The sequence below is a fragment of the Cavia porcellus genome, unplaced genomic scaffold (assembly GCF_034190915.1).
Source record: "Cavia porcellus strain 051 isolate PalLab524CR breed Dunkin Hartley unplaced genomic scaffold, mCavPor4.1 scaffold_4, whole genome shotgun sequence".
Lineage (NCBI taxonomy): Eukaryota > Metazoa > Chordata > Mammalia > Rodentia > Caviidae > Cavia > Cavia porcellus.
Window position 1 is genome coordinate 26,330,129 of NW_026947487.1, and position 144,179 is coordinate 26,474,307.

The 144,179-nt window shown below is 37.3% G+C and overlaps 2 protein-coding genes and 1 non-coding gene across 5 annotated transcripts; all 3 read right to left on the bottom strand.

Moving 5' to 3' along the window:
• Positions 1-52,379: 52,379 nt before the first annotated feature.
• Pou4f1 (POU class 4 homeobox 1) lies at positions 52,380-55,425 on the bottom strand. The gene is made up of 2 exons (XM_063246899.1): positions 54,650-55,425; positions 52,380-54,004 (listed from the first exon to the last, which is right to left on the bottom strand). The coding sequence occupies exons 1-2, from the start codon at positions 54,770-54,772 to the stop codon at positions 52,865-52,867; spliced, it is 1,263 nt and encodes a 420-aa protein (XP_063102969.1). The 5' UTR covers positions 54,773-55,425; the 3' UTR covers positions 52,380-52,864.
• Positions 55,426-63,637: 8,212 nt separating this feature from the next.
• Obi1 (ORC ubiquitin ligase 1) lies at positions 63,638-108,319 on the bottom strand. Of its 3 annotated transcripts, XM_003477620.5 has the most exons (6): positions 108,179-108,319; positions 94,396-94,531; positions 90,680-90,771; positions 88,270-88,518; positions 85,022-85,110; positions 63,638-66,436 (listed from the first exon to the last, which is right to left on the bottom strand). In XM_003477620.5, the coding sequence occupies exons 1-6, from the start codon at positions 108,248-108,250 to the stop codon at positions 64,903-64,905; spliced, it is 2,172 nt and encodes a 723-aa protein (XP_003477668.1). In that variant the 5' UTR covers positions 108,251-108,319; the 3' UTR covers positions 63,638-64,902. The 3 variants fall into 3 exon arrangements, with proteins under 3 accessions (XP_003477668.1, XP_063102970.1, XP_012996952.1); XM_063246900.1 differs by lacking the exons at positions 94,396-94,531; positions 108,179-108,319 and adding an exon at positions 90,252-90,485; XM_013141498.2 differs by lacking the exons at positions 90,680-90,771; positions 108,179-108,319.
• On the bottom strand, positions 93,560-93,666 carry LOC111753891 (U6 spliceosomal RNA). The gene has a single exon (XR_002788660.1). It is a non-coding gene; the product is annotated as a U6 spliceosomal RNA (small nuclear RNA).
• Positions 108,320-144,179: the final 35,860 nt, after the last annotated feature.

The window sequence follows — 144,179 nt, forward strand, 5'->3', positions numbered from 1 at the left end:
TTGTTATAGCCATCATGAAAAGAATATGCAGATTCCTCAAAAACCAAAAAACAGATCTACTAGATGATCCAGCAATACCGCTTTTGTTTATAAATCCAAAAGAATTGAAATCACAAGCACAGAGATAGATCAGTACACCGGTGTTCAGTATGGTATTACAGTAGTCTAGATATACAAACAACCTGATTATCTGTTCAGTGCAAAAACACAATGTGTCTGTCACATGTATAATTTAGGGGATGTGTCCAGGATGACTACTAATACCACTGGATAAGCCTAGATAATATTTGAGTGTGGGGGGATACTGGGAATTGAACTCAGGACCTCACACTTGGCAGGCAAGTACTGTGCCACTGAGCTATATCCCTGGTCCTAGACCAGATAATATTGTGAAAAGCTTTATTTGTAGTCCTAAAGAGCTTGTACTTCATAATGGAGGCTATACTTAGCCAGAAGAGAAAATTTTAAAAGTTTTTAAATAGGACAGAAGCCTGATTTCTTTTAATCTTCTGGTGATAGTAGAAGACAGGTTTTGGTGGTGGTAGACAAATTATTATGGAAAGTTGTGAGCAACAGAAAAAGCACTTGGAAAGCAGAGGCCATAGTCCTGCTAAAGATGGTTCAAATCTGGGACACTGTAGGGTAGAAGGAAGACAAGTGTGGGGAGACATTTAGAGAAAAGTTTTTATTTTCCATACTTGAAATTGAACTGAGGGCCTTTTCACTGAGCTCTATCCCCAGTCAGTCTTTTTTTACCTTTTATTTTGAGACAGTATCTCACTAAGTCACTATATTGCCAATGCTGGGCTCCAGTTTGGGATCCTTCTGCCTCAGCCTCCCAGAATACTGTGATTAAAAGCCAGTGCCACCAGAAGTGTTGGAAAAATAGATGGGAGTTGAAAACTGAGAGAGCAAAGGGAGTTGAGAATACATTATGTTACAGAAATAGGAAACTCAGAGGAAGGACCAGGTTTGAGAAGAAAAAGTATAGATTCAATAGTTGTGTTTGATTTGACTAAAAAATAAGTAGATTGTTCAATAGGCAATGAAAAGTCTCGAGCTCAAAATAAATCTGTGTTGAATAGCTAATTTAGCTAACCTAACTCTAAAGATGAAAACAAAACAAAATAAATGCTTGGTTCTTCACAGATCTTCTAAAAGAGAGCTGATTCTTCTGCTTCTACTACCTCGTGTTCATGTTCAGTTCTCTCCCAAATAGTGGCTCACCCCACCTATTAGAAGATTAGCACATTTTCACAAACACTATCAGTAGCAGTAGAGTAAGGATTATAAACATCTTTGTAATCTGAATAGTCCATCTAGAAAAGAAGTACTTTGAAATTACTATCTTGAAATGTAACTATATTTCAATGCTCTTTGTATAAGTTAACTCTTTTAAGTCTTTTAAAGACCTCTGAGTGTCAGATACTGTGTGAGGCAGTAGGGATAAAATAGTAAGAAAAATAGGTATAATACAAAATCAAAGAAATCTCCAGTAAGTGGAAAGATACAGGTCTCATGCAAATCACCACAAGGGTGAGATGAGGTGGTCTGAGAGGAACATTTACTGGCAATTCTTTGAGCACACAGGAGAAAACACATCGTACCAGAGAATATACCTCCAAGAAAATGATGTTTGAACCAAATTCCAAATAGTGAATAAGTGGAGTTAACAATTAAAGCATTGTCAAAGAAGATATGATATATTTAAGCACCTGAAATAAGGCCCATATGGATAGGCACAGAGGGAGGAAGCGGAATGCTCTAATGGTAGAGTTGTGAGCAGGGGTTGCAAGCCTTACAGAAAGTTTACTCTTTGGACCAAGAGCAATGGGAAGCCACTGCACGGTTTGAGTGGTAAAGTACCACGATCTGATTTTCACTTTAGGAAATCACTTGTCTTAATAATGTGAAGACTGACTGGCTTCCTGCTTGTCATAGTTAAGATGCTTCCCATGATGCTCACTTTCTAAATTTAGGTTGTTTCTCAGAATACTTACAACCAGAGTGGGATCAAGTTACTGCAGACTTGGAAGTGACCCTTGCACGCCTGTGTAAGATTCAGGTCACCATTCCCCAGTATTACGGGCAATTTTGTGCAAGTTGCTCACATGACCATAAGAGTTGACCACCAGGAAATCCATGCCCATTGCCAAGTATAACATGAGAAGATTTCCATGCAGGCATTTTCTAGCTATAAGTCCCTGGGGAAATCATTGAAAGCTTTCCCAGTGCAGATGCCACATCCTTAGAATAAAGACAGAACTATGGTCAGGGTCCCTTTTGTCCTTCTGATTCTGCTTAACAAATAATGAAGAAAGGGTAATTTGTCATACCACTGTTTTCATAGCCACAGAAAACTATATTGACACAATAAATTCCACAAGTTTTTTGATTCTGCATTTAGAACATATGGTCATAGTCTTTAAACCATCTTTTGATTTTAACCCACTATTTAAAAATAGACTCTATGTAGAAAATCAAGCATACACACACTGATTTCTATTTATTAGCTAACATAAATACTTTGAAATTTGTCTTGGGGCCCTTAAAATGCTGAAAAAGGTACACTGCTTCCTTTCTAAGCAAACCAGGTATTCCAGTAATTAACAGAGACAGCTTTGTTGGTACTTGTTTTTTCTTCTCATAATCTCAAATCCATAAGGGATATGTAACAAATATAAGCTTCATTGTATTAAACATAGAATACGCCATAAAGTACTGATACTACAACTTGCATCAAACAAGTAAACATTTGTTATGGGGACAGTAAAATTTACTTTTCACAAAAGGAGCCTACAGTAATAACACATTCAATTCTATTTCCCAGAATGCTTCTTAAGTATGTTAATAAAGTCTTTATTGTGTCTGCTTATAAAAGTCGCCACCATTTCCCATTAGAAAGTCTCTGTTTATTCATCAAACATTTACTGACAGTGACTGCTGGGAGCAGTCTCCGATTTCCACTCCATTACACGTTTGTGGCATAAAGCACATTAATTATAGATATATTACAATATTCAGCTCATTGAGGAAAAATTAGATGATCAAGGCTCATTTTCCTTGACAATAAGCAAGTTAATGAAAATACTAATTACCTGATGATGAAGTGGAGCCTTCAGGATTGAATGCTTAGCATCTGTAAAAGAGTTCTGTGAATCTAGCACAGAATATTAAAGCCAGAAGCATGGCAGACTACAAGGTGGACCTTTTGACTGTCCAGTGCCCTTTAATTGGAGGGAGAAAAGATAGAAACAAAGCAGAATTTTATAAATCATTTGGGAGAATTCTTTGAAAAGTCATACTCTCTCCAAATTTTCAAAACCATTATTACCTGAAACACAAATCAACTTCACTGCAATTAGTCCCGTACAGAGTAGAATCATATCAGTAGAACACTGCCATCTCCCACGACCCATTTTGTAATAATGTCAGAACTACTTTCAGCCAAAAAATGTTACAAAAGAGAAACAGTGCATTAATTTCATTTTCCCAATCTCTTCAAGTTCAGACTAAAAAATGGTAAACTCTCAGCACAAGAAATCCAGAAAAGTATTTTTTCTAAATAAGAATATGAAAAGAAGATCAATATCATTTGTTATTAAGGATATGTGAATTTAAATAATAATAAAACACAACTATATACCTGTTGGAATGGCTTATATAAAAACTGACAGTTCAACTGCTAGCTGGATGTGATACAACAGGAATTCCCATTTATTGCTAGTAGAACACAAAACAGTACAGCCACTCTAGAAGACAGTCTGGCAGCTTTTTATAAAACTAAACATAGTCATTAATTCATAATTCAGCAATCATGCTCCTTAGTATTTACCTAGTCTAAAACTTGTGTCCATATAAAACCCTGCACACAAATATGCCTGTAAAGCTCTTTCCTAACCAGATATGAACAAACATGTGTTTGTTACTGTTTGCTTGGGCTTAAGCCTGGAGCTTTACACATCCTAGGAAAGTGCTCTATCACTGAGCTTCAGTCCCTACCCTGAGGAGTCCTTCAATAGATGAACAGGTTAACAGTATGGTCAGGTCACACAATGGAATACTATTCAGTGATACAAAATAATAAGGTATCAAGCCATATAAAGACATGAAAGAGTGCTGAATGCATATTGCTAACTAAAACGGGCTATCCTGTATATTATTCCAGTTATATGACATTCTGGAAAAGGCAAAACTACACAGATGGTAGATTTCAGTGGTTTCCAGGAGTTGAAAGGAAAGCAAGAGAGGACACAATAGCTGAAAGCTATGAGGGCACCTAATGTATATGGTATAATACTATAATTATGATTAATGATACTGTGCATTTGTCAAAACCCAGAAAACTTTACACCACTAAGAATGAACCTTATTTCTGCAACTATTTTAAGACATTTAGGAGGATAGGAAATAACAGGATGAAGTATAGAAGGTGACAGAAGCATGTAGGCGTCAATGCATAAAACAACCTAACCAAAGGAGAGGTGCTGAGAATAACTGGAAAAGAGTATAGTATGTAAGACCAATGCCCAAGCCAACTATATAACAGCACCATAGGCTAGCTGATAAAACTAAGTAAGGACTAGCAATCCTGAAAATATTGTGCATCTACATTGCAATTTAACAGGTAAATGGTGAGTAGCCAGATTCTCACTGTAGGAGTGAAGGATAAGTAAGGAGTAGAAACTAGAGGGACCCATATAGTAACAAAGTTAAGAGGCATCAATATAAAGATATGTTTATCTTTATATTATTGTAAACATACAAATAACCCTAATCATAAACGATTATATAACACAGAAAATTGTGTGTGTACATACACAAATCTGTGTGTGTGTGAGTGATGCCTGGCATTTACAATAAAAATACAATGGTGAGGGACATAGAAGCTCATTGAGAGGTTCTCAAAGGTTGAGCCTGGAATAATGAGTAAATAATAATAATAATAATTGAAAGGATTTTGGCCCAGACAGGACACTGTAGCCAGGAAAGCCTCAATGGGAAGCAGGAAGCCCTATCTCCCCCGCCCTTAGGAATTTACCTGTGATGCCATCTCCCCGCCCCTGGAAATTTACATATGGTGCCAAACCTAGGACCAGTGGGCTACCTGTGCATCCCTAATGCCCACCTTAGGTTCCACCCCAAACCGAGGCTATTTATATGCCCCCACGCCCGTGTCCCCCGGAGAGATCGCTGGATGCCAGCGGTGGGGGTGCTGGTCACCTCTCTCCGTGTTCTCAGAATAAAGGCCGCTTTTTATTTTATACTTCTCATCTTTTGGAAATATTTTTCATCTTTTGGAGATAATCCTAGCAATAATAAAGTAGTATTAGATCACAGCCAATATACAAGATAATTTTCCATGACTGTATAAATTATGAATGAATGAAAATAAGAAAGAAAAAACTAATTTTCTGAACAAAAGTATCCCAAATATAGTATGTAGTCCTTGCACTCTCACAGAGGTGGAATAGAGCATCTCTCTCCTTAAGTAGGGCTACATATAAAGATTTCCTTCCCAAAAGTATAGTATCGAGACAGGAAAAAAAAGATAACTACACCAAAAACATCTGAGAAACATTCCCTCAGCCAGGTGTTCAAGTTTAACTCCAATAGTTATAAGCCATATTGATATAATGTACCTTATATAATGACAGATACTTCTGTGGTCTTCCTTCCAAAAACGTGTCATCCAACTAAATAATGAAAAATCCAAATTAAGTTAAATATTACAAGTATTCCACAAATACTGTTTCTTCAAAATTGTCAAGGCTATCAAAAACAAGAAAAATCTGAGAAATCATCGTATGTAAGAGAGCCTAAAGAGACCTGACAACTAAATGTAACGTGGTATCCTCAGTGTGAAAAAGCAAAGTCACAGTAAGTGATGGACCTCTGAATAAGATATGGACTTTAGTTAATAATAATAGTGTGTCAATATTGTCTCATTAATGGTGATAAATATTCCATATTAATGTAGAAAACAATGGGGGAGATTTGTGAGGGATAAAAGTATCTTTTCGATTTTTCTGCTGATTCAAAAATGTTCTAGAAAAGTTTATTTTTGAAAATGGACTCTCTCCACACATGCCTGCATTATTTCTTCCATTTCTCAAACTGGCAGTCTAAATCAGAAGAAGCAAACTGCTGAGTATATCTTCTGATTTCATTCCAGCATCAATTTATATTTTCTGTGCTCTTTTGAATTCAACTAATAGCTCTGCACACCCTCTCCCCTTTCCTGTGCATTATCCACTGAACAGGTTCCAAATTACTCTGCTGTGGAGTGGCCAAAGATCCCATTTGATGGATGGCCATTTCACACACCTGTGTTGGGGTCTTTGATTGATGTGCTAGCATACATCTAATATAACTTCTAATAGGGAAGTGAAGAAAACATACATCTGTGCAATCTTCAGTCCAGTTTGCTGCTCATCCAAAGGCTTAATTTAGAAATTGTTACTTAATAATTCAACATGGACAATTCCTTGATTCCCATTGACTTTCAATTCAATCAGCAAAGCTGCCTCTTGGATTTTCCATTATTATAAAGACTGATGTATTTTATAAGAGCAAACAGCTGTTCTGGCAGATTAATGTTCTTTCTTGTCATCCTGCAGTGAGAGCTTACTTGGAATTCTTCTCTTGTGAAAAGCAGTTTGGATCCAAAGAATTTAATGAGCTGATAACCAATGACTGTGCCCCTGGGTCAGTTCTTAAAACCCTCACCTAACAAAGTTCACCAAGATCTTCGAATGGAGGGCCTCTCCTGAATTAAATGCCACATGTAGGAAATGCCTATGCCCTTGGCATTGACAGGATAGAGCTTTCCTGTATCAGACTTGTCATTTACTCTGGATAAGTGACTTAATATGGAGGCTTTATTCTCCATCCATTGAGTGGCAATGGTAATACCTGCCTTGCTTGTGTCACCAGACATGTGAGAAGTTCCTGCCTTTATATGCAAAAAATATTTCTTGAAAGTCTACCATATTGCTGGAAAAGTGGGAGGCACTGGGAATGTAATAGTTGAGAGAAAAAAAGTAAAAGTTGCTAATCTAATGGAATTTATACTTTAGCAGAAAGAAATAAATTACATGGAAAGTGTGCAGATGTTGGTGGTTATAAGTACAATTCAAAAATATAGGTTATGAAGACAAGGACTCTTGGGCAGGAGGAGGAGTAATTTTAAGTCTGAGCAAAGTAAACCTTTGAGAAGTGACGTGTCAGCAAAGAACTGGAGGTGTTAGGGGAGTCTGCCATGAAGATGCTCAAAAAAGGGGGGAGGGGTAGTTCAGGAAAGAGAACCAGCAAATGAAAAGGGCCTGGAATGGGCTGGAATGTTCCAAGAACACCACGAAGGCAAATGGGGCTGGAGTAGAGTACATTGTGTGAAAACCAGAAAGAGAAGAGGTTGGAAAGCTACAGAGAGTGCATTTGAGCCACAGGGACCCTCGTGCACCATTGTCCGGGCTTTGGTTTTTACTCTCGCTGAGATGGGAGCCATCCTGCACACAGGGCCTCCGTTCTATGGTGGTAACAATCCATTAAATGCTCCAACAAGACCACTGTAAGTGGGAAGTAACTAAGCAGCTAGGACAGAAGCAAGGAGATCAGTGAGGTGGCCGTCACCTGCAAACAAGACCAGGGCAACTTGGGCCATATCCCTGGCAAAGAAGGTAATGAAAGTGACCAGTCAATAGGATTAACTAAGAGATTAGATGTGATATGTGAAAGAGATAACTCTTTCTAAACTCTAAGTTGTTTTGGACAGTTAGGAGAACAGAGTTGCTTTTAACTGGCAAAAGAAATATAGTGTAAAAGGAAAGTGCAGTTTTAATAATGTTGCATTGAATATGCCTAAATATCTAAGATTAACAGTAGATAATTGGACATTTGAGTCTAGTGTGTGCAGGAAATGCTCAAATTCAAGTTACCAAGTACATAAGCCATCCGTGTATAGGTGCTACGTAAAGCCAAGAAAGGTGATTAGTCATCAAGGAAGTCAGAATGATGCAGGAAAAAGAAGAAGTCCTCCAAGGATTCAGCTCTGGGTGATTTCAATGTGAAAAAGTCAGAACTTTACAAAAGAACCAGCAGCGAACACTAAACAGACGCACAGTTTGAAAATAAAGCAAAAGATGGAATACAAAGTGCTGACTTGGAATCCAAGGGATTAGGAGGAGGGAATCATCGATCATATGAAATGCTGTTGGTAAGTCAAGGAAGATAAGATTTGATAACTGACCTCTGAATTTAGTGATGTGGAGATCATTATGACCTTGTCTGGAGACAAGAAGAACATAATGGGAATTCTCAAGCTTGATCATTGTACTATCGTTATGTAAAATGTTAACATCAGAAGCAGCAAAGTGAAGTGCATATGGGAATTCCCTGTACAATTTTTGCAACTTTTCTGTAAATCTAAAATTGTTGCAGAAAAAAAGTTGCAAAGAGTGCAGAGGAAGAGAGCAATTGTGGACAGTAGTACAGGTAACTCTTTCATAGAGTTTGCCTGAAAAAGGTGAGAAACAATGAACAGCAACAAGAGGAAATGGGGTCAGAAAAGGTTCGTGGTTGTTTGACTTGTTTTTTTCTGTTTGTTTCAAGCTAGGAAAAACAGCACATTGCCTGTGTGCCAGTGGGAATCATCTGGAAAAAAATACAGAAACTGATGATGCAGGAAATAAGGATCACTGAGTAGTGTCCTTGAAGAGGAAAGGGAGGTGCAACCCCCACCCTTGGGAAAGCCCTGGCTGTGGCCAGGAAGGGAAGAGAGAAAAGTGCAATGCTGTCAGAGCAGGTGCACAAATCCTGGCTGAATTCTTCACACTTCCCACCAACGGGGGAAGCAACTCCACCTGTGTGGGCAAGGAGGCAGAAGTACAGGCGTAAGGGAACTAGCTGGACTAAAATCATAAGCGTTTCACCTTTAGAAAGTAGGAAGCAGAAGTGTTGACTGCATTTAAAATTTGTGATTTGCATGCATGGGAAACAAATGAAAGTTGGGAATCTCAGAGCATGAGGGTGAGCTAGTTGATGTTTCTCTTCTCTGATCTGATCATTTTTAATGGCAGGAATTTGAATTGAGAGACAGGCCATGCTAAGGAAATCCCTGAAGCAGTGACAAAACCCTGCTCTACAGTCTCAGTGATGTCACAGAATGCTATAAAAAATCTTCCCACAACTCATGGTGAACCACTTTCCTCTTACTTGCTGTCAAGCAAAAGTCCAAACCTGCTGTACATTCATCTACTGAAACTGAACAAGACATAACTCACAAATACTTTTTATCCTCTGGCTTTAAAAAAAATAGGCAATTGATTAACAGTAGTGATTTTCCCCATAAATAGAAAATCAAGAGGGGAGTACAAAATGAAAGTGGAGAAGTTCCATCTTAGCAGGCCAGGTGCTGCCCTATGATGCACCAGTCACTGGCTGGTTTCAGACAAAGATTACACTTCCTCAGCCACCCAGACCTCACCTCAGAAGTAGGGTAGGAAGAGAGAAGCATGTGAAGGAACTGTCTCTTCATTCAGCGGTCCAGAGGAAGACTCCTGAGTGACCTTTCTACCAGGAGTCAAGAGAGATGGTCACCACCTTCCTAATAAATAAATCTCCTTGTGCTTCCCTCTGGTTTCTGAGCCTGGAGTCAGGGCCTGAGAATGGGGTGGGGAGTGAGTGTTTGCCTCAAGTTCCTCAGGCTAGATGCTAAATTTGTCTCCTGCAGAAAAAACAGATGAACAACTAAGTCTAAACTCTGATAGGATGAGATGGAGAGCTAAGCATTTTAGATAATTTTCGCTAAACATAATCAGTTAATGAAGATAAACAAGGAACTAAAGGAAACCAGATTTCCAGATCATGGAAAATTATTCATTTCACTGCCATTGAAATCATTCTGGATCTCTCTCTCTCTCTCTCTTTCTCTCTCTCTCTCTCTCTCAAAAAATCCAGATTAAACAGGGAGACATTTCCACTCAGAGATTTCTCAAACATCCCCCAAATTTACTGGCAGGCTTGTGGGTTCTTTCTGTCCAGAATGTGAAGTAAGTATGTATCTCACAAAGGTGAACATGAGACAGGCACTTCTTTCTCTGTTGGATAACTTCTAACCCCTGTCAAATTGTCTCAGGCCTTATGCCTGACCTTAGATGTGTGTTACCATCTTCGTTTTGACCTGAGTGTTTTTCTATAACTTTATCCCTCCAGCACAGCATGTTACAGGGAAGTGTAAAAGACTGTGAGACTAGAAATTACAAATCTGGAATCTCAAAAACAATTCCAACGGTTACAAGGAATAAGCTGTCCAGGAAGTCCTAATGCTTCCATTAATAAAGCTATTAATTTTGAAAAGCTTTGACAGCTATAACATCTTTTTTAAAAAACCAAAAGCATTTTTCCTTTATCTCCAAAATGCCTTCTTCTTTGTATGTAGCGGCTGCCTCAAGCTCCCTTCTACTGCCTGTTTTAATTTGTCTTTAATATCAGATGTGCCTTATCGATTTCTTCTGTGTATATTTTCATCCTGAATAATTCAGAGGCACGAATCTTTTCTCCCATTATGGTCAATAGCGGGAGCAAATTTTGAGGATAATCAATTGAGCCCTGACTGACGATCCCTGCTGTTGATATCCCCAGAAGTGAGGGAGGCGGAACAGCAGGGGATAATACGACCCAACAGTCAATCACAGCTATCAGCAAATGAGCCAACACGGGTTTGTGTGAGGAATGGAGATCCATACGGCAGGCCCAAAAGGCCGGCTAATAGTTCGTTCTTTTTACTTTTCATCATCCAGCACTCCAGCTGTGCCAGGGAGAGTTACGGTCCATTCTCATATACATTTTCCCATCCACTAATGTTTTAAAATCACATTTTAAAAGCATCGTTTTTGTATGAATAAGTACACCATCTATGCATCACTTCTTAATGATTTGCTCCTATTTTAGCTAAGCCTTTTTCCAAAATAGAGTAGGAAAATTGGAGCTCGTCCAAGAAAGCAGTCCAGGGAATGAATAATTGTCACATTTTAATTCACATAATATGGCTGAAATTAATTATCATAGACCTGACAGAAATAATACAAGTTTGTCTAGTCTCCTCTCACCTGCAGCAGGAACACATTTTCTGTGCCTGTTTTGACACTGGCACTCATCCAAGTCTTTGACACACTCAATTTACTACAAAATTGGCAACCCTCTGTCTCGTGAAGGAATCCAAGTGTAACAGTAAATATTGGTCCCATTGCACAATATGATTAGTGGAAGTCAGGAAAGGCCTCATAAGTATCAGATCACTGAGATTTAATAATTACAGTCCGTTTTATTTTCACTTTCCTAAGATATTTTTACAAAGTCCAGATTTAACAGGATGTGCTGGCGGCAGGCAGGCTTTCACATTCTCTTAGGGATGTGAAGATCAGAACGAAGTGAAGAAAAGACAGGCTCAGGTTAACACCAGCAGTTCAATTTCAATTATGTGGCGTAAATGGTCTTTTTCAGGTCTGATGATTTTTGAAAACTATTTGAAGGTCTCGTGTCATTTACATGCAGTTTATCTTGATCGGTGAAAATAAGGTGTTCCACACTACTAGGCTCAAGAATTTAAATGTAATTATGAAATGTCAGGTTTCATAAATAGATATTTCTACAGTAATATTTAACTAAATAATCTCTAGTGGGTTATTGGTTATAAGAGAAAGATTATAAATTAATGTCTTCTACAGTAGATATCTAAATTTGTATTTCTCCAGTGGAGAGCCATAAAATTTAGAAAACATCTGTAGTTAATTGCTAAACAGCTTAAAGTTAAATAATAACTTGATGTGTGTAAGTAAAAGAGAAAATTAGAAGTCTTAGTTTAGTTTATTATAGATAACTTATTTATAAATCCCTATAATTTATTATTAATATCCTTATACAATAATCACTCATGCATATAAACACAGTTAACCTTAAAATTTTCATTCTGACTCCTATTTCTTTACAAGTGAAGTATTTTTGGCTTCAGAAATCATCAGTCTTCAAATTTTTTTGAAGACATTAAACAAGTATATTTTTTGAAACAAACAGTTATTCTTTGTTCACGACTTTTTGTCACCAATAAACTTCATGGAAAAACACTAGTCTCATTAGAAACTTGATTTTCTTAAAATCTAAAAACAGTAAAGAATAAATAATTTGTAAGTTAGAACTCATTTTGTATATAGCAATACCGCTTTCTTAATGAAAATCACATCAGTACTCATGTTGTCTGATAAATCTTTCTAGAATAGGTCACTTATCTGACTTGTTCTGAAAGGGAAAAGTATAATTTTGGAGTGACAAACTCTTACGGAATTAGATGGTGGGTTAAGCCAATAAGTTTCATGAAAATGAATAATATGATTTTTAAAAGATTATATTTTTGATAAATGGTTGGTAATATAGCCTGAAATTTAAAAATTAACATTTTCTAGAATTGATTGAATACTGATTAAAGCTATGTAATTAACACTAAAATGACAAACAGTCTATTATAAAGCAACAACTAGAAACATTCAGTAAAGCTAAAATTAGCAATATCATACTCTGAAGTTTTTTCCTAGTCAGCTATAAACATTTTAGACTGATATTAACAGTTGACATTGGATTGAGATATACAAGAACAAGAAACGGACTTAAAAGACCTGTCAGGCGTGCTGTGAGCTAGTCATATGATCTGAGTTTGATGCTAAATAATGGCAATAGTAACTACAGTTCACCTGAAGTGATCTTTGAACCACACATCATTTCAGTTAATCCTCACAAGAACTCTATGAGGTAGACACCAACTCATCTCCATTTTGTAAATGAGGAAGCTGAGGCATATGGAAGAAAATAATTTCCCTGAAATTTCATGTCTGCTAAGAGAGAGTCCAGAAAGGTGTCCAAATATGTCTTCAGAAAAGGCAGGGGCCTGGAATATAGCTCAGTGGTGCAGTGCCTGCCTGGCAACGTAAGGTCCTGAGTCTGATTCCCAGTCCCTGTCCCTCACCAAAAAAAAGATAAAGAAAACTTACTCAGGCCTGGCTGACTCTAAACCACCATGCGTTATCTGGATAAATACTGACAGTAAAGCAAATGGTTGCCTTCTACCTCTAAAATGCTCATTGGTGATTTTTGTATATATTCCTGGTAGAATATTCTCTTTTTCTTTTCCTTTCTTTATTTTCTTGCCTATTCACAGTATTTTTTTTTCATTTGTTGGTTTATTTTGTTGGGACCCACCTTTTTTTTGTTTCCTATATGCTTTCATTCATATAGAGAGTGAAAAAAGAAAACAACAACAACAACAAAAAAAAACCTTTGTTAGAGAGCCACGGAAAGAAACAAGGAAGGAGCAACATGGGTTTGCCCTCCAAAATCTTGGCAAATCAAGAAAAAGGACTGTGGTAGTAACTGATGAAAATGACCTGCCATATCTAGAACATCCTACCCACTTTAAATAATCTTGTTAAAGAGATGGCAGGACTATGACAAGAGATAACCATTTACAATCAATTAATAATTCAAGGACATGCTTCCTTCTGGCAACAACCTTGGGTCAAGCTTTCTAACTCAGAGCCCGAGCAGTCCCCTGGCATCATAAGAAAGAATTAACATAGTGCCCTACACAAAATGTTCCTCTGCTCAGTGAGGCCACGTGGCTGCAGATAGTAAATGGAAAGAAATCAAGTGAGCTCTCTTCTTTAATCTCAAACAGAATTACAGGATCAAGCATAGATTTAGGTGCAAAGCCTTTTTACCATGTTCTATGTGGTCCCAGACAATTTATATAACTTCTTTGATCTAGATTTATCTAAAACAGACTATAAAACTACTAACTCATAGTTACATCACCAGGATATATCCGACCCTTTTTGATACATACAGTGGTCATGAAGAATGAGCAAAACAATGGACATACAGGAGCTGTCACAAAGCAGGACTCCGCTAAAGTTCAAGATTTTGTATTCCCATGACAAAAGGATGTCTCTCTCTGTATACCTCCAACTTTACTCCAAAATTGAATATCCCATAGAGAAAAGGAAGCTAGCACTCAAGGTCCTGCAATAAGAGATGCTAAGGACAGAGAAAACCCAAGACCAAAGCTCCTCACAGGCATCTTAGGTTCCAATTACTTTGTCCAAGTCAGTCCTGAAAGCTTTTCTAAATAGTGTAAGGAGCTCATGACAGCACGGTCATGTGCTCTAGTCCAGACAAGGTAACTTCCTACGCGCCACATAGATCCCCACATACCCAGGAGGCTACATCTGCATTTATATATTTCAGTTTATAGTCATTTAGTAGCACAGAAATATATTGAAGCATTATGGCAAAGTTTCAGCAAAGTAAATGACAGATTTTTATATGTGCATTCAGGAAAGAAAAATGTGTCTCTTTTGCAGGCCATAATTGTGGAACTTATGCTAATGGAAATCATTGTAACACTTTATTCATAAGGGTCATTTATAAATGATGTATGAGTGTCTATAAATGTCTCTCTTATTTGCTATTAATACTTAGGAATGCTATTATTTTTACATAAACCAAGTGTGATGCCTTTCAAATGGAAGTAACAATAGGTATAATGTGTTGGAACGAGTCTATAGATAAAATAAGCATATTTTTGTGTGGTTATTAGGTACAATAAAGTATTTCCACAAGGGTTATTTAAGGTCTTATTTAGATTTCATCTTTAATTTGGAAAAACCTCAGGGTGCTATTTTCAATGAAATGTATCAATCATAACACTTGGAACCCAATTATTACACTTCAGCTAAATTACTTACTGTGATCTTACCATTTAAAGCACACTTCCAAACCACAAGTGAGTTGTCATAAAAAGATTTTCTTTTCTTGGACTCTTTTTTATTTTTCTTTACTAATAATATTCTTTAGTCAAATTTATTTAAGAGGAAGGAACCACCACACATTAAAATTACCCAGCACAGCGAGGGGAATATAAAATCCACAGTTACTGAACTTTCAGTTTGCCCTTTTCATCAAAGGAAAGAATCAAATACTATCTTTTCCTTCTTTCCAATCTAGATGAAGGATTGTTTGTGAGTAAAAGTGGAAGTTCTTGAATGATCTATTGGGATTTGGCATATCTTGTTAAATGTTCATTTGTGGTGTTTCATGAAGTAGTTTGTTTCAGATGTAGCAGAAAAGGTAAATGCTCTCTAGGGTGATTTATCTAAAGATTATTCAGACAGTATTTTACATGGAGAGTCATTCAGGGGTAGCGTGAGAAGCACTCATTTTGCTTTTCTAATTCAGTGTATTTTTTTAAAATGTGGAAATGCAGGCCTAGGAGAGTCACAGGCAGCACATGCTCTGTTGTGGAAATTGGTGATGATTCCCAGTGGGAACAAACCACCACCCACTTCCTAGCTCAGAATTAAGCTGTGTTGTGCCACAGGAGACAGAACAGGGGGAGAGGAGAGGAAGGGAAGCAAGGCTTCCTTTTTTGCCCACTTGCTCCAGGTTCTTTGACATGCTATGTTTTTCCCTTTGTGCCAAAAGACTGGTCTTCTAATAGATCTAGGCTAAAGATATTCCTGCCCTTCAGACCATTTCCAAATTTACAGAGAGTAAAAGTGTGGAGAGTAAAAGGAGTGATGGAGAAAAAGGAGAGGGAGGGATGTATAGGAAGGGTACAGAAGTTTTTAGGCAATAAAAATATCCTGTTTGACAGTATAATATTTGATACATGTCATAGGATATTTGTCCAAACCCCCAGAAGACACAACAATGAGTATGAATCCTAATGTAAAATATGGACTTTGGGTAGTTCAATATGTCAGGGTAAGTTCATGAATTGTAACAAATATGCCACTCCGGTGGAGGACACTGTGCATGTGTGGAGGGGAGCATATCAGAGCTCTCTGCACCTTCTGAACTTTGCTGTGAACCTAAACTACCTTGACAAACTACAGCCTATTTCAATAGATGTAGAGCGCCTAAGGGAAAGAGCATTATTAGTCTCTTCTGGGCAGCAACAAGCATGATGAGCAGTATGTTTTGAGAACTGAGAAGAGGAGCAGAGACTGCAGTTGAAGGAAAGACTCCAGGTTCCCAGGCTCTGTCAAACTCACATTTCTGCCCTGGGCCAGAGTCCTTCAAAGCTTTGTGCTTTTGTGTCGTTTCTTCCCCAGGAGAATCAACTCAGTGAAGTGTCACGTGCTTACTTCCCTAGTTTCGCCCCAGGGGAAACATCAGAAGATCTGCTGGTGGACCACTGAACTCCACTTCCATCCTTTATCTCACCTGGGGATAATGGCTTGGAAGGGGCAGTGTAACAAATCAAAGTTTCAGCTCTTTGGAATATAATCAGGAATGCTTGTCAGCCTTACCTGGGGCTATTAGGAACACCTGACCAGAGAAGCAGATTAGACAGACTGATGGACAGACAGATAATTCATCTGGGTCTCACACAGGAAAGAGAAGTGGAAGCCTTTAATGGGATCAGAGTCCATGTTCAACAAAGAAGAAAGCAGAACAAGAATATATGAAATCCACTAAATTCTATAATAAGCATTGAGCAAAAATGATGATACTGACCACACTCATATTGACAAAACACAGCTACAGCTTCTAATTACATAGCATTATTTAACATAGAAAAACCTTATTGGTAGATGTCCTTTTCATGTATAAGATTTAAAAGACAACTAAGGCTTGTTGAGTTAAAAATAAATTTTAAATAAAGAATGCTCAGAGGTTAAGATATTCTTTGCAATTCTATGGAGACAATATGATTCTAGAGTCTAATATTGGGTACTAACATCTAAATCCAAATAACCAATTAATCAACTCAATTTGTCCTGGTCTTTGCTTACACTGGAAAGAGCAAACCAAATAATAAGATAAACAAGATGTAACATTAAAAACAAATTGAGACATTTAAGCTGCATTCTCAGAACAGGAAAACAGCAGTTTACTGCTGCTTCCTTTTTCTGTAACTCATTCAATCAGTTCGTGAGTCATTCCGTAGAAAGTCATTGAGAATTTAGCTGGGTGTGGTGGCCTGGGCTGCTAACCGCTGGCTGCACTCCGGGGAACTGAAGGCAAGAAGACTGCAAGTGTGAACCTAGCCTAAGCAACTTAGTGACTTAGCAAGACTGTCTCAAAATTAAAAAATTAAAAAGGGGCTGGAGATTTGACCCAGTATGGAAGCCCTGGTCCAATCCCTTGTACAGAAGAAAACAAAATGTCTAGACTGAATAAATATCCTAAATAGACATTTATATTTTATATATATTCATACTGTATAGACCTACAAATATATTCATTCTGTATAGACCTAAATGTATTGAAAAGTAAAGTTTTCTGTATTTCTCTTAGGATAAATCAGTTAAGCATTTCCTGAAAATTATAACCTACTGAAGTTGAACTGTAATGTGTTATGTACACTCAGAAGACTCACTAACAACAACTAAGAAAACATCCAACTATTTACCAGGAAAATTCAGCTACGTCTAACCCCCTAATAGTAAAATCTGTTAATACACAAGTAGATACCTCCATAGAGAGGACAAGAGGGGATGAAGAAAGAACCTGTGTGCCTACAGAAGCTCCTCTTAGGATGACAGACCACTAGTTCCTACTTATTTTGTAGCTAATTGGACGAATGCTTTTGAGAACCAAAAGACATTTGAAAAGTAACAACTGGCCACTGGCTAGTTGCAGTACCAGTTCTCAAAAGAGCCCACCAATCAGACTAGAATAAGAGAGCTGCCTCTGAGGAGCTGGGAAGAATTCTGGGAAACGGCAAACCATATTAGATTTCACATTAGCCTACAGCTTAAAATGATGTGTTAATATTTTCTCTGAACTTAAAAATATTTATTGAAATTTTTAAATCTTGGATAATTTAACTAGGTTACATTTGCATGACATACTATGAAATAAACTTTTAAATTATTTCTGCTCACATCTTAGACTAAGTATTTTAAAAAATTTCTTCCTTGCCTGAATTGATGGAAAAAATGGAAATACTTGGTGAACTGAAGTGAATCATCAAATATTCATGTATATTAAATACTATATTTATTAATAGAGAACAAAATAAGTTTAATAGAGAAGTGTTTGATGATAATATCAAGTTGAGAGAAATTGGTCACTGATTGTGTACCATTTAATAACTAAGATGAGGACTGGTATTATTGAAAAAGAAACAAAAATAATGTTCTGCTATAAATAAAACCAAAAGAAGTGAGATTGATAATGTAAGCAAGGATATACCAATGTCCTACAGCATGATACATACCAAGCTCAAATATGCAGAAAGATAAGAATAATAACAATAACAAAACAAAAGATCTCTATACTATTAAGGAAGCATCAAAGTATATCAAGTTAGTGACAAGAGCTCCAGTTCAGGCACTGTCGTGTATTGGATTCAAGTCATTCCTTCAGCTTGACCATGCTCTCATATCACCCTAGTTCCATAGCTGTTGTTAGGATAAGCATTAATTCGAGTCCCTTGGCAGTAAGATCAAACTCTCCACGAAAGTCATTAGTATAATGTTATGGGCTGAATTTTGTTCCCCTAAAATTCAAACACTGAAGTCTTAACCCTTAGTATCTATGAATATGACTATGTTGAATAGAGGGCTTTCAGAGAGTTCATGAAAGGTGATATGAGGTCATACAAGTAGAATCTAATCCACAATGACTACTGTCATTATAAGAAGAGGAAATTTGAACATGCAAACACCAGGGACACACACACATAGAGAGAGAGACAGAGAGAGAGAGAGAGAGACAGAGAGAGGTCCCATAACCAACCATAAAGAAGACTTTTGCTTGCTTTCTTGTATCACAGTAGCACCAACAAACATGTTCCAAAGCAAAATAAAGTGTTTTGTCATGTGATAGTGATGCAGAAAAAATAAGACAGCTGTGAAAACAACAATAGACTTTAGATATATGTGTCATTTATGTTCAATGCATCTGTATTGCATCTGTATTGCACTTATACAATTTAACACAAAATTAAAGACCTTTATTCCATCGACATAGCACAGTGCATCTTTTACTGAGTTACACATAACTAATGTCACGGAAAAAAAGAAAGGAAAACAAAGACTAAAATAGTGAGAAATAATCTCATTATTTAGCAACACTTTAGACTGAAATAGGCTAATTCAATTTTTAAAATATTGACAATCCTTTAACTTTTTTAAAAATGCTAGTAAATAGTTTAATAATTTTAAGTTGCTACTTCAATATCTGCACATGACTGTTGATTTCTTCTTTTCTGTTGTTTCAGTGGAAACAATAACTAGCTTCGTGGTATACTCAGCTGGTTCTTCTAGAGGTAATACTTCAGTTTCAATGAAGTTACATCATAATTATATAGCCTATTAAAAGATTCTGATAACTTTAAAATTCAAGTTAGCCTTTCAGAACTATAAGCATAAATAATGTCAAAATATCTAAGCAGTAGTATAAAAGATTGATTTTTTTCCAAAGAATTTTTGTCAACTCTGAAACAAAATTTCCCCTCATTCTGGGAAGGAATAATTAGACAGGAAATATAAATTCTGGTGTTTAATAGCACTGTGCTATTAATAATGTATTCCATATTTCAACATATTTCAACAATGCTTTAAAAAGGTGAATATTCTCACCTCAAAGAAATGACAAATGATTGATATTTAAAAATTGGAATAGATATATTAACCTTAATACAAATATCACAGAATTTATACATATGTGCTACCATGACTACACAGTTTTAATGTAATGAATAATTCTCCCCACTCAACTGAGCTAGTTGTAATAATTATTTTTGGTTCCACAACTGTGCCTAGTTCCATCATAGACTCAGCTTCTTCACTGATAAATAGAGATATAAACCACTGGCGCTTTTACCTCTCAGAAATACTGTGTGAATACAGTCAGATGATTGGACATATTTGCTGGAGAAACCTATGTAACTGTAAGTGCATTCAGAGTAAGAAGATAAAGAATACTTTACCAGTGCAATATACTGTTATATAATGTTCCTGAGTTCTCCCCAGTGCATCATTATGTATACTTGCGAGTTTTTTGCTTTGTTTTGTTAGGCTTTATTTTGAGAGAGGGTCTTGCTACGTAGTTCAGGCTGGTCTTAAACTCACTATGTAGCCCCAGCTGGCCTCAAATTAACAGCAATTCTGCCTCAGCCTCCCAAGTGCTGAAATTATAGACATGAACCACCATGCCCAACTTAGAACTGTCTTTAGACCAAGGAGATGACTGATGATTTTGTAAATCTAATAAGATTTGTACTCAAGAAATATAAGGAAAAATATACTTTCCTTGTATGTGACAATTATTTGCTGATAATATTTGAACTGTTTGTTTTTCTATGTAAATTTTTTTGAGATAAGTTTTGCCCCTAATCTTCCAATGTCAAAAAATTAGTCAAAACTTTCATGCAATTCATTATACACACTACTGATACATTGATAGCTTGTATTTTTCATAAAATTTTAATTTGAGAATCTTGCATATAGTTCCTTTAATTTTTCATAACTAATGAAAAATTCCAAACATAACTATTTGAAAACCTATCATGCATACTTTTATACCTTCCATTTAGATTCAGTAACTATTAACATTTTTCTACATTTATCTTTCTCTGTGTACAAATATTGTATGGATATGATCATTTTAAAATGTACCACAATATCATTACACCTAAGAAAAATTTATAATTATTATGAGAGCTAATTGTTATGGGAAAGTTTATTCCACAAATTTTACCTCATATCCAGTTATTATTTGTATTTTCCTAATGTCTTTGACCAAAAACCCAAAATGTTTTATATCTCTTTTGTCATTGGTCTTGTTGCTAATCTATATATTTCTTGGAGTTGTTATAATTTCTCTCTTTAATATAGAACAGTTCTTTCCCTTTGCTTTTTAAAAATGATTTTAAAGAACTCATGTCTAATGTTCTTTATATTATAGTACATATAGTATGTCATGATTCTGGGTTTTTGTTTTTGTTTTCTGTCTTTTGGCTCTCGGGATTAAACTCATGACCTCACGCTTGCCAGGTAGGCACTTATGCTGCTAAGCTAAGTCCCCAGCCCCAAGACTGTATATTTCACTAGCTGTTTTCCCGTGAGAACTATAACACAAACCTCCATATCCTATATTTCCTCAAACTGCAAATAAAGAAATTAAGACCCAAAGAAGTCAAAAAAAAAAAAAAAACTCATATAACCAGTAAGTGTTATACACTCATATGGAATGCAGATCTCTGAGTCAGTTAGATACTTAGATTTAGAGAAAGAATTTTTGGCAGGCACTGACAGCACGGGATTGTTCTCATTTAATTGTGAGTACCATACAATGCCAGGTTATCCATCTAAAAATTATGGTAAACTTGGCCATTGGGTAACAATGATAACACCAGGTTGAAGTGTAGCTCAGTGGTATCACTCTTGTCTAGCAGATGCAAAGCCCTGGGTTCTATTCCCAGTACCACCAAAGAAAAAAAAAATGGTGACTATTAACTTCTCTGCTGTGAACTTTTACTTCTCTTGTTTGTTAGACCATGAATATCCGATTTCTCTTCAACTTTTTTTGTTTTGTTTTGTTTTGTTTTTTTATCAGTACCGGGGATCAAACCCACGACTGCCTGCTTGCAAGGCAGGCACTTATGCCGCTGAGCTAAATCCCCAGGCCCTCCTCTTCAACTTTTTACTGAACGGCTTTAGCACCTTTATAGTCATCTGAATCAATTAGGACACTAGGAACTATAAAACAATGAGTTTTAAATTTGTTTTTATTTTAAAGATAATAAAACAGAACAAAGCAGATCAGAATAGAACAATGCAAGCAACACAGGACTTCAAAACAAGATAACAGGAAATCAATAGTGACTACCATAATGTCTCTTGTTTTCTTCTAAATAACTGTCCCTACCTTCACACACAATAAATTCAAACAAAACAAGATAGTATAAAACCAATCAAAACAAAAGAATGGAAGCATTATGGGACTTCAAAACTAGACAATAGGAAATCAATAATGGCTACCATAATGTCTCCTAAAATAGTGATTTTCAGATATCATACTGTAATTCCTTTTATACCAATTAGTGGATATTTCTCCATAAAGATTTCTTATTTAGAAGAAAATTGCTTCATTTTTAACTTTCCCTATAATTGAATGATTTTTCAAATATATTTTAATCTTCATAATTTATCCATACATAATCTCATTCTTATTTTGAGACAAAGAAATTAAGACTCAAAGAAGTAAAAAAAAAAAAAAAACTCATTTAACCAGTGTTACACACTCATGTGGAATGCAGATCTCAGAGTCATATTAATTTACAATGGCAAAATATCACAGTTATCTCAGTTGATATGTAGCATCTACTCAGTCTGTCAATAAAGGAAGGTTTCCTCCTGAAGTATCTCAACTGTGGAACTTGCACTAAGCCTCCTGTTAGGAAATTCCAGGAAAAGATAACTGTATGTTCCCATTGTAAGACTTTGGGCTGTCATAACTAAATGACAGAAAATAGGAGCTGTGTCAACCAAGAATTGGGATGACATTCCTCAAAATCATGCAGAAAATCTGGAAGATTCTTAGAGGGAAAAAAAAATGGGGTATTAATGCATCCAATGTGGGAGCCAAATCTTTAAAGCAGCAGTTACAAAATTTCCAGGTAGTTCCATTCTTAGCCTTCTCAGTGTTAGACTAAGGAGAGATGCTCTTTTTCAACATGGAACTTGTTTTGTTCTATTATAATTAAACCTACAAATGTTGATATATTGCCACCTGGACAACCACTAGAGTCTCCATCTATCTATGTCTCTTTCTCCTTTTCTCTGTCTCATCTCATTTCTTCATCTACAAGATTTATTAATGAGAGCATATGAGATTATATAAGGTAGTAATGAAATAGCTTCCACTCAGAATTATGGCCCTACTTCTCTTCAGTTCTTCTTTTCCTTTGTCCTTTTTTCTCTTCTCACTTTGCTTCTTTTATCCCCTCTTGGGAAGGGAAAGTTTGGCCATTTATTGGGGGAACAAATGGCCTAAATTTATTCTTTTATTAAAAAGCATTTAACAGTAAGTACCTTGATTAAATAGACATGATAAAATCTTAGAGACATAAAATAGCAAAGAATTTCCAAGAGTATCCATTATACTGTTAGAAGTATATAAAAAATATACACACCCACGTGAGGAGCTCAGAGAAATAAACAGGACACAGAGTTTCTGGAGATCCATATTCCCTATAAGTAACAATCAAGAATGAGCTGCTGCCTCATTTCCTTGTAACAAGAAAAAAATTTTATGATACTCTCGCTTATATTAGAATCTCAATGAGAAATTATTAGAAGTATGAACTGATGATCTCAGAAGACTGGGCCTGCAGGAAAAAATGGTTTCCCGAAAGACTAGTTCAAGACTGATAGCAAAGACCTTGAGACCATAAAAAAAAAAAAATCTTCCTAAGCAGAATTTGCAAAATCTGCAAAAATCAGCACAGGCCATCGTGGTATATTTCCACAATCAGCCTTCTGGTCCTCAGTGCTCTGTTTACCTGACATCTAGCAAGAGCTGACACCCTTGACCTCATTTCATGCAAACCTCTCAAACTCACATTAAGCCACATCTGGACAATAAGAGAAGTAAGTACCATTTACAAAAGACCACCAGGTTTCAGAGCCCAACTGCAGAAAGCCAGGCTTAAAAGTTGAATGAACCCTCCTTCTTCAATTAACTTGCTAACCACCTGAGTGAATCACTACTCCTGTGTCTCGCATTCCTCGCGTGTACAGTGGAGATTACCGCCTACTTTCTTTCCAGGCCCGCTGTGGGGAAGAGTTCATCGGCGATTATAAAGTACTTTAACTTGGGCATGGTAGTTCACACCTGTCATCCCAGCATTCAGGAGACTAAGGCAAAAGGATTACAGCTTGAGGCTACTCTGTGCTACACAGCAAGTCTCTGTTCAAAAAGAAATCATAAAGTATGTTAAAATGGAAATGCTAAATTATCTCGTTAGCCAACAAATTAATTTTAGCTCCACCCAATCATTTTTTCTGGGTAAATGATCAAAATCACTCTCTGACAAAGACATTCAGCCCTGATTTCACCCCTTGCACAAAATGAGGCTCCTCTAGAGATGTACTGGGAGAACAGTAATATAATCCTCTGTTACCAAATGTGCAACTGTTCTTCAATCACTGACTAGGAAACACTAATGTGAAGAGTATTCAAGCCCATGCCTAACCTGGAAATTCTGATCAAGAAAATAATAAGTCCATCCCTAGTCACTTGGGCACCACATTTCTCTGGGCTCATGAGTTTTCATTTATGACCATATGTATTTTGATGATTATTCTAATAAATTTTTACTAAGCACCTAAAATATAAATGTTAAAATGAAATTCTTTACTACTTGAAATTGTTTACCAATAACAATGTCCTTTTTCCCACAAGTGACTCAAACATGTCCTTCTTTATGGCTGAGTAGTACTCCATTGTGTATATACCACATTTTCTTCATTCATTTATCAGTTGAGGAGCATATAGGCCACTTGCATGAGGTAGCTAATTGTTTTAAGCTTTAGGCATTTGTGAGGAAATGGATGGCTCTTGAACTAAGTGAAATAAATCAGAGCAAAAGATTAAAATCTCATGATTTCTCTAACACAAGAGACTCAAAATATAATTTAAATAGCTAAATAAAAAAAGATATGGTAAAAACATGAAGATAGACTATATGGAAATGCAAGGAAATCAGGAGAAGGCAGGGTACATGATGCCAAGAGTATGGAGGAGTAAAAATGATTAAGATTACATGTAATTACTATGTATTCCAAAAAATATTAGTATATATACCAGTGTCCTATATGACAGACATGCTTGCTAGAAAACTAAAGCATTGCCTCAAAGCCAGGCAGCCACATAAGAGACATACCAACTCCTAACAAGAACTAGGTGGAGGCAAGGATGAGGCCACACAAATACACAGCAGCCAAGATTACTGGGGACCTGACTTTTCCTGCACACAGAAAGTGAATGTTTGTAAAATGACTCTTTAACACACGTAGAGCAATCAATCAAGCCCTGGACTGGATTTTAACAAGACACTCCCCAGTGTAGAGTATGTCAATTCTTGTAACATTAAATGTACTGCAGGCTGAAACCAAAAAGCTTCTTTTATCATTTGTTGAGTAACTTGCATTATAAACTTAAGTTTATGCCAAGAAAATATCCTATTAATGAGACTCATATTATACTAAGCTTAATTATTAACTTCAGGTAAACTAAAACACTGACTCTTAAAGTAGCATTTTCATCCACACTTAATACTAGGCATTTAAGAATAAATCATTTATCTTAGTCATTCACATTGCAACACTATTATTAGTTAAAAAGGAAAAAAAAAAAAAAGGTTTGACTTTACCTGCTAGGAATTTGCAAAATAAAAGCAATGTATAGAATGAGCATGGCGCTTGGACAGATACTTGATCCAACCAAAAAAAAATTTCTAACCGTATGATTTTAGGAACCACTTAAATAATCTTAGCCAAAATTTCATCCTCTATAAGCGAGAATAATAACAAATGTCTTTTTTACCCTGAGAGTCATGGGGAATCACTAATGACTTGATGTATGTGAAAACATCTTGTAAACTACAAAGCACTCTACAATTTTAAGGGATGATAATGATTACTTCAATTAAATCTTCACTGGTTAGGTAAATTTAGAAACCTCTCACTGAATGAATAAAAAAAGGTATACAGATATTAGTACAGTGCCTGTGGGTAGTAATAAATATGCATTGATTATCATGAGGAGGAAGAAATGAAAAAGTATTTTCTTCAGACTCTGTCTTTGATTAAAAAGATATAACTGGCTTCAATGTGCTTTTTGCAGCTATCACAGTTATGATCTTTGCAATTAACTTCTAAAATATTCATATTTAAATGACAAGCTATAAAAATAATAGATTCAAAAAATTACCATATGTGGCTAGAATAAAGGAAAAAAAAAACACAAAACATTTCTCTCAGCCCAAGAATTTTTAGAAGCTTCAGAGTCATAGTTAATAAAATTCAATATCCTCTCAGACAGAATATACTCACAAATAGAATATCATTTTGAAGATAATTTAACTCTTTGGTATTAGAAAGCACACAGAATACTGAAACTTACTGTGATTAGATACATGACAAATATAATAAACAAATGTACAGGCAGGTGAATGCAATATGAATTTCCAAAAGAGGAATGAAACAAGTTTACGTATGCCAGCAAGTATCTGCAGTCATTAGAATAAATTAATGTAAAAGATTTAAAATCATATTTAAAATGAACTTGCATACAGTAAATTTCATAACAATGTAAATGTTACCAGCCTTTTTACTTTCCCTCTAAAAAATACCTTTTCACGGTTTTCAAATGCTTTTAAAAATATCAACAGTTGGGGCTGGGGATTTAGCTCAGCAGCATAAGCACCTGCCTTGTAAGCAGGCAGACGTGAGTTCGATCCCCGGTACCGGTAAAAAATAAATAAATAAGATTTTAAAAAGAAGTAAAAAATATCAACAGTTAATACTATTATTGATTTAGAATACTGTAATTCTTCTTTTACAAGACTATATTCTCTGTACACAGAGGATAAATTTTTTATACTTTTCTATATAACCAGCCTTCATATGTTTGAAGCAAATATGCAGTCAGGTCAGCTCTTCAAGGCTGCAATCTCTCTCTCTCTCTCCCTCTCCCTTTTCTCTCACCCCGCTTCTTTCTTCTTGGCCTCCCCTCTTCTGTTTCCCTAGTCTTGTGCTCTTCTTCCTGTCAGTTTTTGCCTTTAGAACCCTCAGCAGCAACAAGAAGAAACTGTTACAAAGAAAATTTCCTTTTCAATGCATGTCATTTGAGTAGGGTTTTTTCTATTTTAATTGTACTAGTTATCTATTGCTACATAAATCACATCAAAATTTAGCTATGTAATACAATAAACAATTTAGTGGCCCAAATTTTTGTGGCTCAGGAACCTCGGATGTGTTCAGCTGAGTCCTTCTGATGCAAGCTCTCTCAGGAGGCTGCAGCCAGCCATCTGTTGAAGTCATGGTCATTTCAAGACAGCCGCTGCTAAGGATCCGTTTTCAATTCGCTCGCACTGTCATCTGTCTCCAGCCTGCTGGACTCAGGGCCTAGGTCCTCACCATGGACCTCTTCATAGGACTGCTCACAAGGTAGCTTGTCTCCTCTAGGACAAGGGACCCGAGAGAATAGGCAGAAGGGCACCTCCAAGCAGGTGAGTCATCTCACGGCCTAACCTCAGAAGTGACGTTCCGTAACTCTTGCTCTCTGCCATTCACTAGAAGCAAGTCACTAGATCAGTATCTCTTCCAAGGCGCTAGGACCACACAGACATGAACTGATAGCAGCAAGTGGAACAAATGCCCCTGTGTACCACACAGACCGCCCGATGAATGCAAAACAGTGACAAGTGACTTTGCCTATGATAAGAATGAAACACAATGAGCAGAATCAGCATGTCTAACTACATTCATAAATGCCTTTGAGGAATCTATTTTGCCCCAAAATAACCCAATGTCATCTTGAAATTGTCTCACATCAGGCACTACCAAACACGAGGAGGTGCCTAAGACCCGTCAAGTGCTTGGCTCAGTACTGACAGCACAAAAAGAAAAACAAATACCATTTCCCCATATTTTTTGTTTTGATTTGGTTTTTGAGATGGGTTTCACTATGTAGTGCAGGCTAGCCTCAAACTCACAATGATCCTCCTGCTGCCTCCCAAGTATGGAAATTACAGGCATGTCACCACACCCAGACAGTATTGTTTTAAAGACTGTAAATTTGTTTTTAATGTTTTCGCTATTTCACTGTTTTATTTTATTGAAATATGGAACACTTACTCCGTTCATGGAGTATGGACTTAAACGTGATCTTCCAAATGGCTCTAAAGCAGTCAACTATCAGTCCTTCTCTGAACCTTAAACTTTATGAATAAATGGATGAAAACTGAGCTTAGAGTTGTACATTATACTAACTAATGTGTAAAATAACTATCCTACATCACAAAGTGAGCAAGATGAAGGATAAACTACTCACTCATCTGACTGGAGTATCTCCTTAATTTCCTATTTATTATGCATTACCAAATTTCTCTGCTCAACAAGCCAGCCCATGTAGAATCATCATTAATTTCACAGTTAATTTCACCTACACATGTACATCATTGTTTTTAACCCCTATATCTCCCAATTGCCTATAATCACAAAAGTCTTCATACTCTGCAACCTTGATTTTCCCTGATTTTTTTCAGTTCATATTTGTAAGACGTGATGATTACACTCATGGTAGGGAGTTGATTCAGACACACAGCACATCCTACTCCTTCTTCTTGCCTTTCTACGGCACCACGTGGTTGTTCCAAGCCTCCTCCTCTCCATTCCAGACCTTTGAGCCCATCTTCAAAAAGTAAATTAGACACAGTTTTGTTCCCTTAATTCTTGTTCTTCAGGGTACTTGTAATCAGCTAATCTTTGATTAAGTCTCAGTAAGTTGACAACAGCCCCCAGCATTGTTTTTCCACTATAAAAATAAAATTGATCTTTATCTCCACATAAAAAACCAAATCATGCCCATTTCAATGGTTTGCATTAGAAACTCCAGTATTTCCAGAGTGTGTTTCCCCTTCTGAAATTAAATAGTGGATAATCTATTTGATTATCAAGTAATGGCTAGCAAGGCAAGATACCTAATCTTAATTCAGAGTTGCTTCTTCATCAAAAGTAATTGAGGAGAATTACAATAGTAAGTTACGCTGACAATTTACATTAAGTGAATTCAGTTATGTGTCTCACATTTTACTACAACATGATGCCATTTACAACAAATAGGTAAAGAGTTCTAGTCTATACGTATTTTTAGATTCAGCATTTCCAAGGCAATATAAAACGCCTTACCTGATGTATTTATGGTGTTTGAAACCATATCTGCCTAGGTTTGTGGCACTGCAAATCCAATTCACATAAATGAACAGGAACAATGAACAATAGGATTTTTAGGGATCCAAAGCACTGACCAACTCAAAAAGGAAAATTTCTTTTAAAGAAAAAGGTTATAAAACAGATATTGTTGCTAATATAATCAACCATACATCACTGGACCTATGAGCTGATAACACAAAATGTAGAAGTGAGTATTCCTAAAAGCAAAAATTACTGCCACTGACACTTAGGCATTTCAGGACCCATAGGGAAACCAAATGTGTTGGTGACTTCTACTGTGGTTAGTAATATACAATAAAGGGCAAAACTAAGTCCCTAAAGGGACTCTGCAAAGATTTCAGACAGATGTTCTGAATCTTACAGTCCAACTGGATTGTATTTAGGTCAAGGAAGAAGGTTGAACAAGAAAAAAAAAGCAGAAACAAAATTTGTTGTGTTCCCTCTGGAAGTTTTGATTAAAAAAATTTCTTCATACGTGTTTTCCAAAAGGAAATGAGATTAACCCTGAACAACAGTTAAACTAACATTGGAAGTAGGGGTCTAGTTGATGCTACATAAACATTACAGTATTTGAGTATTTTATATATGACCCATAGAAAACAAATTATTTTTAAAATAAGATTCAAGGGGCTAGTGATTTAGTTCAGCAGCATAAGCACCTGCCTTGCAAGTGCACACTCATGAATTCGATCCTCGGTACCAAAAAAATAAAAAATTAAAATAAATAAAAAATAAGATTCACCACAAATGGTAGTGTGATTTTTGTAAGTGAAGCTTATTTTACATCAGTTGTTTAGTTAAACTTTCTTTAAAGAATAATTTTAGTTATTCCATACAGCCATTTAAAGATAAATTGATGTATTCAATAAAATCAAAAGTGAGTCACAGAGCAATGATTGGTATATTTTATACATAGTTATGATTGTGTATACATACTCAAAATTATGTTTGACTTTTCATTGAGAATAAGAAATGCAGTAGATTCCTATATAAATCCAGTCTGTGTTCTACATGTAATGTTTCTATTATGCCTGTGCTAAGATAACAGAATAACCAATTACAGTAACAAATACCTGCCCAAACTTTCATCTTTTCTCTTCTTACCCCAATTTATTATTGTTTTGCCCCAACTACTTGCTCTTCTAACCCTGCCACTTGCGCGTGTGCACATGCGCACGCATGCATACACACACACACACACACACACACACACACACACACACACACAGAGTTCATTCCAGGCAGTATCACTGTCATAGGCTGTTCATGCTTTCTAAAAGTCCTTCCAACCTTGATTAGGAACCCATGTGGGAACTTTAGGCTGAACTGTCTTTTTCTGTCTTGAAAATTGTGCAAGAATGATGTCAGTTCATCAAAGAGCTATTACCATAGTTTTAATGGCCTGTTATGAGAATAAAATGTTTGTGCTTTAAAAAGGGAGAAATTTCACAACCTTTCAATAATTTCCAACTTCTTACAGTGTTTTAGAAAAAAAAAAAAAAAAGGATGCTGAATAAGAGTGATTCGTTGGTGGCAGTAATAGGGACAAAACCTCTTCGTCTCAGCACAAAGATTTGGGTAGCTGCTGACTTTCCTGTGACATTTCTTGTGGCTTGGGGGTGTTTATAAGATTAGAGCCTACATAAAATAGAATCACATTGTTCTTAATCTAACTAATCCTCAATAAATTTCTCTGGCTACTTAGTGCAATACTGTAATTAAATTGACATAATCCATAAGCAAGTAGTAACTGTCTCTTTTTTGCATGGTTCTCTCTTGCCATTCCAGGAACTGATAAAGAAAGGAAAATACAGCTGTTTCTTATTGTTTAATGAATGACTGAACAAAAATACAAGGACACAAATTATGACAAATACTGTATGCTTACTCTAGTCAGATAGTGCACTCTTGTACTGCGTTAGATGGCTTTATATTAATGCATTAACTTTTCCTGTTGCCAGTACAGTAACTATATTATTTTGACCACTTCACCAATGGGAAAAGTGAAGCATAGGGAATTTATAGAATTTTTCTGCAGCTCTGCAAATGATAATCAAAATTCACATCCAGGCATTCTGATTACATGGTCTATGCTCTTATGCAACAAATTATAATTATGTATACAATAGTAATAGTTGTATGAATTCACAGATAAAAGAGAAAAATTAGGGCTTATGAGATTACAATAGGCTTTATAGAGAAGGTCAAATGTACTTGAGACTTGGCAAATGTAGTCCCACGGCCAGGCAAAAAGCAAGGAATCCTGGTAAGAACATTGAGCATGGAGCATAGCTAGGGTAGTGGAGAAGCCAGCAGCACCAGAGTACTCTAGAACAGTGAGAAAATAAATGAGATAGTTAAATAGAAAAGTTTATGGAAATCCTGAGATTTATAGCAAAAGTTGAATTCCTACAAGGATGAAGTCCATATTGGGTTAAAAAATGTGTTTTGCTGCATTCCAACAGAAGCAAAGCTTCACTTGAAGTGTAGAGGATCGCTAAACGCTTGTTTCTCTATTGGTAAAATTGAACAGGAGAAAATACTGCAGGGTAAAGATCAATACATGTTTATTTTTAGGAAATATGGGAGAATAACATCCAAAAGAGCCAGTTTCAGTACGAATCATTAGTCCATTTTGATTTGTACTCTGTCTTTGTGATCTCTGTCCACTGGAGATATTTCAAACTTGCATTTAAGCTGAAATGTGGTTAGAACCAGGAGGTCCACCTGGAGGACAAGCAGGCTGAGTAAAATGTTCGCAATGCCACCTTCTCTTTGGAATATCATTATTATGGAAAATCAGCTGTGAGGCAGGAGGCATTGTGTCCTGACTATAAAAAGAACAGAAAGGAGAGTACAAGAAGAGAAATGCATCTAAATAATCTCTTGGAGAAAGGTGATACTAAAGATAACCTGACCAAAAATAATGATGCGGAAGCAGGCAGGAGTGTCTAAATGTGTCATCAGAGAAGTTAAAAAGGGGTGAAGTAAGATAGATCAGGAATATGCCAGAAGACTGGAAGAGAACAAGGAGCGACTTTATAACCTTTGAAATCACTTCCAACTTTGTACAGTGTTCCAAAAAAGAAAAAAGAGTGCTGGATACAAATGATTTATTAAGCAATTACCTCCTTCAGCTCTCTGGAACTGGCCAGCAGATAAGTCTGCGAATTATATTTGTAGTCGTCTCCAAATGAGCTGCTTCTTCTCAAGGATATAGTTTCTCATGAGTCAATGCCACCATCAGAACGGGATTCTTTATTTAATAATGTCCCCTTTCTACACCACTTGTGTAATTTCAGTTTTCCCATATTTTTCTCTTTTTCCTTTTGCATGACCCACTGACTTAGGATCGTTTACTCTACATATACATGCTATGGTCTGTTCCTGAACTTGGTGCTCCCCTTTTGTAACACCCACTATTCCTTCATCTGCATCTAGTGTACTGGACTGTTGGCTGCCTGAGAAAATTGGGCTGCTTTCCTGCACAGCTCCGTTTCTCTCCTTCAGCCTCTAGCCAGGCTCCAGGTTTCCCCATGGCTCTTAGCAAACACCCTGTAGAGGGCAGACTTTCTGAGCACTCCTGCCAGCAGGTCTCAGCATCCTGAGTTTCCACTCCTCCTGCCCCCTTACCTGTTGTGTCTATAGTGGTTAGTGCTTACAAGCACGGAAGCAAGAAGCTGAGAGAAAATTATGCTTTTGGTTCATAAATAACTTAGATTTGATCTGGGTAGTCTGTGTGCCAAAAAGTCTTTCAACTGAACATACTAAAGTCTCAAACGTGGTAACCCAGTATTGTATTTCATCTGCTCTTATGATTAGCTGGCAACCTCCAAGCAGAGGTTCTAACTATCTAGCATTTTAGGCACAAACATGAAGGCAATTTGGCGAAGAATGCCAACACATTACAGGCCACTGGCTGTGTCTTAGCTGAGTCCTTGTCTCAGGGAATATGTATCAGCATGTTAGACCAATTCTGGTGCACTGTTTAGTTTAATTTTGTTCCTGAGCTATTTTGTACTTGGTACTTTCAACATTCTGCCCATTACAAAGTCACAGGAAAAAACATATTTGGGGCTGAGTACAATATTTTCAATCATCATTAAGTCCATGACAGATACCAAATTCGTTTCACTTGAGAGGATAGGTTGAACTCAGATTAGGATTCCTGAAGAGAAACACAAGTCCTTTACTCAGCAGATTAAAGAAAGCTTTTCTTATTTCTATTAAACAACAGAAAAGGAAAGACTTTGCAACTGCTAGAAGAGTACTGCAAATATCAGGGTTACCACGAGTCACCCAGAAACCTTTAAAATAACTTAAAATGCTGATATAACAAGTAACACACTGTGCTCCTATCGATGCAGTAAATCTTAACCCTTGAAACCTAACTTGTACTTACACTAAAAACTCTGATGGACTGTTCCTAGTCAATCTATAAGACAATTCCTCATTGTTTGATTGGAAATTATACTGATTATTTCTTTATTTGGATTCTTTGTAAAATACTAAAAAGTATAGTTTTCTTCTGGGATTATCCTTGTAAAAAATCTTTTTAAAGAAATTATTTATAATTAATAAATGGGTCAAGATAGCAATGCACTATGAGATCTAAATATATCAAAGATACATGAAGATACAAGAGCTATGGCCTTCATTTTTGTAAGGTAACCAAAACAATTGTCAGAAGTCTACTAGAAACCAAACTGCTTTTTTAAAATTTTAAGTAAAAAAAGATAAAAATAACAATAAAATAGTGTTTCAAAAAAGGTTAATAGGAGAATTACAATAATGAATACATTGCATATTGTTGTCTTCATAGTAGTTATTCAGACATAGATATAAGATAGGCATAATATAATGTCCAAACAATATAGAAACCAAATTTCTTAATTATATATCTAAGATCTTAGGGAAATGGCAGTTGCTTTGGAAGTGGGGTTAAGAGGAGATAAAATTCAAAATTTCAAAATAAGTAAAAGAGAAGCAAGATGCTTGAATCATTAACTGCACTATACATGCACACAGAGGTACAAAAATGGCCAAAAAGGGAAGAACAAAATTAAACAGTAATGATGATTTATGGTAAGATACTCTGAGACATGACAGAAGTCTCAATACACCAAAAGGAAAATCTTGTTTGCTCAAATTATTTGTTTCTTCTGTCTAATGAATGTAATACTAATATACAAGTGATAACACTGGCATTTCTTTGAAATGTTGATTCAGTTTAATTATGAAAATCACCGAGGTATTTTCTAGCTGCTGCATCACTCCCTGTACTAAGATTAATCACATCAACATCATTCATTTAATCTTCAAAGAGGAAGCAGTTGTCCACAAAAGCCTTCAAATAGCTTCATTAGGGCAATTTTTCAGTCTCAAATACTTAGTTGGCAGTATATGATTGAAAGTAAGATTATTATATTCATCTATTTCCTAATCTAATTTTTAACATTTTTACATTTAATGCAGAAATGAGTAACAGTAGAGTTTTTGCCTTCCCTTTGTTTGGCAAACAGCTCAAAATATGAAGGAAATATGGATTTTGATTAACAAGATGTTTGGTCACTATGGCTTCAAGTCATGAAATTTAATGTACAGAATCATAACCAGTTCATTTCCCCTTTTGGGGTTTGTTTAATGTAAAAAGCATTGAACCTAGAAACATTCTGTTTTCTTATCTCCTGTAGACAAAGAAAAACTTAGAGCATGAAAGACATTCCCTCAGTTGACGAACTAGAATTATAAGTCATTGCAAATATAATTTCTCTGGTGCTTTAAAATATCAGATAGATTTTATATTTAAAAACAGAAATACCAATCTCATTTATGTTTCTTTAGTAAGATCTATATTGAGCATCCATTCCTTTGTTAAGAACATTATTTCTTCCCTTATTATAAACCATAGGTGTCAGTGACCCAGTGTTATTTTGATGCACTGAGCAAATCATAATACTAACCATTAAAAATTACTCTATTGCAAGCAAAAATATTCTCAGAGAAACTTAGAGCAGAGGCTGGCACCTATAGGGTGTGAAGGTTAAACCATTTATAATTACTGTAACTACTCTGAAGGGTTATAAAATGTGTCAGAATATAAAATTTGCTGAGTCCCATTAACCAAGAATCAAAACTTGCTAACTGGTGCTTTAAACTTTGCATCTTACAAAGGAATGATTTATTTGGTGTTTGACTGGTCCACTTGCAGAAATCATTACATTGCAATATTCAGTGACTGTGCAAAGGGGAAAGAAAGAATAAATCAAGCAGAGACATTCTCAGGTTAATATCTGATGACCATATAGTGTCAAATTTTTAAGGCAAAATCTGCTCATGATGACATTAATAATAGGCAAAAGAATCAGATCTCATAATTATAAAAATAGCTGATAGCGAATTGCAATAACATGAAGTTGTACAAATTTTATTTTCACAAATCAAATAGAGAAAATTAAAACACTTACAATATTATCCTCATTGACAGTGCTTTTTAAAAACCGCAATGCTTTTTGCAAAACCAAATTCCAACTGGCACAACAAAATTTTAAGTTCAAATGTGAAGATGAGAATAAAGCCAGTTAGAAAAGATCAGTGTTGCCATTTATCCAGCTACTTGTGAAATCACCAGGGTAAACTGGAGCTATTTGAAAAAGAAGCAGGAAACTGCATTATTTACATCTGTTCAATATGATAATCAGGAAAAAAATTGCATGCCCGTTAATTTGTGTATGAGTGAAGTCTTATTATCTACTTTATGTAATGTTGCGCTATGCATTCTGGGAAATGTAAAGATAGACGCTTTTACCTTAGAAGAAAAGACTGAAACAAAACATGTCCAAACAGAAGAAGGCAATGGGAGATCGTGACTGAAGAAAGAGGGAAAATGCCTCAGGGGTCACATGTATATTCTTCCTCACAAGAAGACCAAGGAAGCCTCCATAGCATGACATCTGAGCTATAAAGGACGGATAATACATTGAAAGGTCAAGACTAGGGGAGATAAAATTAAATTTTACAGTTTAAATTATTTTATTCACCATTCTCAACACCTAATACATTTATGTCTTCAAAGAACAGAAATTGTTCCTTTTTAGAAATGTTGAGAGAATTTTTTATGAAACTAAACAAATTCAAGCAGGCTTAGTACTTATTCCAGCTGGCATTTTTAAAGTGGACCTTGAAATACACATTTTAATGGTTAATAATAGAAATTTAATCTACATATTCCAAAATGGTATAAAAAACAATAACATAATAATGAATAAGAATAAACTGGAGTAAAAGTGCTGAATCATATTCTGAAAAAAAAAATGGTAAAATAAGTTTGTTACCATTCATGTAAAATCTGACAGGAAAATATCATAATTTTTAAGAAGCACTGAAAGCTATGAATCATGTAGTTTTGTGGACTTTTTACTGTCCCTCCTGATTGATAGATTTTTTTAAAATAACTGCCTGGCTTTGGATGTGGAAATTTGGTAGTGAATAAAGGTGAATCCATCAAAATCAACAGTAATTCAGGAATTCAAATATTATTTAATAAAGGACAAAAAATTAGAACAATTAACAGAGCTTATTGAATTTATCTATTCACAAACACTTCTAATATGATTGTGGTAATTTCAATAATAATCTTGAAAGTAAAGAACCTGTCTCATAATACTTGATAATACCAAGAAATCAACAAACTAAAGTAGTCCTGGGAATGATGAATATATATTTCTGTTTGCAAGAAAATAAAAGATAAATACTTTGTAATGAAAATATGAGTTTAGTGAACAAAATGATCTTATACAAGCTGGTAACTAATCTGGGTCCCATTGTGAATCTCTCAAATGAGTTTTGCTAATATAAGAATATGCAGCCCTCTTTTAACTGTGAGTAACTGAGAAGCCTCCTTTACAGAACTCTAAGGAGCTTAGAATCACCTTTTCTGACCATCTTTCCTGTCTTCTATATATCCTCATAAAATATTTACTGTTCTTCTGAATGACCACTCTGATTATCCTTAGACTCCTTTCAGATTCCCTGATGATGTCATGGGAATGTTAAACCCATTATGCTAAGTTCAGACCTCCATCTGCAGTGACCTCTTGGCACAAGCTTCGAAGACAGCATGATATTTTTACATAAAAGTTAGTCTTCATTCAAATCCTGGAGGTCTGTTCCTGAAAAAACACTGACAGCTCAATCAACCCTAATAAATACTTAAGTAGGTCCATGGAAAAAATAATACTACAATTCCCCCCAAAAATATATTATGCATTTACAATTGAGTCATAAAAATGTCTATTAAGTATATAATTATTTTACCACATTTTTATTGGAAAATGAGCATTTATTCTAATTTACAGGTTTAACTCAAAGATGGTACATGACATTCCTTTTCATTAAGCTATTAGGGGAGTGACAAGTGACGGAGCCCAGCTCTAATTATCTTTAATGCAGTGTTTCAAATTGATCATACATAATGCAATTACAAATCATAATTAAATTAATTCATATTGATTTAAGATTGTATAAGTTGTTAATAGTTGTTAATGTAGTACATCTATTACCACAAGCCAACATTAGTACTTTCAAACTACCAAAGTACTTCTTCCTTTTATTCCAGTTTTTGCTTCTGTTAAAAAGTTCACAAACTTTAACTACTTTATACAGGGAAAGGTTAAATTTTAGACCCTCTAGGTATGGGGGAGAAAGGGACCCATTGGTAGAGCCTGCATTTTGCTATGCAAGGTCCTGAGTTCTATCCCTGGCACTCAGCAAAACTGAAACCATATCAGTAGAAATCCTGAATATTTAAAAAAGGTTTCTTCAAGAAAGGGCACATTCACAATCAGTAATATTTGCACATTTACAATCAGTAGCTTCTAGATACTGGTTTGATGGAGTCGCTGACTTGAGAAATTAAAAGACATCAGTGAAACATAGTCTTCCTCCCCATTACCACAGGTGGGAAGAGAATCTGGAAGTCAGCCTGAGACCCCATGCAACAAAACTTGAGGAGAATGGGTGTTCCCAGACACTTGTCCGCTCCCCTCACCAGCCAGTGTCAATGCAAATTCCATCTGGAATCTGTCTCCACATCTGAAGGTAAAGTGGACAGAGCCAGGAAATGATTCCTCTACCACGTTGCTCTATATAACTAAGGAGAACTTGTAAAGACAGCAAGATGGCTTAATGATTCTGAAAGGCTCAAGAGTATGGCTTTATGGCAGAAGTAAATATTGAGCAAGTCTGTCCCTTAAGTCTGGCCGATTTTGTCGCATGCTTAGTTATTTTTCCTTTACCTCCTATTCTTGAACTATACGTCCAGTCAGACCCTTGGCATAATCCAGAAATACAGTCTGGGTCTTTCTTTCTCCACAGGGCTTGGAGCTAAGAGGGATGGTCCTGCTGATTGTTTTTTTTCAAACGGAACATTGGGCCTGGACTTGAACCCCTAACTCCTTCAGTTCCTTTCTCTGAATGTATTAAATGCCTTCAGGTCACAGGAGGGAAAATGAAGTAATCAGATTCAGGAGGGCCCGCTTAGAACGCAAAGTGACATATTTATGAGAAAGCCTCAAAAAATGAACATCATAGGTGGATCCCAGTGGCCTCCTGGTAGCTTTGGCTAACAACAAGCGCCCCCTGAGCTTGGGGCGGGGCGCGCAAGCTCACGGCAAGTTACGGGTGAAGTCCGCTGAGCTCTGGCAGCGTGTGCGCGCAGTTTGCTGCTCACTAGCGACCCCTCTAGGTTTTAGCCGGGAATGGAGCAGCGCCGGACAGTGCCTGGCACACTCTAGGACTGGAGCGAGTTCCCTTTGCAGGAACCTGCTTCCACACGCACTCCCCACGCCAACTGCTTAGTAAGCCAGCGTCGCCAGCCCCGGGAGCAAAAGCTTCCTGGCAGCCTGGCAGCCCTACCTGTTCCGTAGCGGTGCCAGAGCCCTGCGCAGGGATGGCACTCCCAGTGCCTTCGTCACAGTGAAACTGAGACCTCAGAGCTGCCCATAGTAACCCAACAGCTGTGAAAAGTTGGGGGAGGGGGTGGGATAAGACTGCCCAAACTTAGCAGGAGGCCATGTGGGTATGCTAAGGGCCACAAACGCGTGTAAAGCTGGGGTGAGAGTGTCAGGGATCCTCTCCTTTCACTGACCACCTCTGACCTAAACTCTGTTGCATATATGGGATTGAACCACCGCGATAATTTCAGATATAAACAAGCTAAAGCAACACTTCCCGTACACCTCCCCTAGTTATTAAACGAGTTATTGAACAGTACGCACACACCCACGCACGCACACAAGCACGCACACATGGCAGAGAGAGAAAAGGGGGTCTCCAGACTTCTTTCCCCTCCTGGCCAAAGTGCGCTCCGTCTGCCACCGCACCCCACCCTGACCGCGGGCGGGACGGCTGTAAGTCCCGCCTTAAGATCAGCGCAGCTCGGTTTTCTCACCCCTGGTTACGGAGGCCCCAGTTCGCCTAGTTTCACCACCCAACTGGCAAAATCAGTTCTCCCGTCTGATGTGGGACACGTCTCTATATTCCAGCTCTTTGCAACAACAGATGGTGTAGTGGTTCATTCTTTCCCAAAAGGAGCTCTCTCATAGACTACTGTGCCTTTTACCAAAGACTGCAGTAAGGTAATTTACTTAGGTCTTTGACCTTAAAAGAAAAAAAAAAATTCTCAAAAGAGAAAGGACAGGAAATAAACAACTATTTTCAATCAATTTCTAAGCACCTTGTTAGACTGAAGAATAAAATTAATTCAGTTAACGTTGACATAATATTTTCCTTAAGTAATAATACTACCTGATAGTGGTTGTGGAAGTCTCTGGACTAGACTCAAGATTAATAGCCCCTTGGGCCAGGGAGATAGCTCAGCGGGCTGTAAGCACTTGCCTGGCAAGTGTGAGCACGTGAGTTCAGTTCCCTGGTACCAGAGAGAGAGAGAGAGAGAGAGAGAGAGATTAGCAATGCTGTGTGAATTCACTGGGGTTGGGGTGAAAATGACCTGTCCTCCCTGAATTAGAACATTTTTAAGGGTACCAAGGATCCATCAAAAAGCTTAAAGGGGCGGGGAGGGGGGGGGACTTGTTTTTATAGTTTTTCAGTTGAGGCTCGCTTTTATTATTTGTTGGGGAAAGTTGGGTTTGAAATGGGGGCGCTTTTTTGCTTTTGACATCGCTATGTGTGACTAGCAGTCCATGTTGTTAAGTTTCCAAGCAGGAATCAGCTTAAAATGCATAGATTCTATTATAGGTACAATTTAATCACAAGGTATTTAAAATAGACATTTCCATCTAAAATCCAATCAGAAATCAGCACAGCTCCTCTAGGCATTAGATGATCATCTCGATTTTGCATTTGTAAACTGGGAGAAATAAATGTGACTTGTGGATACCAAGAGGTCAAGTACGGCTGCTCAAATATTTTTCTTACAAAATGACGGATTTATTAGACAAATAAGTAGCCCGGCTGATGCAAAACCGCCAGTGATTGAATTTTGACGTTAAGTCAACAACAACTCGAACTACATCAGTGCTTCAAGATTTAGTTATGATGGTAGAGATTACTGAACAAATAAGAGCCAGAAATGAATACAGATTTCTGAGGATCTGCCCCTGGCACCTTCTTCTTGACATTCTCCTCCATATGCTTCCCCTATTCATCCTGTATTATAATTATAGGACTTGCCTATGCCTTGTGATTGGAAAAGAACTTTAAAATAATTAGTCATATTTTTCTGTTTAAAAAAATAAAAGGACAGGCTCAGAGAAAAAGCCAATTGAGTTCCATAATAAATTCCTTTGTGGCCTGAAAGCTACCCACGGAAGGATAGTGCGCTGAGTGTTTCTCTTTTCAAGATCATACTGTCATTAAGTTTTGATAACCTATCCCCCCCTCCACCCCGCTGCACACCATTATCCTATCTGAAAGATTTGAGGAGTCTTGCCACTGTTAAAATTCCACTCGTGGATCCAAACCCACTGCTGAATAATTAAATTGCATGAACAATTTCAGGAGTATTTAGCTACACACACACCTCTGAAGCTGGCCAAAGTGCTGAAAATATTGTTCAAATCTTGTGGGAAGGGAAGGCACCACTCATAGAGGCTTTGGAGGAGTCACTTATCTTTATTCCTCCTGAAAGAAGGCTTAAATAATTGAGATTACACTTAAATATAAAGCAGTTCATTTCTAGTATTTCCATTAAGAAAGGAACTAGTCTGTTTCTAGTGTGAATATCTTTATTCTGTGCATGACTTACATAATGTAGAGGAAAAGTGACTCAGTTTCTACTTCAGCCCTGTTGAGCCAGGAAGAATCCATCCTTTCTACTTTGTCCTTCTCTTATGTCATGACTTTCAGGTATAGTTTGGTTTCCCTTTAGTTTATAGAACTGCTTATTTCGCCAGAACAAATCTGTATTTTATGTTTAAGGTTTTGTCTGATCAAGGGGGTGAGGCAATTTCTCTTTGTAGCTAGAAATTTGCTTTCTGAGTGCTCAGGAACAAACCACTAGAGGCAATAAACTGGCATCACATTGTTATCCTGAATTTTATTTAAATATAATAATGATTCCACTCTGTAAAATAAGTGATTCACCCAAGCTTTTGTCCCTGCTTATTCTCTTCCTAAATAAGCATGTACTCCTAATTTGGACAAATGTTTTCACTATCTGAGTTTTAAGTTATCTATTGTTTCAGGTATTTCTCCTGGTAGTAAACTTGGAAATACAATTTCTAGCTTTAAAAGAACAGTAGCATTGAAAGAGTACATAAAGAAAAATTTTATGATTACTTTCCCAACCTTCCCTCCACCTTTTCAGGTTAAATAATGAGCTGTGCATATGAAGTCCTTCTATTAGAGAGGAAAGCATTCTTTCTTCTTTGTAAAATACTAAATAGCACCTTCAGTACAATACCTGTTTACAGTATGCCTGAACTTGTCCCTGGACTTATATTTCAATATGCTCTTTAGGATGCAAAATTCCTGTCAAATTAAGCAGTGCTCTTGTCTTGCCCGCTTCCAGCAAATCACTTGCAGCACCTAATAAATCCAGCTGAGGTTGCTTCCATGGCTTGATGCTGCTGAAATCATTATTGTCCTGCCTTGTTTCATGTCAGAGGCCTCTTTGCCTCATCTGTCATGAAACCAATTTCACTTTATTTACATCCATTTGCTAGTTTAATTACTGTGCTGATGAATAGCCTGAAGGAATTAAGTTACGAGTCTTTGGAAACCCAAAGCGACAGATATATGGGTTACCTTCTAACTACAGGGAACGAAATGAAGGCTAGTGGCATGTACCAAAATTCAAAGATAATAACTGTTTCTCCTTATCCAGCTCCTCTTGAAATTCTGGATGTCCCTTTCTTTATGTATTCATCATCTTCTGAGTGAAATATGGTGCTTTGAAATCCTACTCATTTACAGATTGATTTCAGTTCTCTCTACAATATAGTACAATTCTCTCTTTAAATGCCCTTTTTTATTGAGTCATACATGATTTTCCAGCCAAATCAAATAATGTAAAGTAGTGGTGATTTTTAACTAAAGGCACCTCCCAGTGCTAACCTTTCTCTGTAATTGAGAATTTATGTCTATACAAAAATAGATGCCTTTAGGAAAATTTTAAAAATACTTCCAATCCTATGTACCCACCCACTTATTCCACATTTATATTATAAATATTGTAATATCTCTCAGAATTGTAAATTCTGTTTCTTATTTTTGAGCACTTTCACAGTTATCCTTAATGTGTTTTTCAATCATGAATAAAAACATTTTGCTCTCTCTCTCTCTCTCTCTCTCTCTCTCTCTCTCTCTCTCTTTCTCTCTCACTCTCTATCCTTTACAGACCCCGTATAACATAGTACTGTGAGAGTACATTCATGACAGAGGACTTGTGGTATAGGTGAACAATTTGCACCCTTAAATATGTACAAATAGTCAATCATTTGCATATATATTTCTTAAAATCTAAGGTCAATAAACTCAGTCATTCCATTATCTTATAAATTAATCTTGCAGCATAAGTGTACTAACCATGACAATATTCAAAAACACTGTAAAGAATATTTCTTCCTAAGCTCTATTATTAATTATACATTTTATTTTTCTAGTTTTTACTTTTGGTGGTACCAAGGACTGACCCTGGGGCAAGTGGACCACCATTAAGCTATATGACCAGCCCTAAGTATTAAAACTTAAAATTTATAATTTATATTTAAAATTAAATCTTAAAATTTATAATCCAGAAATTAAGTCTTTAGGTGGCCTGTCATTATTGACTACCAATTAAAATAATAGATAAATATGCCTAAATTAATTTTAAATTTATATTTTCTTCATTCTCAAGTAGCATTGCATATAACAGAATGCAATTTTTAAATCTAAGTACCTAAATGTTTTCCATTTAGTGCTGCTTCTAATACAATCTCTAGTCTTTTAAAATGTGAGCTTTCATTTGATTTACCTAAGAATGACAAGTTTTATGCACATGACAAATATATTCAGCACTTCAAAACATTATTTAAACATTTTTCTTACAGATTTAACACATTTATTCATTTATAACTTCTTCATAGTGAGGACACAATTACTTCTAGGATCCTGCAAACTCTTGAAACTAGACATGTAGCCCCCCTCAAAATACTTTGAACTTTAGAAGGCAGAATTATTTCTAAACAAGCAGAGATGAGAAAGAAGGTAGTTTTCTTCTTTTTTTTCATTTAATAGTTTTTACCACCCTGTATATTTTAGAGTTTTATTTACCATGTAGTCAGCTTAAGGACACAAATGTAAATGTGTTACATTCATCATGAGAACTAAAGTTTGTGACAAATGTACTGTCCATGCAGAAATATATTAATAAATTTATATTCATTAGAAATTCCCCAGGCACCTCTTCCTCCATGCCCCCTTACATCTCCTAAATATACATTTTCACTATTTCCTACCCAACACTTCTTAATTAAGCTCATCTATAAAACAATATACATAACAAGAACAACTTTTTTTGTACAAAAAGAGTCCTGCCTATAAAAGTTTTGTAGTACTGGAGCCCTAAACAGGACCCTCTAGGCAACATTTTCTTCTACTTAACAGGGCCAGATACTATGCTAATTATTTGATAGATATGAATGAACAGTTTTTAAGTTGCCAGAAAAGAGATCCATACTGATTTAGTCATACATGAGTAAGACTCATTTTTTAAATAAAATAAAATGAGGTTAAGAATTTAAAATGTTTTTTGCCTCTCCCCCTCCCCCACCCTCTCATCTCCCCCCTTTCCAGGACCTTCTCCCTCTCCAGCTCCTTTTGATTAATAGATCCATGTGGCTAACGGCCTGACATATGGTGTGCGAAGCAGCTTGAGATAGTACCTTAGGCATCCCCTACGGCCATTAACATATTAGGGGCTTATGTGCAGTCAGACAGTCAGACTTCAGCCAGGCCAGCTTTTGCAGAAAGGCAGGACCTCAGCGCTGTTTGATAGAGAGTTTCAATAATGCACCACTCTCCCATTTTAAGGGAGCTGTTTCTGGTGCTGAAATACTGAGAAAAAAAAACGGAATAAAGTTTAGAGACAAGATTCGGTTGCATTTGACAACTGGGATAAAAATGTGCTTACATCTGTTTGTATATGGATATGTACGTGGAGGCTCAGCTTCCTGGCTCACAAACGCACGCCACTCTTAAGTATTATCAGTAAACAGGCAATGTCAGCTGCTCAGATTTATTTTGTTTAAAGATGTATTTTGCTTAAAATCTTCTTTGTGCCCAGAATACTAACAATTAACAATACATTAACAATACAGTTACTGATAGAGATGATTCAAAAGCAAAAATGAAGCATCGCATAATGTTTAACAAAGACACTGTTCTGAATCCTGTAGCTTGACTTTCCCCCGGTAGAAAAATATCAAATACATTTTACATCCATATCCTTCAAAGAAGAAAAATATAATGAGATGTAATTTTAATAGATGTGATCATGTGCAGATCAAATCTCTGGAGAGGTAGTGAGCCTTAATCTGCAAAATCTGAAAGTTTATTAACAAACAAAAAGTCTTGATAACTAATGTGAAAAATGAGGAAAGCATCTAGAGTGTGTGTTTATATGTAAATGTAAATATATGTATATATATATGGAAAGATATTAAAAAATCAAAGCATACATCTCACTTGAAGTTTATTTAATTCACTTTAACCAGGCAACTGAACCTTGAAATTCACTTTGCCCACGTTTTTCTTCCTCTAGCCTCCTGCTGATCAGCCACTGTACCCCTTTTGAACTGTACTCTGGCTGTTTGCTTGGCAAATAAATGCTGTTCCGCCCTATTAAACCTTTTAGGTAGTTTCATCTTCGGATTTTTCAAATACGGAGCTAATAAGGAAGTGCTTTGATGCTGTTTTACTTTCAAACCATAGCCTGGAGGCGTTAAAACACGCAAAAGGTAACTGAGAAAGTAAATTGCCAGGAGCAAGGGGCACCCTCCCTTTCAAAACCGCTCCGACCCTCTGCAGAGCTCCGCACTGCAACCTAAATTCGAAAATCATCCTGTTCCTTTGCAGAAGTAGATCTTGTTGGCAGCCCCTAGGGTTTTGAATCGGTGCCACTTTCGAAGAGGGTGAGTAGAGAAGAGACACTAAAAGCCCTGGAATCCTTTGGAGGAGGGGTACAGAGGAGAAGTAGAGAGTAACAAACAAATACCAAATGGTTGGTGAGGACCTTGATAAAAGTTTTGCATAAGGCGTGGCAGTGGTAGGCGCCAAAACTAATTTCACGCTTCGGGTTCAGGTCGCACGTTGGAGGGAAGACTCTCGCTCACACTCATACCCCAGAATACACTCTTTTTCCCGCCGTTCCAAATGCGCGCGGGCGCACAGGCGCGCGCGCGCGCACACACACACACACACACACACACACACACACACACACACACTTATGCGCGCGCCGCCTTATTTTATATAAGAAAATAAAACAATTGAAACATAGTCACTTTATTTAAAACAGGGAGTGTCTGCCAGTCAAAGGCGTGGCAGTCATTAAGTACATTTTCGGAAGAAAGGCAAGCCCCCAGGAAATACCTCTGCGCAGTGTCAAATGCACCCTGTTAGCTTTAAAAAAAAAAAATTCCCACATTTCCATTTCTTACTCAAAAAATACATTTTAAGACTGCGCAAGGCGCTGGACACTTGCGCTTCAGTGCCAACCTCAAAGATCCTTGTCATATACAGCTTCTCTTTCTGTCATCACAACGATTTAGTAAAGTCGCACAAGTGATCAAAATTAACATAAATCATTATTAGTTATTAGGATTTGCTCTAAATTACTCTGTGAATATCGCACCAGCCCCATCTGCCGCCCCTGTTCTCGCAGTAATAGATTGCAGATAAAATAAATGTCCTTACCCCATTAGAAGGTTCCTGTCTCTGTAGCCAAAAGCCAAACAAAAGCAATAAATACCGGGCTTTTTCGCTCCACTATTCAGCTGTGACTCTTTTCATCAGCTCTTCCTCTAGAAAAGCTCAATAGCTGCCTGAAAATATTGCATTTTATATCACCAAAGGGCGATTAATATTGCATTAACTGTATTTAACATTTTTTAAGCGCGAGTAATAGACAATGAATTAGTTTCTGTTGGTACGTGTAAGGGGTATCAGAACCACTGCAGACCACTTTGGATATCCTTGTGCAGGTATTATTTGTCTCACATGTTGTATTTTTAAAATATATTGTTAGTGTGCACCGCGCGACGTTTGAAGTGGAAGAAGCCACGCTAATGGTCTGCTTAAAGTATTCTGACACTGTCTGGAGACAGCCAGGTCTCTGCCTTCATTAAATGTTTATTGTCAGCACTTGGCGGGGCGGGGGAGAAAGAGACTGGTGTAAGTGAATTTCCACGGCTGGAAATTGTCAACATTTTGTTTTATTCTGATCCATGTCCACAAAAGTTTGTATACATTACGCTGCACTGAGACCAGGCGTTCGTTCGTTATCAAACAAACTTTTGTTTGTAATTCGTTTGCCTTCATCAGTGTAACGAGTCTCTTCCCTCTCCGTCTATTACTAACTCCCCTTCCAGCTGTGTCCTAGCCCCTCCCGTTTCCCTTCACCTGTTCCATCTTCTTCCCTTTCTGGTCCGGAAAGAGGCGACCTCCCGCGATGCAGACACGGTCCGGATGCTTTTCGCCTCACCCCCGTGTTTGCGGGACACTGATACTCTTCTCCACACTTTGCTTTGCCGGCTTCAGGCAAACCCAAGATTTTCAATCTTCGCTTTGCGACTGAAGATTACCCTAAATTCCCCGAGATGAAAACCTAATAGCCAGCCAGGCTTTCGCCCTGGGACATAAATACTTGCCTGATAAATCCACATCTGTAGCAGGGATTTGGTATTGTTGCACTTAGCAACAAAACAGAAGTCAAGTTCAAGATCGTATTCCTCCCTTTTCTTTCTAGTGTAAAAGCAATTTTGAAAGTTTTGTAGCATTTTAGGGTGACTGTTGTTTTGGGCATCCTGAGCTTGTGGAAGACTATTTTTAACTACTGTGAGATTTTAGTCCATTACTTTTTCTTTGAGAACGTCCTCAAAGGTAGTAAGGAGTGGCAGGGGACCTCCAGCAGCTCTTAACTTTGAGCAGGGGAGCCAGTCACTCTGCAAGGGGGACTCGATGCGCCCAACACGCATGTGCGGCTCGGCGCGCTCCCCGCGCGCTCCGTGCGCGCCCGGTCCAGCCCCGCTCCCTGCCGTCTGCTCCCTCGGGTCAGCCCTGCGCACGCGCGCCGGAGGCCGGAGCCTCCTGTTAACTCACTCAGGTCCTCTAGGACTTGGCCGAGTCCCGGCCCGGGCCAGGGCGGTGGCTGTCTCCCAGCTGTCCCAGCGGAGCTGAGACCTCAGGCAGCTAGAAGCCCCTGGGCCGCGAGGCTCCGGACAGGGGAGAAAGGGCGCGGACGCACGCCGCGGCGGGTCGGCCGCACGCTTGGTGGCGCTGGGATCCCAGGCTGGGTGGGTGCTGCGTAGGACAGCGGGTCCTCTCCAGGCTGCAGACTCGGCCCAGTCAGCTCGGCCTGTGGACTGAAACGGCACACGGCAACCTACACGCCCCGAAGTGCAAAAGTTACTCGGAGGAGACCTGCGAGCTGCACGGGGAGCGAGCAGCCCCGCGAGGCCGCCTGGGCGACCACGGGCGGAGTCCCGGAGGCTGAGGCTCGCCCGCGCCCCGCGCCCCGCCCGCCCGGGGAATCCGGGAGGGGTGGCTGTCTCCCATTAAGCTGACTTGACAACAATTACGAAAGTTTTTAATTAGCTTCTTGTTATCATTCATTTTATTAATTTCCAGAACTCTCAGGCCATGAATTATGCAAAGGGCCGGGCACCCCGAGCGGGGCGGCCGCGCGCCCCCGCCGCACGCGCCCGGCTGCTTCGTGGCCGCGCCGCTCGCCCGCTGCAGGGTGAGCAATCCCGCGCCGCAGCCGCAGTGGCGCGAAGGTTTGATCAAATATTAAATAGCGTAATTATTGCGACAAGGCTTATCTCTCAGGTGGAAAAGAGGCCCCTGTGAGAATTAGATTTCGGCTGCAATTTTTAAAAAAAATCAATTAAGCTCGCGGTCTTCTTTGAAACAGCCCGCGAGGATTGTGGGGCTCCCTTCGCGGGGCTAAGACTGCGGCCGCAGTAACACCGACGGCAGAAGTTTGTCAATAGTAATTGTGGTCGTCGCCTGTATTAGCACTCTGGACCCCAAAGCCATTAGAATGGTTGGGGGAACACTGGTTTGGGCCAGGGCCAGGGCCCCAGTTTCAACTTCGGGACCCATAAACCTGACAGGCAGAGCAGGGGTGCTTCCTTCACGCAGGGAGGCCGGACTGGCCGGCGAGGCAGCCCTGGGCTGACCGGTGTCCTCGGCCTAGCGTGCTGCGTGTGGGAACCGACCCAAGTAGTCTAAATATGACAAGTCAGTAAAAAGCAATACAATCACGGCAGTGGGTGCCTACGGTTTATTTATGAGTACAATCGAAGTTGAGAGCAATTTCTGAACACGCAGCAAACAAAAATCTATTCAGAAGTTTGTAGATGGGTTTTGAGGACGTTGTTTGTTAGACATAGAGAAGGAGCAGGACTCAGTGCAAGGCTAGGGAGGAGACAATTTAAAACGAATGCATGGTATGAATGTGGCAGACACATTTTAATGCTTTTCTTCTGCTTTTTCTACTCTGCTGCTGGATTTCCTCAGAAACTGAAAAGCAAACGGAGCTCACTTTTGCTCCCACTCTCAAACTTATTTTGAGATTATTCTTTAAAAGAATGCCAAGTCATATATTTCTACCCACCGCTTAGCGTGAAGTTCAGCTCTTCAGAACCAGAGAACTTTGAAAAGCCAAACTACCACTTAATGCCAAGCTTTTTGTTTCACTTCAGAAAGACATTTTTGTTTGTTTCTCCATGGTTTGACAGTTAAAGGTACCTTGAATGGTCTTATTCTTTCTAGCTGTTTACAGATTCCGTCACTAAAAGGCAAAACATTTTTTGTTTTGCACAGTTTCCTACTACATAAAATAGGAAACTCTGCAAAACATGGATTTTCATGATGTTTTATTAACGTCTTCTCTTGTTAAGGATTTCACTTAATACAAAACAAATGCTTAAATTTTTAATATATACATTATCCATTATATAATACAAATGTATTTGCAACATTTCTATTTGGGCAAATTAAAAAAAAAAAAACCTTTGTAAATAGTTTCATTTGTTCATTCCTTGTACTCCAACAATGAAATCTGGTCATACTTTTCTATAAAATAATGTGAATTTTTACAAATGCATTTTATTAGAAATTTACATAATTCAATAACAACAGAAACAAATCAATTTTGATGGAAGAGATCTATTTTTAAAAATATCTAGTGCTTTTTAAAACATTAACAACTGTTTAAAATCACAGCTTTTAAAATGCACTACTCTTTTTTGAACATCAAGTGTTTTGTTTCACAGATTTGCCGGTGCAATTAAAGAGATTTAGCTAAAATAGGATGACTTCAGAAGATATAATCCCAGCTATTAAGAAACTTTGTACATTTGGCATCTGATCTAGTCTCAGATCACCAGGAAATAGAGCCTTTCTGGTCACTCCGGAGCTATAGGTAGCACACTGAATGTTCCAAATGAACAGAAGCATTTGACAAGGTATCTGGACAGATCAGTAGATGGTTTTTATTAACCTTCAAAGAAAAGCCATTTATTTACAACATTTTCAAACCCCCAAATGTCACTGTCCCTGACCCTCCAATGTTTTTTTCCAGGTGCCTGGTTATTTTTTATCCACCATTCTGATGGACTGCTGTAGTTAAGAGTGTCTGCAGTTTAAAAAAGAACTTTGATAAATATAGCTAATATCGAATTGTAATCAGAGCACCACTTTTGAATTTTAATTCAGAAAAAAAATCCCCCCCCCTTTTTAATCCCTCTTTCACATCCTTCCCTTGTTTTTGTTTGGTTAAGATATCTGGTTGAAGTGCCTCATTTGTTCAACCACTCTACCAAGACTTGGCCCAACATAAACACAAAAATGCAGCCAAAATCATAAAACTGCTCTTCTTTCAGTTATGTTTTATTTGTAGGTGTACTAGGACACATCTCCCTCTTGTTCTGTGGTGCACAGAAGTGATTCTGATAGAAGTGGGGGAGGAGGAATGTAATAAAGCATAGACATAACCAAGGAGAAAGCTCAGTAGACACACATGGACAGGTAGATCAATCCGTGAGACGTTTTAGGATTAACACTGGAAGTTTGTAACCACTGTGTGAATGTGTGCATTAAATAAAATATTTACAAGAATCTTTTTTTCCCCTCTAAATACAAGATATGACAAGAATGTTGTGTTTTCAGTGGACACAGGCAATAGACTGTGAAATCACACTATCCACAAAAAACGGTCTACCAGCAAGCTAGCCCAGTTTAGTGCTCATTTTCAAATGCATAGAATGTTACCGCTGCAAACAATGATATACAACATAATTAAATAAATAATGCTTAACCAGAGTGAGACCTAATTGTGTTTCTTTCTGCACCTTTCAAATCATGCATATCAGTCTTGTTAAACAGCAAGGTTTTTTTTTTTCCCATTTGTTTTGTATTAATAATTTTTTAGTTATGGTTAAATGATGGTAATAAACCACCTCCATACGAGATCCAAAGAGTTTCTTGTACACAAAGCAGGCATTTTACCTCACCACCTTTAACTGTCTCTCCTTTTTTGATCCATCAGCAGCTTGTAAGTTAACTTGATTATTATTATGAAATACTATACATGGTTTTCTATTTGGGAAACTGATAGTGCAAATTAAAGTTCTTGCTACCCAACATTTATCCCCAGTAATAAATGACTCTTGAATAATAATAGCAACAAAAAGGAAACAGTTGTTCTGCCTTCCCCAGGGGAACATGCAGACCTCTTTGAAATAAATGGAGTAGGGGGAGGGCCTTTAAATCTTGCTCTCTTCTGGGATTTAGGTGATTTTCTCACAGCCAAGTCCTGCCCCAACTGAAAGCAGAAACTTCTCAACATTTCATCCATCTTTTCCAAGAGAAGAGGAAAGAGGACCTAGAAGAGCAAGATGAGTCTTATTCAGTGGATGGAAAATTGAAGGAAATTTCTCTCCTAACATTTTACAACTCATCAATGTATTGAGTGGGTTGGGAAAAAAAAAGAAAAAACAAATAGTGTGAAAGGAGCCATTCTTAAAAATAAAGGGCAAGCTAAGGCAAAGCCCTGTAAGGGAGCAGGAGCTTACTTAAAAATAGTCCATTTTTTAGATACTGTAATTAGCTATGAGCAAAAGAGAACAATCTTGCTATAATCGTTTTACTTTTCTTAGAATAAAATAATTATTTCAGAGACTCTTAAATTCTTCCTTATAAACAGCGCAGACTGTAACTCTCACTCTAAAGGCCCTCTCCCAACCAGGCCCAGGGCCTCAGGACGTAGCCTGTGCCACAGTCCTTCCAACCAGACAGCCCACCTTTCAACCCCACACCCCTCTCAGCTGTGTCCACACTCACTGCCCAGCGCAGCCACTGTGGAGCAGTCACTGGAGTCTCATTGGAACAGGGAAAATAAATCAAGGAAGATGTGGATGAGGTGAAAGAGGGACTTTGAGGGAAAATTTAAACACGAAAACAGAACTAGCTTCACTATCCTGAATTTCACCTGGTTTGGTTTTTGACTCAGTTCACCAGTTGGTATAGGATTGGGGCAGTGGTAATTATGGTAATGCTCTTTTCTCTCTTCCTTGAGGGTAAATGAAGCTGCATATTATGGCTCCCCGAAGTTAAATTTCTAAAACATTTTTCTTTGCTTTTGTTTTGTTGTCTTTATTTGTCTAGTTTTTTGTGGTTGGTGGGTTTGATTTTGTACATAGTTCCTTGGTCCCCAGGAGATTTTGATAAATGTCTCTGGTCAAAAACAGTCCATTTCCTAACCCTTCCCACATCTCCCCCCCTCCCTAGCCCTCTGAACCATCCTGCTCCTCAAAAACCCCTGTCCACTCTCCACTTTCCTTCCCCCCACTTCCCACTCACCTAGACTCTCCCCCCATCTCCCCTGGCCATACTCTTTTCTCCACTTCCAGCACCCCTGTCCTCCAGACTAGGGGGCTGGGGATAGTAAGGAAAGAGAGTAGAGTGGGGTGCAGGAAAGAGCAAGAGAGACTTCCCAAACGCAGGCAGGATAACGGACACTCCAAAAGCCAGAGGAAGCAGGCCAGAGGAAATACCCCCTGAAAGGCCCCCTCAGCTCCCGCTCAGCCCCCACCCAGCACCTCCCACCTCCCTCAGTAAGTAGCCGAAAATTTCATCCGCTTCTGCTTCTGTCTCTGGTTGCAAAACCACACCCGCACCACGTTCTTTTTGAGGTCCAGTTTCTCGGCGATGGCGGCAATCTTCTCCGAGGAGGGCCGGGGCTGCACAGCGAAGTAGGCCTCGAGGGAGCGCTTCTCGGGCGCGGCGATGGAAGTCCGCTTACGCTTCTTCTCCCCGCCGTTGAAGAGCTCCGGCTTGTTCATTTTCTCTCGCTGCGCGCCCTCGGCCTCCTCCAGCCACGCCTGCAGAATGGGCTTGAGCGCGATCATGTTGTTGTGCGAGAGCGTGAGCGACTCGAACCTGCAGATGGTGCTCTGGCTGAGCGAGCCCACGCCCGGGATCTTAAGGTTGGCCAGTGCGGAGCCCACGTCGGCCTGCGTCACGCCCAGCTTGATGCGCCGCTGCTTGAAGCGCTCAGCGAATGCCTCGAGCTCGCGCGGGTCCGTGTCCGAGTCGCAGATGGACGCCAGGCCCGCTGCGCCCACCACGGCCGCCGCCGCCGACGCCGCCGCAACCTGCCCGGCCGCTGCCGCCGCTGCAGCCGCCGCTGCGCCGTGGTGTGCGGCCGCCGCCACCAGCCCGGGGTGCGGCAGCCCGGACGGCATGTTCATGGCGGCCGCCGCCGCCGGGTGCGACAGGTGGCCCAGGCCGTGCATGTGCGGGTGTGGGTGAGCGGAGCCGCCGAGCAGCCCGCCGCCCGGGCCGCCACCGCCACCCCCCGGGCCGCCGCCACCCCCGGGGCCGCCGCCACCCCCGGGGCCGCCGCCGCCGCCCCCCGGGCCGCCACCGCCCCCGGGACCGTCGTGGGCTCCGCCGCCACCGCCAGCCGCGCCCGCGCCCCCAGCGCCGGCCATGAGCGCGAGCGACGGCGAGGAGATGTGGTCCAGCAGGTCACCAGGCTCCAGCGCCTGGTGGTGGTGGTGGTGGTGGTGGTGGTGCGCCAGCGGCACGGTGGACGTGGACGTGCAGGGCACGCTGTTCATCGTGTGGTACGTGGCGTCCGGCTTGAAAGGGTGGCTCTTGCCCTGGGACACCGCGATGTCCACGGCCGCCAGCGCCTCGGCCCGCGCCAGCAGCGTTTCGTCCAGGCTGGCGAAGAGGTTGCTCTGCAGCTGCAGGCGACACAAACCAAACCAAACGAAAACAAAAACAAAAAGCCACAAAACCAAAAAAGAAAAAAGAAACAAAAAGCAGAAAACACACACAAGCCGGAAAACACAACAAGCAAAAGGCAAACACAAAGCAACCAAAATAACAGCGAGGGTGGGAAGAGTGGAGAGCGGGAAAGACGAAACGGAACGGGGACACACAGTAGGGGTGCAGACGAAAAAGGACAGGAGCATGAAGAGGGTCGCAGAGGAACAAGGAAAAGGGGGACACAGGAACACATTCCAGGAACGGGCGTGGGAGACGAAACGGGAGGGGGAAAGAAGAAGAAGAAGAAGAAATGGAGATGTAACTCGCAGCTGGGGACCCATGTCACACACCCGAGCACGCACAGAGACCGCCTTTCAGAGGCGTGAAATTAACAGAGAAAGTACAGGGAAGTCGAGAGTCGCGGCCCCAGAACTCCCCTCTCCGTCGCAGGCGCTCGACACCGAGGCAGAGACAGGCTGGCGCGCGACCCCAGCCCGCCGGGCGAGGCCCGCCGCGGGACCCCGCCAACCCTGCGGGACGGGGCCGGCAGCCCGCATGCGGCTGCTCGGGGGAGGGGCGGGCGCGCGGGCCGGGCCGGGCCACGGGCGCGGGGCGCTTACCGGCGGCGTGGGCAGGCAGGCCCGCCGGATGGCCTCGGAGCTGGAGTGCAGCGACGGGTACTTGTGCTCAGGGAGGGTGGGATGCATGGCAAAGTGAGGCTGCTTGCTGTTCATGGACATCATCTTGACCGCTTGGCATGTAAATCCACAAACACTGCGAAAGTCCGCGGGAAAGTGCGCGCGCCGGTCCCCGGCCTCCTTCCGAGGTGGCAGCCGCGGACGGTGGCGGCCGCGCCGCGGGCTCCCGCCGCTCCTGCTGCCGCCCGGTGCTCCCTATGGCCGCGCAGAGCGCCGCGCGCCGGCCTCGCGGTCCGCTTCTCCGAGAGCTCTAGCCCCGCGCGCAGAAGGGATGCACTCCTCTTACACCTGAGCCCCACTTCTCGCGGCCGGCCCGGGGAGCTCTCGCGAGAGCTCGCAGCCCCGCCGCGTTGACAGGCATCAGCTGTCTCCGTCTGTCTGGCGCGCGCTCTTCCTGTCGGCGGCGCCGTGCGTCTGCGCGCGCGCGCACTCGTCGGGCAGCGACGGGCGCGTGGGAGCCGCTCTTATAGTGACCACCAGCAAGGACAGCGCAGGTGATGCACCTGTAGCTACTCGGGCATGCGCACTGCGCGCGTGCCCGTTCCACCGCGGGTCTGGAAAGATTAGACGGGTGGCCTATTGTCTCAGGGTAGGCACCTTTGCAGGGAGAAAGGCCACATGTGCACACTCCCCTCTGTGGGTTTCTCCCTCCTCTCCCTCGAAGGCTCTGAATATACGCGCCTCACTTAGGCATAACTCCTTTCCGGGATACCTAACAAGCAGTTATATAGTGTGTGCAGCTGGGCGTTTGTTTGTTAAATTATGCCCGCGAATTCCTCTGTATGTAGAGAAAAGTAATACAGAAATGAAGACGGTGCTCTCTTTTGCTGCAAGAATCTGTTTCTTTTAAGGTTTATAAATAGGTTCCCGGAGAATAATCGCGGTGACAGACATTTGTTTGAAGCAGTCAGACGCTATTGATTTCCACATAATTTAATTTCCTCTGCATACTTTGTTGTTGTTGTTAATATAACTGTGTCAGGCACCACCAGTGACAGCCACTTAGAAGCCACAGGAGCATGTGCTTTTTATTCGGAAAAGGCTGTTGAAATGAAATTGTGCATTTCTCTTATTGTTTGTCTCTAACCATGTACAAACCCACTTTTCAACAAACGAATCCGAGTGATCTGAAGGCTCTAGGCATCAAAAGGAAAAAACAGTTAACAGGGTGTAGCGATGATCCTTTCCTCTCCTAAGCCCGCAAACACACACACACACACACACACACACACACACACACACACTCACACTTTATTCTGGAAACTCTAGAAAAAGAAAACTGTTAGAGAAAAAAAAAGTAACAGATGAAGGGAACTTCCTTTTCTCTTCCATCATTTTGACTGACTCGGAGCTCTTTTTGCTTACAGGTCTTCAATAGAAAACAAGAGGCAGCCAACTTATAGGAAAGTGTGATTCAAAACATTAATTCAAATGAATTTGAAAAGCACACAGTCTGTCCCCGCCTTTATCAGTTTCTTTTTAATTACTGTGAAATCAAGACCTAGGAAGAATAAATCAATTAGTCAACCTGTTACATGGCCCTCGTGTGGCAAACAGATCGAGGCCCTCCTTAGAGAGCTGCCGTTCAGGTACCTGAGCCTCTAGGGACTCACTGCTTGTCCCGGGTGATAATAATGGCCCAGATGTTATCACATCTGCCACAAGAGACCTGGAGAACGACAGAGGGAATAGAAATCAGATAACTAATCTTTCATTCAAGTCTCTCCCATACCAAGGGGGGTCTATATTTTCATCAAAGAGCAGAGCTCATTTCTATAAACCCATGGACTTGCACACCCGTGGATTTTATCTTTCCTCTGCATAAACGCGTGCGTATTTAGCATCCCCACTCACCTACTCAGATCCAAGAGCCCACAGGCGTCACCATGGCTTTTCTGATCTTTTTCTTTCCTTTCTTTTCTGTGCTCTCACCCCCTCCCTTCCTTCTAGCCCGAGAGGGAAGTGAAAAGGATGTTCACTCGCTGGTGTGAGAAGGAGCCGCGGCTCCATCCATTATGCGTTCCCCTGGGAGCGCTAAATGCAACTTTATCTCAACGGGGAATGGACGGAGAGTGGGAAGGCGCTGGAGGGGAAGAGTGAGTCTTGCAGTTGCTGTCGCAGCGGGTGTCCCGGTTTAACCTAATCCTTCCTGACACCCGTTGGGGTGGATGGGGAGCTCTCTGGTGGGGGGTAAGAAAGTCCCCCCCCCCCCGTGACACCCTACCCTTCCAATGTCTAGTGCCAGCAGTCATCAACCACTTTCCGGAGAAACGCTGCACTTTGTTATAGGTGCAGGGCCCACAGAAATGCAAACAGCCTAGATTTATGGTCACTGCGGGTGGGGAAGGAGAGAGTTTCTAAGTAACCCGGTCTACCTCGGTTTACCCCTAAGACACTGGCAGTCCTTCACTCCAGGACAGATACGGTGGAGAGTTTACTATCCTGCCAAAACTCCCAAAGCTCACCTCTCTTTGGACCACAGAAGTATTTTTTGAGCTCTGGTGAAGTTAGACCTCTCAAGAATATCTTACTTTTTTCCTCCCCTGGGACTAGACGTATGAAAGCTATGGATATATGGTTCTTTATTTTCCTCCTTTTGTGAACTGGATGCCCATTGAAGCCACTTCTGTTTTCTACCATGCATGTGTAGCAAAGCTCACAAAACAGAAAAGAAGAGGTCATTTGGGGAGGATTAGAAGGAAAAGGCAGGGGTGTTCTAACAAGCCAGGGTTGGCTGGGGCTGCTAGAAGATCCCGGATGGGGTTTCCTTACAAGGAAGGTGGAGACTGGGCAGGAGGTGTGTGCTTGCCCCAGGCAGAGCTGTTAATCTTCATTCCAGCTTGTTCCTTTTCAGAAACCAATTATTTCACCCCTCCTTCATTTACTTGCTACCTACTCTCTCTTTCCCAAAGACTTGCTGAGCTCTACCTAGTCTAGCAAGAACTAGAGATAAAATGAGGTATGAAAGCAGGGATATGTGCTCACCAAGAGAAGATAGTTCGGAAACACAGGGAAGACACAGGAAAAGGGTGATTACGGTAGGAATTTAACAGGTGTGACAGGAGGGAATAAATATGAGGTGATGCTTAAAAAGTTAGCCTACACATTCCTGTTGGACGTTGGATCATGTTAAGCCCAAGAGGGGTAAAAGGAAAGGGTCTGTGTGTGTGGTGGGGTGGACTCAGCTCACCCATATGTCACTGCTTTGTTTTCCTGGCTTGGCAACTGTTGTAATTAGTTGGTTCCTGCCTGTGCTAATGATGCCCACATGGGGTCTGAGCCTTGGCATAGATTTCTGGGCATTTTCCCCCACCTTCTTGTTTAATGACCAGCACAGACACCACCACCCTCACTCCCTCACCCCCCCCACCTCCCCTTCACATCATTTCATAGCTTTGCATTTTATCAAGAGAAGGATAATGAATGCACAGCTATTGATTTCCAAGGAATTTCCGCCCCTAGGGACAAGGAGTCTATCATCTGAATCAGAAACACATTTCTTTCCCTCATTAATTAATTTTCTCCTCCTCCTTTGGCAGACTTCACTTTGAATTTCCTTTGGCAGCACCCCTTTCCTGAGTTCAGAGAATGAACTGGTTGGTTGGAGGGAGGACGATCCAGGCAAACTCCCCTCCCCTTTGACCTGCCCTCCACTCAGCTGGGGAAGACCTGGCAGATGGAGGCTGTCCATCTGGGGTCTACTTTTCTTTTCCCAGGGGACTCAGGGAAAGTTAGTGTTTGACACAGCAGCTAGTATCGTCTTCTACCTCCAGGAGTGTTGAACTCAAATCTCGATTGCAATTTGATTTAGGAAATGTGGACAAAAAAATTCATCTGCCCACGTGGGAACAGTGGGACCCTAAACTCTAGCAGGAACCTGGGATTCTGGCCCCACCTGGTAACTGGGTTTGGACATCTGAAGCCAGAGGTCTGGTCATTGCAAGGTGGGGCATCAGGTATATAGCTAGCTGACAGGCACTGTCTAGTTTGAAAAGAAGCAAGTTTCACCCTGGAAGCCGCCAGTGTGAAGGTTCTGGCCAGGGAGCAGCAGGCCTGCGGTACAGGTTTCACTTGAGGCCTGTCCTAAGTTTGAAACAAGTAAGCACTGGTGAAGTGCTTTTCCTCCCCTCAGACTGTCTTCCTAGAACTCTGCCTGGACAGCTCTGATCGCAAATCTTATTCCTATTCCTTAAGCATCCCGACCCTATTTCCCCCAGGGACCTGCACTGGCTCCTTAAGGGACCTCCTCCAACAGCCCCTTAGGCCTCAACCCTGACCGGATAGCACATGGTGGTCGGTAGCCCAGCCCTTTGTGGTCCACAGGCCCTCCAGCAGCGTGAGCATCTGGAGATTTCCTGGGGGCCCTGTCCTCCTCTCTTCTTGCAGCCCCTCTCACAGGGTTCCCACATGCCAGCATGAGCGAAGTCCTGGGTCTGCTGGACTGGGATGTTCTCTCTTTTAAGGTTCCCAGTTCAGTGCAGACTGTCTAGTTGGGGCTAGCAGACATAGTTCTCAAACAAACCACTGACAAATCCATTGTTGTTGTTTTTTTTTTTCCCCCCCTCTGACCATTAAAAGAAACGCCACTTACAGCGGGGACATTTTTCTAAATGGTGTCCCATTCTGAGATGTCGCTGATGACTTAGCGACCTGGATGTCCCAACAGAATTCATTGCCAGTCACTCTCTAGGAGTTACATATACCGATCTTTATGTATATCTCTGCACCCTCATTTCTCTGTGCACATAAAATCCACCTTGCCAAAGCCCTACGGGTGATGCCTGACAACTGTATCTCTAATAGGATTCTCCTCCCTCCACCCGCGTGCCAGTTGACAGAGTCACTTGCAAAGCTTTCAGAGCCCGAGTGAACAAAGTTGTACCGCTCAACACGGCCGCGGACCCCTGTGATTTACGTCCCTGAAGGGCAGAGGACGCTTCTTCACACGCCACACCCGTCCAGGCCCTCCTGCCCCTCCGGTCAGCGGAGGCGTTTCCAGGTCGCTAGGTTAGAGCAACAACCACAAAAGCTACAACAGATGCACCGGCCCGTGTCCCCAGACCACCAGCAGCCTGCCGACCCAGCCCCGCGCACCGCCGGGATGCACAAGCTCAGCGGGCGTGAGCGGGCGGCAGGGGACGTGCCTGCTCCGAGGCCCGGGACACGGACTCCGGCGGCGACCTCCGCAGGCTCCTTCCCACCAGCAGGAGCGGGATCCCCAGAAAGGTCTGCAAGCCGAGGAGGAAACGACGAGGAGCGAGTCTGGAGCCCAGAGTGCAGAGCTGGGTCCTGTCGCCCGGCTCCCGGGCGCCGCCAGCAGCCCCTCCTCCCTGCCGCTCGCACAAATCAAAGCCCCTTGTGAGGGACTGGGAAATAGTTGCCTTGTCATGTAACACATTGCCCTGATTTATTATAAAATTTTAACGAAATCATGCATATTTTAACAGCCTTTAATCACTGCATGAAAATTTAATTCATGGACTGTAGCGCGTTTAAATAAATGAAGTGTTAATTCATTAGGATTAATTAATTTGTTAAAGGATTGTGTGCAAGGTTAAGGTGGAAAGAAAACTCTTTGTTGGTTTCGAGTCTTAATCGCCAGGTTTCCAGAATGGTAATAAAATGAAAGGAACCCGCAGCACGGACCGTCTTTCAAGTGGGGCTGGGACTGACTAGTAGTGAGCGCCCTGGAGACTGCAGAGCCCGCGCTGGGGGGCCAAGGCCGGTCCTGGGGGGTGGGAGTGGGCGGGAGGTGAGGGACTGCGGGCTCCGCAGGCTAAAGGGTTCCTGCAACGAGGGCGAACCGGACTCCACCTCCTCACTCAACGCCAGTTTGACCTCGGGGCTGAGGCAAGGTTGCTCGGGCCAGCCCTTGGAGGGCCAAATCTCAGCTTAATGGACAGTTGATGCGCCAGCCCCGCCACCTCCCAAGCCTTCCGGAGCCCAGGGAGTCAGTCTCGCCTCCAGGCCGCCGGTTTAGGAAGCTGGGACAGGACCCGGAGCAGCGGGAGAAACCCAGTTTGCAACCTCAGGCTAGAGAAATAGGAGAAAAACCTTTTTCAACCAGGAGCCCAAACTTTAGGATGTAGGTCCTTGGACACTTTTTCTGAGGCAGCTGCTAAACAGGCACCCTCTCCAGCCTAAAAGATGTCCTTTTCAGCGCCAAACTCTTATTCATCCTTTAAGAATCCAGTATGAACAGCATGAACCTGCCAGTTTTTCATTGCTCAAGTTATCCCTGATAGGACTTTTTTTTAAAACGTAAAATCAGTCTGGACCACAATTACATCCCCCTTCCTCCATGAATGTTGAAGTCAAATGCATGTCCCATGAGGAGGGTCTTTTCACTCCAAACTATAAATATAAAAAGCTCACACTTACACACTTGTTTAATCAAACATTTATTAGGTTCTTTTCTCTGTTAAGGTAAGCAGACCTAGGAATCTAATTTGTTTCAAAAGTGGAGCTGTAGCTCAAGGTATTCTAGACTGCTTCAGGCACACAAAACTGAAGTTTATCCTAGCTGATGCTCAGATGGATTCTTAAAAGAAATCTGCATCTTAACAGATGCTTCCTTGCTATGAGTGGGGTTCCGAGAATTAGGCAGTAAATGTTCACTGTGCACTCTGAAATCATTGCTTAAAAGGTTTTCTCTCTGCCAAGGATTATTAAAGGGATCAGGTTACATGGTGATAGGCAAAGGCTGTATGGCAGGCTCCTACAAATAGGCATGAAAGACGTTCTTATTAGGCTTTGGGAAACTCTTCCAACAGGCTACACAACATCAACTGCTAAATTCAATTTGATGCTCTACAAATACCAGCCACAGGTACATCTTTTTTTGAGAGGAAAAAAATCTTATGCATATATTACATTTTGAATAATTGAAAAGCATATAGAAAGTTAAGTTCCTAAATGTTATATAGTCCTAGTTCTTTTTGATCACTGGTACGTTTAGTTGTTTCAAACCAATGTAGATACCAAGAAAATGACAGGAACTTAAAATAAGATTTAAAATTTAGAAACTGTAAATCTTTGCCCACAATTTTCTGTTTTTAGGTCATCTGACTTTTAAAGAAGTCTTAGAATTTCAGTGTGAAATGGTTTTTCAAAATTAAAAGAGAAGCAATCTTGTAGTGGTGCAAGCCTAAAATTCCAGCACCTGGGATGCTGAGACAGGATGATCACTGAATTTGAGGCCACCATTACATAGTAAAATTCTGTCTCAAAAAAACCAAACCCCTCTCAAAATAAAAAGTCTTGTCACATTCTTATAGTCACTGCATTTTAGAAAGATTAACAATAAAAAGCCATTTTTATAAAAACATGAACTAAGCATCTGCTAACTACTTGCTAGTGGATATTTTAAAGCTGATGCAGTGCAGTGAAGCTAATAGGGAGAACAAGGTTAAATTTGTAAAAAATATCGAGTTATTGTGACTCTTTAAACCTAGAAGTGGCAATTTCCCATTGCGTTTGTTTAATCAGACCCAGGAACACAGGCAAGAGTTAAACATTACTTGAAGGAAACATGCTAATGTTCCCCAAAATACTTCAAAAATACTCTGCGAACTTCACATCCATCCATTCTTTTGTTTGGAAATATGTACTCCAGAATAGGACAGGAAGAGCATAACCTAGAGACCCAGTTCCAAGACACAGTTCTACCTCATTCCAGCTGCGTGCACTAGTCCTCAATTTACTTCCCTGTAAACTGGGATAACCATTATTTTTCACACAGGGTTTGAAAAGGGGATGAATTAGAAGTTAGCCAAATACTTGACCTCAATGGTGTTTTGTTTGTAGTATGTGGATATAATAGGTATGCTGGAAAATCTACGAGACCACCGTATTTGGCTACATACTCCCAACACACTGTCACTACATATTTATGTGGATTAAAAACACATATTCTTGGTTATAGAAAGAACTGAATGACAGTCATCCCAGACTTAGTCCACTTGAGCTAATGTAAAATACTTTACATGTTAGCCAACTTACTAACCATAGAAATTGCTCAGTTCTGGTGGCTGGGAAGTCCAAGATCAAGGGATCAGATTTGCTATCTGATGAGAACTTTTCTGCTGCAAAGATAGGACCTCCTTAGCCATGTCCTCATAGAGCTACTTGGCAAAAGGGAAGTCTTTCCTTGTAAGGCACTAATCCCATTCATGAAGGCAGAGTCTTCATCTAATCATTTTCCAAAGGGCTCACCTTGTAATATCATTATTATAGGAATTATTTAAATATATTAATGAGGGAGGCAAGGCATTCAGATCATAGTACCCTTAAATGTACCCTGTGACAGAAAAATTTTATATTTCTATATCTGATCACCTAATATATAACCATATCATAAAACAATTAACAATTACTGGAAAATACATGAGTATGCTTTGTATTGTTTTCCTGGCTATTACTGCTTCTGAAAGTGGAGAGCATGATTCTCCAAATAATAAAAGTGACTTGTTACCTTTTTATTTTCACTGAATCTTCAGTGTTTATTATAGTGAAGATCAACAATATTTTCTGTACAAGACTAGACAGTAAATATTCTAGGTTTTGTGAAACACATGGTCTCTTGCTACTATTCAACTCCGTGCTCATAGTCCAAGGGAGTCATAGGCAGTATGTAAATAAAGAAGTGTAGCTGTGTTCCAGTAAGACTATGTAGAAATTAATGAAATATGAATTTCACATAATTTTCTTGTGCCATGAATTATTCTTTGGATTAAATATTTTTTCTCTTAAAAAATAAAATCTGGCATTTTGGTCACAGGCTTTTCAAAAACAGGTATACACCAGGTCTGGTACTCAGGCCACATTTGGTATGACCCTCTACTAGAAGTGATTAAAGATAAGTGCTTCTCTTCCATATAGGCTAATTTAAAATTTGAAACACTTAAAACATACAGTGCTTATGACATCCTTTATTCAATTCACATAGAAAAGCAAGCAGTATTAATGTAAAACAATATGGTATTAATGTAAAAGGTTCAGTGCACATTAGATAAACAAGTCATCACTATACAAACCCATTTTTCAGAGGGCTTTCATAGGCATACCAAACATGTTCAGAATCATATAATTTTTTGAGCCTAAATTACAAATTGTGCTTCATTATTACCTATCTTTATCTCCTCAATACTCTTTAAGGAAAAAAAAAAGTCCCAGATAAAAGTCTACTAGCCAACTAAAACTTCTTTTTCTTAAGTATGGAAAATAAAGCAAGCAAAAATGTTATCATGCATTCTGTTTACACAAAGAACAGTCACATGCAAATAAGAACTTTATCATTTCAAAAACATTTCCCTGGGAGATAAGTGGACCAAGAACTTGGCAAAGATGCTTTTGCATGTATACATCTGAAACAATGAAGCTATAATGTTTAAGCTCCTCCAACAAACCTAACTGCTCTATATCTTCCAAAGTATACTCAATCTCTGATTTTAAATACAAAATATAAGCTATCTGACATAAGATGAATATGCACATATAAGCTGCCTGACATAAAATGAAAAAGCAAATGTAAGATGCCTGATATAAAAAGTTATTTCTATGTAAAAAATTGCATTCTTCTATAGTAACAGAACATGGATAAGCCTGGACAAAACTTGACAAACTACAATGTTAAAAAATGCAAACATATACATAAAACTGTAGAAAAAGTAAATGAACATTGGACTACGGTCAGAGTACTATTTCTCCATCACAGTCTTACATAAAACTGGGCCATTACTAAACATAAATAAAAAGGGGCACAAAGAGAATTTCCACTGTAGAAGTTTTAAAGAAATTCAAGTGTCTTATGATCAGTGCATAGACAATACTAAAAGTTTTGAAGACAACTGAGCCTTATTAATAGGCCACTGTATCTAACAGTTAAATAAGATTCAAGAAACAAAACACACTTAGCCCAGACACACATACTCATTAAACAAACAAATAATTCTCCCTTCCTTCTCTGGTCAAAAACACCCCCAAATTAAAGATCAGAAAGTCTTTTCAAAATGATGTAAAAGGTTCAGTGTGGGCATAGGTTAAACCACTATTCTGACTTGACATTTGACTAAAGATTATCAATTCAAATTGTATTTATGAAAGGAAAAAAAGCAATTTTACAAACTTTTATATGCCTTTCAGGACAAGCACACAAATGACAACTTCCTAATGAGTCAACTTTTAGTCGCTTTTGATGGGCTGGCATTAGACAGAGTGCTGTGGATTTTTCTTTTTGTTGATTGATTCACATTTTTATTCCTCTTTTCAGGCACAAAGGAAGCAGACCAAGGAGACTGAAGGTGGTTATGAAGACTGTGCATCTCTGAGGACATCTTAAACAAAGATGACCCAAACCTTTCATCTTCAAATAGTCGATGTGAACTGCTTAACAAAACACCCTGGGAAAACTCTGTCTGAAATAAACAGCTTGAGGGTTTGATTTCATTAGTTTCTGGATTAGAAGTGGAATGGAGTGAAAAATCTTCATTCATTTCTTGGTCAGATGGAGAAAGAAGAAAAAAGGAAGTTGGTTTCCATTCATTTCCATTTTTTAACTGATCAGCAGTTAGAGAACTTTTGGGAAGATTGAGCTCAGTTCTTTCATCCAACTTACTCGGTTCCTCAAGAAAATCATTGCCTTGAGATGACTTTGATAACCCATCCAAATCCACTGACTTAAAACCATTATTACAAGGGCTCTTGCTGTTGTCTGACTCTGACATCATTGAATCCAATTCAGAGATTTTGTCAAGGTAAGCAGCATCCATTGATGCTTCGCTTGATGTTCTTGTCCGGTTCATTTCAAAAGAGCGAATGGAATTCAACCTCTTGGATAAACATGAGGTTGATTTCTCACTCAATTTTGAAGGTATTTCTCCAACAGAGTTTGCTATTATGTTCCCCTCTGAATTTTCAAAATCCAAGCTTTGGGCATAGCTTGTAGAGCAACAATCCCAAAATGCTGTCTTTGGGGGAGCAAAACATTCTGATTTCTTTTCATTTTCATTTCTACTTACATCATCTTCTGAACAATCCTTATTACAAACATTTGGAGATTCACAAAAATCATCAAACACCAGTTTCCTGAGATGATTTGAGTGCTTCTTGGAACCTCCTGCTTTTACTGCAGAGCTCTCTCGATTTTCTGGAGTATTTAACTGAAGGCAACTAAGAGATAAAGGAGTACAAGGAGCCGGAAGATCATAAAGCTCTTCATCTTTGTAGGCAACACAGTTACTAGGCTTACCACCCCATTCTCCTTCCAAATAAGTATTCATACTTGTATCTGATACATCTAACATTATTTCTACCTGTTTTTGATACAGATCTTTGTTCTTATGCTGGTTTGGTTCTGTTTTGCAGGTGATTTCCTGTCTCGCAGCACTGGTGTCAGAGAGTCTGCTGCTGGAAAGTTTTCCCAGGTGAGAAGAACTTAAGGTGGATGAGCTAGGCTTTCTGGCACTGTCACCTTGATTGTTTGATGCCACATCTTCCTCACTGCCTCCCTTACCATCTGCAGAAAGTGCTCTCTGGCAAATGGCATCCATAGTTTCCCTCTCTTCACTTGAATTTTTCAGTTGTGCAATTTGAGATTCTAGTTCCTCTATATACTTATCACTTCTTTCCAGGGCTTTCTTAAGGCGATTGGTTTCACGTTCATACTGTTCTACTTTAGACTGAAGAGCAGCAACTGTAAACCTTCCAAATCTAGAAAGAATGGAAGGACAGTTAATTGTATAGTTCAAGCTGTTTTTTTAAAGTTTAAGAATACAAACGGTCCAAGTCCATTCTAATAAGGATATTTCACACTACTTAGGAAATAGGACAAAAGCAAGGCCAGAATCTCCTCCAACTCTCTTCAGAAAAGGGCTGTACCACTAACTTATGAATAATATGCATATTGTAATAACAGCAAAAATCTAATAGGTCATTTTAATAGTACAATCAGACTAGTGGTGGGAGAGAGGTAGAAACTGATGATTTCTCTTCTAAAAGCCAGTTCTATCAATACAGCTCATATATGCATGAAGTTATCCCCTAAAACAATGGCAAAGATTTATGATAACATTTGAACAGTGGTCCACATCTTGAAATATTTACATTCAATCATTTTCCTATCGCACAGCAGTGTTTTACATTTCTTATACAATGTCACCTTGTCAAACATAAAACACCAATTTGAAATTCAGAAATCTTAGAAGTCCCAGGAGGGGTGGTTTTAAATACTTATTTGGACCTTTTCAATTATAGCCATCCTTGATATGAAGCTTTTCTTTGGCCTTTCCGAGCACTGGGCTTTAATTCATTTCAGCTATACTTATTTTTGGCATTTTACAACTGTGTAGGACATCAATCTCATTTTTCCAACTTTGAAACACAAAGTCAGTGCTTGTAGTTCCAATACATAAAAACATTTTTATATTTTCTGAAAGGGAACATTTTAGAGTGACTAAAAAAAAATTCACTCTTTTACTTCTTCTTTCACTTATCTTTTTTTTCCCCTTATTGCATAAAGAATAGGTACTAGGCTCTGCTATAAAAACAATTTTGAGCATTTAATATAGGCTAAATTAGTGTATTTGGGGTTAGGGACACAAATAGGAGTAAGATTGTTTCAGTTCTAATGACCATAAAATAGTTTAAATTGTATTTTGCCACTAAGAAAAATTCTTTCAGGAAACTACTTCCAATGAAACAATAAAAATTCTAACTTCATAAAATAAAGTTTTTCTCTCCAAAAATTCCTTTCAAGAGCTTTAATCAATCACTTTTTTTTGATGATTTACATATTGATTCATTTCTAAAAATTTAGGGATCATCTATTTAAGATATCTGAAAAAGGTAATGTATAAAATCTGTTATCTTTGGGTTTATTTTTTTCTTTTCTCCTAATATAAAAATACTTATAATTAAATTAGTTATAAAAATGTATAAGAAGCCCACAGTAAATGCCTCTTACTACAACATATTCTAGATGCTCATTTAATGCTGACCACCTCCTAACCTCCTGGCTCAGTTTACTTCCTAGATAGGCACTGACATGATTCTCACTCTTTTCTATAAGAAAAGAAAGTAGAGGCACAAGTAAATATAGAATTATAAAATCTCAGGATCAGAAAGGACTTTAAAAGACATGATTGCTGTATATTGATCTATTCATTGCAACTAACTAAACTCCCAGAGAGAGCATCTTTTCTTAAATTTCTAAAATACAAGAGTAGAAGCCATAGATATAACAAAAACAAAAGCAACAGTAACAGGGCTCTCCAGTATAAAGACAAAGTTTACTACAGTGAGTATCTGCTTAAGTGAACAATAGGAGTATTTTTTTTTCTTTTTGTTAAAGTGTTCTGGCTTGTAAATGTAGTACCTGAAAGAGGTGTAGTTCTGCAAGAAAATATTTTAAAAGGTAGGCAAAGACTAATTTTAAGTGGATTTGACAAAAGTGCTTATGAGGAGTCTTTGGTGTAACATTTTGGACATAATCAAATAACCCATGTTTTTAAATGGAAAAATTGTATAGCATTTTTAATGCAAATAGCAAAAGTATCAAATTTACATTTGCTTACCAAGATAAAACTTTTTTCAAGTATAGTTTTTATAATACAGGTATCTTCACATGAGAAAAATCAAATGATTTAAAATCAAATAATGCTACTAAAGGATATCATTGGTAACTCAGGGCTATATAAAGACTAGTGACAAATGAAGAAAGCATTTTCAATTATTAGTGGCTGCTTATTCCAGGTTTTAACTTGAAATTTTAAACACAACATCATTTTAAGATTTTGTGTTTAGCCCTTAACTCCTTTAAATTGTTGGCACAACTCTGCCATATATAATTACATTCATCTTAGGAAAACGGTATATATGCTCATTGAATCTTGGTCCTTTTACCCCCCGATCTGTACCTTGGTCTCCCCAGCACAATACACATACCCTCCCCATCTGCACAAAGTCTATCTCCTTGTTTTCTACCATCTCTTTTGTATTTTGTTCTTTAAATTATTTGTATTTTTGGTTTTCTCTTTTTTGCATTGTTAAGGTTCAAATCTAGGGCCCTGTGCATGCTAGGTAAGTGCTCTACCAGTAAGCTACATGCCCACTCTCATGTTTTCACATGACTCAACAAAAAGTTCTGTGTTGAAGTCAGTAATGTCCTTAACATCTTGGTGTTACTTCAGAGTTCAGCAAAAGAGTACACATGAAAAAGACAATCATGCAGGAAGGAGCTGGCTGTTTTCTAAAAGTCACTGCCTCTAATTCCCAATGATCAATCATTTCAGGTTCATAATACCTTAAGTGATCAGACCATTTTACTTTCTGAATAAGAGACCCATGCAGTCAAGCAAACTGACAGAAGTGTACAGTGAACACTATGGAACTGACCAATTAATGAGTCAGTCTATGTAACTTCTTTGTTTTCTGATTCTGCCTATTAGAGTGAATGTTCCAGAAGAGCAGGAGGCCTGACTTTATTATGCACACTGATAGATCTTTACAGTAATTCCCAGTATACAGCAGTCTCGTTAAATATTTCTTTAATAACTGTCATTCTCTTACTTTAAAATGCATCAGTATCAGTGCCCTACATTAAGACAGAGCCTATGCCACATGATAAGTAAACCAAAGGCTTCTGCTCCTCTTCACATGTACATTTTATGACCATCATGCTATTGCTAAATTAGATTTGTTTTATAATTTTACTGTTTACTTTCTTTTCACTGACACCAAGTAAAGCAACAGAGTGAACAGTGACACATACACAGTATAACTTTTATAACATTTTATAAAGCTTCATTCAAAAAACTTCCATTTTTATCTTAGTGAAAGAACACAAAAATAAGAGGCTTTTGACATAGGTGTTAGAGATTTTTTTTTAGCTTATCCTGAAGATCTTCTATATTAAATTTAGCAAAGGGCAATACATCATAAAAAATAACAGGGATATATATGTGATACTATGCTTCCATGGAATAAGACAACGAAGAATTTATTTGTCTTTGAGTTTTACTACTCTCTTATATGAGTTCCAGATATTTCTAGAGCAGATGACAGTATATGAAGCAATGCCAGAGCAAGCCAGAGGGATTTCTAGTATCATTTACCATACTTCCTTTTCCTGTGAAAATTTCAAAATGGAATATTTTTATAAACATTCCTTTAGAGACCAAAACGCTTTGATTGTCAAAGTAGAAGTGATGGCCAAAGATTTCACTACGCCAGAGAAACACTAGTTTGGGAGCTGCAACTGATACTGGAAGTGTATTCGGCCAAAATCTAGCAGAAACTTACGGATTTTTCAGTTTGCAACAACATTAAGTAAGCACATTCTGGATGAGAAAAGAAAATGAAGATCCTCTTTTCCAAAAAGGTAGAGAGGCAGCTACTAGAAGAAAAATGAAAGTCCTATTTTCCTTTGAGGCACTGTAACCAAGGCAAGAGGATCTGTAGCAACAAAAGTTTCCTAAGACCACATTTTCTCATTGCTTATAGAAACAACACGATGTTGCTGAAGATAATCAGAAGAAAACACACAAAGTACAAAATAAATGTCAGAAGCCAAATATCAAAAGAGCTCTAGTATTATGCTACTATCAACCAGTTGTGAATCTTATACCTCTCCAGCTGTAAACCCCAACAAAAGGAATGAGAGCGTCATACTCACTGTGTCGCAAGGCTGACCAAACTTTAGAGTCCTTCTTGAGGAACAAGCGGGTACAGAAAGGGAGTTCTTGCCTCTCCTCATGAATCTTTAATTTCATCTTTTCCTCACTTCCTAGCTGAGGTAATAGTAAAAGTGCAAGCACTATTAAGTCTGGAATAACTTTTGTGGTCTAGCCTGTGCCACAGGTTTTTGGTGCTGATGTTCTTGCTTAACACGATTTCAGTATGCACAAATTTCAGTTATCCTGGGGTTAGCTAAATATCATTAGTTACCCAACAAAAGTGGTTCAAATTTCAGTTGCCACGTTATCCTGTATTAACTGTGAGTATCTACTAAAGCAAAGCCTACATTTCTAGCTGTTCAATTCACAAAAGACTACACAAACAAAAGATACATATTACAAAGCCCACACTTCTAGCTGTTCAATTCACAAAAGACTACACAAACAAAAGATACGTATTACAATCAATAACTAGTCAGGTCATCTCTTTCAAAGTCCGACAGCGACGGGTTATTGTGCTTTAGCAGAGTGTTACTACATAGCCTTCCCATGAAAAACCTATAGAATATTTCATAGAAATATATAAAAGACAAAATTGGCCAACAAAGATGAAGGTGCTATGTAGAAATTAAAAAAGGTCTATGCTGGACACATTAAATTTTTTTTTTTTTTTGTCTTTTTGAGACAGGATCTCACTATGCAGTTTAGGCTGCCCTTGAGCTCATTTTGTAGCCCAGGCTAGTCTCAAACTTGCAATGATTCTCCTGCCTCAGTTAAAATTAAATTTAAATGTAGTTATGGAAGAAATAGCTGAAGCTGGAATATTACAATAATCCAAAACCATTTGAGAGACTAAATATGCCAGAGGAATTTAGTAGAGATAAACTTAACGACAAAGATAAGAAACATAGTTCTGATGAAGAGGAAGATGTTTACAGGAAATACAGACAAGCACCATTCAAACATTTTATAATCTAAGGCCATACCACCCTGAACACACCTGACCTCATGAAATATTCTGTTTCTATAAAATAAAAACACTTTAATTCTCAATGTTGCAAATATTTCAAATTGTATTGCATAAACATGAGTTCACTAATGCTAGTTTTATTGTTTCTTCATGTCCAAATACATTTAAAATGAATAGTAAGTGCTAATGTTTTGACAAAAATTACTAAAGCCCAAAAAGCAACTGTAATTTTTCTAACTAAGAATGCTTTGCATGATTTTAGCTTACATAGTCATTTTTATGGCATGAAACCACCACACAAATGTAGATGACCTAAATCACAATAATGACTAATAAGGAAGAAAACCAAATACATTTATGTGAATCTCAAAAAAGTTTTGTTCAAAGAACTGCCACAGCTACTCTCAGAAGGTACGATCCACTCATAGACTAGAAGTTCTTGTAACTACCTGTCTACATAGCTATAATTGTATTTTTTCAATACCTGACTTTTAAAAATATTTTGTTAAAAGCAGTAAAATTTTCACTGCTTTTTTCTCTCTTAGCTATGCTAAAAAAAAATGCTGTTTAAATTTTTTAAATTACAGAAGACATATTGCTACTAATCCTGCTGAGAACATTACCCTCTCATGCTGAGCATACTTATCCTATCATTTTGCCATTTTCTGAAGTTCTGGAAGCTTCTTTCATTAATGGTTTTATGAGATGTGATTAAAAATAATGCTGATGTCGAGTGCCATCCAACAGAAAGGCAGTTCCATACAAACATTACACTGTGTTCTGATCCACCTTTTTCAGCAGCTCTGGTACCATACAGCTTCAGGTTCTTCCCCAAAGTGACCATGAAAGGTAGACATTTGGAAATGCTTCAGCACATGGAGGCAGCCATTACAGTGCAACTAAACAAATTCACAAAAGAGGATTTCTAGAACTGTTTCAGAAAATAGCAAGAATAATGGGATAAGTGTGCTCAAAGTGAACGAGTATTCTTAGCAGGATTAGTAGCAATGCCTTTTACTGTAATAATTTTTAAGATTTAAACATTCACAATATTTTTATTACCCCTTATATATTCTCCTGAAATACAGTCTATCAGCGATCCCTTGAGTTGGCAACTATTTTTGATTATACAGAACATAAGCCAATAGCCTGTAATATGAGCTCATCAGGAATATGAGTTTTGATAGAGTGGGATGCCAAAGGAAAAGTCCCAGTACTGGCTTCTGCCTGTGTGTATTTGCACAAAGTATACATAGGTCAGAGAGAACCAGGACTGTAGGAATGCAAAATTGTGTCTGGTGATGGGGGAGTGGGCTCAAATGCCCCAGTCCTTTTTATATTTCACTGGCTTCCTATGCATTATTTGTACATTACCATTATCTATTTCATTCCTCTGTGTGTGTTGGAAGGTAGGGAAGAAACATTCAGTCTTGAAACTACTAGGGAAGCTTTGGAAAGCAGCCCATGCATTTTGATCTATTGCTACGCAGTACAACTTGATAATGTTCCCTTAAGACAGTTTTCTCTTTTTAAAATTAGGGTCCTAGTTACGAAAATGCTAAACTCCTGAAGAAATTGTTAATCAAAAAATCATCTATAGGCCATCCTAGTTGTATAGGTCAGTTTCACAAAAATGTTATATAATGAGGCATACTGAAAGAACAAACGGGTAGAAATTATTCTCTCCTGAACAAGTCTGTTCCTTGGCAATAAAATTTAATAAGATAAGCAAAGTGCACTTTAAGCTGGAAAGTAACAAAGTGATTACTACAAATCTTTAACAGTGGTATAGATGACTACTACTGACAGTGGAGACACTAAGAACATTTACTTGGAGTTAAGTACACTGCTATATGCTTCCCGTGTATTATCCCACTTAATTTTCATTATTATTTCAAGATGGGAAATGAGAAGCTTAGGGAAGGTTAAAGATCTTGTCCAAGGTTGCAAAGTAGATGAAGTGGCAGCAATGAGATTAGAATTCAAGTCTTTCTAATACCAAATACCAAGTCTGAAACCATATTATATAAGATTTCTTCTTCAGTAATATCAGGTCCTAAAAATGTATCAAACTACAATATTTACCGAGCAGGAAGTCTGTACATACAGTAAAAAAACTAGCACTGCTGTGTGTTAGTACATACATTTTCTAATAAAAACAGAGAACAAATTAGAAAAGTGTAGGAAGACATACAGGTATGTATGCAAAAGTCGAAAAACACTTATCAAATAACTATCATGTTCCAGGCACAAATTCAAGATATTTTGATACTTCCAAAATCCTTTATTAAAGTGGCTTTGCAGGAAGCATAGCATAAAAGGACTACATTGGTATATGCCAACCAAAATATTTTAACCAGAGACATGAGAACAAAGTTTTAATCAGAACCATGAAATCAAAGTACTGGGTTTAAATGTGCTAAGTGTAAGAAGAATACATGACTAATCCATCTACCTTATAAACATAAGCAGACATCTTTGCAAAAAAAAAAAAAAAAAAAAAGGTGTTTCTTAGGTGAAATGAGCACAATTATAAATGCAAAATTTAGAACCTAAATATCTCATAGGTTTCCACTTGTCTTAGGGTTTAGTTTAGAGTGATAAAAAAAATACAAACTAAGAAATGTTGCATCTTAGGTTTTAATCACAAACTGCTTTAATATTTACAAGAACAAAATATGCCACAATTGTTCCCTTAAAGACAAAGATGACATGATGGGATGAGGAATGAGAATTATCACCTTGCAGTAATTCCTCTTGCCTCCATCCTCAAAAAAACAAACAAACAAAAAACAAGGTAGATACCTTTCCTCACCTACTTTACAATGCAAAGTATAGCTCCTATTATTAATAGAAACATTTTTATGGAAAAAACAAAATTTCATAAAATAATAGGAGAATAACAATAGTTAACACACTATATTGTTATCTTCAAAGCAGTTACTCAAGAGTATAAGATATGGACATAAAAAATTCTCCAAATAGGGGCTGGGGATTTAGCTCAGCAGCACAAGTGCCTGCCTGGCAAGTGCGAGGTTGTGAGTTCAATTCCCGGTACCAAAAAAAAAAAAAAAAAAAAAAAAAAAAAAAAAATTCTCCAAATGATATTAGCACAAACTCTTTCCTTTTTTCTTTCTGGAGACAGAGTCTTGGTACATAGTTCAGGCTGCCCTTGAACTCACTATGTAGCCAAGGTTGGCCTTGAACTCTCAGCAGTCTCTCCTTCACCTCTGGAGTGCCGAGTTACAGGTGTGCACCACCACACATGGCATAGTAATGTAATTACAAATTCTCTTGTGTTTATTTTTTCAAACATTCAGTTATAGTTATGGAATATGATACTGAAATTAGAAACTCTTCAGAACAATGACCTGAGTATTGGGCAGAATATGAAGCTAAGAAGGAATAGGATAGTTCCTTTTGTGGCAAGTCTCTGCTAGGGGCTGACCCCTATACAGTGTTAGCAAAATTCATAAGGAGAAATACAAAGCCAAACTGTTTCATACTACTTCCTTTCCTAGCTCCTGTCCTGACAGAGACTTGTTTGGAAATTGTAACTAGTTAGCCTCCATTTCCAAGGCTTCTTTCCTTTTCTCTCTGGGCACCACACTGGAGAAAACTGCTCAAAATAAGACACTTAATTCCATACTCTACTGTCTCTGTACTGTCTGTGAGACAAACTACTATTTTCACTGTGGAACAAATTCTGTCTTATGTGATAAATATATTCCACTTTTTGATTCCATGTAGAAATGCCTCAATTTTCTTTTCCCCTACCCCTGAAAGAGATCACCCTTAAAGTCTGCATTATATCAATGGAGATCCTAACTTTTCATGCTATTTCATATCTTTATTATATTCTTACGGCATACTATTTCATGTTTTTAATATTTCTAAATGGAGTAAAGGATACCTCTTCTCTCTAAATGACAACCTTAACAAAAACATCAATAGTATCAAAGAGTGATTTCTGCTGAATCATAAGCCATATTTAAAGATCCTCTAGTGATATTATCACCTCCTTATGCATTTTTCACTTTAGTTTTATTCTCTTTTTTTCCTTCTTCCCGCTCTGAATGAGAAATGATTTCAAGCAAACTAAACAAAAACTGTAATCCAGTTTTCCGTAATTATTATTCTAGTTACTCAGGTTGTGCAGCAAGGCTTTCAGGAAGAAAAGGCAGAAGTCCTCATCCTTGTTGTCAAACAGTTCCTCAGCTCTCTGACAACCCTATTGTTTAGTTATTAGCACCCACTGCAGGCTCCCAAAATACCTTATCAATACAATAAAGACAAGCTGACAAAAAACTGCAGTAACTGTGCATCCCCAATGAGCTGAATATTCAGAGAAGGGCCCCTCAGGCAGCCGAGAGGCCTGAGCACAACTGGCTGTCACCGTCTGGCCCTGGGGTATCATCAGGCTCCCCTGACAATCTACAAGTTCTCCTTCTGGGAAAACCAAAGGGCATAGTAGAATCAGTCATCAGATCAGGATGGGGTCAAACACTAGGAATCATTGGGTTTGTCAGGGCAGAATCATGTGAACAAAAAAGGCCAGAATAGGTGGAGAAGGGGTAACAGTGAGAGCCAGCCACTAGCAATGCTGATGAGGAAGCAAAAGGCCCTAGTGAGAATGGCATGTCTGGAGACTCAGGTTAGCAAGAACAGATCTGTGAACTAGAACTTGGCGTGGAGTCAGCATCTGGAGACAAGGGTAGGAAAATCTGGTTTGGACAAGAAACCCAGCAGTAAAAGCCATGTGAGCCCTAAAATTGCCTCTCCATTTCCCTTTTCTCTTTCTAATTCCCAATCTCTGGCCTTCAAGAAATCTTTCTCTTCATTTGGAGAAAATGCTAGGAATCTTTGACCTCCTGTCCTCTTTCATTGAACTGGTCAGTATACAATGTGATTGTTAAAATAAGGTACCAGAATAGTTAGAAAAATAAGCGGGAAGTGCTCCCTCTGCCTAAGGAAATTATGGAGGGTCTGAGACAGAGTGACAACGAGGCTACATTTCAGAAGACGATAGGAACTAACTAGGAAAAATAAAAACCAGCAACGTAAAACCAGGTGTGGTTTTGCCAGCTTCAATAACACAGCAAGACTCTTAAAAGAGAGAAACAGGGAGGAAAGTAGAGGAGAGAGACAGAGATGGAGGCAGAGACAGAGACAGAGACAGAGCCTGGAGGGAGGACCAGAGAAGGCAAGGGAAAAAGACAAGAGCAAAGATACAAAACTATGGCCCAAAAAATTAGATGTGGGTCAAGTCGCTAGAGGAGAAGCAAAGAGCTTATACACTACACTAAGAAATCTGGGCTTTAACATAAGGCAATGGGAACCACCAAATGTTATTCAACAGGATTGAGATAACCATTATGTATATTCTAGAATTCAGGCAACAATAAAGCAGATGATCAAGGGTTCACCATGGGAAAGGGCAAGCAGTCAGCAGTTGTTATATAGACAAAGCAAAAAATATAATGCAGACCTAAACTAGCAAGCATGAGAAAAAAAAATGGATTAGAAGCATTTAAAAGAATCAGGAGAGAAAGATCACACTGAACAAGCAGGCATGGGGTGAAGGAAAGTGAAACATAAATGACCCAGTTTTTATATTTGGGAATTAGGTAAGTAGTATCACGGCTTGTGTCTGGATGACCTCCCAAAGCCTCATGGGTCACAGGGGGGTGGGCCTTTTCAGAGCTGGCTGAATCTAGAGTTTGTGATTTATTCATGGTCTAAGGCTAGGATTAAGGGTGTAAGTGCTATCCCTGTTCTAGGGCAGGTAGGTCCCCCCTCCCCCATACCATATAAAAGAAGTTTATGGTTTACTCTCAACATTTATCTAGTTGCTTTTGGTGTCTTCCACTACTATGATCTGTTGCCCTTCTGCCTTGCTTTAAGGGACAGTCAACTGTGGACTGAAATCTCTACAATCTGAGTTAAACAAAACTTTCCTCCTTTAGCTTTGGATGTTGGGTATTTTGTCTCAGCAATGAGAGGAAAGTAACTAAGACAATTAGTAATAAGAAGGATAGAAACTAAGGAAAAGTATAAATAATCTTTTGTTTGGGGTAGGAGGAAGATAATGGATATAATTATTTAGACACAAGACACTCCCCCTACCTACTTCTTTGTGATATATTGTCCCACAGACATAGATTATTTCATTTAACATTCTCAAGAATGTATTATCCACATTTTACATAAAGAAAACAATGGCCCCAAGAGCCTAAATAATTTATCCAATGTTATTTACTTATTCATTTAATTATTCAACAAATATTTATCAGGTGGCTTCTAGGTACTAGAGTTTTGGAAGTGAAAGAGACTAACAGAGTTCTTATTCTTGGAGACTGTACTAGTTTACAATGGAGGAGACAACAGGTCAAACAGGTCAAGAATTAAATGAACAAGATAATTTCAAATAGTGATAGTTATAGACAGCTAAATTCAGATAGGGCTGAGGAAACCCTGTGACCAGAAATCTTGCAACCCTGGTGACAGAACCTCCCACTGTGAGCCAGAAGTCAAAACAAATGTATCCACATCCTAAAGATAAACCTCAGGGATTGATATTCTAATAGGTATCACCTTGAAACCTTGATCACTTTGAAGAAGTTAGAAGCCATTATTCCAACCCCCTGCAGGCAAAGGCCCTGTTCCTGCTTGTGCTTCCCCTACTTGTGATCCTGATTTAATCAATTTTACCTGAGCAATTACACTCATCATCTTATTGATTGACCATAATTCTGTCCCACCTCATGTTCACCTCCAGAGTACTAATTTGTCCCTACCTTGGACCTGCCTTACCTCATGGTTTTGCTCTATAAAAATCCCTAGAAAGGGCATGATCCTCAGCAACCCACTCAGGACCCCTTTTCTTAGAAAGACACTTTCTTTCTCTCAATAAATATATTTTGCTGTTAACCTACGTTGTTCCTAAAATTCATTCTTTCATTTTAGAGAACATGGACTCCTATCAGACATCCAGTAGGTTGGAAATCCCTTTCCCCTATATCAATAAGGACCATCAAGAAGATAACACTGTAACACTGCCAGAAGTTATGGTGTACCTCAAATTGTACATTGTTCAGCCTTCATTACAGTCTGCAAGGTAGGTACTATTGGCCCCATTTCAATGAAGACAAAAACTGAGACACAAGGAGGTAAAATATGTTCACCTGAATCAGATATGGTAAACAGGCAGAGCCACTGTTCAGTTGTAAGAGTTTGGCTCCAGAGCCTGCGTTCATAATCCACACATACTACTACTTTACTACATCTTCGCTTTGTTATTATGGCCTTACAGTAAGACAAAGTAAGGGAGTGCTGAAGGGGAGGCTGTTTTTAATCAAATGTTTAGGAAAGGTCCCTCTGAATCTGACTACTGCCATAGTTTCATGCAAGAGGTTCCAAAAATTTGATTTATACTTTACTAAAAAATTTAAGATATAAGATCTTGATGAGTATACAAAAACAGACAGAAATATAAATCTGCAATTCCACAGAGATGCTAATGTTAAAGGTTTAAAGTTATCTTATAACTTCTGATATACAAATAGATGATTACTAAAGCCAAGGAAGTAAGTAAGATGGTTCAAGAAAAAACAAAAAATAACAATGAAAAGGGAAGAACACTCAGGTCATAATATGTGAAATATATTCTTTTCTTCTTGGATCATCCTCTTTCATATACTTCTAAGAGGAAATAGGGACTCCTCACAGAAGCCTTGGGGTTACTATACAGTAAAATGGGCATGCAGCGAGACACTATCAAACCAACAGATCTCACTAAAAACCAATGATACAATGTATAACATTCCCAAATATGTATTTACGAAAAGTCATTAATCCAGTGGTAATCATGTTTGATTTAAATAACCTACAAAATTTTGTATATGAAGCTTTATATCCTATATTGCTAAGATGAATTAGTAGCTAAGAACAAGAATAGCTATTCTGCTAAAGTCTCATAACTGGTGACATGGCACAATCCCTATCTAGAGTGGCTAGAGAAATTAAAAAAGTAACAACTAATAGACCTAGAAGAAAGGTAGGAGAAATTTCAAATGATTTTTAAATAAATTCTGCATACTTCTTCAAGTTCAAAAATTATTAAGGAACTTGTAAGGCCATAAATAACAAATACATTCATATTTGCTGATACAGACTAGAAGTAGTTATTATAGTCAAGGAATACAGGAATATGAGAAACTCAATACATACTTGTCCCTTTCAGCTTCTTCAAATCATTCTTGATGTTTACTACTATGTGAACGTATGACACTCCTGACATTCTCCACTCAAGAGCCAGACTGAGAAGTGGCTTTTCGGCATACAGAAGAGAGTGATAGTAATGCTGGTCAGCTATGTTTATGTATAGTGCCAACAGTCACAATGGAGAGAAAGGACCACTATGCAGAAGACTTTTGGTATGATGAATGTGGTAAGAAAGCCACTGTTTGCTGAGCAATAACATGATGCATGTCAACTATGGAAGGAAAGGGATTAGAGCTATAGCAATCACTTTGTTCTCTACTCAGCCCAAGATGTTTCCACTCACAATGCCCTCCTCACTGAAATCACTCTTAAAGCTGGGCTCACATTAAGACTTTCCTTAGGACTGCAATTCACTTGCCATTCTCCATATTCATACTGCCATTCTCCTCTAAACTCTGCTAGTTGGTTTAGTATTTGTTCAGTATTTAAGAGTTTCGTGTATTTTTATCTCTTAACTTCATTTGACCATGAATTTCCTGGACCTTGTTTTGCTGGTATTAACTTTTTATAATAAAATTATTTATAAACATTAATAGAAGTAGGGAGAAAGCAATATAACCTCCGTATACTCATTTCCCACATTTAAGATGATTAAGATCATAGCCTCATTAATTCTTATGTCCCCTTTTCTTTTGCTAACATACACTGAAGTCCATTTTTAAAGTAATCATTCTAAAAGAAATGGTGTCACAGACTTTTGTGCCCCTCTCCATTCTTGCATTGCATTGTATTCCCAATGGGATGGTAATTTGGAGGTAGGGTCTTTGGGAAATGGTATGTGGTAAATGAACCATGGGGGACCTTTGGATCATCACGGCAAAGACAGCATAAATGGAATGAGTATCCTTTCATTTTAATATTTTTGTTAATTTTATTGGTACATTTTAGATATACATAATGATCACATTTATCATAGGGAATTTGTACTTGTATATAACATATCTTGATTCTTTTTTCCCCTAATTCCCTTCAACCACTTTTCTTCCTTATTTACAAAACCTTTGTTGCCATTTTTCTTTTCTATTTTTTTCTTTCCCTTTTCTCCATACCTCTTTCTTGTTGCCCTTTGCATATGAACATTTTCTTCCCGTTTCCCAATATCTATTATAATTTTAGTATTTATTTACACTTTCTGTTCATTACACTAGAGAAATAATATTTAAACATATGTATCTGATGAGTACCCTTTTAAAAAGGCCTTTCAGAGAGCTTTTTGCTTTTCTGCTAGTGAAGATACAGCAAAAGCACTTATGAATCAGGAAGTTAGCTTTCATCTAACCTCTTATCTGTTGGCCTTGATATTGGACTTCTCAGCCTACAGAACAGCTAAGAAATAAATGTCTCCTGTTTACAAGCCACCTAATGTATGAGTAATTTGCTTTAGGGGCCAAAATGGACAGAGATAAATGTGTATTTTAAGTAACTATGATACCTACATAAAATTAATAGTAATGCCAGGGTATCATCTAATACTTGCTTCATCTTCCAATTTACCCCATAAGATCAAAAAACATCTTTTTGACGATATCAAGTATCAACCAATATTTGACAATATTAGTCAATATCCTAGTAAGATTCATATGCTGCATTTAAAATGTCTCTAATTCTACTTCTAAGCGTCTTATCATGTACTTTAGACTGGCCTCAAACTTGTGTTTTTCCTGCCTCAGCTTCCAGAATCATGCCTGAGATTTAGGCACGCATCACCAGTTTAATTCACTTGTATTGTAAAGCAACCCATATCCCCTGCCCCAGTGATTTAATAAAGAAATCTACTTATTTTCTCTGTTGGGGGTACCACATTCTACTTGACAGGCTGTATTAGGACCAGAACATGAACCAGGACTCTATAAAATAAAGTAGATATAACAGTAACTACAACTACTTCAAAGAGAAGGAAAGTCATGAAACACAAAATGTTCATTACCTGCAGTTCTAACATATGCTAACAAAGAAACTACGAGGCAGTAAGGGAAATAACAACAGAAGCTATATGTTAGGAGTCAGGAGGAGTATTTACTTTGTATAACTAAAACCCTTAAAGTACTGATGTATTAATGTAAAAAACAAAACAAACAAACCGAAACTAACAAAGTACCAGTAACATTTGTATGGGAGAGTTAATTTTCTTCAGATATTAGTCTTGTAAAACAAAAGGCCTATCACCATGCTTTGAGTTCTGTATAACAGATCCTATTCTCTTAGGAGTTCATGTTAGGATAAACTAAAGGAAGAAACAAGTGCTATTTCCCCCAGGTGAAAATTAATTAATTGATTTAGAAATGAATGAATTCAATATAATGAATATATTAAAAAAAAAACCCTTCATTTTCTGGACCACTCACTTAGATATTGAAATGATGAAGCTCTGACAAAGAACAAAACAGATGTTATTCAATATGCCATCAACTGGCCACTGCTCAAGAGGGCTTTTAAGCTGACTGCAGATGAGAAAGGAAAAATGATCAGGTACTTTAAGATTGCATATAAGGAAGGATAAAAGAAACACAGTAGCAGGGGAAAGAAGTAATCTGGACCTTCAATTTAAAAGATTATAATTATGCTGTTTTTATTTTGTTTGACAGTACTGGAGAATGAACCCAAGGTCTTCACACTGAGATAAAGCCCTAGCCCTGATTTTTATTTTGAAAGTCTAAGTTGCTAAATTGCCGTGGCTGGGCTCAAATATGGAATCCTATGCCTCAGCCTCCTAATGTGCTGGGATTATAGCACCATGAAAAAGAAATGAATTAATAAATAGAATTTAAAAAGTATTTCTCACTTTTTTTTTATTTCTCACTTCTTAAAAAAACAGAAATGGGGGGAGGAGAGGGCGGTGTAAAAAGCATTAAAATGTGTTACGTACATGCACTAGTTCCCCATGTAATGGATTAATCATTAAGTAAATATGAAATGATGAAAATGTTTAAAAACCCATCTACTTCTATATAAAGTTTAAAATTCCTCTTATTTACATTAAATTGTACATTTAATGTAAATTAATGTAATGTATTTACATTAAATTACACTAGTCTAGCTTTTGAAGAATAGCACATTTGAATGTCTTAAAAAAGAATATGTTCTACCATGTACTCCAGAATTCTTATATTGAGCTCTAAATCCTAATGCGACTGGACTCAAATATAAGGCATGTAGGAGGTAATTTAAATTTAAACGACATCATAAGGGCAAGGCCCTAACTCAATAGGATTAGTACCCCTATGCTTTCACTCCTTTCTCCCTACCATATGAGGACATAATAGGAAGGTGCCATAAGTAAGACAGAAAAACTGTCCTGTCAAAACTTCAGCTAGGACTTCTAGCCATGACAAGTGTAAGAAAATAAATCTGTTGTTATGGTATTTTTCTACTGTAGAATTTATACAATATGTCTGCTCAACTTGTAAGATACACCAGAGACTAACAGGACATTTATTAAAAGTATTCCTTTACATTTAGCCAAGTATACAGCAACAACAACAAAAAAACTGGTTGAAGTACTTGCTATACTGAGGAAGTAAAGCAAAATATTTTTATTTGCATTTACTTTTAAATTCTTTAAATTTCATATTCTTTTCCGCAGAAATCGGAGCTCTCCTCAGGTGAACCATATCTGAGTATTTTCAGTTGTGGTCAGTGTCTCTCTCAATTCCACTAGGGTTTGGGGATGCAGAATAAACAAGGCTATAAATCAAATGCAATGCATTTAATACCTCAGTGCATTGCAAATTGATCTGGAATAGGGGTCAGCTCAAATTGTTTTTCAAGTGAGAGTGTTCCTTTCCTGCAAAGGGAAGGAACAGAACTTAAAGATGGCAAAGCCTACTATTTTGTTGTTGGATTAGTTGTGTGGCTGCTTATTGGAGAGCAGACAGGCCAGTTTTCCTCAGGAGAGTTCTCAGTTTTTATCTGGATGAAAGCATGGATATTTAAAAACACACATCCTTGTAGTTGACATTACATTTGCAATCTGGTGGGCAACTTTTCAAGAAGTAAAAGCTACAAAAAAAACCAGCTTCAGTTCCATTCAGTACGCTGTGGGAAATGGCTAATGGACAAGCATAGCTATGACTGGCAAAGCAAGCTGCCAATAAATGATAAGAACAGGGATTCAAAGCAACACATAAAAACAACACTCCCTAAATCCATTCCAATAACTTGTCCAAGTAGGATATTATCTGAAGGGAAAGAAAGAGGTCTGGAGAGTACAGTGGAAGGAATTATTTAAAAATAAAAGTTACGCTTTTTTCTCTATGGTTAGTAATATCTGCTGTGTATAATTATGGTTTACTTCTACCATTTCTTCATACCACATTCAATTTTACTGAGGGCAACTTGTCCTTTCTCGCAAATGACAAGCAAAAAGCTGTTTCTGGTGGGAGAAATTCTCATTGTTTACTTATCCCTGCCTTGACTTTTTAAAATAGAAAGAAATGAAATCTAGTGATTAAATGAGAAGAAAGAGCAGAGTGTGGATATGCTATCCCTTCAAGGCAGTCAGGCCGTGGGAGAAAGCGACATGTTTCTTTTTTTTTTTTTCTCCTGGCTAGAGAGAGAGAGAGAGAGAGAGAGAGAGAGAGAAAACAAAACAAAACAAAACTACAAGTGCTACTGGCCAGCACTTCATCCTTTTTAACTCTTATAACTTGAAACATACAAATTAACTGTTAAGCAGATCAACACTTGTAATCTTCTATCCTCTAGAATAGAATGAAAACTTTCAGCAAAAAGAAAGAATAAACTGATTTAACTGTATAGCTTCGGATCACCCCAAAATTAAACAAGCAATGCTTTGAATCCCATTTTAGACAGTCTTGTTTTTGTAATAGTTGAGAGCAGAGACTCCACGGATGGACTAACAGAGCTCCAATGCCTTCTCCACCACGTACTAGCTGTGCAGATTTAGATAAATTAATTTAACCTCTCTATACTTTCACCTTTTGATCTGTAAACAGAGTAATAATAGCTCTACATTACATACCACTGTACCTGATAAAGATCATACCCTATATGAACATGAACTATTACTAGGATTATCTCAGAAAACAGCTAAAGGGCTTTACTGTAATCTATTTGTTGGTACCATTAAAATTTTACGTAAAACCAAGTAAATACTAACATAAAACCAATCTCTCAGTAATCAAACAACAGAAAAGGAAAAAAAAATAAAAAAAGGATAAGAATTCAAAATTAGCCTTAATGAAGACAACAATGTTACTAATAACACAAAGTATGCACTAGACTTTTGGAGGCAAGTCAGGCTACTTGCTTAAATGAAAAGTTAGATAAAAACCATGTGCAATCACAACAACAGCCTAGTCTAAAACACTGATATAACCTGAAACATTGCTCTGTGAGGAAAATACATACTTCTGGGGTGATCTGTTATCAACTTCAGCCTTCAGTCGTAAATTCTCCCTCACCAGGCCACCATTTTCCAATTTCAACTTTTTATTTACCTTAAAAAAAAAAGGAATTGAAAATAATTAAGCACAAGCTAAAACAAAAGTGCCTTGTAAAAACTATGATGAATCACCTGCATTTTTAGAGTACTATCAGAAAACTGAATGCTAGAACATGGTCTTCAGAAACGTAACAATTACATTGGGAATAACATATGAAGCTATGAATACAATTATAAATTTTTAATCCATGTTCCCCAAGCACTTTACAAATATTCTGTCCAGGGAAATAATGCTGTTAGGGAGTTAAAGTCACTAAGACAACATACTAATGGTAAATTTATGTGTTTTTTTTTCTTTTCTTATATAACTGAATGTTGTAAAAAAGGTAATTATTATACTACATGGAAGTATTTGCAAACTAATGTTGAAGAATTAATTCTTGGCCTATGAAGTTGATTTCTTGGTTGCTATTTAAAAATATTTTTGTAGTGATCAATCTGTTATAACTAACTATTTTTCTTTCTTCAAAAATCTTTCCTAGTTCTTTGGCCTGCAACTTCTAGGAATCTTAAAATTATGTCAGTATTTTCCAATAAATCTCACAGAATCCTCCTTGAATTTAAAAACAAAAATGTGACTTTATGTTCTTGAATTATGTAATACCTAAAAGTTACCAAAGAAAACATGACTTGCTAGAAAAATATAGTGGCTCAATATTGATTATGGACACCTAAAATCGATGTTCTTAAATTTTAAAATCTTCTTAAAAGCTGATTTCTTTAAATTTCTTAGTTATTGCATTTGTATATTTCAAACAAAGAGTAAGTCTAGACAATCAACCAAACTCAACTCACTTGGCAAAGAAAACTCTGATTACAATATTTACATTCAAAGTTAAGGAGTCACAAGAACCATTGTGGAAGGAAAAGTTTAAAACAGAAAGGCTTAAAAACATTTCAACTCTGATAACGCTTTTGACTAATTTTCAGAAAATCTGGAAATTATTTCTTATCCAACTATATACAAATGCATCATGACAGACAAGAAAAAAGGGCAGAGAACATTCTTTTGGGCACACAGTGTAACAATACAGTTACTTAGATTTCCAGGTTTCTTTTGGGCTCAGGATTCACACCAACTATGGGTGTGAAGGGTTAATTCTTTAAGTGACTGATAAACACCATTACTGCCCCTCTGAAAATATAAGGAAAGCCATTTACTTCCTCAGTTACACAATGAATTAAGCTTTCAAGCACTGTACCATAAGGGGAGGCACTTAGTGCTGATGATGATGAGCTTAAATTAGAAACTCATTTGATCCCTCCCCATGCATACTGCATCACCACCCCATGTTTTAAGGGCTCTTGGCAGTCCTATGGCTATCTTAAAACTTCCTTTTATGAGGCAGTTAGTTCCTCAAACTAACAGGTATTTTCAAGTTTGAGAGTTGAATGGGCAAATGCTGCAAAGAGTAGAGTTTTGCCTACTAATGAGTAGCACCTAAGAGTAATAAAGACTTGAGCTAACTATTCTAACACTGATTAGCTAGCGATCAGGCCTCATGATAGTTCAAATTCACCCAGTCCAGAAAATAGCAGTTTATTTTACTCTTGCTAACACTTTATTTTTAATCTTGTATTTAATTTATAGTATATCACTTGTTAGACTCACATTTGAGTTCACATTTGAGTTTTGACTCTGTAGTCCAGGTTTTCTTATTTACTGATGTTCTGTTTTATAGCCTATCCCTAGTATCAGCAAGTAATAAAAATGATCTTATTAAATATCCCAAATTATTCTGAAGACTAAGGGTAACTGTGGGTATTGATTGTGCTTTGTGTATTTTTCTTTTAAATATATTTCCCATATTATTCTTATGTGCCCCAGAGTATTTGTCACACAAAGTTCCATGCTGTAAGAAGCATTCATTACCAAAAATGTAGTCAACTATGAAGATGACCACATAAAACTTAGAATGGCTCAAGAAGTATACAACTTAAAGGAGAAGTTACAGACTGGTAAACAGTAACATTTTATCTGTCATTCTTTATAATGTTTTTTTTTTTCTTCTAACATACTAAGGCTGGTCATCAATATACAAAGAAACAATACATTTCTACTAAACTTGCAACAAATTAGGTACAATGATGTCAGTAGTTTCTCTTTTTCTTCTCTGAAAGCACTTTTCTCTTCCTCTCATATTGGCCTTTTCCGAGCCCAAACAGCATCTATTCTGTATATGGAAGATGCCTAACACTAAGTCACAGATAACTTCCCTGCTACTTAACCTCACTGAGGATCTGAGAGCTGATATACAGTGGCATTTCTTCAAAATATCATGGAGCTCAATAATGATTTCAGGTTACAGGATTTAGTAATTCAGTACAAAACCATATTTTAGGAACTGCAGATAGGATGGTGGTAGACCAGAGTACTATAAAACCATCTCCATTCAACACAACCAGAATCCAGGTTAGATAAACCTGAAGTTGAACAAAGGCTGGTCTTTGCTTAAGAAAGCACTAGATCACCTGATTGCCACCACTAGTGCTGAAGGCAGGAATATGATCATCTTTCCTCTAGGCTGGAAAATTGTAGAAGTTTATCATTTTCACTTATGTTCTATTATGCTAGATGGATGGGAGAGTAATTAAGGAAAAAAATGAATCGGCCTCCTAAGACACAGTATTCTTTTGTTTGGAATACTCAGTCTAAAGCAACTGTTGACAACTTTTAAGTTAGTCATCAAAACTTTCACTGTCCATTTATAATCAAAATCTGAAAAGGGTAATAGCACTGCAAAAGATACAGTCAAAACCTTTCCATTTATAAGTAGGGAAATGTGTATGTTTGCTTTTAGGAACACAAGGTAGTCACTGATACAAGCTTTAAAAAACAAGGCTAAACACACAAAAGGTAGAGCACAAACTTTAAACTGATGTTACTCTTCTACAAGATGCAATCTCATATAGAAGCCCTACACAGTCTCCAATTATAGTCACAAATGGAACCACCTGATTATTTCTTGGCAGCTAATGACATTTAATGAAAAAAATTTCCTATTGCACATAAATGTCCACCTGAGCAATTCTGTTCTTCACTCACAAAACATCTAATGATGAATGAAGATAGTTTTTTTTTTTTTTAATTTTGAAGGTGCCTACAGAATTGTAAAAACAACCATAACACATTTTTCAAACCACTACAACTTACTTCTTTTAATTTATCAACATCATCTTTTACTTTCTCATAAATTTCATTAGCTGTTCTGAGTTTCTTTTTCCACTCCGATACAGTCTGTGGGTCAATTTTACTGGGATTATCTGCAACTGGAAGTTTGTCTTCATTTTGGTTGCCTTGCATCAAGGTTAAAGGATCCAGAATAGTCTTGATCTGTGACTCCAAGCTCAGATTTTTATTTTTAAGCTCTTCTACCTCTTTCTGCAAACAATCTATTTCATCCTGAAAAAGTATCACACAGTTATCAGGCAGACATAGACCACCAGACATAAAAGTTAAAACAAATGTTTTTTAATATCATACTCAAATTTCTTTACGTAGATTCTTTATACATAATAGTTTTGTAGGGAAAAAGTAATATACAATTTAAATTTTCAAAATGTATTGTTTCTAATAAAAACTGACATTTATGCTGCTTGCATTTTAATTTTAGTTTTGTTTAAAAAGTCAAACCTTTGATTCTATTTAAGGTATAATCCAGAAAGTAAAAGAAAAATGAAAAACAATGGGGAAATAGAGTCCATTTCACAAGAAAAATGTGAGGTATGTTTAATTGCTTTAATGAGGTAAATTATAAGTACCATGCTGAACAAGATGATTAATATTAATATTGTTTGATCTTTGTTATTTTTCTCCATACTTGAAATAGGAGTGAAGTCATATGTCTTTCCAGTTTTCACATCAGATTACCTGTAGTTAACTATAAACTTCTCTAGATTCTTGCTTTTCAATTAGTATTTTAAGTACTGTATGCTCTAAGTTTCCCACTCAAACCATGTATTTTTTTATTTGGAGATAGGGTCTTGCTATGTAGTTCAGGCTGACCTTGAACTACATAGTTCAGGCTAGCCTTGAATTATAGTGATCCTCTTACTCCAACCTCCCCAGTGTTAGTATTACACAGATGTGTCATCATATCTGATTTACTGCTTATTATCTTAAATGCAACCACTGAACACTTGTGTTAAAACTTTTCTGTGATGTCATTTATGCATCTATAAATGTCACATTAAACTGCTAAAAATTCTGTTATCAGAAAATAAACTCCAAGTAGCACCATATGCCAGTGCTATAGTCTGAAAGTCCTCTCCAAAATCACGTTGAGATTTAACTGCCATTGTAGCAGTATTAAAAGCTGAAACTGCTAAGAAGTGACTAGGTCTAAGGCTCTGCCCTCATAAATGGAGTAAGGCTGTAGTTGTAGGAGTGCGTTATTCATCAAGGGAGTGGGTTCTAAATAAAATGGACAAATCAGGACCCTTCTCTGTGTTGCTCATATACTTCTGCCCCTTTTCTACTCTTTCCATTTTGTTCCAGGGGATGATGCAGTACAAAGCCTGGTACCATGTGGTTGGACTTCTCAGCTTCAGAAGCATGAGCCAAATAATTCCTTAGTTTCTTGCATGGTATTAGCAGCAGAAAACAGATTCATACAGCTAGTGATCTCTCAGTGTTAAGTCTGATTAATATCTAACAAATACTAAGTATGTAAGGATATATTTTAGAGTTCATTATCATTGTGCTCTATACTATTTTAAATTATATTTCAAGTCAAGTAGTTTTATAAGTTGCTTTGTTTACATTAATGTTAACAAATATAAACAGGTTTTATTTGCATATATGCAGAAAACACATATATGAATATTTATTAAATCATTTATTTATGGCCCATGGCATTTCAGAAATAATTTTGAGGCAGCTGAGGGTAGTTTCTACGTATACAGTTTAAATAAAGATTTTTTTTATCCAAAGAGGATATGAAAAAAAACTGGATTTAATGTCTACTATTTAAATGTCTACTATTTAACAGTATATTCAATTAGCGTGAATTTATTTGGAAAATTCTCTTATCATGTCAAATCAGTTTGCTCATTCACCTTTAGATAGGAATTAGGAAATAGTATATTCTATAGCAAAATTACTGTGCTGATAGTAACAATGCACATTTATCTTACCAGAACTGTTCAGGCTTATAATCATCAGTGAATTTACAGGTAAAAACAAACAGTAAGTGTGGGGTCGTAGTGACTGTTACAAGAGGTTTTTCAATAATCTTTCAATTTCTTAAAGAAGCAAATATAAAATAACATATTTGTTGAGGTATAAATTTTAAATTGAAAAAAAGCAGAAAAAAAAAACCGAAATGCTTCCATCTGTTCCTGTCCTCTGGTGTCCTAGTCTCTCTTTCCCTGAAGAAGAAAAAACAAAATAAAATTTTCCTCTATTTGAAATAAAAAAAGAAAAAATTTATCACGTAAGACACTTTAAAAATGGAATTCAAAATAAAGTTTCATTGGGTATTTAAGAAGTCTGGGGACTGAAGTAGCTCAATTTTACTTCAAACTCCTTGCTGACATCATTTTAAACATTAAGTATAGTTTACCTCATATTCTTTATGGAGTAACTCAAGTCTAGTTTTCCGAAGGTGCTTCCTGACTGTATGGCTTAGCATAGGTTCACTTTCACTTGCTCCTCCTACAGGAAAAATAAATAAAAGATCCTAATTTTTGTTGTGATTTGAGCAGAAGAAAATGAACCTTTTTCTCACTGTATTATGTGGTTTTGCAGCTTACTAGCTATACTTTCCCTCACATACACACTTGAACCTACCATTTAGGTTTTTTCTCTATCTTCATCCTGAGAAAAGTACATATTAACACCACAAGAAACACCTTCAGTTACATATTATATTGTGTTTATTCACCTATAGATCTTACACAGCAAGCTGAATGGAGGAAATGACTATATATTATTAATTCTCGTATTTGGACTACTGTAAATCTGAAAGTTAGACAACTGTTAAGTAAAAAACCAAGTTACTATATCTGTACTCAACCAACACACTATACAAAGAATAAATATGTGTGTGTGTCTCTAAAGAATCATAATAAAGGTACTCAAAAACTGCTGGTTATTTGTAACACAATTTTAAAAAGTAATGTGTATTTTTCCTAACTGTAATAACCTACATAGAATGAACCACGGTGATGAAATTAACTGTGTCCTGTAACTTGTCAGAAATAATACACTATTAAGTTTTTTGAGAGCTCTTCACTTATACTGAAGTTACTTTCTTAGCATCATGACATCAAAAATTAAGTTTCCAGATGCTCATTTCAGGATATTCTAGTCAAATGTAAGGATAGTTAAGCTATTTTACGTGAGAGAATTTTTGAAATGTAACTTAGATATGGGGTTGTGTCTGTAACTTGGTGGCAGAACGCTCACCTAAGATGTGTAAAGTACTGGATTCAGTGTATAGAACTGAAAAAACAAAAAAGTAAAACAAAAACAAAATTTAGATTTTGTTTAGTAGGCAAAAAGGGTTGTAAAGGAAAGCTGAGTGGAAGCAATATTCAAGTAAGTTTAGCCATTAAAATTCAGACCCTTCAATACACCTGTCTCTCTGGTTAAGTTTGGTAAATAAAAATGTAGACAGAAAGGTTACCATTATAGAATGGAACACAGCATAATATAGTCCTCCACTAGATTTTACCAAGTAGCCAAGAAAGAAATCTTGGAGCCAACTTTGTTCCTTCTAATCTTTAATTTCTAAACTCCCACTGGTTCTTCCCTCTAACATATATTTCCTTATGTACTTTTTTTTTTTTTTTTTTACTTTTTTTTTTTTTTTTTTGTCTTTTTCGTTGTTTTTATCGGTACCAGGGATCGAACTCACAACTGCCTGCTTGCAAGGCAGGCGCTTATGCCGCTGAGCTAAATCCCCAGCCCCCTTATGTACTTTTTTTGTAAAAATCTTGTTTAAAGTAAATTTCCTCGATTTGGGACTACTACAATGACTTCTTAGGCTTTCTGAAAGGTATTATCTACATATGACTAACTTCACATTTACTTCCAATGTTTCTTAAAGCAAAACCAAGCACTGATTTAATTTTTTCAATCTTAAAGAAATAACATGGGTTGGAGATGTAGCTCAGTAGTACAGCAACTGCCAAGCATGCACCAGGTCCTGAATTTGATCCTCAGTATAATAGGAAAAATACACGAATGAATGAACAAATGAATGAATGAAAAAAAAACCTAGATGAGAATAAAACCAAACATTAAAGAGGCCCTTCAAATGTGTTCTTTTTCAAAGCTCTTCTGATTTTTAACAAAGTTTTATTAGTAAATGTTTGCAGCACATACCAATTACATTCATTGTAGAGAACTGAAACATATATATATTATACACCCTAATTCATTTTACTTCTCCTTTCCCTCCATCTCTTGGCCAACTGATCCTCATATGTAAAGAAAATCGATCTCCCTATTTCCTATTATCTATCTGCTCTTTAAGTTAGGTTTCCCATATGAAAGAAACCACGCAATATTTAAACTTGTGGGTTTGATTTATTTTATTTAACATTATGACAGCAAGGTACATTTATTTTCCTACAAGTGACTCTAAACTAACCTTACTGATAGTAGAATAGTACTCCATTTCGTATAAATACATCTTCTTTGTCCAAAGGCCACTTTCAAGATTTAGATATTACAAAATGTGCTACTATAAACATGGCTATGCGTGCAGTACTGTAATATGATGTCTTTAGTTCTTAGGGAAGATACCTAGCATGGGAATAGCTAAATTAAATGGAACTTACTAGTGTCAGTAATTTGAGAAATGTTACACTGATTTCTATATTGTGTATCAGTTTACATTCTCATAAACAATGTAGAAGGGATCCTTTTTTCTTATAGACTTGCAAGCATTTATTATTTGATTTCTTGATGACAGTGATTCTTTCTGCAATAAGACGGAATATGAGTATCATGTTAATTTGCCTTTCTCTAATAGCCAGCAGTGTTGAACATTTTTTTCATGTATTTACTGGCCATCTGTACCTCATTTGAGAATTGCCTATTCTTTTCAGTTGCCCATTTTTGATTAGATCTTTTTTTATTTTGGAGACAAACTTTTTTGAGTTCTTTATATTTTCTGGATATTAGTCCTCTGTTAGAGGTATAGCTAACAAAAATGTTTTCCCATTTTGTAGACTGTCACTTTATTCTGTTGGTGGTTTCCTCTGCTGTGAAGCTTTTTTAATTTGATTAATCATTTGCTGATTCGTGATGTTATTTCTTATGCAGTCAGGTTTTTGTTCATAAGGTCCTTGCCTATGCTTATGCCTTCAAGAGTTTTACCTACTTCACCTTCTAGCACAGTATATGTTTCTATTTTAATATTTAGATCTTTCATTTGTTCTGGTTTTAGTTTGTATACGATGAGTGATAGGGGTCAAGTTTCAATCTCCTGTATAAAAATAGGGAATGCTTCATGAATTTGTGTGTCATCCTTATGTGGGGGCCACGCTAATCTTCTCTGTATTGTTCCAGTTTTAGAATGTATGTTGCTGAAGTGAGTGCTCCAGTTCAAGTTTAATACCTCTCACTTGCATTAATATGGCATTGAATATTTTTTCTTTTTAACCTGTAATCCAGACTCACACTCTCATTTACCTGAGCAAAAATCTATCTGTCTCAGCCTCATCCTGTCTCTCTCCTACAATGCAACCTCTATATCACTACCCAAGTAATATGCTCAAAGAACACACTGGATCATACCCCTCCCTTGTTTCATTCTTCTTCTAACACAAAATAAGTCCCTGACTCAGTTCTCATTCAAGGTTCTCAACGATAAGGTCTCAACTTACATTTTCAATCTGATTTCAGTATTCAGATCCAAAGTAGAATACTGATCATTTCCAAAACTATGCTCTGTATCCCTAATTTTTCTAGTTAAAATTTTACTCATCCTTAAATGCCCAGCTTAAAGATCATCTACTTTATAAAGCTTTTCTCAGTATTCTAGGTGAGCTTTCCTAAACTTTCTGTTCATCATCGCCTCTTCCCTGCATCTCTGCTTTAGCCATTAACATTTTGGTCCATAAGAACAGACTCTATCGGAATACAGATCCATGAAGCATAACGCCTTGTTCGGCTCAGTTACTCCACATATACATTATACAAATTACTAATTCAACCAGCATGATGTTGATCAAATAACATCACTAAAAACTGTCAGTTTAAGTCTCTTCTAAAATACACCTGGAAATTTAAAAAAATCTATGTATGCATATGAAATAAGAACCTTACCAATAATCTCTTTGCAAGGATTTTCAGGAGTGATGGGAACTCTGCAAGCTGGACATTGGCTATTATTCTTCAACCACAAATCAATACAAATAGAGCAAAATACATGGTTGTTGATGCATATGACAGGTTGGCGCACCTTAAAAAGAAAAACATTATTTTTAGTATAAGGCAATAGTCACAACTAGATTCTCATACAGTTTTAGAGCAAACAAATTGCTTCTCTAATATACAGCAGAATAGATATTTAGGAGTGAATACATGAGTTAGAATGCTGTTTTTCTTGACCACACTGTTTCTCACACATGTACAGAAAACATGCTAGCTAAGATAGCTGGTCACGGACACTGAAACTTGCACATATTTTGAAATACTTATTCTAGCTGGACAGGGTGGTTTGTACTTCTACACCCACAACTTTTGAGGCTGAGGCAGGTGGATCACAACTTTGAGTCTAGCTTCAATAACTCTGTAAAACACCTGTCTACAGAAAAGGGGGGAAAAATGGTGTGTAAAGGTATGCTCAACTATTTCATAGAAAAGAGACATTATGGTAGCTACTGTTGATGTCCAGTTGTCCTGCTGTGAAATGCTGTGTTGCTTGCACTGTTCTGCTCTGATTTGCTTTGTTCTGTTCTCTTTTGTTTTATTCTCTTTAAAATAAAAATTTTTTTTTAAAAAAAGGCTGAGACTGTAGCTTAAAGCAAAGGCCCTGGCTTCAATCTCTAATACCACAAACAAACTGCTTCATATTTTATTTTTATTCATACTCATGGCCAGAAACACTTTTTGTTCTACTAAGGCTACACCATTTTTCTCAAACTATCTTACTTACTTATGAGATGGCAAAATTAGAATGTTCCTTATAGATCATGTGCCCAATCATCCAGCTGATAACAATCCTTTCCTCAATTTATTCTACTATATTACAGAATAATAGCAATCAGCCATTAAACCTTGGCACTAGCTACAGTTTGAATGTGGTTGGTCCCCAGCAAAACTCATAGGCCCTTTAAGAGAGGAGGATAATGTATGAAATGGTTAACTGCTGAAATAGGAGTTAGGTCTCAGAGTTGTGATTAGTTTGAGAATTCGATGTTATAAAAGATTGAGCCCAACCTCTCTGCTGTCTCTCATGTCTTATTTCACCTGATGACTGAATGGTTTTCCCTTTCTTTTTTTAAGTGTTCACTCCTGCCATGTGATGGCCCCTGCTATGCTGTGACACAAACCAGAAGGCTCTCAATAGTGTCATGTGGTTCAGATTTCCCAGTCACTAGTTCTGTGAGCCAAATAAATTTATTTTCATTATATATTACCCAGTCAGGCATTTTGTTACAACAAGCAATAAAAATCGACTAAGACAACATCTTACTAGGAATTTTCAAAACCAGTCATTAAAGCCCAAATGCCCTGCAAAAAATGAGCGAAACTCAAATGGTTTTTACCTAAACAACAGACATATGTCAGATACACAAATCTGACACCATAAACAAGTACAAATAATAAAGCCTTATATTTAATTATATTTTACAAAAGACTTTCACGTGCATATTGTCTTGATCTCTTTCCTTGACAAATCAGTAGTGTTAATATACATTACAAAACAGAAAACTAAGGTACAAAGCATTTAAATTAGGTAGCTTCTGCTGCCTTAACTAAGTGTTTTGATCACAGCTGTTTTATCAACGGCAAAACAGAGAACAAAAAAGTAAAATCTGTCCTTGTAACAGATAGCTGAGCTTCAGTCAATTACGAGAATCAAACTTTGACCAATCACAACTAGCCAAGTGGAAGACCATATTCCTTTCGGTAAGATAATGCTTCTCCACACCATGTCCAATGCTGGCTGTTGTCAAGCAAGTTTTTATGTCACTTCCTTTTCTCTGGCTATGAATATAGCCTGCCTATGTGAGAGGGTGGGGCATTTAGAATCAATTTGGATCCAGAGTGCTATTTGGTCCTAGAACTATTTTTTCTTGCTCAAAAAAGTGTCAATTTTAACCCATCTTGGTTTTGGCTTAACCAGTCATATTGACCTAAATTCCTGGTCCTAGATAGAAATTAGCCTGATACTTGGTATCAGTCTGTTGACTGAATTAAGTTTTCTTAAAATTATGTAACATGTAATTGGCTGGGGTGAAAGGATTTTGGCCCAAACAGGACACTGTAGCCAGCTCCATCTCCCCCACCCCTAGGAATTTGCCTGTGGCCCTATCTTCCCACCCCTAGGAATTTGTCCCTGGCCCAAAACAAGTGCCAATGAGATACCCGTGCATCACTAATGCCCCTCAGGCACCACCCCCAACCTAAACTACATGTATGCCCCCACTCTGCTGACCTGGGGGGGAGGAATGCCATGCCCCAGGGTGTCGGGGGTCTCTTCCTGCATTCTTAAAATAAAGGTCATTTATATTTCATACTTCTTATCTTTTCAGCCACCGTCCCCCACAGTTCTATCATGGGGAATTTTCTAGAAGAGAATTATGACTTAATAGTTTTCAAACAGCATAAATTTAAAAATAACAAAAACAGCAGAGAAGTACATAGGTTTGCAACTGATCCATATAGTTTTTCTACTGTGGGATTTAAGATATTTTATATCTATTTTCAATATTTTATCTAATAACAAAACTACCAATAAAGCCCTTCTGCACTAAAGACTAAATTAGAACAGCAAAGGGAAATAGTAGCATCACAAACCACTTTCCTCAGAGAAAACATTTATGCTGCTCTGTGTCTGCCTTAGTCGATACTATGAGTATTCATTAATCTGAAAAGGCTTCATACATTCAAAGAAATCATCAATGTACAGTTATTTAGAATAGGCAGGTAATTATTCACGTTTCACTGCAAAGAGTCAAAGAGCTATCTGGTCTCAGTCTGTCTTCCTAAGACTTACTCTGGTGCTCCTTAACCTAAGAAAACAAAACAGGGAATACAACTAAGGGTCAATTTAAACTTCTTTATAGAGAAATGTAATTCTAATCCATTTGGTTCAAAGGATTTGACATGATTCATTTAAAGAAAACAAAAAAACAAAACAAAAATATCATGAAGCCCAGTATCTTAAATTTCTTTTTCCAAAGTGCTACTCCAGCAGCCAGGAATGACTATCATCTCTGAGGCACTTCCTGGTCAATCTCAAAAGGCAAGCAAGTCTGAATTTTCACTGCAGGTTTTGTTTCAGTGATGTGACGGTCCAGATTATATGGTCCTGCATGTTTTAACTTCTTCTTTATGTATGAGATTTTTTACAAGCACAACAATCCAAAACTAAACACTAGGAATATAATATCGTATCTATTTTGCAAACCAAACACACACAATCCTATATCCCTGCAATATTTTAAGAAGTATCTTATACCTGAAGCTCAACTAAGGTAGAGTCATCTCCTTGTCCTGGTAACTACTTTTATAATGGTGACTTACTTTATTTTTATAAGTTGACCTGTGAACAGATGAACGCCAATGTTCAAAACACAAAACTGCATATTACATAAGGAATTCAAGATGTTTCCCTCCATAAGAAATGTATTTAAAAGCAATTAGTATATTCAATGTAATTGTTCCCATAGTAAAGGTTAAAGAATTCCACAACCTGAAAAATGGTTTGGGGCAACTCAGTGGTTAGTGATATCATTTACTTAAAAAACCCAAGTCAGAGAAGGGCTATTTTCACACATAATAAAAATCAAGAATTTTGTTATGGTCATATTAAATTTGTGATGTGAAGTTCATTTTTGAGTGAACAAGACTAGCGAGCAGGTTTTAAGAGTCACTGGCACAGAAGATAATAGCAAGAAGAGGAAACAGTAAAGGAAACAGAAAAGGAGAGAGGGTACCAATGACACCAGAAAGAAGAATAAGGTATTACAAAAGTCAAAAGAAGTTTATTAAGAGAAAATAGTGACAAATACATAAAATATTGAGAGACAATAAACTGAAAGAAGGCTATGGGATTTAACTGCATCAAAGTTACTGTCATCTGATATTGAAAAATGGTACTGTTTCACCAAATGTTTCATTAAGAAACCTGACTGGAGGCTGAAAGATAATGGAAGGTGAAGGGAAGATGCAAAATACAATTCTTTCATGTTTTGAAGTAAAGAAGAAAGCACGTCAATTGCACCAAGTTAGGAATTCCAATAAAAACAAAAAAAGGGAGAGGGGGCTAATAGTCAGGGGGAAAGGAGGCAGTAATTGCGGCCAGAAATAGCAAAATTTCTAAGAAGTCAAAGAGGAACAGAATCCAAATCACAAGGGGAGATCTTGTTTTATACAGAATTAAGGTTCAGTCTTCCTTTGTAACAGAAGGGCAAGCAGGAATGTGAAAACAAATACACAAGGGTTGGAAGATAAGCTGATTCGAAAGATGCAGAAATTCATGGTCCAACAGCCCCATTGTATATACTTTATCATTAAACATGAGATGAGATTATCAGCTAAAAGTGAGAAGAGGTGGGATACAGAGTTGAGAAAAGGAGAATAAAACACTTATTTTAAAATGTGAGAAATAAAATCGATTTGCTAGAGACATGCAGTGGACTACTCCACACTGTTAAGGTCCTACTTGAGGTCTGTGGATTTGAATGCAAAGTAAGACCAATTAGCACAAGTGTATGGTTTTCTCAACCAATATTCAAACAGGAAATAGGTAAGTAGTTTGGTTTATGCAGAGTTGGGGTTTTGCCAAGGAGGAAAGACAGAAAGGGGACTGATGATAATAAATACTATAAGAAGGGAAATGAGTACTTAGGTGGTAATGATGACAATGAGAAAAAAGACAGTCAATGGATAGATCTTGATAAGACTTGAGTAATGTTGGAGAGTGTGATGGAAACAAGATCAGAATGTGGTAGGTTGAAAATTGATGGCAACTGAAACACCAGCTGAACTGAATCAGCGTAGTGCCGCGTATAGATGGCCCACCTGAGGATTGCTGCCAGCACAAAAAGAAGACCTGGAGAGGAAGAATAGCGTTGTGAGTTTTCCTAAGTGCTGTCGTCATTTGGTGCTGCTGGTTCTCCTATCACGTGGGCTCTCCTGAAGGAGCTTGGTGAGCTTCTTTGCTGCTATGAACTTGGCTGTTATCAGAGTGTGGGACCTTGTTGTTGCTGACAATAGCTGCGGTTCCCTTTGGGGGAGCTCTGGTCCTTACTTTGAGAATTGCTTCCTGGCACGAGGGAAGATGGGTGCTGCTCAATCTCCAACAGAAGCTTGTTACGCTGGCTTCCTAATATGAACTCAGCCATTATCATCAAAGGACCTCAGGACATTCCTGTCACTAAGGTACTGAGGATGGCTGTGGTACTTTTTGGGGGAGTGCTGGTCCTTATTTTGAGCATCATTTCCTGGCTCCAGTGCAGAACCTTCAGCCCAATGGCACAGGTCCTTCACCCCACTGCACAGACTTTCTAGTTTCCATCTCTGACCTTTGGGTCTTCCCAGTGCAGATCCATGAAGCAGACTTGTATGAGTCATTGTCATGGGCTTTAGGCAAACCTGGGACTCATGGCAGGGACAGTCATGAGCTCTAGGTCTTCAGCTGGACACATGCAGGACAATGCTATGGGATCCAGGCCCTCAACTGTATTCTCTAGGTCTTTACTGTATGGACAGATTTCCTGCACTTCTTGTATTTGACTCCTTGGGTAATACTATAAATTATGTGTCCTGTATATAATTTTCTTGTTCTTCTTGTAAACCCCTGACTACAACAGAGTGAGATGCATATAGTTAGGACACTGAGGATGGTAATCTGCTTTCGCCAACATTTTGATATGGACCATCCAATTGTTCTACTTTTTCTCTTACTCCTATGTATGACACGGTGCTAATACCTTTCTGTTCAACTAAACCTCTCTCTGTATATGGTAGACGTCACTCAGTAAGAGGCAGAGGGTTTTAACAGGGCAAACCTGGGAACAATTTTTGTTCTTTGAATTTGCCTGAGCTGTTTAATTTCAAATAGAGTAATCCCTTTAGTTTCTAGGGCAGTGATGCCAAACTTATGGTATGAATGTTCACAGCAGGCTATATGTATCATTGAAAGCTCTAAAAGATTTGCCATCACCGTTCCAGGGCATCAACTTCTGCCTTTGAAAATTATAGGTTAATTTAGTATTTTCCCCCTCTCCCCCTCCACACACACACACACACACACACACACACACACACACACAAATAGTATTACTATACACCTTGAGGATCCATATAAGGATCCTGCAGCTTCCTCAACTGTTCAACTATTAACATGTCTGAAATAAGCCTGGCTCTTCTGCACATTCAATCTTCTTCCTACACTCCATCCTGTTTAGGTTAGTTGCATTACTACTTCTCTACTTGGGCTAAAACAGAGCTGCTTATAACTCCTCCCTTTCACTTATTTTCACCATTCAATCTGTCACCAAATCCTGCTATTAATTATAAAGTGTAAGACATACATCCTTCATATCCACCAATATTTTATGTATGCTACCACTAAGTGAAAAGAATAAAAATCACTGAGAACTACAATCATAAGACGCAATCACTTGTTAAGATGCAACCAGATTTCAGACATGAAAAGAAGAATATGCATCTCAAAATAGCAACACGGCAAGCCTACCACCAAATGTTCACTACCCCAAAACTGAAGTTAGCTTCTCATTTTTTAAAATTCCTGATGTACTGCAATGACCTCCCAAGCTCCCAAATGTTCACAGCTATCCACCTTTTACACTAGTATCAGAGCCACTTTCTTAAATACGGATCAGCAGCTTTCACTGCTCTCTGGCAAGACAGCAATGGTTTTTCACTGGTGACGGTACAGCTTTCAAAGAACATAATCTAGTTCTACAGATATGCAAACTTCAAGTTATGTGGCTATGCAGGATTCTACCAAGATTTTAAAGAAATGCCTGCAAGGCCAAGATACGTGTGACAGGGTTGAAGTCCCTACAAACAGGCCCTGCAAGGGAGATGTGTGAAACTGACAGTGAAGCTGAAGCTACAAAGAAGACTCTAGGAAATCATTGGTGTGAAATGCTTGCTTGAAGAAAGCTGCAGGTAGACAGCAAAGTCATCAGGGAAGGCCATGTGGACTGCAGCCACTAAGGCCACAGGAATGGTGATATCTAAGCCCTTTAAAGCCCACATTTTATAACACTATGGCTGAAACCAGACATACAACATTAGGATTTAACCCTTGCTCTCAAGGGCTTTAGTCTTGCTTTGGTCCTATTCTTCCTTTCTATGCCCCATTCCTACCTTTCAGAATGGGAATGTTAATCTTATGTCATTTTTTTATTTTGGAAGTGTGTGATTTACTTTTTGATTCTTTAGGGTTCATGGCTGAGTTTGCTCTGAGTCTCAAAACAGACTCTGAGGAATGATCTTAATATTAACATCTTGGGGATTCTTGGAGATGGACTCAGTGAATAGCTTAGTCCTCACCCTATGGTGCTATTAGTAATAAGACCTGCTAGAAGGAAAATAAATTAATTGGGGACATTCCCTGAAGGAATATTAGAACACTAGTCCCTCCTCTTCCTCTGTCTCCTGGCTCCCATGAAACGAACAGTTTTCACTTCCATAAGTTCCCATCTTGATGTACTATGCCACTACAGGTCCAAGTAATGAGACCAATTAGTCACCAATTGAAAACTTCAAAACTAAACCAAAATAAATCATTACTTCTCATAAACTGGCTACCTCAGGTATTTTTGTCACAGTGATAAAAAACTGATTAATACAACCATCTCTTTGTTTAATAGGGCACTCATTCACTTATTTAATGTTCACTTCTTTTTTGCATTGTACCTTAATTAGAGATTGTAGACCTCCTGTCTCCCTATTAAAGCTCAGGTTCCTTGAGTGCAGGATCAGTGTCCTGCTCTTTGTATCTACCTACAGCATCTGCACAATACTTTGCAGACTATAGGATTAATATAAGTGAATTTTGATGTAATATAATGAAAGTCCCTCAAGAAGTAAAAGATATGGCCTTTGCCAAACTGTGGGGAAAACATTATTTTCTCCATTTAATATGCCAAAATGACAAAAACACAACAACCACAAGCTTTGTCACTAGGAACTATTAACAACGTCTCCTCCTGGTAATGATTTACAGTGTTGAATATTTGGCATTTTCACTGTCACTGTGTTGGCTTTTTGAAACTGCTGACTAGTTTATCTATTTGAACTACTTATCATACAAGGATTTCAGTGATATAAGTTTAGGTAAGACTAGAACTTACAAAGGAAAAAGAACTACTATGAACAAAGGAAAAAGAACTACCATGACAGTTACCTATCCTTTATTTGACTGTAACCAGCAATAATAAAATACAAAGAATCTAGGCCTACCTCAGTTTTTGTTCATCTATCATCTTCCTCTGCCCAAATCCTGCTACATAAAGTACTAAAACAGATTTTTAAAATCTTCCCAAGACACAGAAATGATCTTAATTTGCCAGTGTTATTGATCTTTCTATCCAATTACTTCTGAATGAATCTGTGGCAATAAAATAGAAATCTTTTGAAATAAAAATGCAAGACCAAAGTGGCAAGGGTAAGTGACATGTACAATTCTAAATTCATCTGGAGTAATCATGCTGAACAGGTATCCTACTATTATGTCTCCTAAGGCTGGTACAAACGAGGAAAAGGAAAGAGTACCATATAAAAAGTGGAATTTTCTTGACAGGCCTAATGACACATACTTATACCCTCACAACAATAATACTTGGGAGGTTGAGGCAAGAGGATCACAAATTTGAGCCTAGCCTGAGCAATTTAGTGAGAACCTGTCTCAAAATAGAATAAAAAACACATCTTAAAAATCACTGGGATGTAGTTTGTTTCAAGCCCTAGGTTCAATCCCCAATAGTGTAAAACCAAAAACAGAGGTGGGAGGGGAATAGTCTTTGGTACTGGTCTCCCTAGAATCTGCTTTCCTAGAATACCATTTTATCTCTTTTATCTGAGGATGTTTCAGTCTTTGGAAAAACTACCACCAAACCTTTTTCTTAAAATAGCAAATGTACTTGGATTAAATTTAAAGTTGTTGTCCATAAATGGTACCTCAGTTCACAAACCTATTTATTTCACAATTTTGGAAAAGATGGCCAAGTTTGTGTTTGTGTCACCCAATGTAAAGTTTGCAAACAAAACAAAAATCTGCCACTTTTGTTTGTGAACTAAATTGTTCACAAACTGTTCACAAATTGTGAACAATTTAGTTCACAAACAAAAGTATGTGAACTGGGTGCCACTGTATTTGTCTCACTTAGACTTACCTACTATAAGACGAATTGGCTTAGGCCAGGGTTTCTCATCTTGGGCACTACTAACATTCTGAACTAAAAAATTTTTGTTATAGTAGGTTATTATGGTTTGGACCACAAATTTGCCCCACAGGGTTTATGCATTCAGAGACGGGACTTTTGAAAGATGACTAATTATGGGAACACCAACTTCACCAGTTGATGAGTTCATAGCTGAATATACCTTTAGAAGGTAAAGTCTCACTGGAGGAAGTAGGTCACTGGGTAGATAACTGCAAATAGTGTATTTTTGCCCTTACTCTTTCTCTCTCTAGCTCTTTCTCTACTTTTCTTTTGGGATATGTTGAGATGGACATTTTTCCTTTTCCATGCCATTCCACCATGATGTTTCTGTCTTGGAGGTAGTTTACCATAGACTGACTCCCGTAAAACTGTGAGCCAAAATAAAGTTTCTAGATTTCCTTATTAAAACTCTGCACGTCAGATATTTTGTCCCAGCAATGGAAACTTAACCAATACAGGAACTGTCCTGTACACCGTTATATGTTTAGATAGTACCATACCTGAGCTTCACCAATTAGATGCCTGCATTATACTGTTACGTGTTTAGAAAGTAGCATCTCAGGTCTTTACCAACTAGATGCCGTAGCACCTCTCATAGGGACAACCAGAAACGTCTCCAGACTACTGGGTCCTGACTTAGATCCCCGAGTGTACAGCAGAGGTTTAAAAAAAATGAGACAAGTGATATGAATTTAGAGCTCCAGGAGGGTCAAAACCCTTTAACTGAGCTCAAGACTCCAAGTGCTAAGACAAAGACTTCTCTGAACTGCCCACTTTTAATAGGTTCAAGGGGCAAGGAAACTGAGGAAAGCCCAGGCAATGAGCAGGACCTTGGGAGTCACTTCACGGATGTCTCCAAGTTAGGAATCAAATCAATTCAGTAGTACTGTCTTATCATGAAGACAAGTAGGAGTGAGACAGTAGGAGTAATTCCTGCAGCTGAAGTCTCTATTAATTGATGCTTAAGCCAGGCGTCCGCAGCTGTGGCCTTATCTTGCCCTTTGAGGTATCTTTGGCCTCACAGGCCACTAGGCCTCAGCCAGGACCAGTGATTCATAGAGGTTCACTTACTATGAATCAGCTCCCACTGCCAGGCAAGGGGCTGAGGCCTAGGACAGATAGTAAACATAGAAAGCCAATTAGTTAATTTTCAATCCTGTTCAGAGCTGCTTTGTAGTAGTCTCCAAAACCAGATATTGCCAAATGTCCTTGAAATATACTCTCTGTCCCACTAAGAATCACACGAGTCTAGGATATTCTAGAATATTCACGAGTCTTCCTAAAGATAATGGGAGTTGGTAATACCAAACACATTGTGAGCTATACAAACTCAAACTCAAGGAAATGTTGTGTTATAAATGCCAGAGCCTGGATTTGTCTCCAATACTATCCAATTGTAAAGTCACATGATCTTTCAATTAATAAAAAGTTGTTTCTTCCTTGGAGCAGGGTCCATAAACAACAATCTGAAAATAAGAAATAGACAACAAGTGCTCAAAAGAAGTGAGAGACTGGGTACTAATGGAGGTGATGGGAATAAATAAGCTATAGGTCAGCTGAATCAACTAGTCTGACAATTATACTTAAAATCAACTTCTCTACTCTTGGTACTCTTACTAGAAACAAGAGTCAACTTTGTCTCTTTAAAGATATTCTTGAAATAATACTACTCATTTTTAAAAAATCTTGTCAGAATAGCATGGGTTTCCCTAATGAGGACTCAGAAAACTATGAAAAGGAATCAGGTTGTGCTAAAGAATGATGATAGGGGACCCACCACTTCAACCTTGGGTATTTAGGAATATTTCAAATAAAGTTCCTGAATTTCTCTTCCTTTCACACACATCCTATTTTAAGAAACCTCCAGCTATGGGCCAGAATTTTGCTATCGAACGTAAACTATGTAAACTAAGTCACTTAATAATGGGTTCCCATTCCTGTCTAGATTAAAGAAAAGATAATCCATCTCCCCTGTCCTACATTCATGTTCATCCCAGGAATGCTTTATATCCACTTACATAGCAGCCCTGATAATTAAGCCGTATCAATACTTTTATGGGGTTACATTCTTCAAATTTTATCAACCCAGAATGAAGACTAATTTGTGTAAGGCTTTGTTCCCAGTCCTGTCTTTTCAATATTTTAAAACAATATAGGTGAAGAGCAAAGCAGGCAGTCCTCCTTGAAAACAGTAATCCTTTTGTAGAATTCCTTGGCAACCCCTATATTACAGGGAAGCTGGTTTCATTTCTGGTTATTTCAGCCAAAAAGCTTGCTTTTAATATTAAGTACAAACCTTAATACTGTGAGCGACATAAAACTTGATTCTTTTCCAAATGAAAAATACTTTATTTATATCTAGTTCCCCATAAATATGGTATGTGTTGAAGTGTAAGGTAGTACAACCAGGCTGGATTAGAAAAGGCAACCATCATAAAGAGTATTGCTTAAAATCTTGAATGTATTGTGGCAATTTAGAGAAATGCACTGATCTCACAAAGCAACTGTAAAAAATGCTTACTGCTCACCACAAAAGGCTGGTTCCTCAGTTTGAAGACCTGCCTCAATGCTCACAGTAAACACAAAGTTACTGCATGGTGTATGTCAGATTTTGTGGTAAAGACTGCATATGTTTCATTTAATTCTCTCCAAAATACAAAGATGGAGGTTGATAGCATTATCATTCCCATTTTACAGACAGGGAAACTGAGACTTAGGTTAAGTAATTTGTACAGTTATATAGCTCAAGAATGCCTATTTACAAATGTTAATATTTTAATTTTATATATAATTTTTATTTTAGATTAAATTTAATATACGAAAACAAACACTGTAAGTGTCTGCTGACATGGTTGACTTTTAGTGAATGTTTCAGGAAATAACCAAATGCAGATACTAATGACAGAAGTTCTAAGCCTCAGCTTCCAGAGGAAAGAAACAGACAACCCTGTTCATCTCACAGCACTGGTGTGAGGCTAAATGAAAGAGTAATTAAAAGTATTCTGTAATCTGCAAAGTACTATATTCCATCAGGTATCGTTTCTGTTAAATAGAAACAAGCATAGGCTTGCTAAAACAAACACGCAGAACACATTTCCAGCACAATTATACAACATAGCTTCTGAACTAATGGAAATTAGTTATGCATACCAAAAGAAAATCTTTCCACGATATTTTTATCAGCTCAAAAGCTACTGTTGAACAAATTTCACTCAGAATTTAACACATTCGGAGAATCTGTCAGAAGCTAAATGTTTAGGACTACAACAAATATGGAGGAGCATCACACCCTCCTCTCCTTGCCAACAGCAGGTGTGTAGGAACTGGTAGCAAACGACAGCTCAAATACCACCCCCAATGAGACCATCCTTGCTCTCTCTAATCAAAATTGATCTAGCCATCCCCTAAAGAGCTCTCACTGCACATCAGCTATTCTGCTGGCATTTCATTTTGTCTGTACCCTAGAATTGTCAGTTGCTGTCCAATACTGACTTCCTTTTACTTCTTCAACTCAGTAACTTCACAGTGAACCTCAAACATCTAGACAGGTGATCTTATTTGCTGGCACTGAGATTAGCATTATCAATTCTAACCCTGAGGCTGCAGTTTCAGTCTACACTTTGGAAGTAGACACACACACATTGAAAACATTTTTTTAAAAAATCACGAGGGAAAAATCTGGGCCAGTACTTCCCTCTTTAATCCATGTAGTTTAAAAAAATGCTTTTCAAAAAAAAACCCTAATAGTAGATACAAACGGAAATGAGAGGGGAGAGGAACGCAAGAGAAGATGCAAAACTGAGTTTCTAATTCAGAAATACTGTCTCCATAGTTTCGCCAAAACACAGGTACCTTCTGCATCCCAAGAACAGTAGTCTAGTCTATCCTTGACTGATCACTTTTTGGATTTAAAGACCAGATCTCTTACTAACCACCACTCTGGGGTACTGTTATTCTCCAAATCCTGAACCCAGAGCAAGCGCTATCCTAAGTGCCAAGAAAATGGATCATAAATGGAAGACTCCCCAGCCAGCATTAGGCCCAGCACACGAACACTCTAGGTGACCGAGGGAGTGAGGAACCTTAGGCTAGACTTCTAAGAAACGTGCTTTAATGGGCTACAACGCCACGCGGAGTCGCTGAGGGGCTGAACCGCCAGGGCCGCCTCCGTGGCCAGCGCGAGCCGCACTGAGGCCGTGGGCGGGCAAGGCCGCCTCGCTCAGCTCCAGCCCGTTGTCATCCTCCTTTGAAAGGCGCCCAGACGAAGCCATTAATCACTGCACATGCGTTCGCCCGGGACGCGGCCTTCTCACGCCAGAGGAGAACGCGCCGGGCGTTTCCTCCCAGCTCCGCGCCTCCTGCCCGTCTCCGCCCAGCACGGAGACCGCCCTCGGCCCCGCCGGAGACTTCACGCCCGACGCCGTTTAGTAGCTATGCCCGCAATCACCCATTACCTTCCCCAAGCAAATGTGGCACGTGATGGGCAGAGTGAGAGACAATGTTACGTTCTGCACACTCTGAGCCATGGCAGCGTTCAGAATCCCGCCAACACGGAAGTCCCGCCGACAGCGGTTCCTCGCCACAACTGGCGAAGCGCGAGGTCGGCTACGGTGGTCCAGTAGGACCATAGCCCGCCCGGGAGGGCAAACGAAAACGCGTTTTTGAAACGCACCCTTGAACAGCCTTTTTCCTTCATTAAAAAAGAAAGAAAGAAAAAAAAAGCCTTTTAGAACTGCAATTCAGAAGATTTTACTAAGATTTAAAAGGAAGAAACCTTTTAAATTGATAGACAATTTAAAATCCCGAGACCTTTCCGAAGGAAATTGTGGGCGGGGCGGAAGTTTTTTCTTTTAAAAATGAAACCGCACAAACGCGCGACAGGGTCAAGACATGAAATGAAGAGATGTCATCTGTTGTAATACTTCAAAACTTTCCGCCTTTGTCAGCTTCTTTTCCATTTTAAGTGACACAACGTGCTTCCAGAGTGGACAGTAATTCACTTTTAAAATAGTGGGGAATCCCACCCCCCCACCCCCCTTTGTATCCAGACATGCTCAGGATACCTTCAATCTCAGCTCTTCCTTTAAGACAGGCTTTCATTGTTGGCCCTTCCTTGCTTTCTACCAAAATGAGACTAGAATTCCAACCAGGACTCTGGTTCATCAGCCAGGACTCTGGTTCATATCCAAAACTATTACAAATAGTGTGACTATCCTCTTGTTCAATGCATTTTAACACTTCTATTTCAAGTACACTGTTGGATATGAAATATACCACTGTGTTGAACCCCAAGGGAGAATTCTGAGGTTATAAAGTGATATTTCCTAACAACAAAAGAGTAAAAAAGACTATATATATTCCTAAATGAATCTTGAATATGACAGATTTGGAAATTTAACTTCAACTTGCTTTAAGTGAGGAAGAATTGATGTGATAAATTATGCAAACAGATATCATCCATGAGTTGGGAGATTTGGAAATATTACTAAGGAACAACTTTTACTATTAATCTTTCTGATAGCATATACTGTCAAGGAGCAGCCTGCGGATAAGAGTAAGGATGTCTGGACTTGGTCTTTGTGGACTGCTGGGTTAGAAACCTCTACCCTCAAAACTCTGTGGCCTTAGGCAGCTTATTTTCATCTCTTAGCATCTTACTTGGATTATGTGTTAAATGAGAACAGTCTATACCTATGGAAGAACTGGCAGTCACGCTATGGGAACAGTCAGGAATTTGCTGAAGACTCCCAATTCCAGTTCAAAACTGGCTCATGCCTAGTAGCGAGAACTGTTCCAAACAACTCGGTAACTTGACAGGATTTCTTAGGAACTGGAGACCATCATCTTCTTGGAATTAGCTTGTAAAATAGTCGTACTGATTCTGCATTTAATGGTCATGTGTCTAGTCATTTGATTTGTCTATTTCCCATGTATTTGAAGGCAAAATTATATTTACATGAGGTCCAGAAATGCCAGTGTTTTCCACATTGTTGGCTGTAGAGCCCAGATTTTAGAATGAGAAAGCTCCAGGTTGTCACCTTCTGTCATTCTGGTAACTTATGTTTCAGTGTTCCGATTTCTTTCCTAGTCTCACTTTTCCCTCAATAGTAGGTGACATGGTGTTTAAGGGCCTCCTTCTGATGCCCGAGACTATCAAGGAGACACTCGGCCTTCCAACCACCCCCAGCACTGAGGACTGAACCTAGTGTGTTCTCAATGTGCTACAGCCTCAGTCCCTTCTACAAATTTTAATTTTGAGACAGGATTGTCCTAAGGCCCAGGATGGGCTCAAATTTACAATCCTTCTACCCAAACTTCTGAGAATACTGGGATTATAGTATGTGTCACCATGCTAGACTTGAAGGCATTTTTTTTAAAAAAGTACTTTCCATTACTAAATAAGTAAGTTCATGTTTGTAAATAACCCTGGTGATCATATCCTGGTAAATAATCATGGTCACAAAGATAACTTTTAAAAATTGCATGTCTTTTACATAGAATATTACAATCTCAACCATTTCCAACATTTCTTTTTTACATTTATGATCATTGTCATAGCTTTTGAGTATAGATTTTTGTTTTTGTTTCTGTTTTTTTTTTTGTTTAGGTTAGTTGTCTTTTGTTTTGTTTTTTACACAGAGTATCACAGTGTAGTCCAGAACTATTCACTATGTAGCCCAAGCTGGACTTGAACTCCAGGCAATTATCCTGTCCCCCCTTAATTTCTAGGTACAGGTTTGTACCACCATGCCTAGCGTGAATGCAGTTTTAATGCTGTAGTCATATAAGTATTTGTATGCTGACCACATTGTTTTATAGTTGATTATATGTTTACCACTACAATAGACTATGTTTGTAGAGGTCAAGGATTGCATCTAATTTACCTAGTATCTGGTAATAAGTGACTGTTCTGCAAACAATACTATTTTGCTTAGCCACAGTCTACCTTTTTATAAGCCAAAACTGTTTTAAACAATCTTCTCCTTCTTTTAGCCTCAAAATGGAAGGCTATATTGTCTTTTGGGAAGTATAAAAATAACATAGTTCATTTAGGAAAGTTAAGACCATTTAAAAATATGTAACATAATAAGCAAACTTTATTCTGTTGCCTCACCTCTCTTTCCTTTGTAGGAACCACAATTAACATCTAGAACATATTCTTAAAGACATTTTAATTCATGTATTGCTATATGCATAAATATAAATTTATACCACAACATATTTGCTTTGTCCACTTACAATTCTGTGGCTAAACAAACACAAAGACACATATCCAAATAACATTATTAGCAATATGGTTTGAACAGGATTCTCTCTAGGTTCTGAATTCAGGCCATTTCCCAGACGTGTTTTAAATAATACAAATGGTCTAAGATCAATAACTATCATTTATTTCCTATCTACCAAGGATACTTACTATTTTTTTCTGATTAATTGTTCTAAATACAAGTTGCCTGGACCAATGTATCAAATGATGTTATTATTAGTCTAAAAGGAAAGCAACGATTATGTGGCCCACTGACTTTGCTTAATTTCTATTTCACCTTAATAGCCTCATGAGGAACCTGTGATCCCAACAGTTCAATTTTATGTACTGGAATAGCCAAGTTCTCCTGAACCCTTAGAAGTACAACTTTGTGGAACTAGAAAGATTTTTAGGACTTGTTAGGAAGATCTTTCCTTTCACAGATGAGGAAATTGACATCTGGCTAAGGTAAAGCAACTAATAATATTAGAATTGGAGTTAAATTCTGGATCACATTTGATGGACTAAGATTGTTGGCCTGATGCCTTCATGTAAGTGCAAGATGTATTATTATTAATAAAGTAGTTCAGTAATAAAAAGTCAGTCATAATTGAATTTCTTTGCTAAGAAAACCATCAAATAGCTATGGAACACCTTTTACCCCTTGTTTAAATCAGATTCATTTTAATGATAAATTATTTAAAAGCAAGTTTAAAAAAATATAAAATCTTAAGTGCTATTAAAAATTGATTAGGAATGCATTATTCTTTCATTGACCCGGTTCAGATTGTTTTTTAATTTTTTTTGGTCAAAGCTAATAAATTTGAGTAGATGTTTCAGACAGACGTTTTGTAATCATTTGGTCATCAGTCAATTAATCACAACTTCATAAATATTGATTTCAGATTACATTTATTTTTCATTCCTGAAAGACAATTTTTGTTTGTTTTAAATTTATACACCCCCACCTGGATTGTGGTTAAAACTTAGAAAACTCATAAAGATTGTATTAAAAATTAATCAGAAGTGCTGGCCCACTTGCATGGATGTCAAGCATCATACTGTCTTCATAGACTGGAAATTCTGAACTAAAATGTCTCGAGATGGTAGCAGGAAAGATGTGTGTTACTGCAGGAGAGGAAAATTGCTATGACAGGAGAAGAACTTGAGTTTCTGTTATACAGTGGTTTTTGTCTTTATTTGACTGATCCATGTTGTCTACTTTCATTGCAAAGCTATATTCCTTCCTTTAATTTATGTTTATAAAAAACAGTAAGGAACAAGTCAGCCAGACAAAGTTCTGTCTCATGGGGCTTGTGCTGTTAGTGGGAAGGTCAGACTGCACTGACTTGGAGCTAAACCTGGCCTCTCAAGTAGCAAGAGTGGTTTTAACACCTCACCTGCACATTGAGTTCAAATTTAATCACAATATAGTGATTGCAGAATAAATAAATATACTTGAGTATGTATTTGTTCCATTAATATTTGAGTATTTTTATCTACCAGGTGCACTAGGCTAAGGGATCAGTGTATCTGTGAACTACACAAATAGGACTCTGCTTCATTTATTCATTCAACATATATTTTACTGACAGAGCAGTGATGTGGCAGCCATTGTTCTTTCTATTGGCGGGCCACTTTATAAATGGAACAACTGGGGGCTGGGGATTTAGCTCAGCGGCATAAGCGCCTGCCTTGCAAGCAGGCAGTCGCGAGTTCGATCCCTGGTACCGATAAAAACGAAAAAGACCAAAAAAAAAAAAAAAAAATGGAACAACTGAGTCCAAATATTCTATTCTGTCATAAAATGCCTATTTTATAGTAATTTCTCTTCTCTATGATCTTGTTGACTTGCCCTTGGCTATTGTGACATAGCAAGTTATAATTTTAAATATTTTACAATATTGCAAATTGGGTGATTGTTTTAAATTAGGTCACTTTAAAGAGAATATTGTAGTTCCACCTGAGGCTAAGTGTTGCTTCACAATGCCTGTTGAAAGAATGCTAGAGAATAAAGGACGTATCACCTCCAGGAATATTGTAAGAGAACCACCAAGATGGAGGTGATAGCACGAACTGTCAAAGTAGCAGAATATGGAAACCAGCTCTGAGATGCCACTTTTGACTTTAAGTTGCCTGTCAGAGAGTATTTATTTTCTTCCTGTTCTCATTCTAGATATGAGCAAAAGTTCCAAGGTGATTCTCCCTCATAGAAAGCCAAGGCTAGGACCTTTCAGATAAAGCTGATGTTTTTCTCTATTCACTGAGGATCTACAAATAATTTTGTTTTATTTGAGAGCGTCTCTCCACACAGGTATTTAGCACCTGACCCATGGGATCCTCAACAGCTGGCTGGAGTCATGTTAAGTTGCTTTTCCTGAAAATTGGACTCTACGCACAGTGCTCCCAGTCAGTTTTTAGTAGATTTCTCATTTTTCCAAACGTTATTTAGGATTTATTTTCCCAAATCAAGATCCTCAACATTTTGTTGTGTGTCTTTACTTTCTTTCCCTCCTCATAGCACTCATGACCACTGCATATACATTTGATGCACAGTAACCTCAATGACACTGAGGTTGAGGAGTTAAGGAGGTAGAAGATGATGCTGGCTTGTACTTTACCCTAGTGCATAGTGGTGTGCCAGTCAAGTGTCTTCCCTGGGGTGGAGTGCACCTGAAAGGCACTGGTTCACTCAGCTATATCAGGTTCACTCATTATATCAGGAAGTTTGGATAAAATAACTTCAGAAAGGTTTCTTAGATCATAAAAAGATAAATATTAAATTTAATTGCTAAATGTAATTATAGCATAAAAACAACTATCAGATACAGGAGTTCCTGTACAGGGAGGGCAGAAGTGGCTGGAACATTCCAAGAGATAAGTGAGCCCCAAGGAGACCTGAAAAATAGACAGATAAACCAGGGGAATTCTGTGTGAATGGTCCTGCAGGTTACATTATTTTGATGAATTTAGTCTGCATCAGGTTTTGTTCCAAGCCCGAAAGGCCAGCAACTGGAATATATTGATGCAATTGGATTCACCTTAGTCAAACTCACCTGTATGAATCCATAAAGAAGGATGCAAATTCATGAATTCACCAAGAGGGAAACCAATTTCCACTGACTTGCATTTTTTGCTGAGAAACCATTGCTTTGAGGCAAAGGAAAATAGTCTGGAGAACGTGATTCCTGAGCTGTGGAAAATCCTAGAGATATCACTGAAAAAGCATCTGGCAGTCTGTGCAGTCAGCTGTTTCTTGTACTGGTTCAGGTCTGATGTGTGTTTACACAGACTTCTGTGCCTCAAGGTCTCCCTACTTTCCTCTTTTGGTGGCTAGTTTACTCTTGAGCTATGCCATTAGTACTAATGAGCTGCAGTCCACCTATGGACTTGGAGCTGGTTTCCTCCTGTAGATGTGTTACATGTCTAAGTTTAACTTTCAGAAAGAGGTCTGATATCTTTATTGAAAGTCAAGAAGTAGGGGGAGCCTTTCAAGTGTAGGTATACAAAAGGAACTTTTGGAAGTTAAGAGGCTGGGGCACTTGATTTTATTTTTTAAAGATTCTCAGTGTATTTTAAAAATAATGACAACACAATATTAAGGATAATGTGGTATGTTTTAAAGATATATATTAAATAAGTTCATTTATTTAACACAAAAATAGAATACAATAAAATTATTTTCACATTGCTTTAGATAATCATAGGATTCATCACAATGAGTCCTGGAAGTCTTGGGCTATTACAAATAGGGTTATCTCACAAATATTTTGTGTGTATGCATGTGTGCATGTATCTGGGTGTATGTGCATGTGTGTGTTTTAATCTACAGATTATATACATATTATATACATACAGAATTTACATTTACATATATATATATATACATGTCACCAAATCAACTTGTAAGTGAGAAACAGGCCAACCAACAAGCAGGTTCAAGTATGAAAACTCTTATTCTCTCTTCTGCCTGCCAATGTGAATGGACTATAGTTTCTACATAAGAATTGTGTTTGTCCCCTGCTAACCTGCAGGACCTCAGGAATTTATTCTACTGTCTTGCCCCTTTTCTCATCTTCTCACTTTCATCTCCATCTGCATTAATTGCAACCAACACCGCATAATAATTTCTATGCAAGACAACAGAACTGTAATATATAGTGCATTGTGCATAGTAATGGAAAATACTGTTTTGTGCTGGTTATTCTACAATAGATATCTTATATACTTTACACTAAAGAGTTTGAAGGCTTGTATGTTACTATACAGGTTTAGGCCAAAAGATAGATGTTACTTTTTCATATAATCAGTGTGTTTCTACAATGAAGTGTATACATTTTTTTGGAGATAATGTTAACAGTCAAAGCTGCATTCATCTTTTGAATTCAAGACTTGGGCTAAATTAATCTTCTAATATTTCTCCACCAAACCTCCCTGAACAAGACACTATATTATCATCCAGAGGTGTTTTGATGAATAGCTTCCTTCCTTGCCCTCATTCCTTCCCCTCTTTAACCCTTCATAAAAGCATAAACATATACTGTGTTTTCAAGAACTAATGTCAATTATATTGCTTTGGCTCTGCAAAAACTGAGTAAAAGTCTTTATTGTAATTTATTTCTCAGAGACGTAACTCTAGCAGAGCTGCAAAAGGTAACCCAGTGTGAATAGTGAGTGGGTCAGCCCAGCAGACATTTACACAATGTGTGCTACATGTTTCTTAACAAAACTCTGTCTGATGGCCTGTCATTCTCCTTGCTTTAGAGTTTAGAGAATTGTGGCTCAGTGAGGTAGCAAAGACTACGTGGCTATTAAATGCCATTAATGAATTTTCTGACATATGTTCCAGAACATTTGTTAGTCAATGACTATTTATCAAGGGTACACTATATTCCAGAAACTGTCACACTTAGAGATGACATGGTATCTCCCTCAAGGAACTCGAGTCACTTGATTTAACACTTGATCAAACAGAGTAGTATAAGGCTTGGGATGCAGGTCACTGGAAAGCATTTGTCTAATATGCACAAAGTCCTGGGTTCAATGCCCAGCACCACAAAAATAAGAGTCATGATCAAAAGTATGGAGAATAGTTAAGTTTAAACATTTGTTACAGGAAAAGACATATCATCAATAATCCCCCCTCAAATACCCTCCTGTGTTTCAAGCACACTTTTCTTCATTCTTACACATTCAGCAGCAGTTCTGGAAGTCCTCTTTGTAAGTGTCTTTAGTTGCGCTGTCACGTGCTTCAGTGCCTGGATTCAATTTGAAATGTTTCTCTTTCATAGTCATTTTGACTTTGGGGATGAGCCAGAAGCCCTACAGTGCCAGACCTGCTGAATGTGATAATGGGAACATACCAAAACATTTTTAAGAGCTGGCCTTTCTGTAGATGGCATTCAGCTGCAGCATTCATAACTTTTTCTGGTCACATCACATAAATACAAAGAGGACTTCCAGAACTGTTTCCTAGTGTGGTAAGAGTGATGGGATAAGTTTGTTGGAAGTGAGAGAAAGTATTTTGAGGGGGTTTAATGCAATGTGTTTGTTAGTAGAGTAAACCTTTTTAAAATTTAAATACTCAGTATATATTTTGGTCTTACCTTGTATGCATGTGTGTATGTGTGTGTGCATGCATGCTTATACATATATAGTATGATAATATGATAGCCACAACAACCACAGTGTAAGGAGCAATTACTTTGGGCCAGGTATGTGTTCTGCATAGGAATATGGGGACCCTGAGCAGAAGTCATCTTTCAAGTAAGTTTTTCCATTGCTGAGAAAGGATGGTCAGGATATCTAGCAACAACCAAGGACAGCAAGGCCCTCATGTCCAAGGTTCTCCACCTGCAGAAAACTGACTGTGTAAGAGAGTGTTTGTTGTCATCAGGGAGTAGGCAAGGAGAAAGAGAGTTGGATTATTCCAGGACTTCCAGTTGGAAAGCAAGGTGGGTGTGGAATGTGGGCAATTATAGAATTTGTAAGTTCAGTTAAGATTTAGTAATGTGAATCATGATCTCATGTATCTGTGGAATTTAAAAATATCAGACTAATAGAGGTACAACAGTGCCAGAGAGATGTTGGTTAGAGGGTACAACATTTCACTTAGGAAAAATTTTTGACATCTGTTTTACAGCATGGCAATTATAGTTAATAATAACATAGTGAATATTTTTAATTTGCTTAAAGCATAGATTTTAAATATCTGCACTGCAAGAAAAAAGTATGTGAGTTTATGGATATGTCAATTATCTTGATTGAATCATTCCAGATCATCAAATCATTCCAGATATATCAAAACATAACATTGTTCCCTACAGATATACACAATTATTTGTCAATTTAAAACATAATAAAGATTCAGTGTTGGAGCCTTAAAGTGAGTACTCATTGCCTGAAAAATTAAACACTTTGTATACTGTTAGGTTAGTATTTGCCATAAGTACCAAAGGTGTGGGAAAAACTGATTGAATTATAATGATTTCTTTCACTTCAGAAATTTTATTTTTAGAAAACAAAATATGTCATGGTATACAGAACATTCAATTTTTGATATAAAATGTATCTAAGAGATTAATGGAACAAATTTAAGAGTTTTCATATGTAATTAAACTGATTAAGTAGGTGGATAATAGATGATAATCATCAGAAGATACAGTCTAGTTAAATGAAAACAAGCTACAATTAAAATTATATATATATACATATATATATATATACATATATATATATATGTATATATATTAGTCCTAGAAATCAAATCCAGGACATTGTGCATGTTAGGCAAAATTGGTTTATTAAGCTAAAAATCCAGCTTAAAAAAATTTTTGAATTCATTGATGTTTGTCATAATTTTTCATTTTATTTATTATTTAATCATAAATCCTTAACAGATTAAAATTTCATTTTGAAATAAACTTTCAAAATACAAAAGACCATATCTCTTATATTCAAAGTATGTACTGATTAGAAAAAAGTTAAATTTCAAACTGTCTAGAACACTTTTTTAAACTGAAAATATTTTGTTTAGGGCATATTGTGCTTCTAGAAAAAAACAGAGGCAATATTTTAGAAAAGAAAGACAAGATAGGAAAGAAATATATGTGTTCTGTATTTATACCATAATCATGATATACATGCATATATGCACCTACACTATTCCTCCTCACACCTGTCTTCATTTATCTTTATAACAAGTATCTTTTATCCAGAGCTCTATCAGAAAGCTCAAATGAGCAGTATTATTATTATTATTACACAATTATACTTAGAATTCTTAATAATTCTATGATTCCAAATGATCTTGAGGTGAGTCTAGACCTCTTACGTATATATTAAATTATGTCAAGGTTAGTATTAATGTTAATTATATGCTATTATTTGAGTATTTGTTATACTTCCGTTATATATTGTTTTTCTCTTTTGATCTAAATAATTCATTTAATGTTTTAATTTGCTACATGTGAGTATTCGTGAAAAGGTAATTTAGCACGCATATTTGATTTCATAACTAGTCTTCAGCTGTGAATGTAAATATCTTTATTGAAACACTTCTTCAAAATAAAAACCTGCTTTCAAAATAAAAGGACTGTTGATCCCCAGAATAAAAAATTTAAAAATTAAAAAAATAAATTAAATAAAAGGACTGTTGCTAACATATACTAATAGTGCCTTATTTGTATGTTTGTTTCTACATTAAGATATTGAGATATTTTGTTTCTACATTAAGATATCTACATTGAGATATTTTGTTAGGAAAAATAATTTTTATTAAGAAAAAGTCTACATGTGATGTTGGTGGATGGGATCAGTAAAGTTCTTTTTGCTTAATTATTGCACATTATGAACTTCAGTGATAATACTTTCATATACCTTTGTTCACACTATGTTTGCCAGAAAGTACTTTCTAATTCTCTCTACAGTTGCAGTACACAGTAACCAAGATTGGGTATTCAGGCTGATAACCTATCCTTTTGGTGCTATCACCCTACCCAATTTCAATTTGAAGAAATGACCCTTAAATTTGTTTTCAATAGACTAATGATGTCCACCTTACTGAATTCCACTTGCTGAATTCAAGTTACTATAAAGAGCTTCATTCAATACTTTTCATTTAATTCACAATCTTATGAGATTGTTAACCATTGTAATTCTTCATAAAAGGGAGACTTATTCATTCAAAAAACAGAAGTCAATAAAAACTTCTTAGCTTCTCTTCTTAGTCTCTCTCTCTCTCTCTCTCTCTCTCTCTATATATATATATATATATATGAAGATGAATTAGATATTATTTACTCCCATCAAGATTCTAGTCATTATAGGAATAAATTAGATATGTCCTTTAAATAGCAAAGGAAGTAAATAATGAAATTGTCTACTGAGTAAATCCAAAGATTCAAAAAGCTCTGGTGCCAGGTATGGTAGTGCACACTAGTAATTCCAGCACTTAGGGAGGCCAGGGCAAGAGAAGATCATTGTGAGATTGAGGACAACCTGATCCACACAGTGAGTTCAAGCCAGTTATATACACACATAGCTGTGGAGTCAACTGAGGATGCAGAAGTAGGCCAGATTCACCTCCCTGGACTGTATAACCCAAACCAAGAACATATTCAGGCCAACAAAAATGCCTAGAATTATAAACAAAAAATTGACTCAACTTAAAGGAGAAGACCAGACTTTGCAGTTAGTTTTCCCAATGGCACTGAAACTTATGCTATCATCAGTACATTAATCAGAGATTGATGGAAAAATTCAGACTAGGTGCCTGGACAAACCACATAAGCTCAGCCTGAATCAGTGTAGCTGTATTGTAAACAGTTGGGAAACAGCTGCAACTGACAGCCCCTGCTGACACGCTGCTGTTAGCAACATGCACGCTCAGTATCTGGAGAAGTGATGTGGAATCTTGAAGGGTAAGCACCAGAGCTTTGGGCCTTGCAGGTGAGGCCTGAGATAAGCATAAGAAGTCAGGATTCCTTCTGCTTATTGATTCACTCTCCCAGCAAGTGAACAATACTAGCAGATTATCCAAAAGATTAAGAGGATCCATTTTTAGCATTGTTATTTACACAGCCTCCCTCCTACAATTGGCAGACTAAGTTACTTGTGTGTTTATGTTTTAGAAAACTGAGAAAGTGTTTTCCACACTGATTCATCATCATATGTTTCCACCAGGACTATGTGGGAATTGCAGTTAATCCACATCTTCAACACTAGTCAGACTTTCATTAAGGTTAGTCATTTTAATGGTGTGTCGTGATATCTATTATCATATTAATTTGCAGTTTCCTGAAGGATATTTTAATGTGCTATCCATATATATTCTTTGGTGAAATGTCTTTTTTTGGGTCTAACTTTAAAAAATAGATTATCTTCTTTCTTAATTGAAAGAGTTCTGTATATTTTCCAGATACATGTTCCTTATTAGATATAAATTTTTGCATATATTTTCTCCAAGTTTGTGGCTTGTTTTTCCATCTTCTTAAGTTTATTTTGAAGAGTAACAGTTTAATTTTAATGAAGTGGTTGCTTTACCCTTCCTTGATTCCTCAATTGTTGGAAAGAGGCAAATTCTTTTGTTCTATCTTGGCTAATGCCAGAGGAGAGCCACATCGTATTGTTAACTTTTTTGTATGCTTGTTTATGTGACAAAGAATTGAGATATAGAGTGAAGAAACATCAAGTAAAATGAAAGTTTTATGACTATTATCATCAGGCCTTAAATTCACCCAATAATGGCACTCAACCTACAGGCATTTTGGGTTTCTCTTATATTCAATGGAAGCGATTCCTTGCATATGTTTTTTTGAAGTCCTGGTGTCCCTTGCAAAATGTAAATTTCGGAAGAAACCAGGGAAGATTTGAGTCTGAGCCATGTGAATTGTGGTAGGAGATTTCTTGAGAGGACTCCTCACGTGATTTTAAACTACTAAATGTTCTTGACACATTAAGTTTAATTTGTTGATTATTTATCTAATTAATTCATTTAGAAAGAAAGTCCAGAAGGCCATTTTCCAAAATATTTTAAAATATCCTTTAAAACTGATGCTTTGTATTCCTTGAAAAACGTTACAAGGACAGTTGTGTATCAGAAGCATCAGAATAAAAATGGACATTTGTTTCTAGTCTAATATTACTTATTAAATATGTAGGCTGTGGATTTCCATATGATTCTTATATACATCTAAATTTGAGAAACATGGGCAGAAATGTCTTCCTTTGTAAATTTGTTCAGTTTTATAACTTGGGCTCTGGGCTCTGTCCTGGAGATAAGAATCAGAGAAAAGCAAAATTTGCATTCAATCTCATGCCTTTTATATGAAATTATATGTTTCCAAATAAAGTGTTAGGAAAACCAGAAAGAATTCCCACACCAAGAAGGAATTAACTTGCAGGAAGCTAACATTCTAAGCTAGACTATTACCTGCTCTAGGCAGAAACACACCTAAGCCTATTGGTTGCAGGCAACAGTGTCCCTAAGGGATGTGAGGCAGAGACATCAGTGGTCAGAGGCATCATTTACTGCCTATCCTGTGGAGCTGAGAAGAGTGAATGCCATTTTATTGAAGTTAGTAGTAAAAGAGTATAGCAGAAGTCATTTCTCAAAGTTTGACATTTACTGCAGAGATATAGCATATGATAAAAAAGACTTTTTAATTTTTTTCTAAGAAAATAACAACTTTCCAGTAATGTTATAGAAACTGATATGTAAGTATAATGCTAAAAAAATGAAATGATATTTATCAGGAAATATAAAAAATGCCAGGCAAGTAGCTATGTCCTTCATCTACTGTATGGGAATCACACATATGATCTCAGAACTTTCCAGCCATATTGAATATACTGTTCTTTCCTGCCTCTGTCCCATTGTGCTCAAATTTTCCCCAACTCTTACCAATGATCTATTCACTTTTCAAAGGCAGTTGTAAATACCAACCACACCCGCACTCTCTACTTTTTCCCTCCCCCCAAGTTTAAAGGTTCTCTACATTTTTCTACTCTTTTATTTCCTGCAGGAGCTCATTAATTTGCTCAAATATATCTCCTGACTGTACTCATGGTGTCAGACATTGCCGTAGAAGCCTAACATTTATTTTGCTGTAGCCACCATTTTTCCATTGCATAGAATGCTTTCCATCTTTCTATTTGCTATTGACTGGATCTTAAATGTATCCTATAGGCCCATGTTTTGGAGGCTTGGTAACCAGGAAGGCACTATTAAGAATATATGGAAACTTTAAAAGGTGGGGAAGAGAGACAAGTCTAGATTATTGGGAGCATGAAAGGGAATTATGGGATTCTCATCCCTCCCTCTTCCTTCTCCTTACTCTTTCCAGCCAAGATGTGAGCAGTTTTATTCCACTACATGCTCCCACCATGATGTGCTTCCTCCCCACAACCCTAAAAGCAATGCAGACAACTGACCATGAACTAGATTCTCTGACTCCAAAATAACCCTTTTATCATTATATGTTGAATATCTCAAGTACTTAGAATGATGATCAAAAACTGGTCCACACACTACTATTTTAACATGTTCTATATTTTAAGATCAGTACAAATTTCAGGTCTATCTCAAATTCTTACTTAACTATGAAAGACCACTATTATTTCTAGCTTTTCTGCTACTCTAAGTGACAGTAACTCTTCCTGGCCATTTGCCATAATTTGTATGATTTATTATATTTTATCTTTCAAATTAAATTATAAGTTTATTGTAGGCTGCATGTCTTTATGATCTTTGTCTTCCTCCATAAGGCTGTTGTAGAAGACTGGCAATTCTGATATTTCCTGTAGAAATCCAGTATAGGAAGAGAGGATTCTAAAGGCTGGAGTAATACACACAGTTATATTTTAATGTGGAACTTAGGCTGTTCTCTGAATCACATCTGTTCGTTTGATATCTCACCAATAGTAAGCACTACAGCAAGGACTCACATCTCTTTGTATTCCTACTAGATAATAAATTAATATTTATAGAAGTAGTGATCAGGAACTTTCTTATAACTTCAAAAAAACATAACATGCTCTACTCCTAACCCACCACACTCTTTCCTCTATTTTTTTCCTATATGTTAATGTCCTTTTAAAAACTGTGGTACCAATGAGTACAATTACGTAGACCTAGATATAGTAGTATTCAGGTGTACTCTGCTGTTATACATGTCAAAAGTTTTTTTTTTTTTAATTTTTAAAAGAATAAAACCAAATGAGAAAGAAAACACAATGTGATCATTCAAAACAAAAGGATGGATAGCGCACAGGATTAAAACCACAATATAAGGTGATCTACAATGGTTACTATCACGTCAAAATTTTTGACCATGCAGTTTTCATTACCCAGAATTCTCTTTCCCATCTTTCTTGGTCAGTTTTAATTTAGCCCCAGCTTAGAGCTACATCCTTTAAGAAGCCTTGTTATAACCTTTAGGAGTTGTCATCTTCCTCTATATGTCCAGAGAATGCTACATACGCATCTATTTTAATCCTTACCAGTGTTAAAGTGTCCTGTTGTGTCTCCCTTGTTAAACTATATGGTCCTCTAAGTCAAAACTATATCAACATCTGACTGTTATTTCTCAATCTAACCCTTACTCATTCCTTATCTTGTAGAGTCAGGAAGAGCCTCACAGGCATTTAATAAATGTGGTTCTTAACCAAGTAGTGATTTTGTTATCCAGAGTTAATTTGGCAGTGCCTGAAGATATTTGTACCTGCCACAGTGGGGAAAGGTAGGACATCTGGTTGGTAAAGGTCAAGCAAGTTGCTGAACATAACATACAGCTCAGTCCGTATCAGTCACCATCACCTCAAGCCCAAACAAATAATCACATAGTCAAGTGTATCAGTCGGGCTGAAGCTGGGAGATTCTGGCTTAAATTATCCTATCAAAGAGTGTTATTTGCTGCAAACAATACTCTGGAAATTTTAGAGGCTGTGGTTGCATTTCTGTATTATTCATTTTCTGGGAAGGCTTAGATATACATTAAAATTGGGAATGAACTTGCAATTTCTGATATGCTGGTGAAGCAGCTTGGTTTCTAAGTGTGATCAATGTTGGAAATTAGAAGTTAAAAGCTTTTGTTCATGCAGGGTCCTGTAGGTTTACTAAAAGCCTCTCTACACAAATTCAAGTGAATTTAAGAAGAGCAGATCTTTGTATGTGAAAGATCAATCCCACAGGGATTTGAAATAGCTTCTCCTGGTCATTTATGAACCGAATTGGGGAATTTTGTGAATTTTATGTACTAAATGTAGCCATACTCCTACATAAAACTGCAGGGGGAACTGTACTTACGCAGGAGAGACTCTGCTGTGTAACCTTATGCAAACACAGTTTTCAAATGACTTCAACTCACCTACTTAGACCAAAGAGGCTGTCAGTTAATTTAACAAACTATCCCTGTTCCCTGATCTCTGGGCCATAAAAATTGTTCATCTGCTCAGTCACAGGCCATTTAATTTTGGATGCATCCTTGCCAGTTGGTTATAGTAATTAGCATTGCCTGTATTGTGGCAGCTTCCCTGAAGCTATGCTAAGCAGGTTTGCACTTTTGTGTGGAAACATAAGCTGGGTTGTGCAAATGAGCCTGGCCACCCATCTTAGAGACAGAAGCCCTAACTACGGTCTTCTTGGCTCAGGGTGCCTTCCAGGCCCACCTGCAGATCTTATTTACTGATTATTAATGACGAGAACTGTAGGCAGCTGTGAAAGGCACAGCATGGCAACTCAAAGCTGCAACTCAAAACTATCCTCTGCGGGACTGTAATTTTCTTGAATGACACCTGACTTCATTTTAATTTCTTTCTTTGCTCCAAATGCACTTGTGCTGGAGAAATGCAATAGAAATTCAATGAGCTCCCCGTTCAATAGGCAGACTTGCAACATTTGTTGGTGCATCTGTTAGTTTCCTGGCAGAAGTGGTGCATTTGGAGAAGAAATATATGTTTGTGTTTGTTCCAGAGTTGGCACACCACTTGTAAGGCAATGATTCAGCAGAGCCCATGGAGAGACACCAAAGAGCAAGGTTACCTGGTGGTTCACTAGTTGTCAGTCTATGGAGATCATGTATTATATGGGTTGAAAAATCAAATTTGATAGAATCAGCGCTAATTTTCAAACAGCACCAATGTTTATGCTTAGGACATCAGATTTTAATTTCAATTTAAAGGAGCATGATATTCTGCATAAAATTAGAAAATGAATTGACCTCATTAAGAATTAAAATTGGATTTAGTTATTTGAAATACCCACGTCTGTATTTTAGTTTGGCATGGCTGCAGTTTTGGTTTCCTGGGAAACCACTAGGCAAGAGTTTATAAGAAAGGCTCACCATATATTGCTTTATATTTAGGATGGTTTTATTTCTCTTCCTAATATGCAGTAGGTAGTATTTCATGGTAGAATTTGTTTTTGCATGGTTAATTTTCAGATTAATAGAAGGAACACCTTGAATGTAATTAAAATAGGTTATGTTGTTTTCTTCTACTTGACTGATGCTAATGCAAATATGAGGCTTTAGCTCACATTAGTTGCCTTTCTGTCTTTTACTGCAAGGCTGAATTGTTCAAATGAGTAAAAGCATGTTAAGTTGAAATGTTTTGAAGTGAAGAACTTATAAATTTTATGATGAATTAGCTATTTTATTGTCCTATTTAATCATCATATTCGCTAAGCACAGTGAACTCTGTTAATTAAAAAATGATCTATGTAGTCTGGGTTCAATTAATATTTATTTGCATATGTTTCAAGGTAAAATAAAGTAAACACTACAAATAAGGAAAAGAGCCTCTTTCAGTGTTTGATGATGTGAAGGTAATGGCTGACTATGACTGACAAGATGAAGAAAAAGAACAAGCTTGTAAAATTTGCTTCTTTACTTTATATTTCTTAATAAGAGTCTACAAAGGATCATTTTCACAAATGTGAGTATAATTGTAAGAATACAATAAGAACAATAGAAAAATCTGAGTCCAAGTCTAGTAATTTCTCTGATCATTTGTTACAAAAAAGAAAGAAAATATAGAAAAAAGTCACAGAATGCACAAGAGAATAGGAACAGCAGGAGAAGCAGGGAACAAAAAGACTCTAGGACCACATTTGAGAAATTCCTTTAGAGCATATCTCAAGAGCTGAGGCAGGAGGAAGAAGTGGGACAAGTTCTCATTGTCCGTGATGTATTTTGTTACAGCAGGTAACTTTTAAAACAATATCAGGAAGGTAAGGTTTGATTCCAATTTCTTGCTATTACTTTTTTAAGTGGCAACAAAAATAGTCTTGCTCTTGATAAGAGAGGAGGAAAGAATGTAAATACTTGTCCAAGAGTTTTGTGCTGAATGGTTTTGGAAATTTCTATTGACAAGTTCAACCTCAATTATAAATGAAGGGAAAAGCAAAGTGTTTGTAAAGGCAGCCTTTTTTATTGGGGTCTCTCAGCAGGTTATTCTAGTCAATGTTCAGAATGAAACAAGAAAGTGAGGAATTCAGAGTCTCTAAAATTCTCTGCTCCATTTTACCATCCACAATAGCTGTGAAAAGTGAGTATAAGACTATGGAGGGTAAGTTATTTCTTAGATCAATGCAAGGAACTTTTATTTTGGCCAAGAATGCTTTTTCGAGGAAAGTCAGTGTAGTAGAAAGAAACAAAACTCCCAAGTTTTTGAATTTCAGCACGTTGTGTCTTGTGTGGAATAAATACACATATTTTGCTCAGACTCCTGTTGCCAATAACAATTCATCCCTCATAGTGTCACCCCATCAATCAGTGTCAAAAGAAGGAGAAAAGAAATGCTGGTAATAGTCATAAAATCATATAAAGGAAGAACTGAAAGGGGAACTTTAACATCATCCAAATACAGAAAGTAAGTTAATAAGAAATGAGTTTCTTTCCAGGAAATGGGCAAAACAGTGGCAAGGCTGCTTCTTAATTCTTAGCATGCTGCTTGTTCTGCTTTATTATTAACTCCAAGACAATGAAGGAACTGTTGTAATATCATTGGATCCTGTTTTTGAAAATTTTTAAAGTCAATACTGATTATCATCGCAATTCAGGAGGGAAACAATCAAAGCTAAATCTGTCCTAACATTTTACAGGGAGTGTATTCAATCCTGGAAGTTACCCTAGGGAAGTCAATCAATTCTTCAGTCATTCTGGAAATAGCACACTCTCTTATCCATTATTTCACTTTCTGTAGTTTGCAATTATCAGTTGACAAACTCAGTCTGGAAATCTCAGGATGCCTCTTAATGAGAGATGGGGGGGCAGAGAAACAGAGAGACAGAGACAAAGAGACTACATTCATATAACTTTTATTACAGTGCATTATTATTGTTGTTTTAGTTTATTGTTATTGTTAATAACCTCTTACCATGCCTGGTTTATAAATTAAACGTTACATAGTTATGTCAGGAAAGCCATAGGATATCTGTAAGTTTCAGTATCCTTAGTTTCAGGCATCCACTGGGCACTTGAAACATGTTCTCCACAAGTAAGTGGTGTGTGTGGGAGACTATTATATTTTTGACTAACACCAAGTGGATTTGGAGTGGCAGGAGAACTTTTCATTAGTATATTTGCACACTGATGGTAACACCCGGGTTAGTTTGGATACAGAAGGGAGGGCATCATCACAGGCTTTTGTTGTGCTTTCGGTGAAAAGATGGCAGAATTGGACAGAAATTTTAGGATTTTTAGTTTGAACAATTTTTATGGGCTCTGGCCTATAAGTTTGCTAGGACAGGGAAATTTAAGGACAGGGGAAATAATTAGTTTACTGTGTGTGAATTAGTTAAAGGTAGTGTGAATATGAGAGGTATGCTGCTCAGATAGTTGCGGGCTATCTCTAGGAATTAGCTAACCTCAGAAAGGCCAGTCTCTTCCTCAAGATTTTAAAGCATATTTGAATGTAAGAAATGAAAAACACGATTGATATACTGGTTCTGCTCCCATCATTCATATGTGGCTGGTAGGGCTGTATTGCAATCAAGGATGAGTCTTGACTCTGATTATGTTTTGGAGTTTGAACCAGAAGTGGAAGCTTAATAACAGATGAGTGCTCATTTTAAATGCTTACTCAATGAATACTGGAAGAAACACAGCAATAATCATAATTATTTATAACTGTTCTCAGTCAGGTACTATGTAGTTGTTCTACATTTGACAATCTTGCATATGCAGGTACTATTGTAGTCATTGTAATATGAATGAAAAGCTTAGAGAGGTTTATCAACTTTTCTGTTTCCTTCACCAAAAAATAATGTAACAGCAAGAATGTAAATCCAGCTTTCACCACGGAGGCCAAGTTCTGACCTCTTATCTTCATACCCAAACTTCGAGATTTCACAGGACAAAAAAAAATTTAGTAATAGTTACTGATAAACACATTGACTGTGGGTTGTTGCCATTTTAGTTTTGCAAAGAAAGACCATTTCATGAAGGATGATATTAACATCCAACAAAAGCAAGGTCCTTGCTAAAAGAGAAAAAGAAAGAAAGATATGTCAGAATATTAAGCAACTTGCTTTAATGGCAATAAGTACAGTTTTGTGAAAACTCATTGCAGAATCTTTACTTTTCACCCTCAGCTGTGATTGCCTCTGATGGACCTGCATCCAGGATTGGGGTGTGGCAGCAGAGCCACGCTGAGTGGTGACAGACTACCTTGATGCCTGTTGGCATTGTTAGAATTTGGTGCCAGGTGCTACAGGAACCAAACTCCCTGAGTTATAAGGTTAGATTTGAGGATAGACTGGCAGATGAGAGAGAGCTATGTTAGCTCTACAAATATATTTGCAAAGCTTGTAAATACTCAACAAGAGATGAAAAGGACTTAAGGAAAATAAAAGAAAGAAACAAGTTTGATATCTTATTTAAGTAAAAGACAACAAGAAAAAGAATTTTTTTCAATAGGAAAAATTTATAAAAGCCAATGAAGAAAAAGGTGCAGGATGATAGAATAAGGACAGGAGAATATGACTGGTGACCAAATGTTCTACATCCTCATTAAGGACAGAAAGGGGACATTGGCTAAAATAGCAGCAAGAAGGTAATAAATCAGACATAAAGAGCACATGATGACTATGAGGCTCTGAAATATTGGAAGTAAGGGTAAGAAGCCCCATTTTGACTCCTCAGCCTCATTAATTCTTTGCTGTTGACCAATATGAATGATGGAATTCATTTTTCTGACTCCTCATTGCTATTTAGAGCTGAAGCTAAGTTCTAGGACAGGTCTTTTCCACTTGCCACCTTGCATTTTTCACTCTGATAAACTATTTTAAAAATTTCTTTCTTACAGCTATCCACAAGATTGAAATAAGAAACTTTCTTTTTCTAGTTTGGGAAGACAAATATGGATGATTGGAGAGGGAGTTGTCAATTTGGCCTTTAGAAATGACAGCAATACTGTGTCTATAGACACACAGACTAATACTAACCTCCCTATGACTGTGACATTATGACAAGGAATCTATAACTCAGCAGTTCAGAAAATGACTTGGGATTGGAGGTGAGTATGAGTTTTATGAGAAGAGCCCAGCAAAGTCAAACACAGTGTGTGAAAGTCTGATACTCAGGAGACCTGAGTTCTAGTGTTACCTTTATTCTAAGAACAGTTTTAGGATTGTTAACTTTTCACTATGCATTTATACTTACCTAGTTATCTAAACTCTGACTATTATCATAATAGCATTTATGTCAGAATTCTTGGACATTTTGGAGCCTGATTTTACTAGGTACTTTATACTGAGCAATACAGAAACCTGACAATGGAAACAGAATTTTCTCCATATTATAGGTGTGGAATCTGACCTAGAGAAGTTAGATGACTTGCTCAAAGCCACACTGCAGATAGATAAGATTGAGACCCAAAGTTATTTAGTTCCAAGTCTTGTTTTGATCATCTTCACAAGAACTTCTTTAATTGAATTGTGCATATAGACCACCTGGGAGCCTTGTTAAATTACAGATACAATTGGTCGAGGGAATGGCCTAATATTCTGCATTTCAGTGATGTTCCTGTGTATGCTCATGCTGTTGATCTGAAGGTCATGCTTTGAGGAGCAAAGAATATGGTAGGAATTTAACTCATAAATTGCTTTCTTCCCGAACTCAGAGGGAAAGTAGTTAGTCTTTTTCCATCAAATAGGACTATGTAAATGCCTTTTATCAGGATAAAGAAGTTGACTTCTATTTATAGGCTGTTGAGAATTTTTGTCATAAAGAGCTGTTTGATTTCATTAACAATTTCTTCACTAATTGACATAAATATGCTTTAAAAATTGATAAGGCAATTGACTTTCAAATAGTAAGCTCATCCTTGAGTAATAATTTTTAGAAATAATAATTATTTTAATAATTTAATAATAATAATTATAATTATGTGTTTAAATTCTATATGTAGTATGTCTTTTTTTTTTTTTAATCAGGAATCAAACTCAGGCCCTCATGCCTGCCAGGCAGGTGCTGTGTCACTGAAATATATTCCTGGTTTATGATAAATAATAAGTGCTTTTTTAATAAAATGCACAGAAAATAGAAAAAGCATAGTTCTGTCAGTAAAAAAAAAATCACACAAAATCTCACACCCAGTGATATTGCTAATGAATTGAATTTCCATACATTTAAATAGCACTTGTATAATCATAATTTTCAGAGTTAGAATTAAAACCACATAATCATAAATTTACATCTTCCTTTAATCTATATGATACTTTATTTTAAGAATTTGAAATGTCTAAAATATTCCAGGAGTGCTTTTGCTCCAACAATTTTATACTTCTTTTAGTCTGGAATGCTCACTGAAAATTACATTTTGTTTTGTCTTATTTATATTTTATTTATAAAGTGGTGTCAAACACCTGTAGCCATATGTTTTTGCTATATTCTTAGCATATTACTTAGAATACATTGCTAGAAGCAAAATTGTGTCAATTTCTTTAAAATTCTTGAATAGCGGTGTATCTTTTATCAATTTGTTATTAGCAAGCTTTATTTTTAGAACAGCTTTAGGTTCATAGCAATTGAGCAGAAAGTACAGAAAGTATACTCCCTGTCTGTATGCATGCACAGTGCTTATTACTACTGATATCCCACACCACAGTCATACATTTGTTACAATTATAAACCTGTACTAACACATCATTATCACCTAAATTCATGGTTTTCATTATGGTACACTTTTGGTGTTATACATTCTATGTGTTTTGACACATGTTATCTCTTAAAATATTTTTATCAAATTGATATTGGTGCACCATGTTTTAAATTTTACATTTTCATTTCTATTTAGGAATCTCTGATATACTCCCATTGTGCTGAATGTATTTATTTACATTGTCCCTGCTGTCAAGATGCTTTTGTTTGTTTCTGAATTGTAAAATCATTTTGCATTTTAAGTCTTTTTTTAATTTTAAAGAGAATAAAACCAAACAAAATAAAACAGAATAAAGCCAATCCAAAAAATAGAATAACAGGAAATCAACCACTACTACCATAGTACTTCTTATTATCTTCAAAACTGCTGCCCAAACCATGGGACAATAAAACAGAACAGAATAAAACCAACCAAACCATGAGACAAACAAAACAAAACAAAACAGAATAAAACCAACCAAAACAAAACAGTGAATAAAACAAAACAATGAAATGGAGCAAAATGAAACAGTGAGAACAGCACTGGATTTCACAAACAAGAACAAGACAGAAGAAAATTTCCCACAGTTGCTGTATTGCACACTGTTATCCTCTAAATATACTCACAGACTACCAACTATAGGCTTGAAAAGTCAATCAAATAATATAAGTATTAAGTTGTTTTTGTACCTCAGTTGTTGTCATCTCAGTCTGTGTCCCTCTGAATCAGCTAGTTGCTTATGGGGAGTGGGGGGGAGGCCTCAGCTCTTCTTGGCTCTTGGCTTATGTGGCAGCTGGCTCACAGGAAGGGTGCTTCCTGTTTCTCCTCCCAGCCTGCAGTTACTGCTAGCTCATGGGAAGAATGCATCTTGTTTCTACATATGTTAAGTCTTATAATGCTCTTTTGCTGCTCTTATTTAGTATGTTTCCTCTGATTTATCATTTCATTTTATAATTGTAGCATAAAATGTATCATAAATTTTTATTTAGTTAAATACTAATTTACTTAAATCTCAATATTTCAATAGTGTTTTTTAAAAGATTTTTTTCTGGACATACCAGAAAGCAAGCCCAGTCTGGGAATCATTGTATGCATGGCTTTCTGCTGGACTTGATCAGCCAGACCCCAGCCTCTCTCCATGAGTTAGTTCCATTCAGGACCAGGGGTAGAAAGACCACACCAGGAAGTAAGCCAGTCTGGGAACCAGTGCCATGCACAGACCACTCCTGGATTGGATCAGCCAGACCCTAGCCTAGTATGGCAGCTTAGTGGGCTGGCAAAGAAGAAGTACTAACCTGTCCGTCTCCCTAAGTGGCTGGCTTATCTGGAGAAACAGGCTGTGATGACAGCTATTGAAATGAAATGCAATTGGATGCCTGTGGTGATTTGGTGTTTCACTGACATTGCAGGGCTAGGGCCAGTGGTCAGATCGTAGGTTCAGAGGATAGTGGCAGGCAGTGTGGCATCTAGGGGGGATCTCTTTCTGAGGGTTGTAGCCATTGTTGATTATGGTTTTGTTTTGAAATCCTATGTCATTTCCATTGTTTTTTGGGGTTGGGTTTTGTTTTGTTTGATTATGTCAAATCCAATGGCAGGAGCAGCTATTTCAAAGACAGCAAGATATATTATGGTAGCCATTTTGGATTTACTATTATCTTGTTTTGAAGTCCAGTATTGTATTCATTGTTTTGTTTTTGTTGTTTCTATTCTATTCTGTTCTGTTTGATTTTTACTATGTCCCAGGTTATCTGCAGCTATTTTGAGGACATCAAAATGCATTATGGTAGTTATTTGTTGATTTCATAATGTTTTGAAGTCCTGTATCTCTTACAGTGGTTGATTTTGATTGGGTTTATTCTGTCTTGTACTCTTTAAAATAAAAAAAAGTTAAAAAACATTGTTTTTTCTGATCACCTTGTCATCTTCAAATAAAGACCATTTTCTCTCTTTTTATTTCTTTCCTTTGAAATTCACGTACATATCTTGTTTCTTATTCTTGCCTTTTGGTACTGGCTAAGATTTCATGACCATGTTTTTCTTTTACTTTTATTTTAAAGAAAAAAGAACCAAACAAAATAAAACAGAATAAAGCCAATCAAAACAAGATGGTATAAGTGACACAGGATTTCAAAACAAGAGAATAGGAAATCAACAATGGTTACCATAATGCCTCTTATTATGTTCAAAATAGCTGCCCATACCTTCAGACATGTAAAATCAAACAAAACAGAGCAGAATAGAACCAATAAAAACCAAACGATGAATGCAATACTGGACTTCAAAACAAGATAATAGCAAATCCAAAATGGCTACCATAATATATCTTTTTTTTTTGTACTGGGGATCGAACTCACAACCATGCACTTGCAAGCGGGCACTTATGCTGCTGAGCTAAATCCCCAGCCCTATAATATATCTTATTATCTTTGAAATAGCTGCCCATGCCATCAGATATAATAAAATTAACCAACATAAAACAGAATAAAACCCAACCAAACAATGAGAATCATACAGGACTTTAAAATAAGATAATAGGGAGGTAACAATGCCTATCACCTTCAGAAGGAGATCCCCCATAGATGATGCATTGTGCACTATCATCCTCCAAATAAATTATCAGATACTGGCTTCAGGCCTGCAAAGTCAGTGAAATACTAAACACTAAAATCATTGTGCTGTATTTCACTTCATTAGCTGTCATCACAGCCTGTGCCCTGTCAGAGCAGCCAGTTGTCCATGAAATATCGGAGTAGGACCGTTGGCTCCTCTTGTCTCCTGCCCTCATGCTCGAAGAAGCTGGTACCTGCTCTCCCCTAATCAGCCTGTGTATGGTGCTGACCCACAGGAGGTTTTAGCTTCTGTTGACTTCTTGTTCTCCACAGTCCATGAATGGCTTCCAGACCATTCTTAGAAATGATAGTGAACCTCTCTCTGTCTTTTTGCTATTTTTAATTATCAAGGGTCTAATGTGTTACTGTTTAGAATTATTTGTATTATCATATTCTGGCTTTTCATGCAGTGAAAGTGGTTTCTTTTTATTTTTAGGTTACAACATGTTTTTATCAGCAATTGCTGATTGAGGACACTACTAGTTTTGACTCTGTAACCACCAGCACCCAGATACTGAGTTGGAACTTCGGACTGCTTATAATTTTCCAAGTTCTTGGTACTCCTTTTGGCAGCAACGACTAAATTGAAGTCTCTGTCTGGTATTTTTGTACCCTTCAGCAACATAAAGAGACCAGAAAAATCAGTCTTGACTTTAGCTATGAGACGCTCCACATTTTGTTGAAAATCTCTGCATTTGCCAGAATGCTCCAGAGAAAGCTAAGTCTCCAAATGATCAGAGGCTTCCACTGTTTCCTCTGTGCAGCAGAATTCCTGAGGGTTTTCTTTGGATCAGGAGTCCCTCAGAATAGTCCTTCATGTCTCTTACTCTTCAGGGCTCTTTTCCTTCCTTGTTTATCCAGGGATCACTGATTTTGATTGTTTTAGAAAACCCTTGGCCAAGCAATTTCTCCATGGTTCCTATTCACTTGGAATTGAAAATTCCTAAAGAAAATAGAAAAAGCAAAGGTGTGAAGCAAAGAAGCCATTTGATTGTCTCAAAAACACACTACTTGTTTATGAAGACATGGACACTTGGAATTCTGGAAATTATAGAACTGATTTATTGAGAAAAAAATAGAGAGTTACAGGGTCTATCTTCCAGACTCTTTTTCAGATAAAAGGGTTGTTGTCCTTGAAAGCATTATGACAAAGGAGGTAAGAACAAATGTCTGGATCTTGAAAACATGAATCCTAGCTCCAACATTTTTTAGCCCTTTGATATTTCATAAGTTACTTAACCTATGTCACAACTTTTCAGATATAAAATGGGTACAGTAAAGGTGTCTATCTGATAGATTGCTGTAGAGAATTAAATAGTGCTATATTTAATTTATATGTAATATTTATGCCAGGGATATAACTCAGCGGCACAGTACCTGCCTGGCAACATGAAGTTGTTAGTTCGATTCCTAGCACAAAAACAAAAACAAAAACAAAAACAAAAACATAAGATATTTATATGAAAATACTACAAATTTATTATTATATAAAAATATAAGAGCATTATATATGAATACAGAGTATTCATAAGTATAATAAGCTATTATTATTAAAATGAAAAGTGGTTCCTTTCTATTGTTCTAAATCTAACCTCTTTGCTTTTTAGTTAGCAGAAAATTCTCCCCAGTTACCAACATAAACATATTTTAAGATCTCTGTAGTGGTGTGAATTTTTTGTTTTACAAATCACTTTATACATTTGGATACACATAAAATACATGTACTTTATTACTACTAAGAGAGGTTGTTACAGCTTGATAGGCAGACATCATCTAAAAACATATAATTTGTGCATAAAGTATCACATACTTCTATTAGCACAATAATGAAAATTAAGAAATTACTGTAAAGGATATGTTACCATCTAATTAATACCATTGCATGTATGAGTACTTTCAATAGCATTATTATTAGATTCAACCTAAATTTTTTAAGTAATAGCTCTATGAAAATAAACCTCTAACATATCAAATAAATACTTTTGTATGTTAAATTGTCTGCAGGATAGGATCAATATGTAGCATCAGATTACCAGTGCCAAATTTAGTGGCTACCCATTATAATGTAGTATTTCTTTTTTAACTTCATACAATATATATATATGTGCATGTGGGTGTGTAATTTTCTTTTTTCATTATTGGCTTGATTTATGAAACAAATACAAGAAAGGTATTGATTCAATAAATATGTATACAATTTGCCATGATAAATGTAAAAAAATAGATAAGTGTAGGTAGTTGGGATAATAAGGAGAAACTCCTTAAATTAGTGTGTTTTCTGCTACTATAACTAAGGAGATCTTTGGAAGGGATGTTAGTTTCACAGATACATACTATTTTTCATACATTATTATACATTCCTCTGAAAAGCTCCTACTCTTGATAGAGGTATTAATTCAGGTTATTAAAAAAAGGCCCTTAATATCTCATGGCCTGAATTGTTATTTCATCTAAAGCCTTTCTACTTAAAGCTGGGTCTTCACATAGTTTGAGCATCTGTAAGAAGCCTTTCTAAGAGCTACTGAATCCTGGGTGATCCCCAATGTGACTGAGGTGCATTACCTTTTGAGAACCACTAGTCCAGGGGAGTGACCCTTTCTGTAAACTGAATCATTCAACAAATCTTCCCCGGCTACATCTTATAACAAGGAAACCAAGATCTCACCTGGAAATGCTGAGAAAATGCTTCAAATGATTCCAGACACACAACCAACTTGGAGAGTCAGTGATATAGAGCCATCTAAGAAATCTCCAAAAAAGGTTTACTTTGTTTTAAACCTTCAGTTTCAAGTTAGTGAACAAAAGCAGTATGTCTCAGCTAGAAGCTAGAGTACAGCAAGGTCTCTGTGCAACAAGACCCAGAGGCTCAGGCATTCAATTATGTCTATAGTCTCCATGATTTTCAAGTACTCACAAGAAGAGGTAAGTCAGAGGTAGTAATTTCCTTTAATGTAATTTGTATTGAACATTTTCTAGTGAATGTTATGCAAGTTTGAATAGTGACTAGCAATGTATAACTACATATGTATATACTGCATCTCTCATAATACTTATTTTGTTTTTTTAAAAACTTTTTATTAGTCCCTGTTTACAGTATTGTTATGGTTGATGCATTATGTCAACTTGAGAAGTTTAGAAGTTTAAGAGATTCAGCAGGGAGCCAGGGTTCTTACTTTGTAAACATTCCTATCCTGTATAAGAGGAAGGCAAGGAGATTTTCAGAGTGCTACACTGGCCCTGCAGCAGGGGCGAGTACAATATAAAGGAGGAAAAGAGGCTTGCTCTTACCCCACTCTGCTCAGGTTGCTTTTGCTGACTGCCACCTTAAAGTGTTGCCCCTGTGCCATGCCACCCTGCCTTGGAGTGAGCAGATTATAAACCGAAGCCTCCATAAACAGTGAGCTAAATAAACTTTTCCTTCCTTCATTTTGGGTATTTTGTCTCAGCAAGAAGAGAAAAGTAACCAAGACAAGTATAAAATGATTACATTCCTTGTGGGGCATTGATACATATGTCTTTTTTTATCTTCTTCATTTACAGTGATGATAGAACCTAGAATCAGTGGACGGCACCATGCAGTGATCTAATGGAAACACCTCTACTATAACGCAATCTGGAGCCTTGGTTCAGCACACTGGTGATAAAGGCCACATCACCAACAGTAACAGTGTTGCTGCTTTGAAAAAGATCTGTGCCCACAAAGTTAATTTTTCTTTCTTTCTCTTTCTTTCTTTCTTTTTTTCTTTCTTTCTTTCTTTCTTTCTTTCTTTCTTTCTTTCTTTCTTTCTTTCTTTCTTTTGTCTTTCTTTCTTTCTTGATTTCTCTTTTCTTTCTTTCTTTCTTTCTTTCTTTCTTTCTTTCTTTCTTTCTTTCTTTTCCTTTATTTCCTTCCCTCTCTTTCTTCCTTCTTTTTTCTTCTCTTTCTCTCTCTTTTACCTCTGAAGAACTTCCCTCATTTGCAGTGACTCTCAATGACCTAGTGTTACAGTTGATATATTGTGTCAACTTAGAAGTTTAAAAGTTTAACCCAGAGACTCAGCAGGGAGCCAGGGTTCTTACTCTGTAAATATCCTAATCCTGTGTAAAGGAGATAAGAAGATTTTTTGAGTGCTACATACACCCTGGAGAGAGGGGAGGGTGGCTTGGGTACAATATAAGGGAGGAGAAGCAGCTTGATTGACCCCCTTTGTTCTGGCTGCTGCTGTGAAGTTTTGCCCCAGTGCCATGCCAGCCTGCCTTGGAGCCAGCTGATTATGGACTGAAACCTCTACAAACAGTGAGCTAAATAAACCTTTCCGTCCCTCCTTTTGAGTGTTAGGTGTTTTGTCCCAGCAATGAGACAAAAATAACAAAGACACCTAGCTTTAGGCAAATGGCAGCCTGCAGTCAGGTGTGCTATAAAATGGAAATGTGTATTTAATGAATAACAATTCCTACGTAGGATGTTTTGTGGTATTTCGTGTAACAGCATCTATACACTTGTGTACATGGATCAACCAAACTGCAGGTCAGAGACTAGCATAGGTTAAGAGGTAGAAGAGGTAGTGTTAATGATAACAGGGCTACTTATACAATTTCTGCCTAAAACCCCTCCTTGTTCTTTCATTAATGTGATTATAGCCTTTTCATTCTTTTCATTTATGTACTCACTTGTGACTTGGATCATTAGCACATGCCCTTTGCAACAAGGAGAGGCTGACTAGAGGTGAGAAAAATAGCAGGAAACATGAATTTACAAAGATTCAACTTTCACAGCAGCCTTGCAGCATAAAAATAGAAACCAAAAAAAATAAAGAGAGAGCAAACAAACAAGCAAGCTGTTGTTGACTCCAGTTCTTACAAATAATTGCCTAGATGCAGGCAATTCTTAATGTTGAAAAATGCCCTTAGAAGACTAGGGAATAAGAGGGAGCCAGCTGAGATATTTAAGTTTAGGAAAAATAACTATTTAGCATGCAGAGTGTTACTCTTTCCATTCTTTAATGTATGCAAATATAGTTCATATTTTAACAATCTCATAGTGGGCCCCAATGAAGCCAATATAGGTGATGCTCTGATACTCTTGTTTTGAAGTTAACATATGATTGCACCATGTTGTGGCAGAGAACAGAGTGCAGGGAGAGCATATTGATTTTTTTTACGCTCACTTCAAAACAGAGAAAAGCGTTTTATTCTAAATGATGTGATTAGACAAACTATTAAGATTGTAAAGCTTTCTATTAAGATTTGCTTTTTACACGTTTCAGAGAAGCAAAAATCAATATTGAATTCCATTGTTAGTTTTACTATGCGCCTGTAAGTTTGGTTATTATATAACTTAGATACAAAGGGAAGAGGCCAAACTTTTGATCTTAAAAGACTCTAAGATTTTTTTAATCCATTAACATTTATTTGAACATAATCCACATATATCTACTGCTCCTTAATTTGATCATTAATCTTTTTTGTGGATATATAGTTCTAATTATTTCTTGGAAATTCACTTTACTTGGAGATAGTAATTAAAACCTATATATTTACAATCTTGCTAATTTAGTCATTCTACACTATTGAGGGTTCATTGTATGTAGAATTCTTTAACTTGTGAAGGAATCATAAAAGTTGTAGGAATCTTGATTTCTATCCTAAACAGAAAGAAGGGGTACTTCCATTTGTGTAGTGTTTCCTTTCTAAAAAGCACTTGGTTTCTGTCTGGTTACCCAAAGAAGCCATAGCAGTAAGTTGCTGATGCAGGTTTTACTATTCATGTTTACAAATGAGAAAGCTGAGTTTAAAAAACTGTCACTTGTTCAGTGACACACCTTATTAGGGTCCAAACCAAGACTCAAACCTTGGTCTGCCTTATGTAAAAACTTCGACTCTTTCTTTAAGAAGCATGCATATTCAGACATTTTGTATGATTATAGTTCAACAAACCAAAAATTACAGATGTGATTCTATAATTAACAGGTTAGCCTTGAAGTAGGAAGATATTTTGGAGAGGAGAATGTAAGTACCTTCTTTGTAAATATTACTGTGTTCCTCCTCTGCCTGGTAATGTTACTATTCTACTGCCACTGCTTTCTGCCTGGTAGACTGCATGCTAATCTGCTCGCGATGCTGAGGTATGGCCATTTTGCTGAAATTATACTTGTGAAAGAAGCAGTTTTTATTTCCAGAAGCTGTATATATCCACATTTTTGATTTGTATTACAACTTTACAAAATGTGGACCTTTAAAATAGAAAATTACTAATAAGTAATAGATTATTCACTATAAGGAAAAGCAGGTTAACACTGAACTAACATATCTATACGAGTGACACCCTGGTATTATTGTAGCTTGTTAATTTCTTCTTTATATTCACCCCATCAACAACTTCAATGGACCTATATACTTTGCTGATATTATGTGAATTTCTTAAAAATGCTGGAAGACCAACTTTTGGTTGATAGTTCTTACAGTGACTGCATTTACTGTCAAGAAAGAAAAAACAAAAACTCTCAGGGACCGAAGACATTTACCTGGCTAACACTTCCTATGCAGTAGGATCTTCCATGGTATATGATTTCAAAATTATGCCATTGCTGTTTTAGGCTGGCCTTGTTGGCTGTGGACTGGAATTCTGTTCAGTAATACAAGGAGTAACACCATTAGATACTTTCCTGTATACTTGTAATATTTGTTTCCTGTTAAATTAAATAATCCCTGTCTTTGGTTTATGTGAAATACTGAGTTTATTAAAGCAAGCTTTCTGTCCCTATTCAGGGCAAGGTCTCCTGCTGGGCATGAACGAGTGAATTCTATAAAGAAACCAACAGATTGCCTCCTATAGAATGATTTGGGGGTCTCTAAGCTCTTTGGCTGATTATCTAGAACAACTAACTCATAATTCAATACTGATATTATGATTTCAGAATAGCTTTATTGTATTTCACATATTAAAATGCAAGCTTCTAATTGTTTTCTTTGAAAAAATAATATGCTGATTTATCCTTTTTTTAATCATGGCATGGATCCTAAGAGTAGAAAAGTATTTTTAAAATTCAATATTAAATGATAGCCTTTGATCATATGAGAAATTAGCAACCAGATTACGGTTGTGTTGCTTAGAAAAGAGGCTAGTTGGACATGCTACAATGGAAATTATTGTTTAAGCTGCTATTAGGGAAAAGTAACCCATGAAATCATTTAGAACTCTTAAATGCAAAAACTATATTTTGTAAAGACGAAGTGTATTTCTTTGTCGTAGGGCCAGGCTACTAAACTAAGAGTTGAAAAATCTAGATCCCATTCATGATCTACTTACCATGTTATCATTAAAGCAAAGATCCTGAGTCATATTCTGTGAGAATGCTTATCTCCTTAATATATGAGTAAGCCAAATATTAAGAACCTACTGCTTGTTATAATGCTCTGGAATGTTTCATTTTCTAAAACTTTAATTATATCTTATGAATAAATTTCACATCTACCTTTCAAAATTACTTGTAATATTAGGGTCTTATTTTTATCAGCAACCTTTTTGTTATTAAATAATGCCCTCTGCTTTTAAAATTTGGCCTTTTCCATTTCATGGGAAATGTATCATTTTTATTATGTGATTTACTGTTTGTAATGATATTAATGGCTCTATGCCCCTTAGTTTCATATTTTATTTATTTTTATTTTTAGTACCAGGAATCGAACTCACAACCTCATACTTGCCAGGCAGATGGTTATGCCACTGAGCTAAATCCCAAGCCCTAGTTTCTTATTTTAAACTTGATAGGAGATCACCATTTTACATAGCTATACCTTTCTTTACCAAAATCATATTTTTATAAATTTGCATTTTTTCTTTCCATATTGAGTCCTTTCCTATACAGTTACACTAATTAAGAGGTATATTTCCACATAGCATTTCCTTTTTTAGAGGAGCAAGGACCCATAAAACACATTTACACATTAAATACATTTCATAATATTTAAAATATTTTCAACATAAGACAGGAAATGAGAATCTGTGAGCAAATTTTTTTAGAAAGGGTCAAAAATTCAAAGAAAATAATAAAAGGAAAGAAAGATTAGAAAAAGCAAAGAAACTTTTGAAAACTTTATCTTCTCTTTATGCATCAGGGCCTGGCTCCTTGAAGCTCTTCTCCAGTCTGAGTGAAACATGCGAAGTCTCTGCTATGCTGTTAAGCAGACCACAAGCTAGTAGAGTGGGCTCAGCTAGGAAAATGGCAAAATATTTAGTGATGTGTCAGTGAGGCTTGTCGCTGTGTGGCCTCTATTTCTTTTCTTTCACATTTGCTGTCTTCTTTTCTGTGTTGGGATGGTGATGTGGTTAGGACAGATAGGGTATTATTCTTTTTTTTTTTAATTTAAAGAGAAAAAAGAAAGGACATAAAAAAACAAAGCAGTAAAAGGGTAAAAGTAATACAGAATTTTAAGAAAAAAATATACAGCAAGAAATCACTGTAGTTAATAGGTTACATATTGTCTTCTTAGAAACAGTTGTCCAAATTATAAAATTAAAGCATATAAAGTGGACATTCATACAGTGATATTGGAGACAGTGCAGTTCAATGATCCAACAAAAGCTCAATAATATGGTTTTCCATCCTACACACTCAAACATACCTGTGGTTATATCCCTTAGTCCACCTTCCTTTCCTCTCTTTTTTATAGTAACAATTACTTTTGGCTTTTATTACTCCCACAGTTCTTATTACTTTTTTTGAAGAGAATAAAACCAAATGTGACTAAGCAAAACAGAGTCAGTTAGAACAGAAGGATGGGCATAGTACATGATGCAAAAATAGAATACAAGGTGATCAAAAGTGATTACCATTGTGCCTCTTGCTATTTTTAAATTGAGTTGCCTATATCATCAGGTATAATAGAATTGATCAAAACAGTACAGAACAAGACCAATAAAACCTACACTGGAGACCTTACAGGACTTCAAAAGAAGATAATAGTCAAACCATAATGGGCATCATAGTAAATCTTATTGCCTTCCAAGTGGTGGCCTATACCCTCAAACTTGATACTATCAAACAAAATAGAATATAGTATAATTAGACAGAACAAGAAGAGGAGAACAATACTGGGGTTCAAATCAGGTTAATAGGAAAACAAAAAGTTACTATAATATATCCCGCTATTTTTAAATTTAGTTTTCCCTTAATTAAAAAAAATGAGAAAAAATAGGTTAATTAAAAAAGGGGGGAGATTTGAGATAAAAGAGGACATTGTAACAGAACAATGCAGGTCAGAACAAAACAATTTAAGCATCATTGTGTTTCGGCACCAGATAATCTAACATAATAGTAGTCACCGTAGTGCCTCTTTCCTTGAATTATTTGAGGAAATATGCTATAGCATCAAGCATATCAAGACAGTGTGAAGCCATTCAAGAGAATGAAAGAATTTCAGGGTATTTAGAACCAGCTAATAGAAAACAAACAACAGTTTCTATATTATCTCTTTGTAGGGCATTATTCTTGACAAGATTTTCTCTAGGTTCTGCCAGTCTTGAAATACTGAGGAAGAGCATACCTGTAATAGTGCTTGGTATATTGTAGGGATCCAAGAAATATTCACTGAGTTAATGAATAAATAACTTAAGAGCTCTGAAATGAATATGAGCTGATCCAAATCTGGCTGGAGATGTGGGTGGCAGCAATTGTAAATCTGCTCCCATTCATAGACTGATGCTGGAAATGCTAGGGTATTTTATGATCCTACATAAGGAGAAATACAGAGATTGCTTTCATCATAACTTTGTAATCACAACACTTACTTCTTCTTTCTCCTTTCTTTTTGCTTTTCTCTTTTCCTCTTTTCCCTTCCTACCTTCTTCTCTTCCTTCATTATTTTTTCTTTTTGCAGTATCAGGGATCAAGCCCAGGGGTGCTGCAACACAAAATTTAATCACAATTCCCTTTTTATTTATTTATTTATTTATTTATTTATTTATTATTTTTTGACATTGTCTTTATAAGTTGCCTAGCCTAGTCTTGAACTTGAAATACTTCTGTCTTGGCCTCCCAAGTAGCTGGAATTATGGTATTTGCTAGCATACCTGGATATAATCACATTTTAAAAAGAGGCTATATAGTAAACATGATTTAGATACATATATATATATATATATATATAGGTTTCAGTTCAAGAGCTTTATCAAATGGATAGACCTGTGGAACTATTTCCTTCAAAAAGATACAGCTAATTTCCATCATCAGCATTTGATATTACCATTGTTTTTATTTTATCCATCTCAATATGTATAGAGTGATATCATATAACATTTTAATTTGAATTTCCTAAATGGAAGATGTTGAACTTCTCTTTATATGTTTACTTGCCATCCATATATTCTCTTTATTAATATATAATGTTCTTGTTCACATTTTTTGCCCGTTTTGTGAATGGGACTGTTTGATATTTTACCACTGAATTTTAAGAGTTCCTTGTGTATTTTAGATACTT

Excerpts from the sequence above, each read along its gene's own strand:
- Pou4f1 (XM_063246899.1), bottom strand. The coding sequence starts at position 54,772 with ATGATGTCCATGAACAGCAAGCAGCCTCACTTTGCCATGCATCCCACC. Across the intron at positions 54,005-54,649 it reads CCTGCCTGCCCACGCCGCCG|CTGCAGAGCAACCTCTTCGC; the intron begins GTAAGCGCCCCG and ends TGTCGCCTGCAG.
- Obi1 (XM_003477620.5), bottom strand. The coding sequence starts at position 108,250 with ATGGCTCAGAGTGTGCAGAACGTAACATTGTCTCTCACTCTGCCCATC. Across the intron at positions 94,532-108,178 it reads GCCACATTTGCTTGGGGAAG|GTGCGCCAACCTGTCATATG; the intron begins GTAATGGGTGAT and ends TTTCTTTTTAAG. Across the intron at positions 88,519-90,679 it reads TACTCCATAAAGAATATGAG|GATGAAATAGATTGTTTGCA; the intron begins GTAAACTATACT and ends ATACTTTTTCAG.